General features: G+C 39.9%; 4 protein-coding genes across 5 annotated transcripts; 1 reads left to right on the plus strand and 3 right to left on the minus strand.

The window, feature by feature from the left end:
* The first annotated feature begins 10,933 nt into the window (after positions 1-10,933).
* On the plus strand, positions 10,934-13,588 carry LOC308702658 (uncharacterized protein). Of its 2 annotated transcripts, XM_081385666.1 has the most exons (5): positions 10,934-11,168; positions 12,392-12,715; positions 12,800-12,928; positions 13,139-13,285; positions 13,407-13,588. In XM_081385666.1, coding segments are annotated over exons 1-5 (627 nt in total). In that variant the 5' UTR covers positions 10,934-11,143; the 3' UTR covers positions 13,409-13,588. The 2 variants fall into 2 exon arrangements, with proteins under 2 accessions (XP_081241792.1, XP_081241793.1); XM_081385667.1 differs by lacking the exon at positions 13,139-13,285 and having other exon boundaries at positions 10,969-11,168; positions 13,407-13,587.
* A 32,499-nt stretch (positions 13,589-46,087) lies between these two features.
* LOC308702212 (interferon-induced very large GTPase 1-like) lies at positions 46,088-68,365 on the minus strand (the record flags this gene model as incomplete). The annotated part of the gene is given in 8 exon segments (XM_081384877.1): positions 46,088-49,507; positions 49,509-50,816; positions 52,982-53,057; positions 53,987-54,270; positions 54,334-54,462; positions 56,409-56,476; positions 58,363-58,974; positions 68,254-68,365. Coding segments are annotated over 8 exon segments (6,009 nt in total).
* Positions 68,366-74,827: 6,462 nt separating this feature from the next.
* Positions 74,828-105,654, minus strand: LOC308702213 (interferon-induced very large GTPase 1-like; the record flags this gene model as incomplete). The annotated part of the gene is made up of 8 exons (XM_081384878.1): positions 74,828-79,558; positions 80,022-80,080; positions 88,324-88,978; positions 89,041-89,136; positions 101,154-101,194; positions 101,288-101,614; positions 101,737-101,751; positions 105,552-105,654. 8 exons carry the CDS (start codon positions 105,652-105,654, stop codon positions 74,828-74,830), a joined length of 6,027 nt encoding a protein of 2,008 aa, XP_081241004.1.
* A 26,089-nt stretch (positions 105,655-131,743) lies between these two features.
* LOC308702214 (putative nuclease HARBI1) lies at positions 131,744-133,566 on the minus strand (the record flags this gene model as incomplete). The annotated part of the gene is made up of 3 exons (XM_081384879.1): positions 131,744-131,794; positions 132,468-132,744; positions 132,854-133,566. 3 exons carry the CDS (start codon positions 133,564-133,566, stop codon positions 131,744-131,746), a joined length of 1,041 nt encoding a protein of 346 aa, XP_081241005.1.
* Positions 133,567-144,179: the final 10,613 nt, after the last annotated feature.

A 144,179-nucleotide genomic window follows, 5' to 3' on the forward strand; every position in this document is an offset into this window, starting at 1 on the left:
CAGTTTTAAAGTTTTATAAGTGCCAATGGAAGGCGTTAATGTGTCTACTACTATACATACGTACCTATTTAAATGTATATGAGAGAATGTTTGGGAGAGGATGCGCTAAGGAAATGTTCATTCTTTTTGTACAGTGTCTTTTTGTGTTGTCTCTGTAAAGCTATGGAATGGACAGAGTCCAAAACAAATTTCCCTTCGGGGACAATAAAGTATATCTCAATCAAGCGTTCATGACATTCTCGGGTCTTCTCTGAAGACAAAGCAAGCAGTGAAAGCCTTATTTAAAATATTTAGAAAAAATATTTAATGACGATGCTGGTTGGTTTAAGTTGCACACACGCAGTTTATTTTAGATAAAGACAGCTTACATGACTGCTCTTTCACCCTGATTGGCCAAGCACAAAGTAAAGTTATATAACATCTAAACATACCAGATGCTATATTCATCTTTTATCACAGTTATAGCTAACTTACAGAATTAAATGAAGATACCAGTGACCGTAAAATCTACAAGCTACGTTTATGCTAGTGTGCAAACCACGACTTCAAGACCCCCGATTACAAGACAGCAAAACAGAAGTCCTAATAACGTTACAACAGCCTGTCCGGTAGCACGTGTAATCAGTGCAATAATAATCTGAGCTAAGGAAGCTTACCGGGCTAACGTTAATGCTTATTTTTACAGTCTGGGATAACGTTATTTGAGCTATCGTCATTGTGGTGGTTTTCCATTAACGTTACATTACAAGCTCAGCTCGACTCGATTCTATTCACCATGTTTGTTTTTCCATTGTGAATATAGTGTCTTGTACCCGATGTGGTAAACTTACCCTTTTCCTTATGGATTGAGTAAGACGCCGCCACTTCACCGGGGTCAGTTCAGGTTGTTTATACCGGGAGTGAGCGAGTCGAGTCGGGGCGAGTTGAGCTAACGTTATAGGGATCTAACGTTACTGAAATATACCAAACGAAAAATTGTGAATATCTCGTACCTTGCACCTGCATGTGGTTCCTTTTCCGTATGGATTGAGTAAGAAGACGCCACTTAACTGCGGTCAGTTCAGGTTGTTTTTAGTCGACTCGGGGCGAACGTCACTGAAGCTAATGTCACACACTGAAATATACCAAACGAAACAATCAGCAGCACTCACTCATATCAACGGTATTAATATATCCATATACTTATAAAATAGATTTCATGTTAACGTTTCATACCTGAGATGTGTTCTTCTCCCAAAAATGTTTGATTCTCTGGTATTCTCTGGTGGCCGCGCAATTTCAAAATTCAAACAGCAACGATCCCACAATGCTATGCGGCGGCTGTAAAATAATGCTTCTACAGTGTAATTACAGGACTGTCCATAAATTTCCCATCATGCATTTGCATTTACAATAAAAACATGAATACAACATGCACTGTAAAATGTAATATGCTTACTTTACTTAGAAAAAGTGAGGAAACCGATTGCCTTAAAATTTCCAAGTAAAGTAGTGTATTAATTTTTAGTTGGCACAACTTAATAACATTTGTGTAAAAAACTTGTTAATGAAGTATACTCAAGCACTCTTGAATCAAAATCATTAGTTGTGGTAACTTCTCATTAGAGTTCACATTACTAGGAAAATAGCACACTGTAAATGTAATACGTTGACTTTACTTAGAAAAAGTGAGGAAACCGATTACCTTAAAATTTCCAAGTAAAGTAGTGTATTAATTTTTAGTTGGCACAACTTAATAACATTTGTATAAAAAAACTTGTTAATCAAGTATACTCAAGCACTCTTGAATCAAAATCATTAGTTGTGTTAACTTCTCATTAGTTCACATTACTAGGAAAATATCAGGAAACCGATTGCCTTAAAAAAAGCAAGTAAAGTAAAATAGGAATAGTATGTGGTACTGATAAATGCTTAGTTAGTATAGTTCACTTACACAAGAGTTCTAGTAACTAAAAAATAACTGTAGAGAGTACTTGATAATTTACTTTAAATGAAATGTTACCATGGTTGTGTTTTGCAGGCTGAATGATGAAGTCTGTGTGAGTCAAGCATGATCAATTACAAGATTGTCACACATATAGAGGATTATATAATCCCAATTAACTGTTGGGTTAATATATATATATATATATTAGGGCTGGGTGATTTAATTCGCGATATTGTTATGCGCATCTCGTCAGTAAAGCCGGTTCCTTGATTAAATCGCCATCACCTGCTTTCAGATGGAGCAGCATCAGCATAGGGCTGAGGAGATAATTAAGTGATTAATTTAGTGATGATTGAGCATTATTGAAGACACCTGATGTTAACAAGCAGAATCACTGAAGGAGAAAATCTCAAATTGTAAGTTACCATTAAGGTGATGGGTGTTTGCTTTAGTTGGGCTCTAGACCATTATATGTTTACTTTAATATTTACTGTTGTTTGTCTGCTGTTATTGATTGATAACAGTTAAATGAACAAAGTAAAATGTTATTTGTTAGTGTTGGTTATGTTTTGACATAATCATGCTGTGATCTGAAAAAGGAAACTTATTGAGATAGTTTGGTTTATCTTGTTAGCAGCAGATTAGTGATTCTTCAGCCTATGATTATCAGTACTTATAATTCTAAATATTTAATAAACATTATTCTGATCAAAAGACATTCAGATTAATTCATTTAAAACACAGACATCAATAATCAGCCTGTGAATCTCAACAATGGTGACAATAATAAAGCATGTTGCAGTGGCTGCCACCAATCACAACTCATTAATGGCTCCCATCATGCATTGCGGTATGAATAAATTATGATCTGAATTGAATCTGAATGTAATTTACTTTTCCTAATTGAATATTCTGCTTGTCACCATTGTTGAGATGCATAGACTGAATCTTGACATCTGTGTGTGCCTAAAAGAACTATTTTTTTTTTAAAACAACTTTTAAGAAATCCTTTATATTATATAAAAAATTCTGGGCATTTATGCAGATTCACTAACCAACAACATAAATCAAAGTCAGAAAGAAGGATTTTAATGAGTTCAGTGATCAAGTTCAAATGATGATTGTCATAATATAACTAACACCATCAGATCACTCTTTTCTTTGTTCAACTGGCAATTATAATTCAGATATAACAGCCAAACAAAATCTAAAGTAAACATATAAGGGTCTAGAGCCCAACTAAAGCAACCATTGATCGTCATAACGGTAACTTACAATTTGAGATTTTCTCCTTCAGAGAGTCTGCTTGTTAACATCAGGTGTCTTCAATAATGTTCAATCATCACTAAATTAATCACTTAATTATCTCATTAACTTCAACACTCTTGAGTGTGGACTCATACACTCCCAGGAGTGTTAATTTAACACTGGAGTTTTTGCTGTGTACAAAGAGCCGTAGTTAACTGACAAGCTGAGCCATATCGCAGTAAAATCGCGGACGTATCTCCAGCGATATTTAATGCGATTTGGCTCATCTTGTCAGTTAACTACGGCTCTCTGTAGTAAATGCCGCTCCATCTGAAAGCAGGTGATGGTGATTTACTACTAATCAAGGAACCAGCTTTACTGACGAGATGCGCATAACAATATCGCGATTTAAATTGCCTGGCCCTAATATATATATATATACATATATAGAGAGAGAGAGAGAGAGAGAGAGAGAGAGTAGTAATTATCTTTCTCTGATTCTAAATGACTGTTGCACCACTGCATCAATAAAAAGAGAATCATAACAAAGAAAAGAAAGTTCCAATTGACCAACCAAAGGGATCACTAATCGCCATGATGGTGACTAAAAATATTCAGTTGTATTGACAATTCAACATTCAAGATTACTTTGGGAAATGAGTGAATGCAAACAAAGACAAATAACTGCAGAAGTGGAGGAAATGAGTGAAAGGTCCATTAAGAATTTCCCCGCCTCAAAAACCACACTCAAACCAATTAATTAAACTTAACTTGGGTTTTCTGAGTAAATAAACCATAGTATGTGAATAGTACAGATTACTAGATTTTTACAATTAAGTTAAGACATTAAGTAAAGTTAATTAAAAAAATTTAGTAAGAACCACTGTTGGATTTTACAGTGTGTTGTTGTAAAATGTATTGTAAAAATTACATCAATTGCTAACAGTGTATGCAAGCCAATAGTTTAAGGGAATTCTTTGTTAAAGCCTTACTTTCCAGTTAGACTAAAGTGTTGCTCTCCATGAGAGAAAGAATGCATTATCTTGATGTTTTGAGAGGACTCTCCTATTTATAGTTAGAGTCTGGCCAAATCCAACCTTGGGTAAAGCTGTGTGTCGATGTGTGTGTTAGTCTTCTTGGTTACAGGTTAAGGAACCACTGGCATTATTGAAGATTGACTGAGTTGTTGTTCGGGACATGCTGACACCCAGCAACCCAAATCTGCGGCCTGGAAGGTCACAGCGTGCCTAACTTCAGGGTCCGAGTGTCAGCTGCCTAATCTATGGAGATATGTTTCTGTCTATCTGTATATGTGTGTAAAATTACTATGTTTATCTATTTTTTAGCCAATCAGAAACTGCAACCTAGCTTAGACCTTGGTGAAGTGTATAATTGCTGTGATCTTTGTAACTGTAAGCGAGGCGGCCTACGAACTCCTGTGTGAGTCTCGAAGCTGACCTCTGCTGATGAAACTGCAAACTATCTTCAGTAAATATTTTCGTCAATTTATTATAATTCTGACTCCGGGTCTTCTTTCAAACATCTGGTCCTTGGGTCCTAAACTGTTACCCCCTAACACTTACTTCATTCTTACATCAATTGGATAACGACTGCATTACGCCACTTATTATGGTTTCATTCCAAGTAAATGTGGTAACATGAAATACTGAGTTGAATTTTTTATTAGCTTATTTGTAAGTCAGCCTAAAGTTCAATTCAAGCACCCTAGCAACAAGAAAATGTCTAAACATACAGTAGCCTTAAATATTCAACACATGTGAATCCAAATTTATATGGACAAACAAAACTGCTAACTCCAACTTGAGTGAGAAAAATAACAAACTGTTAAGTTTGTAGCAGGTGTGAACAGTGATTACGTAAGGGATAATGCCCGACGAGGTGTCCATTAACAGAAATTAATGGACGATGCGGAGGCGTGAACCGTCCGACGCGAAGCGGAGTACATTAATTTCTGTTAATGGACACCTCAAAGGGCATTATCCCGCTTATACCATGGTCACTTACGAAAGAAAGAAATATTTAATCAATTAATAATACTTTAATGTGTTTCAGAGTAAAAATCGTGAGGATTTTTATTTATTAAGTCGAGCGCACTATTTAATATCTCCCGTATACAGGCGTTGCCAAGCAACGTGGCATACAGCGACCCGACCGCAGCAGTTGTTCAGTGAGTTTGAGCCAGCGCAATCATTTAGAACTGTCATCAGCAGAGCCGGATTAACGCAAAGGCAAACTAGGCACGTGCCTAGGGCCCGATTGGCGGGATGGGGCCCAGACAGAGGGACAAAAAAAAAAAAAAAAAAAAATTGTACAAATGTCCTATCTACAATTTATTTCAAAATGTATTAATTAACTAAAAATAGTGACGATGTTTATCTTAACCATAGACTGTTACATTACGTCACATTAACGCCAGCCCATGACTGTATATATATAGAGGCGCCAGCCAGTTAAGTCCGAGTCAGCGGCGGTCAGAGGCGGTTAACGAACGCATCCATCAGGTGCTGCGAGTGCGAAGCAAAAGCCTAAATAGGCACGCAAAAAAGCACAGCTCGTAATGCAGGTCATCGATTTTGGAGTGATTGCAATGTATTTTAAATATAAACTTGTGGGCTACTGTAGATCAGCGTCATTTCTGGAAAAATCATTCACCGCTTTGTTAGTCTACGAGTTTAAAAGAGCGCGAGCGTCATTAACGTGCCTAGACGCGACGCTTTGAATTTGCGCGTACAATGAATAACATCGCGTTGGGAGCTGACTAGTAAAAAAGCTACAAAAGTAAAAGACAAGACGTTTGTATTCAAAGTTAAAAAACCAACACACTGCAACATTTTTAAATGTTTCAAATAAAGGATCTCATATCTATGGGTCTATCTTCTATATTCTGATGCTGATGATTATACCCTGACATCATTAGTTTAGATTTTTTTTCCTGCTCAGTAGCGATCGTATCTTTCTCTTCCACTTGATTTGTGTATAGCATATTTAAGGTAGCAATGCAATACATAATATCATATTACTGATATTAATAATATGACAATATCTGCAGTCAATATTGATTAAATGGGAGGGAAAAATCCTGCCCATAACGCATATGAAAAAAATTATAAAAGCACGTTCATGTTCATCTACTGAAGTGGTATTCTGGAACTGTGAATAAACTGAATAAAACAGCAAAATAACAACAAGAACAATAACATCTTCATTAAACAAAAAAGAGATTACCTTAGATGAAGTTTGATGTAGTAGGCTACCAGTAAAAAGTCTTGACCCATTACTATTTTTAATGTTTTTGAAAGAAGTTTCTTATTATGCTCTACAAGCCTGCATTTATTTGATCAAAAATACAGAAAAAAAACAGGAATATTCAGCGAGGATGTGTTAAATATATAAAAGTGATAGTGAAGACTTTTTTAAAACAACTTTTTAATAATCAAAAAATCCTGAAAAAAAGTATCACGTTATAAAATAAATATTAAGCACCATTTCTAGCATTTGATAATAAATCCGAATATTATAAAGTTTTCTGAAGGATCACGTGACACTAAATTCAGCTTTGCATCACAGAAATATATTTTAAAGTATAGTAAAATAGAAAACCATTATTTTAAATTGTAATAATATTTCACTATATTATTTTTCTGTAGGCTATTTTTGATCAAATAAATCCAGGCTTGATGAGCATAAGAGACTTCTTTCAAAAACATTAAAAATAGTAATTTGTCCAAACTTATGTACTGTGTAAGTAAAAATATACTAAATTTAAAATTAAATGTTGTATAAATAAAAAGGTTAGGAATCATATTTGTTTCAAGTGTTTTTTATTGGGGGTGGGGGGGCCTCCAACATGAATTTTGCCTAGGGCCTCCAAATGTCTAGAACCGGCCCTGGTCATCAGGCAAATTGACGGGACGCCTTTCCTAGGTGTACATTATCACTTTTTAATGGACACCCTGCAGCCTATGGGACCACGTGAAACGTAAAGAAGAGCGCCTTCTACAAGGTGTGTGTGTGTGTGTTTGTTTTCTGCAGGGGTGCCCTGGATTGTTTACTACTGTTTGCAAAGACTCACCTACACTATTTATACGTTTCATACTACAAAGCACAAAGAAATACCGCCGTATTATGTGTTTCTGAACATACCTTAGATTAAAGGTAATGACTATAGTAACCTATATTACTATTAAATACCATGACACATGAATTAAAGTAGGCCTACCATGGTATTACCATGTTATCATCTGATACCATCTGTACTGTAGTACTACTCACTGTTAGTCTCTTATTGGCCTATTTAGCTGATCCAGCCATGGAACAAACAAAACAAGCCTTGAAAATTGATCTAAAAAAAAAAACACATATTATACAGACACTTGATATTTAATTGTATTAGCTGATTTAACTAACTATAGTTGATTGCATTCTATATTTACTTACAGTAAAACGTTTGCTATGTGTTTGCAATACGTGTTTTTCTCTTTTTTCTGCACTTTGGCCTGAGTTTTTGTTGCATTTACACCGTTCTGGCCAGCCGGGGTCACCAGCGTGTGGCGTTTCGAACACTTTAAAACAGTGAATCATTTTGCGAAGCAGTTGGTTCAATTGATTCGAAGCTTTGAAAAGCTTCATTTCTACCATCACTACTAAAAACGTCTCATGATTCGAGCATTTATTGCAGTGGAGTGTTGGCATGTCATGCTTTTGCTGTAGAAAGCGCTGTCTTCAGTGTTGCCAAGTTTCGCTAGAGAAAGTGACGTAGTCTAAAAAATTGACTGGTAAAAAAAACCCTTACAGTCAGTTATGCAGCTCTGATACTATGTGGTATCAGTGATTAGCATAGCATTAGAGCATTAGGTCAGTGATTAGCATGGCACTGACAGAAGGAGAAACAACATCAAACACTAAATAACTAACTCTGGCAACCCTGGCTCTCTTTTGACCAAGAACGCAGTGAGAGAAGTCAGGCGGATGCTTCAGTTTGAGTGGGCTTGTCCTGGGCAGTTTGAAAACCCCTGGTGGTCTAATCCATTCACTTTTCAATTTGTATGTGCAGTATTTTTTAGCTGTGACTATTAATAAGTTTGACTGTAGAATGTTTGCTTAAAAAGTGTAAAAAATGTTATGTGTTATTTATCTGTATATAATCCTGTTGAATCCTAAAAAAAGTCTTCATTTTAGGTAGTTTTTATCACGCTGAGTAAGTTCAAGTGTGAAGTTCAACGAGGAAACTAGGGGGCCGTTTACATGACACCATTTTCAACTTAAAACGGAAAACTTTTTATGTGTTTTGGCCGTTCATTTGCAACAGCGTTTTGGGGGCCTAAGAAAACACAAGCTTTTAAATCCGTTTTCAAAAGCTTGCGGTGTTTTGAAAACTATCATTATCACTTCGTGTAACGGTGTCATCTACAAAAACCCAGATTTGTGAAAGCGTTGATGTCATACGCATGTGTATTACCTGTTCAGTTTAAAGGTGTGTAGTGTTTCTTTACAAAGTGACATCGCCATCTACTGGCCTGGCATGAATAATACAGCTTTTTTAGTCATTTTCTTGCATCCTTGTGAACGGGATCATTTTTACAATGTTTTCGTCTGTATGCAAAAAAAAAAAAAAGCAAAGCAGAAACTTTTCAGTTTTTAGTACATTGTTGTCGTGTAAACGTACCCTAAGTCAACACACACATGCAGGGAACAGAAACAATAAAACCAAACCAAAACCGAATATACAGTACATGTCATAGACTATAAACAGACTCCTCAAAGTTAACACTGGCACCTCTCTGCCTGTTTTAGATCAGTTGTGTAATAATCTCCTTCATTTTTTCAGTTCTAAAATTGACAATGTCCATAACCTAATTCATGCTACACCTGTTTCCTCTTCAACACTCTGCTTGCCTAGTTTCTCTGGCACATCTTTTACTGTTTTTTCCTCAAATTGCTTACTAGGAAGGTGTCACATATGAAAGCCACCACTTGCTCGCTTGATTCGTGCAAAATTCTGCTGCTAGGAGTCGTGAGAAATGAACACATCACTCCAATACTGGATTGGCTCCGGGTCAGGTCCAGGATTTTAAAATCCTTCTGCTCACATGTAAGGCACTGCATGGTCTTGCCCCTCAGTATCTGTCTGCGCTCCTAACTACAGTATATAAATTCCCAAGCGTTATTTGTGCTCCTCTCAAGCTGGTTAGCGTAACTTTTTCTTGGTGGTTTTAATTATTTTGTATTCCAGTGTGTTCTTTTGTTTTTTCTTTTTTTATGCTTTGTTTTTCTCTCTTTGTATTTTATATTGTGTAAAGTGCCTTGAGAAGCTGTTTTTAAGGCGCTATATAAAATAAAGTTTATTATTGTTATTACAGTTACACATGAGATTCATACTTTTAGCAAGTCAAGAGATTATATGCATTATCTAAGTGTGTGAACGTATAGAATAAAAGACTGCACTTGTGGTCAGTCTAAACTTAACTTTAACTTCCTCTTGATGTGGGTAAGATGAAGCTCTTAGTCTGAGGTGAAGTTCATCTCCAAAGAACAAACAAGACTGCATCATGAGGTGCTCTGCCAGTTGTTTGAATTCAATGAGGATTATGCAACTTCCACTCTGTGAGTGTAACAAATAATAAATCTTTTTATATACTTTGTAATTATGTCACTGTATATTTATGATGTTTTAACAGCCTAATCATTTCATTTTCAAGAATACTCCTAATGTTTTTATATGTGTATGATTGTTTATTTCCTGCAGATTTACTTATATGGTGTCAAGCTGCAGAGACTTTTTTTTCGTTCTTTAAACTAAACTAAAAAACGAATAAACGAGCTGGTTTTCATTTCTCGTTATTCCATTCCAAACAGGAAATCAAATGACCAAAAGATACACTGACCAATAAAACAATAAACCAAGTATTATTTTTTTTATTATACTTTTATATGTATTATAGTATGTATAATAATAAATACTAAAATAACAAGTAATTTTAAATGACAACATTGAACATCAAAGTAATAAAATAACTCACCGCTGATGTAGATTTTGGTGCCATTGTTGAATTTAGTTGGTTCACTAGTTTTCACACAATAATAAACTCCTAATTCATCAATGGTGATATTTTTGATGAACAGACGACTGTTAGTTTTCACTGAGTATTTGTGTTTGAAGATGCTGTTTTCATATTTAAATCTTTCATATGTTCTATCATAAGAGCGTACCATCAACACTGGAGGATCCGGTAATTTATGTGTTTGTACCAGTAAATCTCCTCTATATCAAGATCACAGGTTATAATCACATCAGATCCTAAAGTTACTGGTGTGTTTGTTAGAGACTCTGTGGCTTGATACAACATGAACAGATCTATGAGAGAAAGAAAAACACATTTATTAAAATATAAAATATATGTGATCATTCACACATCTCGAACTGAGAGCGGAAACACAAACCGCGACCACACAGACAAGAGGCGAAGTCAGAGATGAACTCATGATTGCAGTTATTTATATAATTTTGAAAATAATTCTTCCATGCTTTATTTGTGTCATTTGAAGTGCAATTTGAAAATGTAAAGAATATACATTTTTGAAATACTACAAAAGAAAGTTTAACACCAGTGTCTATGGGGTCAAACCAGTAATCCAGCATGATCTACAGGAGAGCTGCAGTTGCTCTGCTGTCCTCTAGAGGCGCTGAATGGAAGTTTCCCACTCAGTTTCACCGCTGGATGGCAGCTGGCACTCGTTGACTCTCTATTTTTCATGTTCGCTGAAAACATCACACTTTCATAAGCACATGTTCATCATTCGCTCATTTATTGTATTTATATATTGAGAGAACTCGATCTCGATATAAACTGTTTCGGATTTGCCTGTCTTTGCTTCAGATCTGCAGTAAACTTCATCTGAACTTCTGTGTGGAGGAACCGATTCATATTGAAGTGTTTTAATCACAACATGAAGATCATTCAGCTTCAGCTCTGTGAGTTTATTACATGATATTTACTCTACTACTCAAAAGTTTTGGATCGGCTTTTTTTTAAAAAGTATCAAAATTAAGTTAGTTTTTGCTTAAAACAAGCAAAATGATCTGGGGTAAGAAAAATAATCTTGTTTCTGTTTGAATTAAGATGATTTTTCTTACCCCATGGACAGATCATTTAGCTTGTTTTACTCACGTAATTTTGATTTATTTCCCCAGAAAACAAGACATAATATCTTATCTAATTTTACTTATCTAGTAAATGCATCTTGATTTAATAATTTTTAGATATTTGGACTGGAAACCAGACAATTTTCATTTTTTTGCAGTGTGCATTTATTTGATAAAAAGAAAGCAGCAATATTGTGAATTATTAGTATCATTTAAAACAGCTGTTTTCAATGTGAATGTATAGTAAAGTGTAGTTTAATCCTGTGATCAAAGCTGAATTTTCAGCATCCAGTTTTCATCCTTCAGAAATCATTCTAATATGATGATTTGATGCTCAAGAAACATTTCTCATTATTATCAATGTTAAAAACAATTATTTGCACTTTTATTTCAGGATTCTTTGATGAATAGAAAGTACAAAAGAACAGCATTTACCTGAAATTGAAAGCTTTTGTAACATTAAAGACTACCGTTCAAAAGTTTGGGGTCAGTAATTCTTTTTTTTAAGATTATTTTTAAGAAATAAAATAAATCAATACTTTTATACATCAAGGATTAATTAAAGTGACCATAAAGACATTTTTAATGTTACAACATATTCTATTTGAAATAAATGCTGTTTTTCAACATTGATAATAATCATAAATGTTTTTTTAAGCATCAAATCATCATATTAGAGTGATTTCTGAAGGATGATGTGACACTGAAGACTGGAGTAATGATGCTGAAAATTCAGCTTTGACCACAGGAATAAATTACACTTTAAAATAGTGCAAATAGAAAACAGTTACAGTATTTTAAATTGTCATAATATTTAACATTACTGTTATTTTAATTATTATTATTATTTTTTTTAATCAAATAATTGCAGCCATGGTGAGCAAAAGAGACTTCTTAAACATTAAAAATTTTACCAATTTAATACTTTTGAACGGCAGTGTACATATGATTATTAATCTTGCAGCTGTTTCATAAATCATTTTATGTTATGACTTCACAGTTATAAGTGAGCAATCTTAATTATGATGTTTTTTTTTATTTATATCTTATAGATGTATTATTCTGTTGTCGAGCTGCAGTCTCAGATCAACTCACTGATTTGGGATCAAATGTGACCATAAACTGTGATCTTGATGAAAATGAGGTTTATTGGATTTTACTGAAAACACCAGATCCTCCAACTGTGATTCTACGATCATTCCTACCACCAAAATCACCTTTTTACTTAAATAATGCATTCAGAAAGAAATATTCAGTTCAGTTTAAACACCGTCTGGTTATTAATAATGTGACTGCTGATGAGTTAGGAGTTTATTACTGTATGAAAACAGGCACTCCTCCAAAACTCAGCAACAGCACCAGACTGCACTTCACCGGTGAGTTCATTTACTCTTTCAGGGATCAAGACATTGATGCTTACATGTGTCATTTACTTCATTCACTTTTTTCTTTCTTTCCAGAATCAACTCCACTGACTGAGTGTCACAATCATACAGCGGTGGAGTTTATTGATCAGAATCAGACACAATGGCAGATTATGATCATCATATCTGGACTGATGAACGGGCTTCTGCTCATTGTGCTGATCGGTGAGTGACTCTTCTTTAAGAAAAACTAAATCAGGAAATTAAATATATTAGTGTGTGGTGACATTTGTAACAATATAAAGATGATGCTCTTCTTCTCCAATAGGCAGGTGAAGTTTTTGTCTATTAATTTGACTTTTATTTTGTTTGTGTCTCCATATATACTGTTACAATTTAAGGATTTTTAATCTGAATTCACTGTTTCATTTTTAGTTTTTGCGGTTAGAAAAACAGAACGGCTGGAAAAAAACATTTATAATGCTGATTTACTGCTGACAAAAGTTATGTATCAGCCTCAGGACCCAAACCAGTCAGGCACATTTTATGAAATCATTCATATCAATACTAAAATTCATCACTGTAAGTATTGTGTAAGCTGATGACCTTTTATTACAAAAAACTAAAGTATCCTTTTGTTTGGATTCATTTTAGTTGAACTGCAGCTGAAATGCTAATATTGTTTTCTCAATATTGTTTTCAGGATGCTGAGAGAGAATTTATGAGCTGCAAATATTCAGCATCCAAATGCAGATACAAGTCTGTTTCTCTATTATACATTTCTATTGTCTGGGAAAAAATGTATAGACTTATTTTATGACTTCTTTTATGACTTTTTATGATTCACACATTAAACATCATTGTCAGATTCATGGTCTTTCGATCATATTGTTGTTCATTTCTTTCGATCAATGTTTAGTTAATTCAGTCAGCATTTGCATATAAAATGTAAATATGTGATTGTAGTGAACAATGAATTAAATGGAAAAAAGAAAAGTGGTCGTTTAAAAATTATAATAATATTTTTGTAACTTTTTCTCTTTTTTTTTAAATGAAAGAAAAAAAATATACAGGCTACATCATGTGGTTAAACTCATCTGAAGCACAAACCAAAACCAGAAACATTTGGTCAGTTGACAGCCAATGATAAACAGAGCCTGTCACCTTTGTCTAGAGTTGAGGTTTAACTTGTGAATCGAGTGTTTTTCCAGTACATTTATGTATCTCAGTTCTCACAGTTGTCTAAACCTCAAGTGGAAACAGCAGCATTGCTGTGTCTGTGTATCTACAGCTGCGTGTTTAGTGTAGACACTGACAAGTGTTTGAATGCATGGAAATCACCTTTACACTTGTTACTGTAGTTTATATCACTGTGAACATCCAACAGTTTATAGACTGCTACTGTCAGGGCCGCTTTACATGAATTGAGAGTCATTCTCAGATGATTGGAGAAAATAAATAAATGCTAGAAATGCTTAAACTATGGCCTCATGGAGAAAAGCAAAGCAAAAACTAAAACATTAAAAAGCATTAAAACATTCACATTCACATTGGAGTCTGTATAGATGTAGATGTATGAATCCTATTGTTGCAATTCACTTTTATAGACGTTTATCATATAGTTTAGTGTGAAAAGGGTCAATATTGTGTACAAGAGCTCTGCTGCCCTCTGCAGGCCATTCATGGTAGACACACAGATTCCCCTGTACTTGTATTTTTTTTAAACTATTAAGAATAAACATTACATTAAAGGAGAAAACACAACAAAGATAACCCACTAACTAAATAAATAACATGACCTTTCTTGCGAATATATAATCCTCAACAACACAAGGATATACAGCTTCAAATGTGAGTATTAGCCTACACCCCACGTAATTTCATCTGCTTTGTACACACTTGTTCTCTTTGGCTTTTATTTCATTATGAAGTGCTGATATTTTGCTGTAAATAGTGTGTTTATCTGCCACTGCCTTGTACTTTCTTATTGTCTTTTTTTTTATTGTCTTTATTGTACAGCACTTTGGTCAACCGTGTTGTTGTTTTTAATAGTGCTTTATAAATAATCTGGATTGCATTGGATACTTTTACTTTACTCAAGTACATTTTATGATGAATACTTTTTACTTTTACTTAACTACAGTTTAGGGCCTGTATCTGTGCTTTCTACTTCATTACATTTTTAAAATTGGGTATTTTCTAAGTGACCTCTGGTTTAGTCCCAGTTTAGACCTGGTTTAGTCCCAGTTTAGTGGTTTAATCTTTTAGACCTGGTTTAGTCCTGATTTAGACCTGGTTTAGACCTAGTTTAGTCCTGATTTATATCTGGTTTAGTCCTGATTAAGTGGTGCACCCATTTAGACCTTGTTTAGATCTGGTTTAGACCTGGTTTTAGTCCTGGTTTGATTCAAATGATTAAAAACAAAATCCTGCACAATAATCTCTTAAGAAATACTTTTACTTTTTACTTATATTAAATAACTCTGTATTAAAACCAATGAACACTTTAAATAATAAAATAATACTCTATGTAAACAACACCAAGCAATCACATTGCTGCTAATGATAAATAATAAACTATGGAAAGAGATAAAAAAATGTAATAAAACAGCAAATTAGCACAACACAAGTACAGCAGCATAAATGGAGAATTTACAGATGTACATTAGCAGCAATGTGAGTGTGGGCATACCCCATAGTGCAAATAGAGCAGTACAAATGGAACAGGTTATTCAGTTTACATTAGTCTGATACAGAGTTATTAAGTGTTCATGGCTCATGAACACTTAATAACATTAAATATCTCTGTATCAGACTAATGTAAACTGAATAACCTGTTCCATTTGTACTGCTCTATTTGCACTATGTGGTATGCCCACACTCACATTGCTGCTAATGTTCATCTGTAAATTCTCCATTTATGCTGCTGTACTTGTGTTGTGCTAATTTGCTGTTGTATTACTTTTTTTTAATCTCTTTCCATAGTTTATTATTTATCATTAGTAAAGTTTGTTTCATGTTGCACAAGTACACAGAAGAAAATTCCTAGTCTGTGAAACCTTTCATTGAAAATGGCAATAAAATCTATTCTGATTCTGATATTACGTCATTTTACTTTTAAATTAGAGTCAGCTGGAAGAGCCTTTGGTTTTCCTGCATGTTTTGCAATACCAGTGCTTAGATCGAGGAACACGTTTTAGGCTGAGACATTGAATGTGGAACCACTCATCACATCTATCACATGCAACCATATCACCCGAGTTGTCTGATGAACGGCAGATGCAATATACTGGAGCCTGGTTGATAGCATGCAATGGAGACCTAACAAGTGAGGTCTGATGTGATGTCACACTGGTGTTGTTAGATCCATTTGGTGCAACATTTTCCCTGTAGAGTCCAAGCTCTTGTTTTCTCGATAGGATTTCGGGAAGAATAACACCTCGCCAGAAAGTGGACAACTTGTCTATCATTTCTGTGATGAAGTTGTCATCTCTAGGTATGTGGATGGCAACACAGTCTACAGTTGTCCACAATAGCAAGTCAGCATAAGTTGTGTTGCAAACAAACATTTGCATTTGGACCTGCGTGAAGTACTGGTGGTCCTTCTTAATGTTAATTTCCGGGTCAAGACAAAAGTGTTGATCTTGTACTGCTTCAACAATGGGACTGTCCTTGTGCTTATAGGGGCATTTTATCTCCATTACCCCTTGTCCACAACACTTGCTGTCAATAATGCCATCTGGTGAGGCAGCAAGATATGTTAATGTCCTTGAAATATGAAGACCAGACTTTTTGGTGGTGCACAACACGTGTTGTTTTGACACTTTCATGCTGCTGCACGTACCCTCAGTCACTGCCTCTTTGTACAGGCGGAATGCCACATCCTCATGTCGTCTTCCCCATATGACTGCTGGTGCATTGATAGGGGTCAACTGGGGTTTACAAATTTTTGAGACGAGTGATGTTGGCTTATCTCTGGCTTTCATTGCCAAATGAGCTGTTGAGGCTGTTATGCGACCAGCGCGTTGCTCATGCCAGACTAAAGAAGATGACTGAGCATGAGTTGCCTCTTCCACATAGTCATGTTGTTCTGGTGATATTGTTGGCAATGTCCAAGTTTTACAAAGTTCCTTTAGGTCACTTTCACTCATCTTTGCATATAGTTCGGAATGAAGAGTCCTTAAACTGTTTGGTAAATGAACACTGGCAGTTATGTCTCTACTATACACAACTTGACAATAATCTGTGTATGTTGAAATGGCCAGCAACTGGTCATCATCATCTGCCAGAGTCTGCACAAACAGGGCTCTCTGCCTTTCTGTTGAACATGTAATGTTATTCACCTTCTTCCTCCGAGCTTTTAGGACTTTTTCCTTCGCTTCCTGCTTGTAAAACTTTATCTTGGAAACAGGAGCTGCCTCTAGCTTCTTAACAAAGCACTGATTCCATTGACAAGGTTCTTCTGTGCATGCTGAACTGGTGTATCCCATACGTACAGCTGCCTCGATCTTAAACAGAACTGCGGAAATAATGATTTATTTAATAAAAGAAACATAAAGTAAAACAAAAACCCACAAGGGGGCAAAACACAAGATAAAACAAAACAACAACTTCAAAATCAAACATACCAGAGGGTCACGGGAAAACGGGAGACGTATACAAGACAAAGATCCGACACAGACTGCAAACACAAAGGAACTTATAAAAGGAAACTAATCAGGAAGGAACAGGTGGAAGAACTCAATAATCAGATAACAAGGGGCAGGGATCAGACAATGACACGAGCACATGGCCCAAAATAACAAAACACCCATGTGCAGCACAAGACAGGACAGGACAGGCATGTGACAGTTGGAACCTACTTCATGGTGATACACAGTCTGTACCCATCCAGATATGAAAATTTGTAGGCTTCAAGGGATCTATAATTGTCCGTGGCGGCAGAACTAAATACACCTGAAACAAAAGAAAGGGATTCATTTTTTTTTCATTGAGGTCTTTTTATACATGGACATTTCACATCTAGAAGAGTGACAATTGACCAGGGCAAAAACATTGACAAATTGCAAGTAAATGATACAAATGCTTTCATGTCAATCTTCACGCCTTTTAGTATTTCACAACTTATACAATGTCAAAGAAACAATTTCTCATTACAAATGTTAAAGTCTAGCTGTTGTCGTTAGACACTACATTCAATAAAACTGAATCTGATGACTGGTTAATGCAAAAAGTGTGAATAGAGGGTATGCACATACCATTTTAATTTAAATCTAAATAGAAATGTAATCTCAAATGAATGGACAAATTGAGGGGCAAATCAAAGAATAACAAAATAATACCATTGCAGAGATGGCCACTCAATTTTCTGTTGCTATGTTATGACATTGCTATGCATAATGGTTGGCAGCCAGGCCCGGAGTGGGTAATCGGGAGAATCGGGAGAATTCCCGGTGGGCCGCTTCACTTTTGGGCCGGTTGAGGAAATGTGTTTTTTTTTTTTTTTTCACATTTCAATGTCACGTTAGTTAGCTACACACGTTTCACATTCTGACACCGCAGCGCGCAGCCTCTGCATGGCCTGTACCATGTGAGGGAGTTCTCCCCTCCCCTCCTATTGAGTTGGTTGGGTCCATAGTCCGTCTTTTCCAAAACGTTTTCTCAGGTGGGCTACCGCGGCACCGCCGGCACCTACCGATAGCTGGGTCGGCTCTACCGTAAATGGTACACGTCAGGGAGGATGGATGGGAGGAAGAGGCCAGGAGGTATGGAAGCTTTGTTTCCGCCACAGAATAAAACATTTTAAAAGATAATTGCGACTTTTTATCTCACAATTGCGAGTTTACATCTCGCAATTCTGACTTTATTTCTCAGAATTGCGAGATATAAAGTCAAAATTGCGTGAAATAAAGTCGCAATTGCGTGTTATAAAGTCAGAATTGCGAGATATAAAGTCAAAATTGCGTGAAATAGTCCCAATTGCGTGTTATAAAGTCAGAATGAGAGATATAAAGTCAGAATTGCGAGATATAAATTCAGAATTGTGTGAAATAAAGTCGCAATTGCTTCTTATAAAGTCAGAATTGCGTGATATAAAGTCGCAATTGCTTATAAAGTCAGAACTGCAAGATATATAGTCAGAATTGTGTGATATAAAGTCGCAATTGTGTGTTATGAACTCAGAATTGCGAGATATGAAGTCAGAATTGTGTGAAATAAAGTCGCAATTGCTTCTTATAAAGTCAAAATTGCAAGATATAAAGTCAGAACTGCGTGAAATAAAGTTGCAGTTGCTTATAAAGTCAGAACTGCAAGATATAGAGTCAGAATTGTATGAAATAAAGTCGCAATTGCTTATAAAGTCTAAGTGAATTATTATTTAACCTTTACATTATTTGTTATTAATACAAACTACACAATAGTAAGAGCTGAACTGTTGCTTCATTTATCCAATTTAGAAAAAGTGCTAATTTAGAATTCCACCATGGAAAAAGTGGGCTGGTCTTGGGCCTGAAACTCCCGGGCTGAAAAGTGGCCCCACTCCGGCCCTGTTGGCAGCTCTACACTGATAAGCAACAATGAAATGCACTAGTTGTGTGGGGAATAAGATACATTTCTGCAGTTAGCCTTTTTTGGCTTTTGAAAAAACTGTGTCCCTCACTGACACTGTACAAGCTGTGCCACTGACAGACTGAGCTCATTACAGCCACTGTGTAACACAATGCTTTTGAATGAACATAGTTAATGTAATCGATGCTTGATGGGTTTTTAAACATGACTGCAAGTGTAGGACACATGGTAAGTACACATGGTGTTCATACCAGGGGACTTGATGAGGTAATTGTATATGTCTGGATACTCGAGCTTGGGCCATGCCTTTGGGTTGTTCTCCCAGGACTCTGCTGGATGCCGATAGGGACAAGATTGTAACGTTAAACCTACAAGCGACAGCTTTCTGTGGTACCTGGTCAATGCAGGCGCTAGGAGACTTTCTACAGTATATACTGATAAGACATTCTGTAATAGAAGAAGAAGATCTGTATTCATATAGCGCCTTTCACAGACATGTAACGTTAGCTAGTCACAAAGCGCTTTACATGAGTGTTTTATTAAAGGGGTGGTTGATTGCTATTTCACTTTTTTCATTTTAAATACTGTGTAATGTTGCTGTTGGTGCATGAACAGTATCTGCAAAGTTGCTGCGCTGAAAGTTCAACATAAGCAGAGATATTGTCTTTTAAAAATCAGGAAGTTGAATGCCTACAAAAACGACTCGAATGGGACTACAACGAGATACTTCCCGGGTTTTATACGTAACTAACCCATACATTTACATCAACCCTCCCTCCGGAACATGTTCTGCTGTCGAAGAGGAGGAGTTATAGTGGAGAGCTGTAGCTGCCAGGTCTTCTGTGTTCAGGCTTCTTACGGACGCTGTAGTTCGTCAACAATGGTTAAAATTTAAGTTTGATTATGTTCCTGACAATTACAATCGTAGTTTAGCTCTCTGTGCTGCGCATTTTACGGAAGACAGCTTCCAGAATCTACACGAGTTCAATGTCGGATTCAACAAGAAACTATTACTCCAACATGAAGCAGTTCCAGCTTTAAAACCAGAGGCCACAACCTGCAAGTAAGATTTAATCATTTTAAATGTATTTGCCTGTATAATTTAAGACGTAATGTTTTACTTTTATCAAGGATGTAAAAAAATGCCAGCGCTGGCTGTAGATGCGTACAAACATTTTGGACCCGAATTTGTAACTTATATGTACAAATTTTGTAAACGTATTTTCCATGTTTACTTTATGACGTAATTTTTTTATTTGATCAAGAACGCAAACCAATGCCAAAGCTGTTTGGTTATAGTAGCTAGTTAGTTCGATGTTATTTTGTGTGTATAAGAAACGTGTACAAACTTCAAAAAATTATCGCAACAGCGAACTTCAGCTGCACATGTACACCTAAAGAAAACGACAAACTGAGTAAACTACCGGTAAGTTTTGTGAATAGTTAAACGGTTGTTCATTCTATCAATAAAACAATATCTTTAAAAAACGGTATTACTCAGTCATGTATTCAGTTATATTTAATGTTTAATCAGGGGGAAAGCGTAGGCTATCTCAAAAGCTAACAAACAGCAGTAGCATTTTCAAGTAACAGCGTATGGGAATTCTTTGAGAAAATAATAATTAAAAAAAAATACCATTCAGAAACGTTTAGTAAGAGCCGTGTTTGCGGAGGTTCTGCTTGACTCTCTTCATCACCGCTCTCTGGGTCTGATTCTGGCTCAAACTGATGAGGCAATATTGACACCATTACATTTGACCGGGTCTGGAGCACGTGCAACTGTCGCCCGTAAAGGAAATGGGCGTGAAGATTCCGGACGCAGTTTAGCCAATTACAGCACGCCGGCCGAACTAACCAATCTGAGCTCATTGCGTTTCTGAGGGAGTGGTTTCATAGACTCAGGAAGTCAACCGGTCGTTCAAATGACAGAGGAGGAAGCGGCTTACAATAAAGGTGAAATTTATGAAAAATAAGGCGTTTTTTAACAAACGAAACACGAAGACATGTTATATTGCAGCCCATAAACACAATCAAGCAAAGAAAAAAGGCAGTAAACCACCCCTTTAAATTCACTTCTCACCACCGACATACATTCGCATACACAGATATCATTCATCATTAATAGTCCGTTAGTATCCATAACTGACATAATCCACAGCAAAACTTCTGAATAGATACCTTTTTGATTTGCCTCGGGCTTCGGTTTGTTTTACCCTTCAAACATGGCGGCGGCTTGTTTTTGTAATTGGTGTGGATGACACGCAGTGACATAAAATAAATAAATAAACTGTCCCGACACTTTATTTAAACCTTGAATGTGCGATGGGGTTTTAAACTGAATTAATTTTTGTGTTCTTTTACTTCACATTGTTTTTTTTTTATATTGAAAGCAATACTATTTAGTTAGTCAGTTATTTTTGTAGCCAAGTCAACAAAAGCAGTCTTTTTCTGATTTGTTCAATGTATGGATCTGTTTTGAAACTGTTCTTTCTTGATATGGCCAGGTATCACTGTCAGTCATCTCAATTTCGTGAATGATTCACAAAACAATAATTTAGCAGATTAAATTAGATTAAATCTTAAATGAAAGACGAGCTTCATCATCTTCAGGCCATTGTAACTTTGTGGTAGCCTGGAAATCCAGACCTAAATCTAAAAGATTAATCTGGCGTCGACTAATGAAAATCGGCCAGCTCGAGGGGCGGCCCAAGCATGCATTTGAAAATCTCACTGCACACAATTGGATAACATTACGACCAATCACAACAATAAACCCCATACACTTAGCTACCAGCGGAGCTAACTGGTAGATTATACTCTTACCGTATCCGGTCTGCAAAACAGCAAAAACGTCCTTCTTGCAAAGGAACGATTCGAGCACCGTCTTCTGTTCCTGTTTTAGAGCAAAAGCCAAGTCTAACTCGTTCATTGTAGAGGCCAAAGTTGTTTCAAACAACTGGTGTTCATCCATAGCCATCTTGCAATGTTTACTAATGACTTCGACGTCACAGCGCTGTCGTCTTCTGTTTAGCTCGCCTCTGGCCCGCCTATATCAGATAACCTGATGTGATTGGTGCAGCTCAGATCGAGGGGCATATTTAATGAGCTCCATTGCTCGACACCAGAGTAACTCGCTGAGCAAATTCAACTTGTGCTCTCGCAAGAACTCTGGATTACCAGGGTAACTTTGTGGTACGATCGGCTTACAATCTGCCTTCAACAGCCCCTACGGGTTTTGTCGTCTGTGCAGCGCAACAGAGGCTCTATGTAGCAAATTTATATTGTAATGTGCCATTATTAATTAAACAAAACGCTTAACTTTAATAATCTGTTACCTATTTAAGCTTTATGAACGGTAAAACATAAACGCTGTCAGCCAACATCGGTTAACAGCATGTAGGCTGCAATGTTCTCGTCTAAACGCCTATTAAAGCAACACCATGGAGTTTTTCAACCTTCATAATATATTTCCAAGACCCTTGTGATAGTACATCGACTTACAATAGGTTGAATGACACGTCTGCCATAGCTTGACGGGGTCTGTATAGCTTTTACTGGCACTACGGAACTTCAGGGTTCGGGTAGTAACGCAGAAGAAAATGATCAATATTGGTCCAGCGTTCGCTCGCTGGCGTGAGCTAAAGGAGGAGGAGGGGTGCCCGACCGATGCTGACTTGGCCGTCATGCTGTTGGACTAGTAAGTATATTGCTTGCATACTATCTCTAGTTTTTCGAATTTGTTGTCTGCCTGGCTATGTTACGGATGCTATCTGGTCCTCCATTTATCTTCATGAATCAAGTAATGCTAGCAGAGGAGCGAATTATCAATCTGGTAGCTAGTACATGCTAACCTGCTAGTTTTCGATGAAAAAATAAAACCCATGAAATTATATTCATATGACATGCTGAAATATATGCCACTGTACCTGGGATGAAGACATTTCACACGCAACGCATGCAGTCTGCCCAAGACGTGAGAACTCTTTCTGCAGAGTTCGGGGGTAACGGCTTGTCAACAAATGCACTTGTATCCCCTGGGGGCTGTTCCATAAACCAAGATTAGAGTATAAGCCAGGCTTATTTCGGTTAGTCAGGCTTATTTTTGGTAGATTCGTTTTCATAATTCAAACATTAAAAAAGTTCAAACTCAGTTACCCCGGCAACTTATGCTGGCAAATTAACCTGGTCCGGGGCAGGCTAACTGTCAGGCTAAGTCTGAGTTCAGGCTTAACGAGCATACCATTTATACTCACCTGCTGGTATTTCGATGTCATTTTATTTTACTTAACCACTATTAATACATTTTTTTTTAAATAAATAAATAAGGAAATGTACTTTACTAATAAATTTAAGAAATTATAAGGTATAAATACACTAAGAAATGTTCAAAACTTGTGTTTAATTGGTGAGTTTGGTTAATGAGTTTGGTAATTAATTAATTAAAAGTATATAAATAGGGAGCTGAACTCGTTTCCAAACTTAACCATGGCGTGTCCTTTCATAGATGAGGTGGTGGATGAGGGAGCTATAGTCTTGCGGAGGGCATTTCAAAGAGAGAGAACTTTCAGAGACAGGTCAGACCCATTGGCTTTTAATGACAGCTACCTGTATGAGCGATATAGGTTCTCAAGAGATGGGATTGCATATATTTGTAGATTACTAAGCCCACACATTGCAAATAATACATGCCACAACAGAGCGCTCACAGTCCGGTGTGCATTGCACTTCGCTTTTTTGCCAGTGGAACATTTTTGTACACAGTTGGAGATGCAGAGAATATCAGCAAAGCATCAGTTTGCCGCTCTGTACGAACTGTGTACCTTTCTTTAAAAAGACTACTCAATGTGTTCATCACATTCCCTGGCCACAAAGCTATTCGTTCCATTAAACATGCCTTTTATGGAATAGCTGGTAAGTTAATTTAACTATAAAACATGGAAATATTTCTTCACTGTTGATTTTACATGGGACATATTTAAAACAAACAAATAATTTTCCTAGGTTTCCCAAATGTTATCGGTGCATTGGACTGCACCCATGTGCGTATTAAGTGTCCGTCTGGTCCACATGAAGCGGACTTTGTGAATAGGAAATCAGTACACAGCATCAATGTACAGGTACGGTCCCACTGAGATGATATTGAAGGCTAGGCTCTAGCACTGAGTGTTCTGTACTAAGATGGGCACCAGTGTTTAGTTCATTGCAATTGAAATGTAGTGACCTACAGGTTTAATTTATTTTAGATGATTAGTGATGCAGATTGCATCATCACAAATGTAGAGGCCAAATGGCCAGGCTCTGTGAATGACTCCAGAATCTTTAGAGCCTCAACTCTCTACCAGCAACTAGCAAGAGGTATGCTAGTAATCACTTAAATCGCAAAAAGTCTTAAAAAAAAGAAGATAAAGAAAAAACTACATTATATTTCTATATACAGTGCAATGCATAAGTGAATACACCCATGCTAAAGTTGACTAAAAAGAGGAATAAAAAATCATATTTTGGAAATTGAACTTAATGCCTTAATTTAAAAAATTAGGAAAAATCCAACCTTTAAGGACACCAATTTTCTTTGTGAATGAATAATGTATCGTAAATAAATAAATGTTCTTCCTTAAAATACATGGTGCATAAGTGAGTACACCCCTATGTTAAATTACCATAGAGGCAGGCAGATTTTTATTTTTAAGTATTTTTTTTTTTTAAATTTAGGATACTATGCATCCTGATAAAGTTCCCTTGGCGTTTGTAATTAAAATAGCCCCACATCATCACATAGCCTTCACCATACCCCAGAGATTGGCATGGGGTACTTTCCATAAGATCATCTCTCAATGCAAATCAAACTAGCTTTTAGGCTAACTGAAATAAAACCTGCCTGTTAGGGGTGAATCTGCCTGTTAGGGGTTAAAACACACAAATAAATGTTGTGGAAAGTGATCAAAAAGGTAATGTTTTTTTTTTTTCCCTTTTTTAAAAATGGTATAAAAAAATGGTTTATACACTCCTTTTATGCTTTCTGGGTTCTGTAGCAACATAGATTTAAGTTATTTCATGGAATACTCTTGTCACATTGTTTTCATTTCTTAATACTCACTTTGTCACATGTGGTCCCAGACTGAGAGGGCTCTAGAACAGTGTCAGCATCCTGAAAACACATTATGATCATTTTATCACACAAGTACACTTTTTAATATTCAATACAGTATCGCATGGAACCTGTGACTACCTCAGGCCTCCTTGAACATACAGACACAGTCTCCTCATCCTCCTCAACTGATGGGCCTTCTCCCTGTGACCACTGATTAAACTCAGTTAAACTCATTAGCTTACATGACTGATTTAAAAGGTCTCATACTCACAGGCAACATGATGTCTGGTGGATCCATAAAGCATACAGAATCTTGATAGAAAAAATATTTTTTTTTTACCAAAATGCACCATTACAGTAGCACAAGTACCTCTACGTGACATTACTGCTATGATGTACTTGGGCTTACAATGCCTAAGGAAGGAGGAAATCAGTTAGTCAGGAAGGAACAATGATAATAAAACACACACACACCTTTTATATACTCACTCCTTATACTACGTGATATCATTTTAGATGATGTCCCCCCCTCTATTCCCTCAAGGACGGGCCTCCCTTTATTAATTTCCAAAGCCAGCTCCTCTGCAGGAGTGAAGCTGGCTGGTGGTGGCCCTCCCCCAGTGCCAGCAACCTCAGTCTTCTTTTTGGTCGCTGCAATAAAAAAAAAAAAAAAAAAAAACTTCAAGTTGTAACTTCAAGCTGGCATTGATTACATATGTACATACCATTAGATTTACTTACCATTCTGAACTATATTTTTATATTTTATTTTCACCTGCTGCCAGGTTCTTTTTCCTTCACTTAAGTTGCTGCTGCGTGAAAGCAATTAACGTTACTGTTATTCACACACAAACTTTGCAATGTATTGTGACACACATTCAATGTTGATAAAGTATTTTAAATAGTTTACACCGCTACTTACGCATTGAGACGATCAGCAATTTCCTGCCAACCTTTCTCTCTTGCTTTATTTATTGCCGCTGTATTGCCTTTTTTGGTGATGACATCTTTAAATTCTTCATATGTTTCCAATAGCAAACGCTGTTTCGTTGCTGTGAACATCGCTGCTCTATCTTTTCCTTTTGTTGCCATGGTAGCCCACAGTAAATCGATTGACCCATGCTCGACTTTTCAGGACTTTTAAACAATGGCGTGCAAGCGCAATTATCTAGACTATTTAAACCTGACTCAAATTAGTAAGATCACATGATCCTCAACTTACTGTTATGGAACCAATTTATGGGATCAAATTCCCGCCAAATATATAGCGGTCGCGTATAAAAAAATAATAAGCGTGAATCAAAAATTTAAAAACACATGTAAAAATATATTGCACAAACTGAAAAAAAGAATGCAAAATGATCAGAATAGCAAACAACGTGGTCACGGATCAAAATATAATAAGCGTGAATAAAGAAATAACAAGCATGAATAAAAACTTTAAACACATTAAAAGTTATTTTGCACAAAACTTAAACTTATGGTCATGCTTTGTTAAAAAGTATGGTTTTATTACTGTGTACTTTGTGCTTTCTTGCATTTTCTGCTCATATTTTACTCTTTTGTACGCTTGTGATGTTTTTCTCTTCGCTCTTCTTTCTATGTTCTGCGCTTGCTCTTCCAAATGTTGCAGTTCGAGTTTCATGTAAATTAGGGCGGGCTTAAGCGTCACCATTGGTCCACTAGTTCTAGATTGACAGATACTCCTCTAGCCAATCAATCGAAGAGGGGAGTTGACGTCACACCAATGCGACTCGTGGCTACTGATGCTTACTTGTTATACAGGGGAAGACGACCATCAACAGGACACCTTTAAACTGCATGTGTGCCTGCAACTCAAACTGTTGCCGGTATACACTCACCCAAAGGATTATTAGGAACACCTGTTCAATTTCTCATTAATGCAATTATCTAATCAACCAATCACATGGCAGTTGCTTCAATGCATTTAGGGGTGTGGTCCCGGTCAAGACAATCTCCTGAACTCCAAACTGAATGTCAGAATGGGAAAGAAAGGTGATTTAAGCAATTTTGACCGTGGCATGGTTGTTGGTGCCAGACGGGCCGGTCTGAGTATTTCACAATCTGCTCAGTTACTGGGATTTTCACGCACAACCATTTCTAGGGTTTACAAAGAATGGTGTGAAAAGGGAAAAACATCCAGTATGCGGCAGTCCTGTGGGCGAAAATGCCTTGTTGATGCTAGAGGTCAGAGGAGAATGCTGCCCTACAAAGGCTAAGAGCAGTATCAGCAAAAACACCAAACTGAGAAAAACAGCTTTTTGTGTTTTTCTTACACCAAATATAAGCATCCAATTAAATTTAACAACAAAGGGTACAAATAGATAGATCAGAGGGAGGTGAATATTAAACATTTAGTTTTTTGACAGTCAGGCAAAAATTTGGTAGTTTTATAGGCTATACTGCGCTTTGCCTTTGCATTACTGCGTATACTTACATGGCCATACAATAACTAATAGCAGTAAGTGTAGCAAGTCATCATAATCACTTGCTTATATCATAAATCATAAATCATAAATCAAATAATTTTTTATTACCGTGAGTCTGGAGAGAAGGGGGTAGGGGAGACGACTCTCTCCAGTATTTTGAATTTGTACTGCAGTAACTATTTTAAACACTAGCTGTCAGTATTACAGATTAATTTTGACCTTTAAGGTTATTTCTCTAAGGTATTCCCCAAGGTATGGTTGCTATCCCAATGCTGTAAAAAAAGCTAATGCTAGCTAGAAAGAGCTAAACAGACAAAATTGACAACAATAAAAAGGTTAAGAGGTTTAAAACTTAACAATTTTTGGTGACTTGTTTAAGGCAAGTTTCACCAGCATTTTTCCACGTAAAAGTGAAGCAATTTTGACAGTTCCTTTCTTCTCTGAGAGAGGTTTTATAACATACTGTATGCTATAAAACCTGACTCATGCCACTTAGCTAGCTGCAACAATGTTCATGCTGACACAAAGGCAAACTGCAGTATCATAGTGAAACCAAGGCAGTACGGGCAGATACTGCATTCTGCCTTGGTTTCACCCTACTTTTCAATACAATACTGCAACTAAAAATGTCAATTTATATAAGAAATTTATTAGGTAGCCATATGAAATTTTAACAGATTGAAGAGCAGATCCTGCACTTTTTATTTGTGCAAAAAAATTTTTTTTGAAAAATTGAAGATACTGCTCTTAGCCTTTGTAGGGCAGAATGGGCCGACTGATTCAAGCTGATAAAAGAGCAACTTTGACTGAAATAACCACTCGTTACAACCGAGGTATGCAGCAAAGCATTTGTGAAGCCACAAGACGCACAACCTTGAGGCGGATGGGTTACAACAGCAGAAGACCCCACCGGGTACCACTCATCTCCACTACAAATAGGAAAAAGAGGCTACAATTTGCACGAGCTCACCAAAATTGGATAGTTGAAGACTGGAAAAATGTTTCCTGGTCTAATGAGTCTCGATTTCTGTTGAGACATTCAGATGGTAGAGTCAGAATTTGGCGTAAACAGAATGAGAACATGGATCCATCATGCCTTGTTACCACTGTGCAGGCTGGTGGTGGTGGTGTAATGGTGTGGGGGATGTTTTCTTGGCACACTTTAGGCCCCTTAGTGCCAATTGGGCATCGTTTAAATGCCACGGCCTACCTGAGCATTGTTTCTGACCATGTCCATCCCTTAATGACCACCATGTACCCATCCTCTGATGGCTACTTCCAGCAGGATAATGCACCATGTCACAAAGCTTGAATCATTTCAAATTGGTTTCTTGAACATGACAATGAGTTCACTGTACTAAAATGGCCCCCACAGTCACCAGATCTCAACCCAATAGAGCATCTTTGGGATGTGGTGGAACGGGAGCTTCGTGCCCTGGATGTGCATCCCACAAATCTCCATCAACTGCAAGATGCTATCCTATCAATAAGGGCCAACATTTCTAAAGAATGCTTTCAGCACCTTGTTGAATCAATGCCACGTAGAATTAAGGCAGTTCTGAAGGCGAAAGGGGGTCAAACATAGTATTAGTATGGTGTTCCTAATAATCCTTTAGGTGAGTGTACGTATACCTGGCAATATGGTATAGTTAAATTCGTCATCCTAACAACGACCTGTTACAGTTATGCCTGTCTGATGATCCATCATTCACCTCTAATGCACTTGACCTGGCACCGCGAGCGTCGATCTTCTCCGAGCAGCCACCACCTACTGGCCGTTTTACTTTCATATTTAATCAATAACAAGGATGTGTAATGTCGGTCCTGGGTGCAGAGTTTTGCTCCTCCAACCCTAATCAAACACACCTGAACCAGCTAATCATCGTCTTTAGGATATTTAAGACAGGTGAGGTTTTTAATCGGAGTTGACGCTAAACTCTGCAGGACAGCGGCACTCTAGAAACAACGTTACCTATCGCTGATGGAGATGTTGCTATATTTAAAACATTAATTCTAAAGTAATATGCAATTATGTAGCTATGTAAGTAAACACAGTAAGTTTGTAATAAATCACTGTATTAAATTCAACTGGTTTCTCTATCTTCTCTGTAACACAATCATTTTCAATAATCTTGTCAAATTTGGCGAGGTTAATAAAAAAAGGTAGGCAATGCGTAGCGGCGACAGGTCAAAGTTCTAAAGTCTTCAGACAATGGCCGTTTTTAACTTAGTTTTTGCAACGAATTGTAGTGTTTCATAATTGCAGGATGTTTTACTTACAGCAGCCTTAGCATATTGACATCATGAGCCAAGTAATATTGTTTAACACCAATTACCAGTGTGCACATTAACATTCTCATGTATCTAAAAAAAAAATGAATTTAATTATGTATGTCCAGAGTTCAGATAGCTTTATATGGGCTGAAATATGTGCCACCAGAAACTGAATTTGAATCATTTATATTTGAATTTGAATTGATAAACTTGAATAATTGCATTGGAAAAATGAATTTGAATCACATAATTTGAAATTGTATTGTTTAATTTGAATAATTGCATTGAAAAACTGAATCTGAATTGTATAATTTGAAATTGAATTTGTTTGGAACTGAAGTCCAATAGCCTACAGTTTGATCCTCACTGAAAATTCAACTCTCTATGTATCCTCACATTCAGTTCTCACAATTCAGATTCAGATCACTAAATTCAATTTCAAGTTACTGTAACAGACATCCGGGTAGTTGGAGGATGAAGGAAGAGCAATCGAGCGCAGATCGATATCGATAGATAGAGTTCAGTGTCGCAGGATCATCACTCAGCACTAAATATGCCAGACTGTTGTGCTGCTTATGGATGTTCGAACGAAATAAATGAAGATAGATAGATAGATAGATAGATAGATAGATAGATAGATAGATAGATAGATAGACAGATAACATTTCACAGGTGAGAATGTGTTTTATGATATACTATATGCCGCCTTCGACCTCCAATCTGAGGTCCGGCGGCGGCGGGAGGCGGAGAGTTCCGTGGCCCGCGGCAGCGTCTCTTCTCCAGGGCAGGAACACAGCCTCACCTCGCTGCTGCACCGGTCCCCGCTGATCCAGATGGGACCGGCCAAAGACAGTGGCCGGCGGACGGAGAGAAACAACAAAGCGGGGCTGTAAACTTCACTTTGAAGCAGAAACTCTTAGTTCAGAAGGGTGAAGTTTCTGTTTGGACTCAGAGCTGTGAACTGATTATAATAAATATTCTTTGTAGCCTATTACTGTAACACATTAATTAGTCTCTTTGTTTTGTTTGTTACTGCACATGATGATAAAGCTACACTTCTAAATCACAAACAAAACTAACTTTAATATTTATATAAACGCTGTAAGGAAGGAGACGATCAGATATTAGAGTTGATAAAAATAGACTCAAATAATAATTTACTATTTTGTGTTTTAATGTGGAAACATCTTGTATAAACTCAGGGGATTGGCTCTTACATCACATTGTAGGCTATTACAGGCTTGCTGATGTACAAAGTAAACCAATACCATTCAAATGTTTAAATTAATTAACATGTATTTTATTTTCAAATATGGATAGTCACACCATTGTAGCCATTTTGCAGAAGGGCAGGCTATGCTAAGGTAAGTAGCGATAGTTCATTTTAAGATTACTTAAGTGTAAGAATGTGACTAATAAACCTAGGCCTACTAGCACTAGGCATTATATTTTGAACATTGTAGATTATATTAATATCAAAAGCCTACATTTTCTCTGGACTCGATCATAAATACATGTCTGACCTTTGGAACGAACCAAAAAAAACTAGAAAAAAAAAATATATATATATGGGTCAAGGCGAGGCAAGCACTTATTCGTCGTTTTATTGCTGGTACTGTGCTCCAAAACGTAGGTGCTGATTGGCCGAAGAGGAGTACTGTGTATCTTCGCCACTAAACTCTATCTATCGATCTGCGCTCGATTGCTCTTCCTTCATCCTCCAACTACCCGGATGTCTGTCACAGTAACTTGAAATTGAATTTGGTGATCTGAATCTGAATTGTGAGAACTGAATGTGAGGATACATAGAGAGTTGAATTTTCAGTGAGGATCAAATTGTATTGGACTTCAGTTCCAAACAAATAAATTCAATTTCAAATTATACAATTCAAATTCAGTTTTTCAATGCAATGATTCAAATTAAACAATACAATTTCAAATTATGTGATTCAAATTCAGTTTTTCAGTGCAATTATTCAAGTTTATCAATTCAAATTCAAATTTAAATGATTCAAATTCAGTTTCTGGTGGCACATATTTCAGCCCATAGCTTTACTGCTTAAAAAGTCTTTGTAAAGTTAAATTGAACTGCCGTCTTCCCTTGTAAGTGTAGCACTCCTGAAAAGGAGTATAATGATTAAAGAAAAATGAAATAAAAAAGAGTGCAGCAGTGCTTCTTTGTTGTTATATTTACTTAGCCTAGAAATCTAGACGCACCCTAGCGGCAGCAAAATGTATTTCGCAGCCAGGTTGGTCTAGACACTCTCAATAAACCTTCTCGCTGCAAAAACCCAGATTGGGTCAGGCCAATCACGTTGTGTATAGAGTAGGCGGGGGCGGGCTTAACATACACGACAGAGTTGCGACGGTTACCTGGCTGCTATGCTGCTACTACTTGAAAACAAAGAATGGCGGCTGCTGATGGAGAACAACGGTCTTTCGAATCGGCTTTGGCCGCGACTCTGGAGGACTTGGAGTTAATTTTTTCTTTGAGAAAAGAGCAAAGAACGGCACTTAAGTCATTCTTAAAAAAAGGAAGATGTGTTCGTCGTTTTGCCGGCCAGATATGGCAAAAGTTGAATCTATAAACTAAGCTCCGCTGTTGGGAAAACGCTCTGGTTGGTTGAAGCGCTGTCCTATTGCGTGCAGAGGGAATTTGAAAGACAGCCGTTTATCCCGCCCCTCGGATTGAGCCGCGACTATGGTGAGTTTCCAGACCAAACATCTTGATGTAGGTCTGGCTTGCCAGGCTAATATTTACTCAGAATGAAGTGCATCACGGGCGCGCACCACCCACTGAAGTGTGCGGTGACCACTGTCTATGGCGGTGACCTATTTTTTTACAGTCTATGGCGGTGACGCAATCACGCTGGTATGCCAAGCGAAAATAATTAATTTAATAAATGCACATATCAAAGCACAAATAAGAAATTGAACAGTATGTAAAAGTATTAGAAAAATAACATTTTAGTATATTATAATGGAATTGAAGAAATTGTACAAACATAAACAGCTTGTACCACGAGTCGCATTGGTGTGACGTCAACTCCCCTCTTCGATTGATTGGCTAGAGGAGTATCTGTCAATCTAGAACTAGTGGACCAATGGTGACGCTTAAGCCCGCCCTAATTTACATGAAACTCGAACTGCAACATTTGGAAGAGCAAGCGCAGAACATAGAAAGAAGAGCGAAGAGAAAAACATCACAAGCGTACAAAAGAGTAAAATATGAGCAGAAAATGCAAGAAAGCACAAAGTACACAGTAATAAAACCATACTTTTTAACAAAGCATGACCATAAGTTTAAGTTTTGTGCAAAATAACTTTTAATGTGTTTAAAGTTTTTATTCATGCTTGTTATTTCTTTATTCACGCTTATTATATTTTGATCCGTGACCACGTTGTTTGCCATTCTGATCATTTTGCATTCTTTTTTTCAGTTTGTGCAATATATGTTTACATGTGTTTTTAAATTTTTGATTCACGCTTATAATTATTTTATACGCGACCGCTATATATTTGGCGGGAATTTGATCCCATACCAATTTAAGCGCGGATGTTTAGCTCGGCTCATTCAAGTCAGGTTTTGGACTTTAATCCCCGCTTTTCTAAGCGGCTTTTATGGAACAGCCCCCTGGTGTAACCATGACAGATTTTACGACAGTAGTAGAAGACAATACTGTTTCCCAACTGTAGGGGGACCCCGAGAGCAAAAGTTACTTGGTGTTGCTTTAATAAAAATGCCAGATAATGAATAACAAAGCTTCGAAAGGTGTTTCGAAATAATAAATGAACATTTCAGAAGTTTAAATTTTTTGACAAATATTAAACTAGAGACAAAATTATGTAGATGACAGAGTTGAGATTCGAACTCGGGACGCTTGAAGCACCGCTAAGCACATGTTGTAGTGTTGACCACACAGCTCTCATCTGAACGCTCTTTTAAAGGGGCTCTAAGCGATGTTGGCTGACATCACTTCTTGTTGACGTTCGAAATATTGTCAAACAAAACGGAGACTAGCTTGACCCTCCCTCCTCCTCATCCCGTCCCTCATGCTGCCGACTAACATTGGTTAGTAGTCCTGACAATGTTTTAATTTTACGATCATTTAGTTTAGTTTATTTCACTGTTATGTTTCAGTTAATAAATCTACTAACAAATTAAAATAACACAAAGTATAAGATACATTTATGTGTATATTTATGTGGCCCATTATGACTAATATGCCTGCATGTCATGTACACAGAAGTTTATGTTCACAACACTGTTTAATGTGGACTTTGGAAAGGAGGACATTCTGACCCCCAATTTCCACCGGCTGCGTTACGGCTCCGGCACGGCGGCGGAGTCAATAGGTTTCCATTAAAGTCAATGAGTGTATTTCCACTGAATGCGGTACAGCTGCGTTCCGACTCCGGCGATCCGCAGCCCTCCGGACCAGATACGCAGAGCTTCTATTTTTGTCGGATGTCAGAGCGCTCCGCAGCACTACAGGGCAGAGTACGCAGGACAGGAAGTCGAGTGACAAAACAGAACAGCCAGAAACAAAATAAAAGATCCAAAAAATACAAAATTCTCATATTTCCCTACACTACACCTTGAAAACGTCATAATATGCCATTCCTCATAACGTTCTGTTTATAGAAACTATATATCGCGCGATCATACGTGAATTAGCGAGATCTCGTGGGTCCTCGTGACTTCAGCTGTCAGTCATGGACGCAGCCATTCCGCATCAAATCCGGACCTGGTGGGTATTGACGGACGACGGAACACGGAGCTGTCACGCAGCGGAGCCGTTCCGCAGCCGTTACGCATCTGGTGGAAATTGGGGGTGAGATAACATGCAAAGCTGCATAAATTTTAAAATTTTAAATTCATCTAACAGCAATATTTTAATCAACCATTTTAACTTGCACATGAAGTGTGCAGTTTTCTATTTTGTCCACTAGATGGAGTCCATGCTGGATAAGAAATCCTTTTTAGTTTAATGCTGCCATCAGTGTTTAAATGTATTGAAATTCATTTAAGGCACCATTATGCACTTACAGTGTCTCCTGAGCTTTATAATTAGTTACGTTATTTCTATTAACTTCAGATTTGTCTTTTTTTTATTACATCACAGTAACAGGATTTTGCCACAAAATGTCACCTTATTAGCACTGCTTCAACCCAGAATTATTTTTCAAAACCAAAAAAGTGAGTATAGTGAACCAGATGACATGATCCTAGATTGAGTTCAGTATGTGTTGGCTGTAGATCTTTTTTTAGGCAAACATCCCAACAAAGTTTGAACGTAAAATCTCCCAAATTATATACATATATTTAAAGGCTCTATTCTTTGAAATTGCCTATTTATCTGATTTTTTTGTATCCATTTTATGTTACTGTGTTTGGCACAGAGTCTGGCTGAGAATGTTTGAAATTCAAATTTCAATTGTCAAAATTCACACACAAACACACATGCATCTGACACTAACAGACGCCATTATAGACCACATCAGATCCATGATAAGGTTTTATCATATTTTAAAGCTCTTTCTAACTTGTGCTCGGCCTTAAAAGTAACATCTTGTAATTGTTTAACCATAGAATTTTATAGGATTTAATTATAAGTGGCTCCTCATTAAATTCAAAAATAGCAACCTATGCATTTAGAAACTATAGCTTAATATAAACTGTTAATACAGTTTTGGTATCAGACAAGACGACAGATCGGATCTGATTATTCTGATGTGGATATCTATCCAATTTAACATTTTGGCATAGTCGGCAGGATGTAGACACAATCTAACAATTAGATCTAAATCTTTTGTGAGGTGTTTAAAACACTTGTTTCAATTGCTTTATTACAGGCTTGCTGTGTTGCTGTGTCTCCATTGATAATAACCTTATCTTATCCTCCATCTAAAATAACTCTAAATTCTGGTGTTCCCCAGGGTTCAATTCTTGGTCCTGCACTGTTTTCCCTCTATATGCTTCCCCTATAGGGTCTATTTTTAACAAGTATGGGGTCTCTTTTCATTTGTATGCAGATGACACCCAAATGTATATCCCTTTGAAGCGTGATAACAAGTAGGCCTTAAAGCCTATTATGGATTATTTGAAAGAACTAAAACTCTGGCTTGCAACTAACTTCCTGAGCCTTAATGAGAGTAAAACTGAATTTATTGTGTTTGGTTCAAACGAACACTATGTACATGATTTTGAACTTACATCTTTGTCACTTTGTAGTACTACATGTGTCAGAAACTTGGGTGTCTGGCTTGATCATAATCTTAGATTCAATAAGCAGATAAGTACTGTGGTTAAGTCATGTTTTTATCATCTTCGTCCTCTTTCAAAGGTGAAGCCATTTCTTTCCCTAAAGAAATTCGAAACGGTTATGCATGTTTTCGTAACATCTCGACTGGACTACTGTAATTCATTGTATGTCGGTGCCCCCCAGACTTGTGTTTCACGTCTACAGTTTGTTCAGAATGCAGCGGCTCGGCTTCTTTATGGAAAACGTAAACATGATTCTGTCATGCCGGTCTTGATTTCACAACATTGGCTGCCGGTCAAACATAGAATTGATTTTAAAATTCTATTGTTTGTTTTTAAATCTCTTTGTAATGAGGCACCACAGTACTTATCAGATCTGCTACATCCCTACTCTTAGTCAGTGGCGGATTTAGCAAATTGGGGGCCCAAGGCGAAGGTATGTATGGGCCCCCCATCCGATCTTTAAAGGTGCAATGTGTCATATTTCTGAGGATCTATTGACAGAAATGCAATATAAGATCCATAACTATGTTTTCAGTGGTGTATAAAGACCTTACTTAATGAACCGTTATGTTCTTATTACCTTAGAATGAGTCATTTATATCTACATAACCGCGGGAACCCCCTTCTATGAAGATCGACTTATTGTGACGTCTAAAAATCACACACTGCACCTTTAAAAGAGAGCGAAATCTCTTTTTTACAGACTGAATGGTGAATAGGCAGGTAAAGGTTGGAGAGGAGAAATAAAACTTCCCCTTTAAACCTTGCATACACGTATTCACTCCTAAACAGAAACGTTACAATGTTTACATGCTACAATTTCTGGTAAGCTCTGTTTTTTTTTTGTTTTTTTTTTGCTTGACAAATTTCACCATTTAGATTCAATTCTTGTGATTTGATTCAATATTGACTCATTTGGATACATATTAGGTACACAAGATAGGCGTTAATTTTTCTCAAGAAAAAAAAACTCACATAATGCTGTGAACATACAGAGAGCCATATCAGCTGGTATTATTTAAGGTTAAAAATAACTAAAATTAAACAATGCTTTTTTATTATAATTAAATTATAAGTAAACAATATACTAAATAAATAATATAGTAGGCCTACACATAGGCCCTATTTAGCTAAATACTCTTTATATCTTATTTTTCTAGTCAACTAACATGCTATAGCCTATATTATGGTAACTAAATGGCTTTCCTGAGGAACGTTAGGCTAAATGTTATGTGACGATTGTTCTCCAGCTGTTTTACCTCTTTCCGCGGTTGAAAAACACTGATTGGTCGATATTATGAATAAAGGAATACATTTTGGTAAGTTATTACCGAAGATGATCAGTTCACGTGCCTCTAGGGATCGGTCACGTCACATTACAAGCTCCAAACGGTATTTATTATTTCGTAATAGAATTGACAGAATCTGAGACCTGAGTAATTTAAACTGCTCTGTTTTGTCTGTCGGTCTCCATGTCCTCTTTGCTTCACGATCTTTCTGTGCGTTGGACGTTTGTTGTTCCTAGCCATAAAAAAGTTTGTCATCTTTGGCAGCTTTCCCAAATAGCCTACTTACAGTATCTGAGTCTTTTTTTCTTTTATTTGAGACGCTTGGGTAACTTCGAAACTTTTCATTTTCACGTTTAGACTCATCTTGCTCTGTTTGTGTATTTCCTGTATCGTTGTTGTCATTGTCAGCGGGCATCACAAAAAAGTTTGTTACCTTATTCTGCAATTTTTCCTCCTTTTTTCAGCACCGCTTGTGTAGCTTCGCTTCATTTTACTCTACTAGGCTCTGTACACTCTGTCAATCACTTCTTTTTCTCTGTCAGTTTTTTGTCGCAATACAGCCTTGTCACTTTCGCAGATGCGTTAGATAATGGAATAGTCCAATGTAGTGAGGTGGGGGGCCCCCTCCTTTCTGCGACTAATGATTTGATGCCATTTTTCGCAAATGGAGATTTAGAAATATATAATTTGCGAAAATTAAAAAAAAATGTAAAAAAAAAACTTAAGCATAAATTAATGGGGCATTTTGGGGGCCCCTAGGTAGCTTGGGGCCCAAGGCAATTGCCGACCTTTGCCTAATGGTAAAGTCCGCCCCTGCTCTTAGTCAAGGTCACATCAGCTAATTCTGGACCATTGCAAGTTCCCAGGACAAGACTAAAAAATAGAGGTGATCATGCCTTTTCTGTCATCAGTTTTCTATACAATATGTGAACTTAATTTACTTGTGTGAACAAATTATTTCATAGGTTGAATTATTTAATGTAGAAAATGTTGATTTTTACTTCATTTTTACATCAATTGGATAACGACTGCATTAAGCCACTTATTAAATGGCTTCATTCCAAATAAATGTGGTAACATGAAATACCAAGTTGAATTTTTATTTGTTGCTTATTTGTAAATCAGCCTAAAGTCAATTTAAGCCACCTAGCAACAAGAAAATGTCTAAATATACAGTAGCCTATTAAAATATTGTAAATGTGAATCCAGATTTATATGGACAAACCAAACTGCTAACTCCAACTTGAGTGAGAAAAATAACTATTCCTTAAGAGTCAAATCCATCACTGCAAAAACCAGAACAGACGACAATATTCTTGTTAACAGTGAAAACACTTCAGAGGTAAGACAACAAACCAAGACCAAACTATAACTCAAAAAAGAAAGAAATACTTTACAGTAAATTACACAACTTCCCTGATGAAACAGTATTTTCATAAGAAATGATTCCCAGCCCCAACAGCTCTCCAAATGTGGACAGGCAGTTTAATTCACAAAAATTAAATAATAATTAAAAGATCCATTTATACAATATTTCAGATTTCATGTTAATGTGACAAGAACTTCTGTTTTTAATGTTTTTAGTTGTGATCGTCCAACATTTTGTTTTATTGCTAATTCAGTTCTTGCGTGAACCTGCATATTTTTATTTTATGAATACAAAACATACAGGCTACACCATGTGTTTAAACTCAACTGAAGCACAAACCAAAACCAGAAACATGTTCCAGTTTGGTTAGTTCACAACCAGTGATAAACAGAGTCTGTCACCTTTATCTAGACTGGAGGTTTAACCTTCGACTGCAGTTTCTAAAACCACTTTATTTTTCAGTTCTCTGTTTTCTTCACCCCAAATGCAAGTAATTTGTTCAAGCCAACATGTTTTCAAAGCACAACTAAAATGACATTTACTAACATTATTGAGATGTGAAGTGTTGCTCATAAATCACTGAGATGGTCTGATTGTTCTGTAAATCCTCCTTCATCTGTCATTGACTGTAGAAGAGAGAAGCTGCACTCGGTCTGACAAAACCTGCTTCCACTGAGATGCTTCAGCAAGACGCTTTCAGCAAACTGAAGGAGACAAGATATTAATTTTAAACTATAATTTGCACAGCATAGTTGTAATTATAGATTATTTTCACATGATCTGAAGTACTAACCCACACTTGAGATTAAAAACAGCAGTGAAGATGTGAGATGACGGTAAGTTACTCTTTCTATAAATGTCTGTTCTCACCTGCGTCTCATTCACGTCTCCACTGTTACTATCTTTACATGCTGAGTTTGAGCATATCTTCACCAAACCTAAAACAGCAGCGAATTAAACATCACACAGACTCATTAAACAATTTATGAATGAAACATGAGCAGATTATTATATACTGTAAGACCAACAAAAGACGTGATATTAATCTAAAGAAAGCCATTTCACAAGCAAACAACAAAAAGCACATAGTGTTATATTTGTATAGATATATGTATGAGTTTGTCTTAACAGTAAAATAAGTAAAAAGTACCAATAACTGCAATGATGAGAGAAGCGCTGAGCAGGACAGATGTGATGATGATGGTCAGATCTCTCCAGGATTTCTGCTGCTGTGGAGCGTCATGTGACTCGGATTCTGGAGTCTGATTCCTGTGGACAAATTCTGTCAAAATAATATCAATAATATAAAAATCTATTTAGTGTTGAGCCAAACCAATAAAACAAGTATTAAAACATTTTTATACTTTTAGTATGTATAATAATAAATACTAAAATAAGTCATTTTAAATTCCAACATTGAACATCAAAGTAAGAAAATAACTCACCGCTGATGTAGATTTTGGTGCCGTTGTTGAATTTTAGTGGTTCACTAGTTTTCACACAATAATAAACTCCTAATTCATCAATGGTGATATTTCTGATGAACAGACGACTGTTAGTTTTCACTGAGTATTTGTGTTTAAAGATGCTGTTTTCATATTCAGCTTTTTCATATGTTCTATCAAAAGTGCGTAAGATCAACACTGGAGGATCCGGTAATTTCTGTTTGTACCAGTAAATCTCCTCTATATCAAGATCACAGGTTATAATCACATCAGATCCTAAAGTTACTGGTGTGTTTGTTAGACTCTCTGTGGCGTGATACAACATGAACAGATCTATGAGAGAAAGAAAAACACATTTATTAAGATATAAAATCAAAAGAAAACTGACTCAATCAAATGTGACGTGAGAAACTCACAGATCTGCAGCTGTATGATCTTCATTGTCTGATCCAGATGAATAATATCTGCTATAGTGATCATACACACATCTCGAACTGTGAGCGGAAACACAAACCTCGACCACACAGACAAGAGGCGAAGTCAGAGATGAACTCATGATTGCAGTTATTTATATAATTTTGAAAATAATTCTTCCAAGCTTGATTTGTGTAATTTGAAGTGCAATATGAAAATGTAAAGAATATACATTTTTGAAATACTTCAAAAGAAATTTTAACACCAGTGTCTATGGGGTCAAACCAGTAATCCAGCATGATCTACAGGAGAGCTGCAGTTGCTCTGCTGTCCTCTAGAGGCGCTGAATGGAAGTTTCTCACTCAGTTTCACCGCTGGATGGCAGCTGGCACTCGTTGACTCTCTCTAGTCTTTATGTTCACTGAAAACATCACACTTTTATAAGCACACGTTCATCATTCGCTCATTTATTGTATTTATATGTTGAGAGAACTCGATCTAAACTGTGTTGGATTTGCCTGTTTTTGCTTCAGATCTGCAGTAAACTTCATCTGAACTTCTGTGAGGAGGAACCGATTCATATTGAAGTGTTTTATTCATGACAATAACAACATGAAGATCATTCAGCTTCAGCTCTGTGAGTTTATAACATTATATTTACACTACTACTCAAAAGTTTTGGATCTGCTTTTTTTTTTTTAAAGTATCAAAATTAAGTTAGTTTTTGCTTAAAACAAGCAAAATGATCTGGGGTAAGAAAAATAATCTGGTTTCTGTTTGAATTAAGATTATTTTTCTTACCCCATGGACAGATCATTTAGCTTGTTTTACTCACATATTTTGATTTATTTCCCCAGAAAACAAGACATAATATCTTATCTAATTTTACTTATCTAGTAAATGCATCTTGATTTAAGAATTTTTAGATATTTGGACTGGAAACCAGACAAAAATACTAAGTAAGAAAAGCATTTTTTTGCAGTGTGCATTTATTTAATTAAAAGAAAACAGCAATATTGTGAATAATTAGTATCATTTAAAACAGCTGTTTTCAATGTGAATACAGTAAAGTGTAGTTTAATCCTGTGATGCAAATCTGAATTTTCAGCATCCAGTTTTCATCCTTCAGAAATCATTCTAATATGATGATTTGCTCAAGAAACATTTCTCATTATTATCAATGTTAAAAACAATTATTTACACTTTTATTTCAGGATTCTTTAATGAATAGAAAGTTCAAAAGAACAGCATTTATCTGAAATATAAATCTTTTGTAACATTAAAGACTACCGTTCAAAAGTTTGGGGTCAGTAATTCTTTTTTTAAAAGATTATTTTTAAGAAATAAAATAAATCAATACTTTTATACATCAAGGATTAATTAAAGTGACCATAAAGGCATTTTTAATGTTACAACATATTCTATTGTTAAGAATATTCTATATATTCTATACATATTCTGAACTTTCTATTCATCAAAGAATCACATTTTTTTTTTTTTTTTTTTTACAAATCTGTTTTCAACATTGATAATAATCATAAATGTTTTTTTTAAGCATCAAATCATTATATTAGAATATTTCTGAAGGATCATGTGACACTGAAGACTGGAGTAATGATGCTGTAAATTCAGCTTTGATCACAGGAATAAATTACACTTTAAAATAGTGCAAATAGAAAACAGTTACAGTATTTTAAATTGTCATAATATTTAACATTACTGTTATTTTTTTTTATTTTATTTTTTTTATCAAATAATTGCAGCCATGGTGAGCAAAAGAGACTTCTTAAACATTAAAAATCTTACCAATTTAATACTTTTGAATGGCAGTGTACATATGATTATTAATCTTGCAGCTGTTTCATAAATCATTTTATGTTATGACTTCACAGTTATAAGTGAGCAATCTTAATTAAAATGTTTTTTTTTTTTATCTTATAGACGTATTAATCTGTTGTCGAGCTGCAGTCTCAGATCAACTCACTGATTTGGGATCAAATGTGACCATAAACTGTGATCTTGATGAAAATGAGGTTTATTGGATTTTACTGAAAACACCAGATCCTCCAACAGTGATTCTACGGTCATTCCCAACACCAATATCACCTTTATACTTAAATAATGCATTCAGAAAGAAATATTCAGTGCAATTTAAACATAATCTGGTTATTAATAATGTAACGGCTGATGAATTAGGAGTTTATTACTGTATGAAAACAGGCACTCCTCCAAAACTCAGCAACATCACCAGACTGCACTTCAGCGGTGAGTTCATTTACTCTTTCAGTGATCAGGACATTGATGCTAACGTGTGTCATTTACTTCATTCACTTTTTTCTTTCTTTCCAGAATCAACTCCACTGACTGAGTGTCACAATCATACGGCGGTGGAGTTTATTGATCATAATCAGACACAATATCAGATTATGATCATCATATCTGGACTGATGAACGGGCTGCTGCTCATTGTGCTGATCGGTGAGTGACTCTTCTTTAAGAAAAACTAAATCAGGAAATTAAATATATTAGTGTGTGGTGACATTTGTAACAATATAAAGATGCTGCTCTTCTCCAATAGGCAGGTGAAGATTTTTCTATTAATTTGACTATTATTTTGTTTGTGTCTTCATATATACTGTTACAATTTAAGGATTTTTAATCTGAATTCACCGTTTCATTTTTAGTTTTTGCGGTTAGAAAAACAGAACGGCTGGAAAAACACATTTATAATGCTGATTTACTGCTGACAAAAGTTATGTATCAGCCGCAGGACCCAAACCAGTCAGGTACATTTTATGAAATCATATCAATACTAAAATTAATGACTGTAAGTCTTGAAAATCATGTAGGATTGCTGATGACCTTTTATTCCAAAAAACTGAAGTATCCTTTTGTTTGGATTCGTTTTAGTTGAACTGCAGCTGAAATGCTAATATTGTTTTCTCAATATTGTTTTCAGGATGCTGAGAGAGAATTTATGAGCTGCATAAAATATTCAGCATCTAAATGCAGCTCCTGTATGTGTGACTATAAGACATGTTCATAAAATATCATGTGCTTCACATTGTGCTTCATGTCAAAATATATTGTTTTACAGTGTAATATCAGGAGTATTAGAGAGACTGGGGCTGTTTTTTTACTTTTACACCAATAAAATAGTTAAAAATTGATTATAAAGTCGGTTTTTGTGCACAAACCTTAAAGTCTTGGCTATTGAACGTTTCTATTGGCTGGGAATATTAATATTAGGAGTTTATGACTATGAACTCAATCACACATTAAGCATCATTGTCAGATTCATTGATAAAAAGGTATTTTGTTCATTTTGATGTTTAGTTGTTAATTCAGTCAGAATATAATGTAAATAAAAATGTATATATGTGATTATAGTGAACAATAAATTAAATGGAAAAAAAATAAAGTTGTTCTTTAAAAATGGCATGAGTGATGGACCATTTTTAATATAATAATGTATTATTATTATATTTTTTACTTCTTATTTTCAGAATAAAACATATAGGCTACACATGTGGTTAAACTCAACTGAAGCACAAACCAAAACCAGAAACATGTTCCAGTTTGGTCAGTTCACAACCAGTGATAAACAGAGTCTGTCACCTTTGTCTAGAGTTGAGGTTTAACTGTGAATTTTCCAATGCCTTTATGTGTTTGTGTATCTCAGTTCTCACAGTTGTCTAAACCTCAAGTGGAAACAGCAGCATTGCTTTGTCTGCATTAATGTCCTAGAGATTGACAAGTGTGTTAATGCATGGAAATCACCTTCACACTAGATACTGTTATATCACTGTGAACGTCCAACAGTTAATGGACTGCAACTGTCATGGCCGCTTTACATGAATCTAGAGACATTCTCAGAGGATTTGAAAAAAAAAAAGAAATAAATGCTTTTACATAGAAGTGGAACAGAGATAGCGGGAGGGAAATATAGAGATTGGGAGGTTAAGAGAACGCAGACATTGAGGGAAGTGGACATTGCATTTGTTACGAAGTGTTGATCGTAACCACTTCGCTATTGTTTTGCATCATCGTCTAGTCTAGTCTAGAGTGTCGTATCAGAAATTGTGAGTGTTTATTTGAGATTGTGCTGTGAGTGATTATTTGGAGATTGTGATTTGTGATTTTAAACCTCTGTTTATCCTTATTAACTGACCCACGCCTGTGTGACTACGATTTTGGATTCTGTTTTGCATTGTTTGCTACGTACTTGTACATTTATCTCCTGTAAATATTTTTGTATATATTTTTGCCAAATTAAGGGAGGTAGGGGGTTTGACGCCATTTTTGTAAACTCTTTGCTGTAACTCTGTGTTCGGGCCAATTACCAAGATCAGAGCCCTCTCCCGGGACAGCACGCCAAATACGTTTACCAATTTAATCTATCCGACTTATTTGTAAGTGTGAACTCGTGAAATAACTTCCTTTGCTTTGAACTTTGAGTGCTTTAACTTTGCAGATGTTGTTTATGGTCAAACAGCAACATTACACACTAACTAAAGTTAGAAAAGTGAAATCATAATCAACCACCCCTTTAAACAAGATAAATGGTGTAAGCCTAATTTCGCGATAAGAGTCATCAAATCAACGCATTTTCTACATTGTGTAAAAATCAGTTAAATAATACTGATTAAATAATTTAATTTTGTTTATTATAATTTGCACATATAAATGAATATTACAACAGTTAACAAATTACATTCTAGAACAATTCAGTGAAGATACACTGATGGCACTTTATCAAGTCATTAAACTCTTCAAATGTCCCAGTGCACACTGCAGACATGAACTGTTATTATTTTAGTTTTGTTACAATTTACTCAATAATGTTCTTAGCTTCTGTTATACTCAGTACACCTTAAATATTTATCAATTTCCTGAGGAAGTTTCCATATTCTAAATACGAGAACACAATATTAGATATAGTCACCCACCTATATTTTATTCACTCATAAAATACAAAACTTTTAATTTCTTATTAACAAACCTTAATATTTTTTGTTTCAATCTTTGATAATAGCTTAATAGCTAACATAATTATTTTTGAACTACTTTCTACTGTAAGTGTCATATTGAATGTAATTTATAGGACGAAAAAACCCAGAAGATTCTAGACAGGAAAAAAAATAATTTCAGAAACTCATTTCAAACTGTGGTCAATGAATTAGAGACCTATACATGACTCATTTTCATTTGTCATTAGATGTAATCATCCAAACTCTCGATGGCTTGCTCTTTTGAGTATTGGCTCCATCCGTATGAAATGTCATCCCACCTGTGGAATGTTTTCTCAAAGTATTCTTCCAGATCTTTCTGAAATCTGCACACAAACCACTTCCAGTATGGCAGCTCAGAGAAGTCAGGGGTGATGCTCCACTCTGCATAAACATTTCCTGCAATTCTGTATTCTCTACATGGAATCCACTGACCTGTATAGAACATTTTACCAGTTCTCACTAATGTTGTGCAAAAATCTGCACTGAGACACTCTGTTTCCTCATAACAACATCCAGTGAGTCCATCCACTCGATGGAAAGGAACGCTGTGATCTCCAGTATGGTTTTCTAAACTGTCGGTGCAAGTGGCTGCACAGAACGGACACTGAACCCAGCAGCACTGACTGAGATGATCAATCAGAATCTCATCTGGTCTGTCCTTGTGTTCCAGATTTTCTGGAAATGTCTCTTTGCTGAATTTATTTTGAATTTCAGATGATACTGAACCAAGTTCTTCACTTATCACATCTTCTAGAAGATTGAAATCATCAACACCATCATGACTTACTCCGCTGAGGTCCTTTACAGAGAATATCAGCACATCTGAGAGCTGCAGTGTGAAGTGATTCAGCCACTTCTGAACATCTCCGCTGGTCGTGTTGACCAGTGTAGTTGCTCTGTGAGCCGCTGCCATGATCTTCTGCTGCAGGAGTTTAATGTTCTCCTTCATCTTAGGCCGAACACTGCCTCTGAAGTTATCAGTTATGTACCGATTGACTTCATCTTTGATGAAAATCTTGAAGTGATCTTTGGGATTGTAAATGTAGGTAATGTATTTGTCAAAATCCTCCCCTTCGGCCAGAGTCTTTAGGATGTGTTTCTCTAGTTTAGATCTGTTTCCATTTAACGATTCACAGTTTGTTTTAATTTCATCAGTCAAATCTCCGGCAATGTCTTTGTAGACACTCTTTTGAATGGGCTCTTTCAGTTTCTGACAGATGATCTCTGCAAAAATGGCAGCTGATGTTGCACCTTGACAGTATTTCTGGAAAATACTGTAGTACTCTTTGCTCTTCTTTTCAAAGTAGAAAACAGGATCGTTGGCTTCCCTAAACATTGTATGCTGGTCAGTGATTAACTTTTTTTCTCTCTTAGAGATGGAAATGACCAAATCCATGTAAAATTCCTTCGTAAACACAAAGTCCCTGGAGCCTTGCTCATAATCTTCTACTCTGGCTTTGATATAATCTGCGAGTTCTTGAATGTAGGTTTTGTTGTAGCCCATCTTTGCAATGTTATACGACATGATTGTTTTGTCTGCTTGCTCAGCAATCTCATTGACTAGGGTTCTAATTTGGGTTTCAACCTGAAACTTCTGTTTAGTTGATCTAAAGGCAGGCGTAGCATTTCCTTTAATTCTACTGGATTTCTTTAACTGTATATAATCTGAATAACGCTTCACAGTGAAAACATCCCTGCTCTTCTTCCAGGCGTTTACAGGGACACTTTTATAGTTACTGAGGAATTGTTTCATGTCTTTTAATACATCAATGTTTTTGATGGGAGGAGTTTCTGTGGTAATATTCTTGACACACTCTTTCCAAAACTTTCCAAACTCTTTTTTCAGGATTGTTTCATCATTGGCTTTGTCTTTGAGTTTTATTGCAAGTTCTTTGCTCTTTTCCAAGAGGGTATTTTCATAACGTGTCCTCTGAGCATCAATCTTTTTCTTCATACCTCGCTGCTGAAGAATCTCATTTAGTTTCCTCTTTGTTTCTCTCACAATGTTTTCCTGAAGCTCTTTGATTTTGATGTCAAATGATGCTTTCCACTGTATCAGTATATCTTTATCTTTGTCTTTCTCAAAAAATACTGACATTGATTTTTCTACTTCTTCACTTTTCACTTTTAGTTTTCCTTGAAGATTACTTTCTGACACCTCATCAATGGTTTCATTTTCTATGTTGTTGTAGAGTTTGTTCTCTATTTCCAGCATGGTTCTACGAAGACTCCAAGACCACTTGCTGTATTCTGTCTCCAGTTTACGGTATGTTGCGATTTCTAGAGCATTTTTGAAGCTGAATACAAATCGTTCATTCAATAAAGCCTCCCAGAGATCATTGATACGAACTTTTAGTTGTGTCAGCTCTAACCCATCTGATTTTGAGGCATGGTCAAAAAAAGTTGTCTTTAGCTCTTGGATGTTTTCACAGTATGATGGGTTTGGTGGTGCCATCGGTGGGCTGCCTTCCCAGAGCTGTGCAAAATATTTCACATCCTTCTGTATATCAAAAGTGATGATATCATTGAAACATTCTGCAACATAGACTTCATCTTTAGCAGCGAGTTTGGTCATCTCATCCAGCGTCTCCTGCAACCGTCTCCTTCCCTCCATGTTCTTCTCTCCAGCTGTGATGTCTGAAACGTTCTGATGCACAAACATACAGCTGGGATTCAGTTTGACCTTCTTCATCCTCATGAAGGCCTGAACAACGATCTGAAGAATGTCCTGCAGCTCGGATGGGCTTTCTCCAAAGATATTGATCAGTGTCATATTACCAAGACCAACAACAAATGTGGCCATTTCATTGTCCTGATGTCTTGTTGACCTTCCAGACAGTTCTAGAGCACGAAGCCCCTCAGTATCAACAACCAGAATATAGTCAAACTTCAGCTGTTTTTCTGTCTTCATCTCCTCTGACACTCTGATCAGCTGCATGAAAGCTCCTCTGGTGCACCTGCCAGCGCTGACGGCAAACTGCAGTCCAAACATGGCGTTCAGCATAGTGGATTTCCCTGAGCTCTGAATCCCTAAAACTGACAGCACAAAGACTCTCTTGTCTCCCAGTTTCTTGATGAGTTCATGTAGAACAGCAGTAACCCAGACCACAGGAACATGAGCAGCATCTCCATCCATCAGCTCCAGCGGAAATCCAGAGATCATCATGTCTGCGGCAAGACTCGGGAGAGAAGAGAAATTGCACAGCAGGCCTTTCTTGTTACTATTCACTGATTTACATGATTCATAGATCTGACCGATCTCTCTCAGGATGTGCTCCAAGCCAAAGGTTGCAGCTTGAAGTTCTTTTGATATTCTATCAAGTTCTGCATGTTCATTGGTCATCTGTTGCTCAGCTCTGACTTTTGACCATTTTTCATTATACTTATAATGTAGAGCAGAAAGGTCAGCTGAGGTATATTCATCCAGGAGGATTGCGAGCCATTTCAGAAAAAATGTCTTCTCATCTGGAGATTGTGAATTCATTTCTGTAATAAATAACTTCATGAAGTCACCAATGTTCAGCACATGCTGCTGTGCACGGATTATCTTCATATCTGTTTTCTGTTTTGTTTCCACGTCTATTTCATTCCCCTGAGATCGATGTAGTTCTTTGTTTTTTTTCACACCACTGATGCCACAGTTTCCCCTGACAGGGCAGAAATAATTCTTTGATTTCTGTCAGATCTTTTTTCTCCAGTAAACCCATCATCTGCTGGGCTGCTTCTTTCCCTCTTCTGCAGTCATTGTCATGATCCTCATCTACTCTGACACCTGAGTGTTTGGACACATCTTCAAGTCTGAAAATAAAATATGGTTCTGACGATGAGGATGAGAGAAATCGATTTATTGTTTGAATGAGTTCTTCAGATACATCTGATTGATTTCTGTTATTAAGTCCAATTTTGTATTTCCCTTTCCTTATTTTAGTTACAATATATTCTTCCTCAGTACAAAGACAAATGAGTGGCTTTCTGTCCTTGTACAGCTTTTGGATCTGTACTCCACTCTTGTCATTCTTGTCAAGTCGTGGTAGGATAACAACATTGACCGAGGACATTTCAGTGAGGATCTGCAACTGTTTCTCGTTGGCTCCTGCATCACCGTGAAGGTTACAGAACGCAACACATTGAGTAAAATTATCTGTGTCTTTCCCAGAAGGGCAGTACCAGGCGATCTCCACCACTCCATCCATCAGTACTCTGGTTCTGCTGCTGCCTGGACAGTTCCTGTGGAAGAATGTGTTGTGTTTCTCGTTGATCAGACTGTTCATCAGCTGAGATTTGGATAAGGACAATGAGCCAAACTTGAAGAAAGACACCATAGGTGTTTCTGCCTTCCAGACTGGCTGGATTTTACTGGTGATTTCATTGTGCGTGTTCCTCATCTTCCAGCTCTTGTTGATTTGTTTGAATGTCCAGAGAGGAAACTCAATCTCTTGTGTGAATGGATCAGGAAAAAGCAGAGGCAGAGCGTACTGACACTGAGACAGTTTAGTCACCATCAACTGCTTCAGGAACCCATCAGCATGATGAAACACGGCCATCTGGACATCCATCGGGTGAATAGCATCTTTTCTGTTGGCTTCTTCAGGAAACCGAGATGTTTCACTGAATATATCGACATCACCCTCATCTTCAGATAAATCATTGTTTTTTTGTTGTCCGTCATGCTGCTTATCTATAGTTTTAATGTATCTTGCTCTGTAGTTCATCATCAGTAGTTTTTGTAGGAAAGTCTGAATGAGGTTCTCCTCAGAACAAGGCTCATGGGACTGTAATGAATATTTAGTTAGTTGAAGAACATCCGCAGCTCTTAGTTTAAAGGGGTGCCTTTTATCAGGATGAAGCCTATGAAATAGATGCTCTATTTTATCCCCCCTTTCGATTCCTTTTTCATCCAATCTTGCACCATCTATTGATCGCTTCTCTCCCTGAAAAATATACAAAACAAGGCAGTTAGCTTAAAACAATTTACAATGAACTGAAATAAAGATGAACCTTTTCCATCAAGTAATAGTCGTCATTTCACCATCTACTGTAGGTTAACTATAGACCCGATATAGCCTGGCTATGAGTAACCCACCTCTAGCCAAAATAACCTTGAATTTGGTTACATGTTGTTTTTGCCAAAATAACTTGTGAGATGCAGGGACGGCTTGTCAATAGAGGGCGTTGGGGCGAAGCCCCCATCAAAATTCCAGAAATATACATGTATACAATAATGATATAAAAATGAAATAGAAATAAAATAGTTTACTCATACGTGCCGGCTGGTAGCAAGAGCCTCAGCGTTTAATAAAAACTGGCGATAACTATTTTCTATGTTTTTCAATATGTTTCATGCGGTTTCATGGGCAAGACAAATGGATGTCTATCTGAGTCCTTAAATTTTCGGGCAGCATGTGACCTGAAGCTGGTCTCTAATTGGTTTCTTAAAGATTCTCCTCTGGACGCAGGTCGCAGCGTCCCTGGCGATTCGGAATTGGATACATGGTATTTGATCCAATCTGATTGGTTCTCGTCACCTGTCATTCAACGTTACGCTCTTGGCCACTTCTGCGAGTGCGCAGGCGACACCGTCACTTCGACTCCACCAAAACCTTGCTAAGCTGATCACTTTTGTAGAGAGGCAGATAATAGAGGTAGATAATGGCAGCAGTAAAATCAAATTCTGTCACTGATTTACAAAAAAACCCTTTCACAAGGCCTTCGCTGGAAGAAAACAAAAGGATAAAGGATCTCGGACTGGACCAACCCGATTTACAAATCTAGCAGCGGGCTAGTGATAGAGGACTAAGCTACCGTGAAAGGATTGCAGCAGAGGTGAGTTTGTTATAGAAATCAGAAACAATAATGTATACCATTTTACATTATTGTTGTGCTGCAGAGATGTCCTGCTCACATATCATATTCTACAGATTCAAGAAAACATTTTTTGTTTGGTATAAATCCTTACAAAAATGATAATTTTAATATTATACATAAGCATCCCAAAAATAATAAATTGGCAACATAAAAATGAATGATCAAATGAATTATAAAGCCACCAAAAACTACAGGCTTGTATGGGACAAAAACTCAAATGGCTCTATTTTTCTTTTGAAAGTCATTGCCGACAGAGCTGATACTCATAGTGCTTCTACCCGTTTAGGGTGAGAACACGGGAGGACACGGTCTCTACACGTAGGCTATAGTATCTAGCGAATGTGTTAGGTGTCGCCCAGCCCGCAGCTCTACAGGTATCTGTTAGCGAGGAGCCACGTGCCAGCTCCCAGGAGGATGCAACGCCTCTCATGAAGTGTGCATACAACCTGAGTGGGCAGGGCACGCCTTAGGCTTGGTAAGCCAAGGCGATGACATCCACTATCCAGTGGGCCATTCTCTGCTTGGAGACAGCCTTCCCTTTCTGCTGGCCTCCGTAACAGACAAAGAGCTGGTCTGAGGTCCTGACGTTTTGAGTTCTGTCCACGTACATACGCAGAGCGCGAACGAGACAGAGCAAAGCCAGGGCTGGGTCTGCCTCCTCCAGGGGCAGCACTTGCAGGTTCACTACCTGATCTCTAAAGGGAGTGGTAGGAACCTTGGGCAGATAGCCAGGCCAGGGTCCGGGGTCTGGACAACATGGTTGTCAACCGGCCCGAACTCTAGTCACGATTCGTCAACCGAAACTGCTTGCAGGTCCCCTACCCTCTTGATCGAGGCCAGTGCAATCAGCAGCAAAGTCTTCAAGGAGAGAAGCTTTAAATCTGCTGACTGCAAAGGCTCAAAGGGAGCATCCTGAAGTGCTCAAAGCACCAGGGAAAGGTCCCAAGAGGGTATGGATGGGTGACAAGGAGGATTTAAACGTCTCGCCCCAATAAGGAACCTGACGACCAGGTCGTGCTTTCCAACTGTTTTACCATCTATGTGGTCATGATATACTGAAATAGCGGCAGCATGTACTTTGAGGGTGGAGGGAGACAGTCTTCACTCCAACCCCCGGGGCCAGCTGTGTGCCAGTGCATCCGTGCCGAGTGTTCCTTCAAACAGGGAGTAAAACAACTGGCAGAGGGAGGTCTCTAAGGAGGCAAACAGGTCAACCTGAGCCTCCCCGAACTCTCTTCAGATCAGGGGAACTGCCTGGGGGTGGAGTCGCCATTCTCCCGGCAGCACAGCTCGTGACAGATCGTAGGCTACACGGTTGAGCACACCGGGGACATATATGGCTCGAAGCGACCTCAGATGCTTCTGACTCCAGAGGAGGAGATGGCGGGCGAGTTGTGACATGCGACGGCAGCGTAGACCACCTTGACGGTTGATGTACACAGTAGTCGCAGTGTTGTCTGTGTCAAAGTCCTTTTAGGCAAGTCGTGCCACTCGGCCGCCATCTTGGCAACGCCTCCGGGCAGCTATTTCGGACTAACAAGACCAGGCTCCTATCTAAATGAATGGGCAGAGAGTCAGAACTGCACTTTCACTGGTCACCGGGACATAAAAACTGCATGTATAGAAACAGCAGTAAAATATGATAAAAATCGCTGAAAAAGTTTGATGACTTTGCCCAAAAATAAGGTTTAAAACGTCCTTTTCCCCACAGGTTATACTTTTACTACACATGCGCAAGGGTTTACGTTCACGACACCAACTTCATTTACGTCTCTATCCAGGATGCCGGTGTTGTCACGTCACTGTACATTCGCTCCTTAGTGGTCAGTTGCTGACTGTTAAAAGCAGATGATTGGCTTTCCAGCGGGAGGGGCGGGACATGTGCATATAACCACCATCTTTTCCGTTACGGGTTTTCCTTATATAGTTGTATTGAGGATTGAGGAAGTGGCATGTCTCTTATATAAATTGTCTCTGTCTGTGTGGACTAGCACGCCTCTGCCCTGTAGCGGGCTCTTTAAGCAGCTCAGAGCGAGATGTACTGCTAGCAACTCGAGGCAGTTGATGTGCCAATTCAGTTGGGGATCGGTCGTAACCCACCACCTTTCTTGGGTACAATGAAGTAGGGACTGTAGTGCCCTGACCTCATATCGGCTGGAAGGACCGGCTCTATCGCGTCCTTCGCCAGTAGAACTCTGATCTCAGCGCGCAAAACATGGGCATCGGCTGCTCTCACTGTAGTGGAGTGGATGGCCCGGAACTTGGGGGGATGCCGGGCGAACTGAATCGCATGGCCAAGCCTGATGGTCCCAACCTGAGGCGAGCCAGAGGAGCCGTAGGCGGTGGGGTGGAGGCAGCAGCACCCGAAGGAGGTAGCGGCGCCGAGTCGTCATCCGCGGATAAGTCTGACCCACCCTCCGATGCAGCGATCGACATTTGGTCTTCGCGGGGAGCCCCAAAGGAGACAACCGGTACACACTGCGAGGATGGTCCAGCTTTCTTCAGTGGAGGCTCTACTGGCTGCGGAGTGTGAGAGGGGTGTGGGCTCCTCTGGGGTTGGTTCCCCTAAGGAGACAAGCTCACCGTAATCCTCAGGTCTCCCATGTCACTGCCCGAAGCAACCCTCTGAGGAGGATTGGATCGAGACAGAGGAACGGGGACTCCGCCCCTTTGCAGGAACGAGAGTCTCGACCGCAGCTCCGCGATGGTCATCTTCCCACAATGGGTACATGACTCATCCACAAAAGCTGCCTCAGCATGTTTAATGCCCAGACACACAAGGCAGCGATCGTGACCATCCTGCGAGCCCAGGTAACGACCGCATCCAGAAACACACAGATAGAAAGTCATCTTTAAAAAGACGTGTTCTATCTGTGTAAGCTCTTTTAGGGACTGCTCTCACTGGTGCTGAAACATGCAGGGGAACAGTCACTGCGAACACAGACAGGAATGTACACCTGTCTGTGCGCTGTCTCTCTCTCTCACTGGCAGGTCTTACCAGCTGTAAAAACAGCTTTTGAGCGCTCTGATGGCACATTTTTTTTTTTTTTTAATCAATACATACAAAAAAGAAAAAAGACAGAGAAGAGAAAGACTGTTCACGCTGCTGTGCTGTGACACCCGCACCGGGAAGGAGAGATCCAGAAAGGCTTGTTTTCTCTATAAAGTCACACTCTTTGTCGAAGCAACGAAGTGCTTGGGTCCAAAGCAAAAAGCTGAAGTGCAGTGACGTGCGGTGATGTCTTAAAGAGGCTAGGCACTGAGTTATGAAAGATTACCTGATTTATTGTTTAAAGGCTAATAATAACAGTAAACATTACGCACAAGCGTGGCATATCAAGAAATGTACAAATCAGGATGTATATCGCGTGTATTCTCTCAGTCTCTCTCTCTCTCTCTCTCTCACACACACACACACACACACACACACACACACACACACACACGCACGTCGCACACACACAAGCGCGGCACAGGCACACACCGCGAGTAACAGTAGTTTATGTCCACTCCACTCCAGCATTAGAATGCAACCATTCTTAATCCTTATTGTTGCACAGCGGCCAAAAGTAAAAGTAAAATCACACACCGCTCAATTGAATATGAAGTCAAATGGCTTGCATTAATTCAACCATATTTATCAATTCAATATTAAGCCCAAAATAGTTTTTGACTCACCAATCGGTAGATTATTTGTAGCCTACATCAAATTCATCCGCCGCCATGTCCTCATGAAGACGTCGATCGCAGCTTTGTAAAACTCATCTTTACGGGCCTTCAGTTTGCACAGTCTCTGGCTCTCAATTTAAAACATTTAACTCTCTGATGACAGCCTTTTAACTCCGTTGCTTTCATTTTGGCTTTGAATTTGCCGCGGGGATTAGGCATGTAGGCTATCTGTGGTGTGTAACGTTAATGACGTTAGCTGCGCAAATGTCCAGTAATATCTTGATTTTAATTGGTCCATGTCTGCTATGTTACGGAGATGTTACGGGCATACCATATTTACGTCCAAAGGCACAGCAGAGTTGTGCTTTTTGACGTACATGTTAAAGAATACAGGATCGAAGTGCGCATGCGCAACATGGGTTTTTCGCTTGCCGTCTGCAATGAATGGACAGTAAAAGCACTGCTTATTCTACGATTTGTTTTTTATTTGATTATGCGTAACTGCTACATTTGTCATCATAACGTCTAAATAATTGGAATAACACACATATTGCATATATAAATCACAAGAATAAACAGTAAAAATACAAATACAAGTTTATTATTTAATAAACCATTTTATTTTTGAATTTTGGCAGGGTAGGCAGTGCCTAGTTTGCCTACCCAGACCGCACGTCACTGCTGAAGTGCAATCATCACCAGCTGCTTATTATACCCGCGCTGCGAGGCTGCACAGCTGATGCAAATGATTACACGCCAATGTGTATTGGCTTGTTTTAGTTTCACTCGAAGTAGATTGGCCTCTCTAGCGAGATTCCTATTTGTCCGTCACCAGACGACGTACGTCGTAGTAACCGGACGATAGGGAACTATGATAAGGAAGGAATGATAATAAGGAACCACACTCTGTAAGGCTGTATGTCTACATTCATGGAATTCTTTCTAACTCCCTGCTCCTGTTCTATTTTTTACACTAACTCGACACTTACCCCATGTCTCTCTCTTGTCTCTGATGTCGAGGTGTAGTCCATACTCTTTTCAATAATTGTGGTTTGATCTTGTAACAGAACAGAAAAGGTGACAGAAATATTAAAATAGAACTGACATTTTTTGTTAAAGTTAAAGCAAATCCGTGCTCTAAAAAGAAACAACATATCCCTCTTTTGTTGAAGACTGATATGACTACAGTTTTCTTAATCTCATGTAAATAATTTTGAACTTTAAAAAAAAAAATAGTAGTGTAATTTAGGTGTCACTTTTTGAGTTTGTATTTTGATCTGTTTCTCTGTTCTGTTCGTGTTTGAGTTTCTTTGTTAATCTTCCAGGGTGTTAATTAGTTCTCCTCTGTTCTCTCCATGTTCGTTTCTATGGTTTCTAATAGATTTTGTTAGTTCTGTTCAGGTGTGTTTCAAATAATTATCTAGATAGTTTATCTCTTTGTCTGCAGTGTATATAAGCCCTCAGCTTGAATTAGTCTTTGTTCCAGTATTAGTTGTGTAGGGCTTTCTACTGAAGTTCTGCATGTCGTATTATAATAAATCTTGATTCCTGCTTCCTGCAAGTGACCGAACTACACAGCGTAACAGACTTTTTTAGACTTATAGTCTCAATTTAACAAAACATAACACAAACATATTTGAGCAGTATCTTTTTTTGTTGTAGCCTTTTTTGGTTTAATTATCTCAAAGTGTTTTCTGTTTAATTAGTTCCTTTGTGTTTTTAAAGCCTTTTCACTATGCAACATGTTTGTCTGGTCAAGTCTGTTAAAGGGGTCATATAATGCCATTTTTGTACAAGCTAATATGATTATTTAGGGTCTAAATTAAAAGTTTGTAATATACTTTAATTAAAAATTCTCATTAGTATTGTAAGAAAACACTAATTTCACCTGCTCAAAAACAGCTCTGTTTTCAGCACGCCGTTTCAGTGCATGTGTCTTTAAATGATAATGAGCTTTGCTCACCCCGCCCCTCTGTTCTGTGCGTACACCGTTTCTAACACAATAACCACGCGTTGTTCATTATAAACGTGGGATTATGAATTATATTGAGAACGTCGTACATAGAAAACATGCCGTAATGTACCTGAGTGTAAACCTAAGATGCATTCATCATGAAGCGTGCAGCAAGGTTTGCAAATTTGCGAAGATTAATATAAATATTAATATAAAGGTTAATAAAACATCACACTCACTTCTGGAGGTTCAGCAGGAACACGTTGGTACCGATCCGTTTTTTCTCGTTTGTAAAGCTGTCTGGTGTGAAATGATTCACGCAAACAGGAAAGCGCAGACGATCGTGGGGAATCCCTGTGAGGGAATCCCCGCGTCAATCCTTTGGGCATATCGCTTCAAAAACAAAACTCAGCCACTGCATCTTCAACGGCTCGGATTTAGGAACATCCAAATGACTGCTGTGTTCCTTATTACACCAAAGAACAATCGCAGACGCCATTATGCTCATAGACAGCGCAGTGAGGGTATCAACAATGACGCGCGGACTATGATTGACAGCTCGCTCATGAGCGAGGGCGGGTCTGTCTGTGTTGAAACGCTGCAGCTGTCAATCACAATCGTGGGAGGGGCGTCCGACCGTGTGACGTCACACGGTCGAACGGCTTAATTTCAGAGAGTGTCAAATATATAAGGAGATTAAAAAAAAAACACTGGATGGATTTTTATCCTTTTATGATGGTTGTGTACAGGCACTGCCAACACACATTCCAGTACAATCAACTTGTAAAAGTGCATGTACCATTATATGACCCCTTTAATTGATTTTGTAAGTTTTTGGTTTTCTTTGTTTTTGATTCTCTTTGTTTTTATTTCATTAAAAGCTGCATTTAGCTTTTGAATCAATCATGAATAGAAGTGTTAGAGTCAGGGACAAATAAACATGTCAGAAAACCAACATAACATCAATGAAACCAAATCTGTGTTCTTACCACTTTGATATGTCCTGTCTTGCACATCTTCTCTCTTTCTTAACGCAGTGTTGTACATCTCTCTTGTGTAGCACTGCTGGTTATTCTCAATAAACAGATGCTCAACTCTGCTCATCAGGTCTCTCATCTCTGACTGTTTGGTCATGTTCTTGCTGCAGGTATGATATCTTCCACTGCATTTCTTCAGCAGCCGCTCCAGAGCAGAGTTTTTCTTCAGATCATCTATTATAGAGTCAGACTCTTCTTCACTCTCATAGGTGAAGAGAATCATCACAAACTGAAGAACTCTGTCACCAAATACTCTCTGAAGCCACTCAATACCCATCTTATCAGCATCTGTTAGCTGACCCAGTCGCACAACAAAGATGAAGGAAATTATTTTATTTTCACTCACTAGTTGACCAGTGAGGGGATCCAGGTCAAGTGCAGTCTCATGTAAGCCAATCATGTTGATCACTGAGACACGACGTCCTGATATCTTCATTTGCAAAGGAACGATCCTAGATATTTCTACATTTCCAATATCTGCTTGTATTTCTCCAAGTAGAATATTGTCATGTTGAAACCGGACTGCCGCAGAGTTTCCAAATAACAAAATGTTCAGATTGGGATCTAGAATAAACAGAAGAGCCAATTCTCAGATTCATCAATGTGCTGCAAAATAAGAACAAATCTCATTCAGTAATGTGAATAATCATATATTTTTGTTTTCTTACCCATACTGCAGAGCAATGGATCAACAGAGTCAGACAGTCATCAATGTGCTCTTCAAGTTTGGAGATGCTCCTTTATTCTACACGCTGTTCTTTATCCTGAATGAAAAATATAGTATAAATTAATTTTCATAATTTTAGGTGTGCATGAGCATGTGTATATAACATTATTTGATTTTTCTTTAGAGTATAACATCATATTTAGCTTTTGTTCACCATCTGAGTGATGTATGAGTATAAAGTCAAAACTAAAGAGCCTTGAACTCTTCCTGTAAGCAGATGCAAATATAGGTTGATCCAGTCTAACAGGATTTGCAGTTTACAAAAAACATAGTCTGATTTCTAGCAAATCACATGGTATCTTATTTTAGAACACCTGACTACCATGTAAGTTATTTAAACCCCATGCCGGTCATGAGCCGGGTTTGATCTCTCATTCTTTCCTGTCTTGTTTTAATTCCTCACTCTGCACGTGCGCTCATGCTCAGCTGTTTGCCATCACAATCACCGTGAGTGTTTATTGGTTTACACCTGTTTCTCCTCTCTCTGATTTATCTGCTAATTATTAGTGATGGCAAAATGAGGCTTTCTGAACCACTGAGGCCATTGCTTCAGCTAAAGGTTCATTACTCGAAGCTTCATTCAGCATTGCTCACTAGTGACACCTAGCTACTGTGCAAAGAAATAGCAGACAAATTAATTCATTTTGAACCAGTGTCGCTCCCTCCCTCATTTTATAAAAAAAAATATATATATATATATATATTTTATAAAAATGCTTTTATAAATAAAAATATTTATTTGTAATGTAAATATATTTATATTTAAATGTATATTTTATAAAAACATTTTTATAAATAAAAAAATATTTTTTTATTTTGTACTCACTGTTGATGTCTGTAACCTTTCATTTGCAATAATAAAAAGACATGATCAGACATTTGTCCATTACTGTGTATAATATATAAAATATGTATCTTTCTCTGTCTGAATTTACTTGTCCAGAGTCACACACATATTAATTAATTATTCATAAATTGTTTGGATAGGGACAGTATGAACAACAACAGTGACACTGTTGAGTGCAGTGCTTATGTTAGAGGGGGTGTAATAAAGTACATTTATTAATTTAACAGATTATAGATAACAGATTAAAGTAAACTGCAACAGAATAGTCCAGAAGGAAGGAAAATAAAAATAGATTTTTTTTTTTGAGAAACAGAATTATTTCAAGTGTGTTGGGGTTTAGACGATTCCTCTTCTTGGACAAAATCTCTCTAGCCTGGGAAAAGATCCTTTCACAAGGATGCAGGGGAACGTAAAAATGGCAGAGGTACAAATGAGGACACTGATGCTTCTGTTGAGCCCAGACAGGGGAGGATTCCCTCTTTCTTGCTGGCTCCATTACCAGGAAAAAGGAAGAGTCACAAAAAGCAAACAAATCCAAAAGGGCAATCCAAATCAAAAAGCAGTCCAGTCCAGATCCAAAAATACAGAGCAATCCAAATAATCTTATCTAATTAATATAACAAGACTATAATATAGGCCTACTATAATAATAATATACTAACTATTCTAACCTGATAATGTAATAATATACAGCCCTCACATATGACACAATAACGACAATGACAATGATAGTTTTCTAACTCTCTGACTCTCTGACACTACTACAACTGCTTCTACTACTCCTGCAACACCCACAAGGTGGCGCGAGTTTCGAATCGCCTTTTATCCGGAAGCGACACTCAGACCGAACCGATGACGTATCCACACAAACCAAGGCCTCGTTTGTCATTAGTCACGTGATTTTCACGTTAACGACACAAGCCTCGAATCGCGGCTTCATCTGGCACGCCCACTTTTTCTCGACACACGCTCCGACGCCTCGGTTCAAATGTCACATCACTACTAATTATGCCTGCTACAGACTGTGCGATTTAAGAAATCCAATAAGGTCATTACAAATCACACTGAACAAAATGGATCTTATAACCTGGGGTAGCCTGGGGTAACGACAGGTTTTCAAAACCTGGGTCTACAATAGAGGGTCGCCAGGATGATTTAAGGAAAATGGAGTAACATTAAAAATAAAATAAAAATAACAAAAAAGGCCACACTTTAGACCTTGTTTTCTCCTTTGGCCTAGACATAAACTGCTTGAATGTTGTGGATGTTCATGTGACTGACCATTGCTGTGTATATTTTAATGTGTCTTGTAATGTGGTCAGCAATGCTCATAAAGTGGTGTCCCAAAGGCGTATTATAAATAAAACTGTTGTTGAACATTTTTCAGGATTGTTTCAGCCCAAGTTCAGTGAGGATTGTAATGATGCAGCACTCCTTGTAAATCATTTTAATGTCAGTCTGTTCTGGACATAGTGGCCCCTGTAAAGCACAAAAGGACTTCTCCTAAAAATCCTTGTCCTTCCTTCCTTCAGGAAAATAAGTGTCGCAAGGTAGAGCGCTTGTGGAAACCCACTAACTTGGAAGTGCACAGACTGCATTTAAAGGAGCTGATTTTATCACTTAACGAAATGATGAAGCAGGCCAGATCTATGTATTTTTCTGATCTTGTAAATCAGAATAAGAGAAACCCCAAAGTTGTGTTTATCAATATCAAAACTGCCCTTTCTCTCAAAAGTCATGTAGAAGGTAGTAGCTGAGCAGCTGACAGCTTTTCTAAGTAACAATGAACTCTTGGATAAGTATCAGTCTGGTTTTAGAGAGATGCATTCTACTGAGACTGCTCTCCTCAAAGTTTCTAATGAAGTGCAGACGGCTGCTGACTCTGGAAGGAACTCTGTATTGGTTTTATTGATATTGTCTTCTGGCAGTGAGAGAAAAAGAGCGGAAACACAACCTGCTTGACTGTATAAAAAGTAACTGTATAAAAAGTCCGTGTTACATTTAACCTCGCGTTAGGTTGTGCCCCGCGCTCCCCTAGGCACTTCTGTGAATTTGCTGAGCTAGGTATAATGGTCTAGCAGTAAGGATTCATGAATTTTATAAAAGACTTATGGTCAAATTAGGGACTGCTTGACCTCGACATGATTTGAACACGCAACCTTCTGATCTGGAGTCAGGCCCCGTCCACACTACTGCGTTTTTGTTTAAAAACGGAGACCTTTTGCTACGTTTGCACCTCCCGTCCACACTAAAACGGCAAAAACGGAGACCCAAAACGGAGAAGTTTAGAAACGCTGCCGACCCGTTTTTCGTTTTGAAACTCCGGAGGGCGTTTTAGTGTGGACGGGTCAAAACGGAGGACTTTAGAAACGATGACGTACTAGAGCTCACGTTCGGCTCTATGATTGGGTGTCATCAGTCATGGCGTATATCTTTGCTAGCAGCTGTTGTCCAAGTAAATTCTGCATTTTACAATGCTATTACTGCCTACATGCGCCGGAGGCAAGCTATCACTCGAGCGATCTGTGACAATTCCTGTGTGCAGCGGCGGTATCAACCGTACATGGAGTGTCGGTTTTGGGTTAACCCGGGAAGAACCAGCGCATGGTGGGATAATTTTATCAATGAAGTTGTGTTTACATCGGCACGTGCATGCCCAGTGTCGGTGAATGGTCACGTGATCCGCGTTTTCAGTCGTTTTAATGTGGAAGGAGATCAATTCTAAAATGCAGCTAAAACGCTGGTGTGGACGGAGATCGTATTCGTTTTAATTCTCCGTTTCTAAACGAAAACGCAGTAGTGTGGACGGGGCCTCAGACACGCTACCGTTGCGCCACAAGGCCCTGCACTTCTGTGAATTTGCTGAGCTAGGTATATGGTCTAGCAATAAGGATTCATGAATTTTATAAAATACTTGTGGTCAAATTAGGGATTGTTTGACCTCGACGTAATTTGAACACGCAACCTTCTGATCTGGAGTCAGACGCGCTACCGTTGCGCCACAAGGTCCTTCATTGCTGGGAGTTTGCCCTTCACTTGTGTGAATTTGCTGAGCTAGGTATATGGTCTAGCAGTAAGGATTCATGAATTTTATAAAATACTTGTGGTCAAATTAGGGATTGCTTGACCTCGACGTGATTTGAACACGCAACCTTCTGATCTGGAGTCAGACGCGCTACCGTTGCGCCACGAGGCCCTGCCCTTCTGAGAGTTTGCCCTGCACTTCTGAGCTAGGTATATGGTCTAGCAATAAGGATTCATGAATTTTATAAAAGACTTATGGTCACATCAGGGCTTGTTTGACCTCGACGTGATTTGAACACGCAACCTTCTGATCTGGAGTCAGACGCGCTACCGTTGCGCCACGAGGCCCTGTCCTACTGAGAGTTTGCCCTGCACTTCTGTGAGCTAGGTATATGGTCTAGCAATAAGGATTCATGAATTTTATAAAAGACTTATGGTCACATCAGGGCTTGTTTGACCTCGACGTGATTTGAACACGCAACCTTCTGATCTGGAGTCAGACGCGCTACCATTGCGCCACGAGGCCCTGCCCTTCTGAGAGTTTGCCCTGCACTTCTGTGAGCTAGGTATATGGTCTAGCAATAAGGATTCATGAATTTTATAAAAGGCTTATGGTCACATTAGGGCTTGTTTGACCTCGACGTGATTTGAACACGCAACCTTCTGATCTGGAGTCAGACGCGCTACCGTTGTGTTTACATCGGCACGTGCATGCCCAGTGTCGGTGAATGGTCACGTGATCCGCGTTTTCAGTCGTTTTAATGTGGACGGAGATCAATTCTAAAATGCAGCTAAAACGCTGGTGTGGACGGAGATCGTATTCGTTTTAATTCTCCGTTTCTAAACGAAAACGCAGTAGTGTGGACGGGGCCTCAGACACGCTACCGTTGCGCCACAAGGCCCTGCACTTCTGTGAATTTGCTGAGCTAGGTATATGGTCTAGCAATAAGGATTCATGAATTTTATAAAATACTTGTGGTCAAATTAGGGATTGTTTGACCTCGACGTAATTTGAACACGCAACCTTCTGATCTGGAGTCAGACGCGCTACCGTTGCGCCACAAGGTCCTTCATTGCTGGGAGTTTGCCCTTCACTTGTGTGAATTTGCTGAGCTAGGTATATGGTACCGTTGCGCCACGAGGCCCTGCCCTTCTGAGAGTTTGCCCTGCACTTCTGTGAGCTAGGTATATGGTCTAGCAATAAGGATTCATGAATTTTATAAAAGGCTTATGGTCACATTAGGGCTTGTTTGACCTCGACGTGATTTGAACACGCAACCTTCTGATCTGGAGTCAGACGCGCTACCGTTGCGCCACGAGGCCCTGTCCTACTGAGAGTTTGCCCTGCACTTCTGTGAGCTAGGTATATGGTCTAGCAATAAGGATTCATGAATTTTATAAAAGACTTATGGTCACATTAGGGCTTGTTTGACCTCGACGTGATTTGAACACGCAACCTTCTGATCTGGAGTCAGACGCGCTACCGTTGCGCCACGAGGCCCTGCTCTTCTGAGAGTTTGCCCTGCACTTCTGTGAGCTAGGTATATGGTCTAGCAATAAGGATTCATGAATTTTATAAAAGACTTATGGTCAAATTAGGGATTGCTTGACCTCGACGTGATTTGAACACGCAACCTTCTGATCTGGAGTCAGACGCGCTACCGTTGCGCCACGAGGCCCTGCTCTTCTGAGAGTTTGCCCTGCACTTCTGTGAGCTAGGTATATGGTCTAGCAATAAGGATTCATGAATTTTATAAAAGGCTTATGGTCACATTAGGGCTTGTTTGACCTCAACGTGATTTGAACACGCAACCTTCTGATCTGGAGTCAGACGCGCTACCGTTGCGCCACGAGGCCCTGCCCTTCTGAGAGTTTGCCCTGCACTTCTGTGAGCTAGGTATATGGTCTAGCAATAAGGATTCATGAATTTTATAAAAGACTTATGGTCACATTAGGGCTTGTTTGACCTCGACGTGATTTGAACACGCAACCTTCTGATCTGGAGTCAGACGCGCTACCGTTGCGCCACGAGGCCCTGCTCTTCTGAGAGTTTGCCCTGCACTTCTGTGAGCTAGGTATATGGTCTAGCAATAAGGATTCATGAATTTTATAAAAGACTTATGGTCAAATTAGGGATTGCTTGACCTCGACGTGATTTGAACACGCAACCTTCTGATCTGGAGTCAGACGCGCTACCATTGCGCCACGAGGCCCTGCCCTTCTGAGAGTTTGCCCTGCACTTCTGTGAGCTAGGTATATGGTCTAGCAATAAGGATTCATGAATTTTATAAAAGGCTTATGGTCAAATTAGGGATTGCTTGACCTCGACGTGATTTGAACACGCAACCTTCTGATCTGGAGTCAGACGCGCTACCGTTGCGCCACGAGGCCCTGCCCTTCTGAGAGTTTGCCCTGCACTTCTGTGAGCTAGGTATATGGTCTAGCAATAAGGATTCATGAATTTTATAAAAGACTTATGGTCACATTAGGGCTTGTTTGACCTCAACGTGATTTGAACACGCAACCTTCTGATCTGGAGTCAGACGCGCTACCGTTGCGCCACGAGGCCCTGTCCTACTGAGAGTTTGCCCTGCACTTCTGTGAGCTAGGTATATGGTCTAGCAATAAGGATTCATGAATTTTATAAAAGACTTATGGTCAAATTAGGGCTTGTTTGACCTCGACGTGATTTGAACACGCAACCTTCTGATCTGGAGTCAGACGCGCTACCGTTGCGCCACGAGGCCCTGCCCTTCTGAGAGTTTGCCCTGCACTTCTGTGAGCTAGGTATATGGTCTAGCAATAAGGATTCATGAATTTTATAAAAGGCTTATGGTCACATTAGGGCTTGTTTGACCTCGACGTGATTTGAACACGCAACCTTCTGATCTGGAGTCAGACGCGCTACCGTTGCGCCACGAGGCCCTGTCCTACTGAGAGTTTGCCCTGCACTTCTGTGAGCTAGGTATATGGTCTAGCAATAAGGATTCATGAATTTTATAAAAGACTTATGGTCAAATTAGGGCTTGTTTGACCTCGACGTGATTTGAACACGCTACCTTCTAATCTGGAGTCAGACGCGCTACCATTGCACCACGAGGCCCAGCATTTCTGTGAACTTGCTAAACTAGTTATATGGTCTAGCAATAAGGATCCATGAATTTTATAAAATACTTGTGGTCAAATTAGGGATTGCTTGACCTCGACACGCAACCATCTGATCTGGAGTCAGACGCGCTACCGTTGCGCCACAAGGCCCTGTACTTTTTGGAATTTGCCCTGCAATTCTGAGAATTTGCTAAACTAGTTATATGGTCTAGCAATTAGGATCCACTCAAATTAGGGATTGTTTGACCTCATTTTTTCCAAAACCCTTGTTAAAACCCAAATTAACAGCAGCAATGGCATAAATTGCCACCTGGCTCTCTGAGTCTTGCATGACACTTAACGTCAGTAAAACTGCATGTATGTATTTTTATATAAGGAAAAATTAAAATCAGCCAGATGTCGTTGTAAATGAGGAAAAAAATCCAGATTGTGTCACACTTTAAATATCTGGGAGTTACTCTTGATTCACAGTTCTCTTTTAAGAAACATATAAAGCAGGTTTGTAATACTGTTAAATTTAATTTAAGAAATTTTAGACACATTCGTAATCAGTTACCTCTAGATGCTGCCAAATTGTACATGCACTCAATGATTTTCTCACATTTTACATACTGCATCACAAGTTGGTCACAAACCGGAAAAACAATACTTGCTCCACTACAAACGCTATATAAACAAACTCTCAAAGTATTAGATAAAAAGCCATCAGGTTATCACTACTGCAATATCATCATTTAAAAGCACAAACTCTTGACTTTTGAAAATTTTATGCGCTTTGCCAATGTTTGTTTAGTGTACAGAGTAATTAATAATCTGTCTGCACCCCCATTAGAGGAGTTCATATTATTGCTCACAGATAGTCAGAGAACAACCAGGGCGACCAGTAGAGGTCACTGTGCCGTACAGCACAGACATACTGAGTTTGGCAGATCAGCCTTCTCTATCAGAGCCTCTAAGTACTGGAACTCAGTCCCAAACGAGATTAGAGACATCAGTACATTTACTTGTTTTAAATATAAAATAAAATTATGGCTAAAATCTATACAATCATGTACCCATTAATCATAAACTCAAAAAACTCATTTTTTGTCGTATCCTAACATTGTATTGTTGTGTCTATTAATATTGCACTTTATTTTGTTCCGTTGTTTTGTTTTATTGTGTTTTTAAGAATGTGAAACTTTGTTGTCTGAAAGGCTACTTGTGTGATACAAGTATTGTTCCAATCCAAAGTCCACATCTAGCTAAGTACAGTTCAAATTCCTTGATGTGTTCTTGCTCCGCCCCTTTTATCATTATATGAACCTAGTATGCCCGAATTCATAGTGTTCATAAAACAGTAGGCAAAAACCAAGAATGACTGCTGAATGCTGAATTGGGCATCTAATCGGCAATATCCCATGAGGCCACAGGAGTGGAGTTGTGATCGGCAGTGAAGTGACAACTGATGCTGTAGGTCACATGACAGTGAAAACATGGCAGAAGTAGCGTGTCCGAATTTAATTTATATTACACACATTCATACTATATAGAACTGTCTTTTTTAACAGTTGTGAAGCAAGTTTTAAAACAAATGTAGTTCCTATCACGATATGCGATTAGAAACGCAGCCCAAGTCCTATTCCTGAAATCTTAAACTGTTTTCCAGACTCACATATTTCACACCAGCAACAAAATCTAACACGAACTGTCCCATCAAAGTGATTTCTTATTGTCCAATAGTGTTGAAAGAGCTTGTATTTCAGGCAGCCTAAGCATGCGTTTCAGGACACTGAATGTTTTCATGACAGCCGGAGCTTCTAACGGCATTTGTTGTGATGTATGATATTTTTTTGCTGGCTCTAAAGTATACTTGGGTAAATCTAAATCTCAATCTTCGGCCTCATCAATCTATTATTTGTTTGTAAATGAATAAATAAAATAAATTAATAAAAACAACAACACAAAAAGTGTATTGTGATTGTCAAAACATTTGATAACAACAAATTTTGATTTGATTTCGATCCATTAGCTTGTGATTAAATTCGATTCAATATTGTTTCAGTTAAATATATATCAGGTAGGCCTATAGTACATGCAAGGCTTAGTTTGTAATTTGGACTGATCCTCTCCAGTCCCCTCTTAGTGATTTTCGTACATCCATACAGATCGATGCCGGTCAGTTGCGTTAAGTGGTCTGCGATCAGCTCCAGTCCTTTGTCTGTAATCCGCACGCACTGACCGATGTTCAGCATCCTCAGCTCGTGCATTTGGCCACCGTCCTGTTGATGCCATCGTCACTGATGTGGCATGAGCACAGCGACAGAGACTTGAACTGGTACAGGCCCTGTGCGATATAAGCCAGACTCTGGTCGCCTATCTTATTATTACGAAAATAATTTTGTCATATCTGTGGTTTTAACAACTTTTTAGAATAAAATTTTTGGCAAGGTGATTTTTCTAATATATGTAGCTACTGCCAGTGCCAAAACATGGACGTTTCATTTCCCCTTTAAGGGAGGTGGACATTGCATTATGAGGTACAGCCGTGTGAAGAGCTGTGTTATGGGGTTAAGTGGAGCAGGAAGGGGCCAATTGCTTCGTCCCTGTGCTCGAGAAGGGCCAACAGAAGCCACAGCAGAAGTGCAACACACAGCGGTGTTTCTTGAACAAATCTGTGACTTTGAACAAATTGTGAGAATCAATGATTCAATGACCCATTTGTAAATACCACCCCTTTCTTCATTACTGAATGAATGAATGACTCGATGGCTCACTCATTAAGACAGTGTCTTACCGCCAACTACTTGTGGCTTTAGTTTTATATTTAAAAGTATCACTTTGTTTTTCTCATTATTGCATATTTCTCTATTGAATTTTTTATTTATTTAAAATATTATTTATTTTATAAAGCTATTTATAAAGATAAAAAAGCACTGTAAAATCAATTTAAAGGGGTGGTAAAACACCTTTTTTCGAAGGCTTGATTGTGTTTGTGGGGTGCACTGTACATGTGTTCATGCTTCATTTTTAAAAATTTGCATTATTTTTCACATATTTATCCATTATTCTACTCTGCTCGGTCCCTCCTTGTAAAAACGGTCGGATAATTTCCGGGTTCCATGAACACTAAACATTGGCTTTACAACAGTAGCCAAATCAAACACAAAACCATGTTTAGCATGCCAGTAGATAAACAAGCATGTAGATAAACAATACATAAAAGCTATAATCAAAGAATAATTTACACTGATCACATAGACGACAACAACCACAAACATTCCAAGTTCGCTGCGCTGGTGATATTAAACAGAAGTTTGTAGGCCTATGTGTTTGTCGGATAAGTATGAATTAGCATTTAACAAACTAGTTTGTGGAGCCAAACAGCGTTGTCCTTCGTTTACTTCCTTGCTACAACGTACAATTAACAATACAAACTATTACAGGAAAACACATCAACGAAAAAATCATACTTACAGGTTGTGGCTCGTAAACAACAGCTTCTGTTTTTAAAGTTGGAACTGCTCCATCTTTCAGGACAAGCCGTTGTGCGAATCCTGCATTGAACTCGCATAGATTGAGGAAGCTTTCCTCCGGAAAATGTGCAGCACAGAGAGCGACATTTGGATTATAATTATGAGGGACCGAGTTAAAAAAAAATGTAACCATTGCTCCCTAACTCCAACATCCTTAGACTAAACAAAGTGTACCTGCAATCTGGGTGAAAATAGCAGTGTTTCGACGGCATGGCGGCAACGACACTCTACTACCACAACAACTCTTCTCCAAAGCAACATAAAATGGCCTCGCTCCCTTTATTTATTGTGTTCCCAGAGGAGAGGTTTATGTAAATGTTGGGGTTAGTTATGTCACTAACCCTGGAGGAATGTCTTGTAGTCCCTACCGGCCGTTTGCTGTAGTCCGAGAAGAAATTGATTTCTTTAAAAGCAAATATCTCCCTTTGTATTGAACTTTGAGCATTGTAACTTTGCAGATGTTGTTTATTCTCAAACAGCAACATTACACACTAGCTAAAGTTAAAAAAGTGAAATCACATTCAACCACCCCTTTAAGGGGCAAATATAGTCCTTTAATGGAAAAGGTGTGATTGCAGTCTCAGTGGAAGAGAGAGGGTACAGAGAAGGATGTTAAATGCTCAGGGGTACGCCACTCTCAGTTTAGGAACCATTGGTCTACTGTGTCAGGCTCTGTGAGAGCAGATTGAAGATTTATCACAAATTACTACACGGCTCTGTGGAATACTTGATTATGATTGATAGTGCCATCTAGCACCCGGAAAGCGTACCTTCCCTGGGCGCCGCCATTGGTTAGCAAGCCGTCACCTGCTGTTAGCATTCCATTTACTCCCATTCATTTTGGTGTCACTTTGACAGCGAATAACTTTACATCCGAGACATTTAAAGACTCTATTTATTCATTGTTTATTTCTAAAGAAACACGACAATGTATAAAAGGCTCCGTTTGTGATGAGGAGAGATGAAGGACCAAAATGCGAGATTCTCAATATGCAGTCTTTAATGAGAAGCGATTCACAGAAGTAATATGAAACAAATCTTCACAGTATTCTCTGGAAACAGTCAACTGAAAACTTCGCTTTGTAGAAATCAACATAAACTGCTGGAAGCAGAAACGACAGGAACTCAGGGTGCGCAGCAGGCGTCAGGCGAAGTGTGCTCCAAGAGGAGACAGTAGAGAGAAGATACCTCTGGCTGGATACCGCGTCTTGATCAGGAACTCAGCGTCTGAATTGGTAGGGCAGAGTTCAGTGAGCCAGCATGAGATAGGAAGAGAATACTTCCACACGAACCATACAAGACAGGACAGGACAGGACAGGACAGGACAGGACAGGACAGGACAGGACAGGACAGGACAGGACATAGATTCGCTTGATAAGAGAGGTAAGAGATACGTCCTCTGCATAAGATAAATCGGAATAAACTGACAAAGAAACAGAGAAAGAGAGTGTTAGAAATAGCAGGAAACATCAGGGGGGAAAGGGGAAACAGGTGAGATGAGTGAGCGGAGATTAAGGATAAATGGGAACAGCTGGTACTGATGAGACCAGGGTGATAGTGTGGTGAAAAAGTGTGAGAAGTGGCCACAAGAGGGAGACACCATCATGACACCATTACCTTGTATCTTACGTTATGGCATAAGAAGTAGTTTTTGTAAAAATAGGCTAACGATTGCGTCATAACCACACGACTCTCCAACGCACAATAGAGAAATTACCGTATAGACAGGAAGAGAAGCTCGCAGTCAATCAGGGGGACGTGGAGGCAAAAAGTCTGATAAAGTCAAGGGAGAAGCCCATAGAGAGTCATAAAGTTGCTCCTGCTCCAAGCTCATGGACTTCTCCTACTCAAGCTCTCCGTCTCTGCAAGATTTGGAAGGGAATGATTCAGATTTCTCTTGGCACAGCTACTAGAAGACTTACAACTGTCAGACTCAGTTTGAGTCTGCGCAGTACGCTCAGTCATCAGGAAGTGAGTGCTTCTAATTGACTTCACTTTTCTCCGTTGAAATCTATGAGGTCGCTGTGTCCATTTCTTATATTGTCTATGCTCAAAACAGATAACGCAGGCTCATCCGGGTTACTGAAGTCAGCAGTGCTATACGCCTGCGAGGAACGTTTTTTCTCTGTGGAAGTTTTGCATTTGGTGAGCTAATAGAATATTAAAACTCAGTCAAATCAATATTTTGTGTACAGTTATTTAATTATTCCATCCAGTATCGTGGACTCGCTCTCTCTTGTTTCATACAAATGCAGCTGCTGCCATTTTGTGACTATTGTTTTGTAAACTGTTGGATTATAAGATACAAACAGGTTCGATTTTAAAACAGTTTAATCAGAAATCAATATCTCTTATCTCCATAATTATTTATGTGGCGAAATGCTGTGTGGTATGACTGTACCATATCTCTTGAATGTCCGTCTACTTGAACTTGTCGTGCTGCAACTGCTCTCTCCGTGGAAGCTTTGCGTTTAAAGAGCTCATTAAATATTTAAACTCAGATCAATATTTCGTGTCTAATTATTTATTTATGTGGCAAGTAGCCATGTAATAAGCGGAATAATGGGACCGCTTCGCGTCGTGGACCTGATCACCCTGTAATGGGTTTATTTTGAGAGAACAACCGGCTGGATGTACATTATCCCTTACTTATATTTTGGGAGAGCAGAAACTCTCTACGCCAGGTTAAAAAACGTGTTTAAGACTGGACAAATAGATAGTGAGTAAAGTTAAAGTTCGGGTGGTGAGATAAGGCATTTGCTCTGACATAGCAGATCATTTTTTCAGTTATTTTGTCCATGGGTCATTACATTTCTTACATATATCTGATCGTTCTAAATCATAAAAAAATAAAAAAATAAATAGCACAATAAGATAACATATATTTAAATGCATTAGTGAGAGACCAATTGCGTGTGTGAATTATTCCTACCGGTCTGAGCAGTGTCTAATAGTGAAGCTGTGAGTTTAGGTTACTTCAAAACAGAAAGAAGCTCTGTCATAGCTTTGCAGTTTGCAAGCTATTTTATTGATAGATCACAGAACGGCATTGACAATAAGTTTTTTTTGCGATCTGGGACTGGTTGCATAAAATGCTTAGAGTAGTCTTAAAGGATAGTCATCTATTTTTTTCCTTAAGACCTAACTTTTTAAAGTTGAAAAGGTAGATCGGTCTAATTTGAATCAAGAAAAGTAAGACTGATTACCTCCTGAGTAATTTCTAGTTGGTCAAATTGGTTCTTAAGACACAGACTTAACATGGTGGCTAAGTTTATCTGGCGGCGGTGTTAGGCTGAGGAGAATCACTCCTTATGCCGACAGAATGCCCTGGAGATTCCCCAAGGACAAAAGATAAATACAATATGTGATCAGTGTGTTGAGAGCGCACATTTTACGGCACATCAATGTAACAGACTCTTCCTCTTCCTGTACGTCAACGCAATCTTCTTTACCTTGATTGCAATCCTCATCCATCAAAACTTTACTAGCGAGATGCTGGTATGCTTTATCCAGCTATTATGTTTTATTAACAATCAAATTAGCACAGGAGGAGCATGTTCAGTTAATCAACATAATTAGCATGATTGGAGGTATATATATATATATATATACAGCAGACTTACCTATGTCCAGCATCTTGGCCCAGCCCTAAGTGCCCAACATGCCCGAATTTTGTAAACAAGCTCTTTGCTGTTCACTGTACACATACTATACACTATGATTTCTAAAAAGTTTTGATCCGTTTTTTTTTTTTTCCCCTTTTTTCTTGTGTGTGCTTTGGTGTGTAAACATTTATAAATTATATGGACTCCTTATATCATTTGGTTATTTGGTTTTTTTTTTTTTTTAGTCTCCTTTTTTGGAAAGACGCCTAAATTTAGCTTGAAAAAAAAAAGCATACAGAAAATGCAGTGTTGTGAGAATCACCATTCAAACTGATGGTTTTCTTTGCTGGATATAGCAAATGATGACAAAATGAATGTGTTAAAGGGGTGGTATAATGCCCCTTTTTACAATATGTAAAATAAGTCTCTGTTGTCCCCAGAGTGTGTATGTGAAGTTTTAGCTAAAAATACTGCACAGCTAATTTTTTACAGCATGTTAAAATTGTCCCTTTTTGAGGGTCAGTAAAAACGTGTCGTTTCGTGTGTGTCCCTTTAAATGCAAATGAGCTGCTGCTCCCGGCACAAAGGGCGGAGCTTCAGCTGTGTGTGTGTGTGTGTGTGTGTTAGCAGCTCCGATTATCTCATGCAGACACACACTAAAATGTAGTTTATGTAAAAAAAAAGAGGTTTATGTACATTTTAGGGTTAGTGATGTCACTAACCCTGGAGGAATGTCGTGAAGTCTCTACCAGCCGTTTGTTGTAGTCCTAAAAAAACTATTTCTTTAAAATCAAATTTCTTGCTTTGAACTTTGAGCGTTGTAACTTTGCAGATGTTGTTTATGCTCAAACAGCAACATTACACACTAACTAAAGTTAGAAAAGTGAAATCATAATCAACCACCCCTTTAAACAAGATAAATGGTGTACGCGATCAATCAAAGCGAAGAGTCATCAAATCAACACATTTTCTACATTGTGTAAAAATCACAGTTAAATATTATTATTGATTAAATCATTTAATTTTATTTATTTTAATTTGCACATATAAATTAATATTACAACAGGGAACAAATTACATTCTAGAACAATTCAGTGAAGATACACTGATGGCACTTTATCAAGTCATTGAACTCTTCAAATGTCCCAGTGCACACTGCAGACATGAACTGTTATTATTTTAGTTTTGTTACCATTTACTCAATAATGTTCTTAGCTTCTGTTATACTCAGTACACCTTAAATATTTATCAATTTCCTGAGGAAGTTTCCATATTCTAAATACGAGAACACAATATTAGATATAGTCACCCACCTATATTTTATTCACTCATAAAATACAAAACTTTTAATCTCTTATTAATTAACAAACATTCATATTTTTTGTTTAATCTTTGATAATAGCTTAATAGCTAACATAATTATTTCTGAACTACTTCCTACTGTAAGTGTCATATTGAATGTAATTTATTGGACGAAAAAAAAAAAAAAAAAACAGAAGATTCTAGACAGGAAAAAAACAAAATTTCAGAAGCTCATTTCAAACTGTGGTCAATGAATTAGACCTACACATGACTCATTTTCATTTGTCATTACATGTAATCATCCAAACTCTCGATGGCTTGCTCTTTTGAGTATTGGCTCCATCCATATGAAAAGTCATCCCACCTGTGGAATGTTTTCTCAAAGTATTCTTCCAGATCTTTCTGAAATCTGCACACAAACCACTTCCAGTATGGCAGCTCAGAGAAGTCAGGGGTGATGCTCCACTCTGCATAAACATTTCCTGCTTTTCTGTATTCTCTACATGGAATCCACTGACCTGTATAGAACATTTTACCAGTTCTCACTAATGTTGTGCAAAAATCTGCACTGAGACACTCTGTTTCCTCATAACAACATCCAGTGAGTCCATCCACTCGATGGAAAGGAACGCTGTGATCTTCAGTATGGTTTTCTACAGTGTTGGTGCAAGTGGCTGCACAGAACGGACACTGAACCCAGCAGCACTGACTGAGATGATCAATCAGAATCTCATCTGGTCTGTCCTTGTGTTCCAGATTTTCTGGAAATGTCTCTGTGCAGAATTTATGTTGTATTTCAGATAACACTGAACCAAGTTCTTTGCTTATCACATCTTCCAGGAGTTTGAAATCATCAACTCCATCATGACTTACTCCGCTGAGGTCCTTTACAGAGAATATCAGCACATCTGAGAGCTGCAGTGTGAAATAATCTAACCACTTCTGAACATCTCCGCTGGTCATGTTAACCAGTCTAGTTGCTCTGTGAGCCGCTGCCATGATCTTCTGCTGCAGGAGTTTAATGTTCTCCTTCATCTTAGGCCGAACACTGACTCTGAAGTTATCAGTTATGTACCGATTGACTTCATCTTTGATGAAACTCTTGAAGTGATCTTTGGGATTGTAAATGTAAGTAATGTATTTGTCAAAATCCTCCTCTTCGGCCAGAGTCTTTAGGATGTGTTTCTCTAGTTTAGATCTGTTTCCATTTAACGATTCACAGTTTGTCTTAATTTCATTAGTCAAATCTCCGGCAGTATCTTTGTAGACACTCTTTTGAATGGGCTCTTTCAGTTTCTGACAGATGATCTCACCAAAAATGGCAGCTGATGTTGCACCTTGACAGTATTTCTGGAAAATACTGTAGTACTCTTTGCTCTTCTTTTCAAAGTAGAAAACAGGATCGTTGGCTTCCCTGAACTTTCTGTGCTGGTCAGTAATTAACTTGTTTTCTCTCTTACAGATGGAAATGACCAAGTCCATGTAAAATTCCTTTGTGAACACATATTTCCTGGAACCTTGCTCATAATCGTCTACTCTGGCTTTGATATAATCTGCGAGTTCTTGAATGTAGGTTTTGTTGTAGCCCATCTTTGCAATGTTATACGACATGATCATTGTGTGTGCTTGATGAGCAATGTCATTGACTAGGGTTCTAATTTGGTTTTCAACTTCAATGTTACCAAACTTTAGTTGAGCTGATCTGAAGGCTTTTTTAGCATGTTGTACAATTCCGCTACACTTCTTTAACTGTACATAATCTAAATAACTCTTCACAGATAAAATATCCCTGCTCTTCTTCCAGGCGTTTACAGGGAAACTTGCATAGTTGCTGAGAAGTTGTTCCATGTCTTTTAATACGTCAATGTTTTTGATTGTAGGAGTTTCTGTCTTAATCTTGTTAACACACTCTTCCCAAAATGAATCAAACTCTTTTTTCAGGATTGTTTCATCATTTGCTTTGTCTTTGAGTTTTATTGCAAGTTCTTTGCTCTTTTCCAAGAGAGTATTTTCATGACGTGTTTTCTGAGCATCAATCTTTTTCTTCATACCTCGCTGCTGAAGAATCTCATTTAATTTCCTCTTTGTTTCTCTCACAATGTTCTCCTGAAGGTCTTGGATTTTGATGTGAAATGATGCTTTCCACTGTATCAGTATATCTTTATCTTTGTCTTTCTCAAAAAATTCTGACATTGATTTTTCTACTTCTTCACTTTTCCCTTTTAGTTTTCCTTGAAGATCACTTTCTGACACCTCATCAATGGTTTCATTTTCTATGTTGTTGTAGAGTTTGTTCTCTATTTCCAGCATGGCACTGCGAAGACTCCAAGACCACTTGCTGTATTCTGTCTCCAGTTTTCGGTATGTTGCGATTTCCAAAGAATTTCTGAAGCTGAATACAAATCGTTCATTCAATAAAGCCTCCCAGAGATCATTAATACGATCTTTTAGGCATGTCAACTCTAACCCATCAGATTTTGAAGCATGTCCAAAAAAAGTTGTCTTTAGCTCTTGGATGTTTTCACAGTATGATGGGTTTGGTGGTGCCATCGGTGGGCTGCCTTCCCAGAGCTGTCCAAAATACTTTATATCCTTCTGTATATCAAAAGTGATGACATCACTGAAACATTCTGCATCACAGACTTCATCTTCAGCAGCGAGTTTGGTCATCTCATCCAGCGTCTCCTGCAACCGTCTCCTTCCCTCCATGTTCTTCTCTCCAGCTGTGATGTCTGAAACGTTCTGATGCACAAACATACAGCTGGGATTCAGTTTGACCTTCTTCATCCTCATGAAGGCCTGAACAACGATCTGAAGAATGTCCTGCAGCTCGGATGGACTTTCTCCAAAGACATTTATCAATGTCAGATTACCAAGACCAACAACAAATGTGGCCATTTCATTGTCCTGATGTCTTGTTGACCTTCCAGACAGTTCTAGAGCACGAAGCCCCTCAGTATCAACAACCAGAATATAGTCAAACTTCAGCTGTTCTTTCATCTCCTCTGACACTCTGATCAGCTGCATGAAAGCTCCTCTGGTACACCTGCCAGCGCTGACGGCAAACTGTAGTCCAAACATGGCGTTCAGCATAGTGGATTTCCCTGAGCTCTGAATCCCTAAAACTGACAGCACAAAGACTCTCTTGTCTCCCAATGTCTTGATGAGTTCATGTAGAACAGCAGTAACCCAGACCACAGGAACATGAGCAGCATCTCCATCCATCAGCTCCAGTGGAAATCCAGAGATCATCATCTCTGCGGCAAGACTCGGGAGAGAAGAGAAATTGCACAGCAGGCCTTTCTTGTTACTATTCACTGATTTACATGATTCATAGATCTGACCGATCTCTCTCAGGATGTGCTCCAAGCCAAAGGTTGCAGCTTGAAGTTCTTTTGATATCCTATCAAGTTCTGTGTGTTCATTGGTCATCTGTTGCTCAGCTCTGACTTTTGACCATTTTTCATCATACTTATAATGTAGAGCAGAAAGGTCAGCTGAGGTATATTCATCCAGGAGGATTGCGAGCCATTTCAGAAAAAAAGTCTTCTCATATGGAGATTGTGAATTCATTTCTGTAATAAATAACTTCATGAAGTCACCAATGTTCAGCACATGCTGCTGTTTACGGATTATCTTCATTTCTTGTTTCTGTTTTGTTTCTACATCTATTTCATTCCCCTGAGATCGATGTAGTTCTTTGTTTTTTTCACACCACTGATGCCACAGTTTCCCCTGACAGGGCAGAAATAATTCTTTGATTTCTGTCAGATCTTTTTTCTCCAGTAAACCCATCATCTGCTGGGCTGCTTCTTTCCCTCTTCTGCAGTCATTGTCATGATCCTCATCTACTCTGACACCTGAGTGTTTGGACACATATTCAAGACTGAAAATAGAAGATGATTGTGATGAAAAAAATGAGAGACATTTATTTATAGCTTGTATGAGTTCTTCAGATACATCTGACTGATTTCTCTTATTTAGTCCAATTTTGTATTTTCCTTTCCTCATTTCAGTTAACCTTGATTCATCTTCAGTAAAAAGACAAATTAGTGGCTTTCTGTCCTTGTACAGGTTTTGGATCTTAACTGCATTCTTGTCATTCTGGTCAAGTCGTGGTAGGATAACAACATTGACCGAGGACATTTCAGTGAGGATCTGCAACTGTTTCTCGTTGGCTCCTGCATCACCGTGAAGGTTACAGAACGCAACACATTGAGTAAATGTATCTGTGTCTTTCCCAGAAGGGCAGTACCAGGCGATCTCCACCACTCCATCCATCAGTACTCTGGTGTTGCTGCTGCCTGTGCAGTTCCTGTGGAAGAATGTGTTGTGTTTCTCATTGATCAGACTGTTCATCAGCTGAGATTTGGATGATGACAATGAGTCAAACCTGAAGAAAGCCACCATAGCTGTTTTTGCCTTCCAGACTGGTTGGATTTTACTGATGATTTCATTGTTGGTATCTTTCATTTTCCAGCTCTTGTTGATTTGTCTGAATGTCCAGAGAGGAAACTCAATCTCTTGTGTAAATGGATCCGGAACAAGCAGAGGCAGAGCGTACTGACACTGAGACAGTTTAGTCACCATCAACTGCTTTAGGAAACTATCAGCATAATAAATCACGGCCATCTGAACATCCATTGGGTGAATAGCATCTCTTCTGTTTGTTTCTGCTGGACACAAAGATATTTCTTTGAAAATATCGGCATCACCCTCATCTTCGGTTAAGTCATTGTTTATTTGTTGTCTGTCATCCTGTGAATCTATAGTTTTAATGTATCTTGCTCTGTAGTTCATCATCAGCAGTTTTTGTAGGAAAGTCTGAATCAGGTCCTCCTCAGCACAAGACTCACAAGACTCTAATGAATGTTTAGTTAGTTGAAGAACATCTGCAGCTCTTAGTTTAAAGGGATGTCTTTTAGCAAGATGAAGCCTGTGAAATAGATGCTCTACTTTATCCCTCCTTCCGTTTCCTTTTTGATCCAATCTTGCAGCATCTATTGATCGTTTCTCTCCCTGAGAAATATACAGCACAAGGAAGTTAGTTTAAAACAATTTACAATTTACTGAAATAAAGATGAACCTTTGGATTTTAGTACAACCAGTAATTGTTGGAAAGAAACCTTCATGCCCGTTAGCAAACTGTGCACGTGATTAGCTGTCTTTGGAAAGTAGTGCACATGACAGTTAAAATGTGCAAAATCATATATTTAAGATTACTATGTAAGTGTTTTTATAAAGGCAGAATATCTCAAATGTTTGCTGAGAAAATGTGACAAAAATACAAAAAAAAATACTCTTTGCAATGCATTTATCAGTAAATATAAAAATAACTCATAACATAAAAGGTCAAGAGAAACTGTGCTAAGGAATGATAATAAAGAACCACTTGATAAATAAACACTTTTATAAGCTTTATGTCTACATCCACGGAATTACTACGGCTCCTTTTCTATTTTTAGACTAACTCAACTCTTACCCCTTGTCTCTCTGTTGTTGAGGTGTAGTCCATATCCTTTTCAATAATTGTGGTTTCATCTTGTGACAGAACAGAAAAGGTGACAGAAATATTAAAATGGCACTGAAATTTTAAGTTAAAGCAAACTAAAAAACTGCTCTAAAAAGAAATTTTAACATTTTTTTTGTTGTTGTTGAAAACTGATATGACTACAGTTTTCCTAATCTCCAACATCATTTTGAACTTAAAAAATTCTAGTGTAATTTAGGATGGTAAGTTACTTATATAACTTATATAGTATAACTTATATTGTCTAATTAAATAAAACATAACAGCAACATATTGGAGTCTATGGGCCCTATTTTAACGATCTGAAACGCAAGTGTCAAAGCGCAAAGCGCAAGTAACTTTGTGGGCGGGACTTGGCGCTGTCGCTATTTTCCCGGCGGGATAAATGACTCTTGTGCCAGGCGCAAATCTAAAATGGGTTGGTCTGAAGTAGCTTCATTATTCATAGGTGTGGTTTGGGCGTAACGTGAAATAAACCAATCAGAGCGTCATCTCACATTCCCTTTAAAGGGGTCATATAATGGTACATGCACTTTTACAAGTTGATTGCACTGAAATGTCTGTTGGCAGTGCCTGTACACAACCATCCTATCATGATAAAAATCCATCCAGTGGTTTTGTTTTAATCTCCTTATATGTTTGACCCTCTCTGAAATCAAGCCGTTCGATATTGTGACGTCATAAGATCGTACGCCCCTCCCGCTATTGTGATTGACAGCCGTGTTTCAACACAAGACCCGCCCTGAGCGAGCTGTGACAGCCGTCGTCATAGTAGTCCGCCATTGTTGTTATGCTGGAGCAGAATGGCGTCTAAGCGATTGTGGTGTTCTGTTCTTAGATGTAATAAGGAACACAGCAGTCATTTGGATGTTCCTAAATCCGAGCCGTTGAAGATGCAGTGGCTGAGTTTTGTTTTTGAAGCGATATGCCCAAAGGATTGACGCGGGGATTCCCTCACGGGGATTCCCCACGATCGTCTGTGCTTTCATGTTTGCGCGAATCATTTCACACCAGACAGCTTTACAAACGAGAAAAAACGGATCGGTACCAACGTGTTCCTGCTGAACCTCCAGAAGATGTGAGTGTAATGTTTTATTAACCTTTATATTAGTATTTATATTAATCTTTGCGAAATTTGCAAACCTTGCTGCAGGCTTCACGATGAATGCGTCTAAGGTTTACACTCAGGGTACATTACGGCATGTTTTCTATGTACGAAATTCTCAATATAATTCATAATCCCACGTTTATAATGAACAACACGTGGTTATTGTGTTAGAAACGGTGTACGCACAGAACAGAGGGGCGGGGTGAGCAAAGCTCATTATCATTTAAAGACACATGCACTGAAACGGCGTGCTGAAAACAGAGCTGTTTTTGACCAGGTAAAATTTATTTTAATTTAGACCCTAAAGAATCATATTAGCTTGTACAAAAATGGCATTATATGACCCCTTTAAGAGCAGACGCGCTTTTTCTAAAGCGGATTCCTATTGTAACGGCGGATTTGCCAGGCGCGCCAGGAGCGGTTCACAGCCGAGGAGAGCAACGCTCTCGTCAGGGACGTTGGGGATAGAGAAACCCACCCAAATTAACTTCGGTTAAACAGGCGTATGATAATTTGGGTAAATGTGTAAGCTAGATGTATGCTTTTATAATAAATTGTCTATCTATCTATCTATCTATCTATCATAATAATGTATGATTTGCAAAAATGAAAACTGCTGCTTCTGTGTAGATGAGAGAATCAAAGTGTATGCGCATTGTGCACACGCTACATTGATTATGGCCAAGCATGCGCCCTTAAAATAGCATATGAATAACATGCGCAACGCGCCACTGACTTTAAACTATTTTTTCCTGGTTAGTGGCGCAATTGTTTTCTAAACCTGCAAAATAGCATGAAGGAACGTTTGTGCTGGAACACGCCTCCTTTTTTTGCGCTGAACCGCCCAGGGAGCGCAAGTTCATTCCCTGGTTTAGCGACGTGCTTCTGTGGAGGGAAAAGCGTGCTTTGCGCGGGTGCAAAATAAGAGCCCTATGCAAGATAGGGCCCTATAAGTCTATAGTCTGTTTAATATTTCTGTTTAAAGCCTTTTCACGGTATAACGTTCTTTTGGTCAAGTCTGTTCACTGATTTTGGAAGTTCTAGGTTCCCTTTAAGAAACAGTCTTTTACATTGCGTTAAACACGCTTTAGGGGAAAATCCGTTTTCTCCGAATACTGAAGCCTGATTTGTTAACGTTTGTGCAGCTGCACAAAACTATGGCGTTTCGACTGCTAAAATGGCTGGGGCCAGCTCACGGCTCGCAGCTGACTCAGCGTTTCTTCCCTGCGGCTATCGGGCCAAAGCACAAAAGAGCAAACTTCTTTCTAAAAGAGCTGCGACGTTTGATGCAAAATGTCCACACCAAGTGCATAGCTTGCCTGAGGCGTGCCCACGTCGTGGCTGCACTCACTAAGACCAGAAGAGAGTGGTGCTGACAGCACTGCAGCTGAGAACAGCGCTGACAACTTCACAGCTGAGAATGGCGCTTCTCCCTTGCGACTATTAGGTGAGACTAATAGAGCATATTTCACTCTAAAAGAGCATATCGCTCCTCTGAGTGCATCGCTTACCAGGGCTGCGCCCATGCCAAGCCCATTCATCAAAGATGAACCGCCCTCACTGCGAGAGCACAAGTCTCGCCTCGCTACGCTAAAGAAAGCATCTCTGCCCCTTGTTCTCCACAATTCTCTCATTCTCAGGAGCCTGAAAGGAATAAACAATGGAGTGAACTCACGCCGATCCATATCCCACGTGCCTCACACAATGACATTGGCGGCTTTAAAAACAGAGTGGTTGGACTCCATGCAGGACTCCACCCCCCTAACGCCTAAGGAGCAAGGTGATGTTAAGGGCCTGGCCTGAACTTGTCATAAACTTGGTTTAGAGTGGTCGGCCCTGGAGGTTCCTGCAGCCGGGGTGCCATCAGCGAGCCCCCTGCCAGGAACCAAACCCATTAGTTCATGATGAACTTACCAGCTGTGGCGTGCCCCCTACTCAGCCTGCGCTCCATCTTCTGCTTCGCCTACCCTCACCATTGTTAACGGAGCCCGTTGCAAAACCTGCACTGTGGCCAGTCAAGCTGGATCTGCTCTCCATTCAATGGGGTTCCTTCAAGTGTTTAAAGACAAACTCCTCCACGCTATGGATAAGTCCGGACCAGAGCCTGCTGCTTTCAAGGAGTTGCACAGCACAACTTTCCTTGCTCTGTGAGGTACTAAGACAATTGCCTAGGTGATCAGCCACATGATGACCTGTTTAGTGGTGCTCAAAGCGCCATCTGTGGTTAAGCTTGGAGATCAAGGATGCTGACAAGACAGCCCTCCTTGACTCCCCTGTCTCTCCCTCAAACCTATTTGGTTCTGCACGGCTTTGCTGAGCTTTTCACAGCAGCCTAGAAGGAGTCGCAGGCTATGTGCCACTTCCTACTGAAGCAGGCGAGTTCTTCTGTGGTCATCAGTTCCTTGCCCCTGTACAGCGAACTACCACCTGAAAAACTCAGACCCCTTGCCACCCAGCTTCAGGCATGGGAAGCCATCCTGGGCAAGTCAGAATGGGTTCTGCATAATATAAAATGAGGCTACTTGCTTCAATTTGCTCACAGGACTCCCCGCATCAGAGAGCAGTGAGTCAGGCTTTTACAACCGCCATTTCCTTGTTCCAAAGAAAGATCCTCGACCTCAGGCTCCTGAATCATGCATTAATGAAGCATTCAGGATGTTGACTTTGAAGCAGATCCTCAGGGGACTGGTTCTTTTCTGTGAATCTGATAGATGCTTACTTTCTAATTCAAATAGCCCCTCAATACAGACCATTTTTGAGATTTGCATTCAAGGGGGTAGCTTACCAACCTACAGTCCTCCCATTCGGACTGCCTCTGGCTCCAAACACTTTTACCAAATGCATGGATGCAGCTCTCTCCTCTCTAAGACAGACGGGAATCCATGTCATGAACTACCTCATTGACTGGCTAGTGTTAGTCCAGTCGGAGCATGAGCTCTGTGCTCACAGGTCGCTGCACCTCAGCGCTCACAGGTTGCTGCACCTCAGTCAGCTGGAGCATCTAGGGCTCAGGATAAACTCAGCCAAGAGCTACCTGTCTCCCAGAAGGCGAGTTGCTCACTTGATTATTCAGCAGCTAGTGTTGTCTTTCGATATAGGGGCTTTCTTTCCCCAGGTTGCTGGGCCTGATGGCAGCCACCTCCTCTGTGGTGCTATTGGGCCTGCTCCACATGCAGCCCCTTTAGTACTGGTTAAAAGCCAGAATTCCATCACACGCTTGGTGTCAGGGAAGTTTTTGCTTCAAGGTGGACCGTCGCTCTGTCACAGCTGTGGCCCCTTGGAGGGACCCGCACCTATTTCAGGCAGGCATGAAATTGGGACTGACATCCAGGAGGAAAGTTGTTACAACTGAAACTCAGGTTGGGGAGCTTTGTGAGAGGGCAGGCCGGCATTTGGCTCCTGGTCCAGCCTGGAGAAATGCCTGCATATCAACTGCCTCAAAATGATGGCTGATTTCCTGGTTCTCAAAACCTTCCTGCCAGCCGTTGGAGGGGCTCTAGGTGTTCATCCATTCAGACAACATGGAGAGACCCCTCCTCCCATGGGCACATTGCAACCTGGGCTCCCTGAAGTGCACGTGTAAGGCAGGCTTAAACCAAGGAGCGGAGGTGTCGCTAGGAGAATGGAGACTCCACCCCCAAGTGGTTCAGATGATTTGGGAGATCTTCGGAAGAGCAGAGGTAGACCTCTTCGCCTCAGAAGGCAACTCTCATTGCTCAATTTTTTTTCAAGGGAACAGGATGCGCTGGCCCAGGTCTAAAAGCTTGCCTGTACGCTTTCCCCGATCGCTCTGCTACCTCAGGCCATCAGACGAATCAGGGAGACCCGATGTTCAGTCCTCCCAGTGGTTCCACTCTGGCCAAACCAGTCGTGGTTCCCCAAGCTAATACAGCTGTCAGCTCTGTGTCCGATTCCGCTGAGGAAAGACCTTCTCTCTCAGGTGACAGGGTCCCCTTTGTTGTGAAAACCCAAGTTGTGGAGCCTACATCTGTGGTCCTCGACGGGAGCCTCTGCAGCTCCCAGTATAGTGTAGACAAGAGCACCGTCTACAAGACACCTCTAAACTCTTAAGTGGTCTTCTCTAGCTGCTGTGCAGTCCGAAATAAAAACCCATCCTCTTGTGGACTAATCCTCAAGGTCCTGACTCTATGTGGTCATTAAAAATCCCAGGATGTCCTTCGAAAAAGAGTAGGGGTTTAACCCCATGCAGGTGGATGCTGCACATTGGTGGTGGTTGTGGAGATTTCCCCTTCATATGTAAAGAGCTTTGAGTACCCAGAAAAATGCTATATAAATGTAACAAATTATTATTATTATGAGGTATCGACCATTCTGCCCTTTTTACAGGAGCTGCTGGACAAGAGGCGTACCCCTTCCTCACTCAAAGTATATGTGGCAGCCATCGTGGTGAATCACGCCACTTTTGGCTAGACAATCTGTAAGAAGAAACAACTTAGTCGTCAAGTTCTTGAGGGGAGCCAGGAGACTTAACCCCCCTCGCCCTCATACTGTTCTGATCTGGGACCTGTCCACCTGCTTCCTGCCTCTCGGTCTTCTTGAACTTTTTTCTGGCACATGTCTCTAAACTAAAACAAAACACAGCAAATACTTGTCACACAGACACGAGCAGTATATCTTTATAAACATTTAAGTGTCTACATTTAAATTATTAATTCAAAACGAAAAAAATATTCTCTGCTAAATCTACATGAAAAGAGAGAGATGTCAGTCGTTCTTGTGCCAGCTCATTATCTGCTAATGTAAACACACCTACGAAGAGTGCGTGCAATTGAAACACAAATGATCTGAGGTGACCCATGCAAACTTGTCCACGCCAACATCAGTTCGATAAAACGCATCAAATTTAATCAGATTCATGTACTTTACGCCATCTTGGTATGCTGTGAGGAATAATAATAGTGTTAAAATAATAACATTTTTGAATAATTTACCTCAGAAGAAGTGCTGGTTTCAGTTTCATTTCGAGGACCAACGGATCCAGCTGAGGATTGTGAATAGTATGTTTTTTATTGTTAAGTTTTTTATTCTAATCGTGATATGGAAAGTGTCTGTAAAACCGATATTGTTTATATATAATAAAAACGAAGACGATATTGTTTATATATGAATCCTGCATGTTATGCGTGTCTCTGAGTGAATGAATGGGCGCATATGCACGCTTTTGTTTGCTACATGCACTTACATTAGTGAACATAGTGCTATACTGAGATAAGTGAAATTGACAGAAGTATGTTGAAATAAAATGTCTTTGTATAAGCAACATATTAAACTGCAAATTAACATTTAAATGCCCAATATTAATAACATAAAAACGATATGTTACAGACATAATATGAATGTTTAGACAATATTTCGTTGACCTGTTTTGGAGAGATTATGAAGTGTTTACTGTAAAATGGAATACTGCCACATCAATGAAGCTTTTGTTTGAAAATTTCTGCTCATTTGTTAAATATATAATATAAAATATAAGATACACATTTTGTTCACGTTTTGTGCAATAATGCATGTACTGTATATACATGAGATCAGAAAAATCATGTTTTCTGTAAAGAGTGGGCATTATAATAATGTTAATTCAATAGTGACAAAAGACAACACATTCTTTATTTGGGGGAAATAAACAAACTGTTAGTACAGTTATGCAAATCATTAGTATTTTAGTATGGTTTTAGCCTGGGTTTCCCCATGCTGCCTTGCGCGCAGCGCAATTTTATTCACGCTGTTAGGCAGCCTGGATTCCGTGGACCAGATTTTTGCCTCAGGGAGGGGACCAATCACAGAACGGGGAGGGAGCAGCAAGACGATGACGACGTCTAGGCGACACACCGAAGCAGTTTGTTTATATCTATGGATCCAACATGGCATCAGACGCGAAGTTACCTTTCGATGCAGCCTTAGATAGTGTTTTAAGTAGTTTAGAACGCAAGTTTATTTCGTCTTCTTCCTCGTCGAATTTCTGTCGCTCTACATACGTCATCTGGTATAATTGAAACGATTGGCTATAAGCTACGTGCAGGCGCATTTGATAGACATTCGTAGCGCCCAATAAACGGCTCTGGGCATTCGTAAACCACGCCTCAAATATGAGAAAATGAACATGTGGTTCCCAGACCACGTCTCAATGAGAAAGAGGTCTGACTTTAGCCAGGCTAGTATGGTTTAGTAGTTTCTAAAACTTTCTGAAAATACAGTATGATAATTAACTGCACAATTACTAGAAATGTGTACCTTGGGTATTATACAATTTCCATGCATACAAAATTTGTGGAAAAAGAATGGCCCATCTAGCCTATAGCCTATATTTGAAAAGGATTTGTTTCCAGGTATGACTATGTACTCAAAATGTGCCTTTGACTGTCATTTATATTATGGATCATATTGTTAACTATATTCTAAATAAACTACAAACAAAATATATTTCTTTTGTTCTCACATTCTTTTTTGTAGTTCCCTCTCACATCATGACTGAAAGGCTTATTATTAAGGCTCATTGTCTTCTCAGGTGTAAATCACAGCATTATTCACGATTACGCCTTCATGCATACTACCTTTCTTAACAAAAGGGTCTTACAAAATTTACATCAATATATTGATTTAGTTGTGTATGAATGAGTAGGCAGGATGATTTTCACATTGTTTTGAAGCAAAAACTCTAGGCTACAACATCCATTAGTCAAAAGTCTTGTGGACACATATTTAGTATGTGTTTTGTGGCCTTATTTCAGAGACTTTTTTTCCAGCAACCATGCATCTACATTATTCTCTAAAAAATACAAGCATGTACATACTTAATGTTCACATATTATGGTAGCCCTGTTTGTGCTGAATAGTGTAATGACATTTTTCCCATTAATATGTTTATAAGCAACTGAAAAAAAAACGTGTCAAGAGCCCCCAAAACACATTGGACAACTAAGGGTTAATAACTGGAGAGTTTTCTTTGTTTTTGATTGTCTTTGTTTTTATATTATTTTATTAAAAGTTGAATTTAGCATCTGAATCTTGGCTTGACTGAGTATCTGCTATACGTAGTAAATAATGAATAGAAGTGTGTGAGTCAGAGGCAAATAAACATGTCAGAAAACCAACATAACGTCAATGAAACCAAATCTGTGTTCTTACCATTTTGATATGTCCTGTCTTGCACATCTTCTCTCTTTCTTAACGCAGTGTTGTACATCTCTCTTGTGTAGCACTGCTGGTTATTCTCAATAAAGAGATGCTCAACTCTGCTTATCAGGTCTCTCATCTCTGACTGTTTGGTCATGTTCTTGCTGCAGGTATGATATCTTCCACCGCATTTCGTCAGCAGCCGCTCCAGAGCAGAGTTTTTCTTCAGATCATCTATTATAGAGTCAGAGTCTTCTTCGCTCTCATAGGTGAAGAGAATCATCACAAACTGAAGAACTCTGTCACCAAATACTCTCTGAAGCCAATCAATACCCATCTTATCAGCATCTGTTAGCTGACCCAGTCGCACAACAAAGATGAAGGAGATTATTTTATTTTCACTCACTAGTTGACCAGTGAGGGGATCCAGGTCAAGTGCAGTCTCATGTAAGCCAATCATGTTGATCACTGAGACATGACGTCCTGATATCTTCATCTGCAAAGGAACAATCCTGGGTATTGCTGCATGTTCAATACCTGCTTGTATTTCTCCAAGAAGAATATTGTCATGTTGAAACTGGACTGCCGCAGAGTTTCCAAATAACAAAATGGTCAGATAGTGATCTAGAATGAACACAGAAGAGCCATTCTCAGATTCATCAATGTGCTGTAACATAAGAACAATTCTCATTCAATAATGCAAATAATCATATATTTTTGTTTTCTTACCCATACTGCTGACTGCATACTACTCAACAGAGTCAGACAGTCGAGGTGCTCATCAAGTTTGGAGATGCTTCTTAATTCTACAGGCTCTTCATTATCCTGAAAAAGATAGTGTAAATTAATTTTCATAATTTTTGGTATAAGAGCATGTGTATATACCATTAATTTCTCTTTAAAGTCTAACATAATTTATATATGTTCACCATCTGAGGGATGTTGGAGTTATGAAGTCATGACTTGAACTCTTCCTGCTTACAGTACATGCAAGTATAGGTTTAGATCCAGTCGAACAGGATTTGCAGTTTACAGAAACATAATCTGATGTCTAATAACCCTTACAAAAAAGAAGTATACTTCAAGTTCATTTTATGAAGTATACTTAAGTAATGTTCAAGTATTTTTTAAGTATACATTATGCAGTAAGTATACAAATGTCAATGTATTAGTAGTAAACTTGTAAGTGTACTATTTTAATACCGCTTGGGACTAAATTGGCCCACTTTTAGAATATAAAAGTATACTAAACTTTAAGTGCACAACTAGTTCATAATTACGTTTCTCATTTGTACTGCAAGTGAACTTATGGGTATAGTAGAAGTGTACTATTTTAATACTTGTAGCAAATTTTTAGTTTATGAAAGTACACTTTGAAGTATACTATCAGAAAACCACTAGTTAAGTATTTTTATACTGCAAGTATACCTGCAAGTTTTCTTTTAGTGTACTCTCAGTAAACTACTAGTTCGAATCCATCACCCCCAAAGCTTCACAGTCGTTTCCTCTTCATGGTTACGCTTCATTTCATTTGGAAACATTAAGCAGTTTTGATTTACAAGCTGTTTAAGGTTTGATGATCACGTTATTTTACATTTGAGTGAGCAATCTTCTATCACTTGTTTCAGCTTCTTCTTCTCCTGTGTTTTGATCCAGAGATTCTGTACTAGAAGATGTGTCATAGCGCCCCCTACCGAATAACAGTGAAAACATGGATAGCTGGAAAATTCAGTCAATGAGTAAAGTAGAATTAAAGTAAATTCCTATGTACACTACCAGTGGACTAGCCTAAACAAAAATTCAGATACACAGAATTAGAAACATTTTTTCAAAAAATAATATTCAAAAATAATAAAATAATCAAAAAATTATAAAAAATATAATCAAAACTTATATTTTTATTTTTTAATCAATATTATTCATATTTAATAGGGTACTCGATCAAAAGAGTTAACACAACTTCAAGCCAAGAATACTTTGAATACTTAATTATACTTTTAAGCATATCTTGATCAAAAGATTGAGTACAAGTACAGGCCAAATATACTTGGACTTTTCTCTCGTTATAAGTCAAGTACATGTGTAATTCTAAGTATATTTCTGAGAAGTACATAAAGTATATTTTTGAGAAGTATATAAAATGTAGACTGAAAGTCTGCTTTCTTATTTTTAGTTGAAAAGAAGTATACTAAATGAACACTTGAATAAATTGATTATTATTATTATCGCTGTGTACAAGATCAGGTTCAGTTTCATGCTTATTTTATTTACTCTATAAGCTCTTCCACCCGAAAGCTTGTTACATTATAAACATGACCATGTTAGCTTATAAGACAGTGTGTAATATTATGTTTTTAAAAAAGTATTTAATAAACTACTCAATCAAAATAGTAAACAAAAGTACAAGCCAAGAATACTTAGAATACTTAATTATACTTTTAACTTTTAAGTATATCTCGATCAACAAGTATAGGCCATTAGACTTTTCTGTCGGTATAAGTCAAGTATACTTAAGTGCAATTTGAAGTATATTTCTGAGAAGTACATAAAACATAGACTGAAAGTATACTTTCTTAATTTTAGTTTAAAAGAAGTATACTAATAGCACACTAGAATAAACTTATTTTTCGTAAGGGAAATCACATGGTCTCTTTTCTAAGTAAATTAGGTAAATCCCAGACCCATTTAACTTCCTGTTTATTAAATAAAAGTATTGTTAATTGTATTGTCCCACAGGCACATATAGTCCCAAAGGCTGCTTTTGTTATTAATACAATCTGCCTGTGTCATGTAATACTCTTTCAGACACCCATTATGTGTTCTGAACTAGCAAACCTGAGTTATAAAGCAATAAAAGAGCTTGATTGGTCTCCTGAGTCCCAAAGGGCACATTAAAGCTGTTACATGACATGTCAGAAAATGAAAATGTTTGTTCCATTTTGTGATTGTACACAATTTTACATATGACTGCATATCGAAGAAATTTTTAAACAAATCACTAATGTTTTTGTGAAATATTTGTAAGATTTAACTATAAAAAAGCTATAGTACATTATGCCATGTTTTATTGTTAACCGATGATTAATAACATGCTGTTATGGATTACTTATGGAATTTGACACCTACATACCAAAATGTTCAATATTAACTTTCAACTAATAAAGTTAACAAATATTGAAACTTTATTAACTGAGGAAAGTTGACTTTGGTGAACACTGGTGAACACCGTGAGCAATGTAAATTTACCACAGTTATGTGCCCTCACTTAATACTGCCAGTGTGGTAATTTACCTGACAGGAAATTAACTTTTTCTTACAGCATAAAGTGGTTAAGTAACTTAAAGGGGGCAAAGTATTGTGTCAACAACATGAAAAAGAGATGTTTTATATTTACCTTGTCCTTCTTCCTTAAAAGTTGTCTCATAAGTTGTTTTGTGAACATAAATGTTCAACAGCCATTTCTCAATATGCAGTCTTGTCTGTACTTGTGTTCTTGTGGGCTTGTGAACCGCCATCCATCGCTGCCCAAGTATTGTTCCAATCCAAAGTCCACATCTAGCTAAGTACAGTTCAAATTCCTTGATGTATTCTTACTCCGCCCCTTTTATCAGTATATGAACCTAGTATGCTCGAATTCATAGTGTTCATAACACAATAGTCAATAAAGAGAGAAAAAACTTCTTTTAACTCTGTCTTGGCCACCCGTTGGAAGAGGAGATCGCAGCTTCCACGAGAACTAAGCGTCCACTCTTCTTCCTGTCTTTTTCACTCCGTACGCCTTGTTTGAAGGTTTTATTTAATTTTTTATTTTTTTTTATTTTTAAACTTTCATGCTGTGTGCCCTGTTGAACATGGCCTTATGCAGGCTTAACATGGTATTTTTTCAACAAATACTAGCACTGTTTTCTAATCAGGGCATGCCAAGCAGTCCCTCATTTTTTTTTTTTTTTACAGACATAAAAAAATGTCTTATGAAAAATTATATGACAATCACAGACAGGTCTGAAGCGCTTCAGCCAATCACAGACAGGTCTGACTCGGGTGCTAAACCAATCAAAACTTCCAATTCAGCTGGGGGACGAGGCGTTCAAACCACGCTTTGACAAATTGACATTCAATCACTGGTGCCCGTGTTTTGAATTGGTATCACTATCATTTCAATATTTTAGTGAATGTAAGTGAGCTATGCTCATATTCTGATTTTAAATTACATGGATGGAGCAAGAACAATGTAAGTGTCTAAAATGCATGCACACAGTTGAGTTTAATGCTTTAGCTGGCCCTCTTTAAAGGTTGTATCAGCGATTTCAGGCCCAAAAAAGGCCCAAACATAAATGATCACATTCATCTAATCTTTCCTAACGATCCGCTAGCTGCCCACCCCATAACCAGGCCGTCAAAAAACGCGTCTCTGTAGGCAGCCTTGGCTCTGAGATCTGCACACAAAAACAATTGGTTTCATCAACCACTCAAAACCAAAATAAATAGTGTTCCAACCAATCACCGACAGGGGTGGGTGGTGTGAGGTTTGTCGCTTGTGCACGACTGCACGCAAAGTCGGAGCCGAAGAAGAAGCCAGCGTCTATCTGTTACATTCTGGCTCAAGGAAGTAACAAAATAAAGGGATCAGAGTCCAAAAATGAATTAGACAAAATATTTATTTACGTCTAGGGGTTACATAATAAAGAAAATAAATGTTCAACAGAAAATAAGCAAACAATAAAGAGAAAAACAATATGAAGGTCCAGCTCCTGAGCACAACTGCAGGATAGGAGTCTGCACTCCCTCCCACAAAGGACAGCCATCTTAAATACTGCTTTCCAAATTCAACACAGGTGTGGATCCTTAACTGGCAACCTATAGGAAAAAGAGAAAACAACAGAACAAACCCAAAACAAAACTGAGCCGTAACAAGAGAACAAGAGAAATTTAACATAGCTGAGTCAATCCTCAAGAGGAGGAGGAGGAGGATTAGGGCGAGGGAATACCATCGTGTTTATTCCAAGATGCAAGATATTTATTTTCATGATGCACGAAACGGGAGGGAGGGCCAAGCTAACTTGGTTTGTTTGGGATCTCGCTTCAAACACAAACAGAAGTGACGTCACCCACAATCGCTGATACAACCTTTAATTATAGATTTAAACTAAATGTACAAGCAAACTTTGTTTGAAGCTGAAATAACCTCAACATTAGCAACAACAGTGAAATAAGATCGCATGATTTAGGCCTATCTGTCAGTCAGATGCACTTGTGCAAATTGTAGCTCGTTGCGAAAGCAATATATAAAAAATATAGCCTTTAATTTAACATGTTAAAACAGGGTAACCGTACCCTGTTTTATTGTTTTACTGGCACTTTTTTATTTACTATTTTAATCCATATTTTCTTTAATAAGACATGTATTACATGCGTTGAAACAGGTGACACACAACTGGTGTTTTCTGTGTCAGTGTCAGCTGCAAAGATGAAGTTGACGATGCTGACTCACCACCATCTTCGGAGTATTGTGAACGTGCCTATAGAGAAATGGAATTTTTTTCGGATTACATAAGCAGAGAGTAGATGTTTCTTTTCGGTTTTAATTGTTTCGTTTAAAAGAAGACATTTAAAGCTTTCCATAAATATATTTCTCATGAAGGCCTATGTGAGGCAAGTAGCCTATACACTGAGTTTCGGTTCATTTATGAGACGAGCTTCAGTTCACGTACAATGCAAGTAATCGCGCCAGCGCCTCCATGTCCTGATTTTAGTGGCTGCTTATTTGCTTCTTATTAATTAAATCCAGGCAATTGGTCGATGAAACATTGATTAAAATTAAGATACAATTTAGACAAAACGAAATTCACTTTAAAGAAAGGATTTCTAAACAAAACTTAATGAAGTGGTCAAAATCATGTCTGACCCACTCCATAGTCATTGTCTCCCGATAGTGAGCGTCTAATTATCCTATCTTACTCCATTTTACCTATCGTATCCCTATCTTGCTGTTCACTTTTCATATAATCAACATAGATTAAATGAAAAAATAACATTATATTATTTAAACATAAAAATGAAACTAAATGCGTTTTCTTTAATGGATACAATACGTATAATATTATCATTAAAATATATTAGTAACAATTAAGCTCAAAGGGGAAATATTAATAATAACTCATAATTATCAGTTATGATTAATTATTAATATTTGGGTCAGTTAATTGGATTAACATGAGGTAGCTAAATTAATTTATTTCTTAGCATGTACAGCGCTTAGAGCATGTAACAAGATCAAGATCGTAAAATGGACTTATTTGCAAGCAGAGAATCAGAACCAAATACATATTGTTCACAAGATTTAACTAAATCACAAACATAACTAAACTAAACAAACATACAGTACATACATTCTTACATACAGTCAGGGAACTACACTAACCTTTTCCACTGGTGGCACTTGCGCTACTAACTTTTTCAGTTACTGGCGCAAAACATGATTTGGTCGCACAAATTGTTTATAGTAAGCCGCTCTGGATAATAATGAACAATAATGAAACTGTATTGCATACAGATGTGCTTTTTATTTTACTTGCCATCTTTTAAACCACATGCCTTCTTGTTTTTGTTTTCTTTAACATTGGTTGGGATAGATTTACTGCAATAGAAAATACAGTAATAAAGTGCAAAATGGATTTCAACATGCTATGGTTGGCACAGATGGGCAGACTGATGAAAATTGGGGCCGATACCGATAATAACCGATATTAATATTGCTGTTATGGCCGATATCGATATCTCTGTATAGAAAACAAATTTACTGATAATCAAATAAAGAGAATTTTTTTTTTTGAGAAACACTTTTTTTTTTTTTTTTTTTTTTTTACTTTAGAAATGACTTATGTTGGGCACCTTTACCTGTGTGCAAAATATGTCACATATAGGACACACATGCATTATATTGCATTGCATTGCATATAATGTGTGCTGGTCTAAAATTAAGAAACCCCTAGAAAACAGTAAAAAAACAAAGGAAAAAAAAAACAAAAAAACAAAAAAAAAACAGGTGTACAATAAAGATAGGCTACTTAATTTATTATTCCAATAACCAAATATGATACTAAATAGCACAGGGAAAAGAGCTTCTATTTGTGACGTGCTGTCTTTGCATTTGAACATTGCACATTTTAAACAGGACAAGCATTAGCTGCATACATGTTAGCCAATACAAACATATTTATAGAAAACAGTTGACAATGAATAGACAGGAGTCCAATAATAGCATAACGAATCACTTATTCTAAAAATAATATCAAGTAGGCTAGTTTGACGAATCCGACATATAACGAGGGCTGTGTTGCAAAACGTCCGTCATTTAACTAATTTTAAAAACACGAATGGATAATACAATATGCTTTCCGACATTTTGACAGAAAAAAAAACCAAGCAAGAACAAAATTTAAACTATAGCCCGTCAATTTTCATTTTACAATTATCTTCTCTCTGTGTGTGCGCGCACGTGTATGGCAAGCCGTTTTAACTTTTATTCATTTCCGGGATATGAATTGTTGATATCAAGAATTACATTTTTGATATCAACAATTACATTTTTTGATATCAAAAATGTAATTCTTGATATCAACAATTTAATTTTTGATATCAACAATTGAATTCTTGATATCAACAATTTAATTCTTGATATCAAAAATGTAATTCTTGATATCAACAATTGAATTCTTGATATCAACAATTGTATTTTCACTAGTGAAATGTCACCATAGGCTGCCATTCAAAATCAATTGTTGATATCAAGAATTGATTTCTTACTAGTAGAAATATAATTGTTGATATCAAGAATTACATTGTTACTAGTAAAAATGGCAATTACTGATATCAATAATTCAATTGTCACTAGTTGAAATGTATATTCTTGATATCAACAATTTAATTGCTACTAGTAACAATGTTAATTTTTTATATCTGAAAATGTATTTCTGATATCAATATTATTTCAGATATCTAAAATGGCTTTCTTACTAGTAACAATCACATTCATGATATCAGAAATTAACATTGTCACTAGTGAAAATGGAATTATTGATATAAAAAATGAACATTGTTACTAGTAGCAATTCAATTGTTGATATCAAGAATAGACATTTCAACTAGTGACAATTGAATTCTTGATATCAAAAATAAAGGTTTTTACTAGTAAGAATTGTATTTCTGATATGTGTATTCAGAATTTTAACCAGTAAGAAATCAATTGTAGATATCTGTAATAGTTTTGTCGCCCTTTTAACATTTAAAACACATGTAGGATATGAATTCTTGATATCAAGAATTTAATTCTTGATATCAACAATTCAATTCTTGATATCAACAATTTAATTCTTGATATCAACAATTCAATTCTTGATATCAACAATTTAATTCTTGATATCAACAATTCAATTCTTGATATCAACAATTCAATTCTTGATATCAACAATTACATTTTTGATATCAAGAATTAAATTGTTGATATCAACAATTTAATTCTTGATATCAAAAATGTAATTGTTGATATCAAGAATTATATTTTCACTAGTGAAATGTCACCATAGGCTGCCATTCAAAATCAATTGTTGATATCAAGAATTGAATTGTTGATATCAAGAATTGAATTGTTGATATCAAGAATTGAATTGTTGATATCAAGAATTGAATTGTTGATATCAACAATTGAATTGTTGATATCAACAATTCAATTCTTGATATCAAGAATTACATTGTTACTAGTAAAAATGCAAATTCCTGATATCAAGAACTCAATTGTCACTAGTTGAAAGGTCTATTCTTGATATCAACAATTGAATTGCTACTAGTAACAATGTTAATTTTTGATATCTGAAAATGTATTTCTGATATCAATATAATTTCAGATCTCTAAAATGGCTTTCTTACTAGTAACAATCACATTCATGATATCAGAAATTAACATTGTCACTAGTGAAAATGGAATTATTGATATCAAAAATGAACATTGTTACTAGTAGCAATTCAATTGTTGATATCAAGAATAGACATTTCAACTAGTGACAATTGAATTCTTGATATCAAAAATAAAGGTTTTTACTAGTAAGAATTGTATTTCTGATATGTGAAACTGGAATTTTAACTAGTAAGAAATCAATTCTTGATATCAACAATTGATTTTGAATGGCAGCCTATGGTGACATTTCACTAGTGAAAATACAATTACAGATATCAACAATTATAGTTTTTACTAGTTGAAATTCAATTGTTGATATCAAGAATTATCATTTTAACTAGTGAAAATGTAAATTCTGATATCAAGAATTAGCATTGTTACTAGTGGAAATGTAATTCCTGATATCAAAAATTGCCATTGTTACTAGTAGAAATCTAATTCCTGATATCAATAACTATCATTTTAACTAGCGATAATGTAGTTGTTGATATCAAGAATTCAAATCCTGCGAATGATTAAAAGTCAAAACGGCTTGCCTATTGCCATTCCCAGGATATAAATAGTTAATATCAAGAATTATAGTTTTTACTAGTTCAAATTTAATTGTTAATATCAAGAATAATAGTTTTTACTAGTTAAAAGTCAATTGTTGATATCAAGAATGAACATTTTTACTAGTTGAAATGTAATTCCTGATATCAAAAATTGCCATTGTTACTAGTAGAAACATTATTCCTGATATCAAGAATTATCATTTGAACTAGTGAAAATTGAATTGTTGATATCAAGGATTCATATCCTGAAAATGAATAAAAGTTAAATCGGCTTGCCATACACGTCCGTATTAGTGAGAGAGAGAGAGAGAGAGCGCTCGCGAGTCGCGCAGATACAATGGTACGTTTTAATCCAAGTAACGGTCGCGGGGCTGAAGCCAACTTGATGTGTTGAATGCTCAGAGCACGTTATAAAACGTATTCTTAAAATACACATTTCTGTTTTAATAAATGCTCATAGGAAATCATAGTACATACATAGGTACAAAAATAATCAGTGATACATTTGCGACCCATTAAAAATTTTGGTCGCAATGGCATTTCAAAAGGTCGCATATGCGACCATTTTGGTCGCAGTGTAGTTCCCTGACAGTACATACATACATGCCTAGATAAATGGGTGAGTGATATGGAACTGGAAGCAGGAAATGGAACTATGGAAAAGATCGATTTAACTATGAAAAGGACCATCAGCTTATCATTTTTCTCATTAAATTGATACTTGCATGGTCTGTGCAGTGGACACAATTCTTCACGTGGTTGAAAATTGAGTTTGTTAATGGGTCCGTGAGTGTCAAATGTCACTGTACAAGTTGCAATCGTTTTCTTATCTGCTGGATGGAGATGATATGATGAACTTGCATGGTTATTTCGACGCTGTTCTCATGGCTGGAGTGCAGATTGTGGCCTGCAGGCTCTGGGCCGGCAGGACACCCAGAGCAAATGGTGGGAGTTGCGATGGACTTCGTCAGCATTGAATGAAGACATTGAACTCCTGAGGTTGTCCTTGATGCTGTTGTGGTTGAGAGAGTCCTCTCTCTCCTGAGTGAGCACATGGCTGTGGTGAGTCGAAGCCTGCTGCCCTGGGGCCTGCTGAGGCCACGCTGGACAGAACGGCATCCTGAACGTATCGAGAAGCCAAGAGTTGATCGTTGCAAGAGTGATGGTAAGGTTACAGTTTTCTTGTTTTCTACAGGGGGGGTCCCCACAGTATCAACTTGAAGAAGTAGCAGTTGAGGCCCGAAGAGAAGAGAGCTAAGAGCTAATGGAGAAGCTATTTATTGTATATACCTTTCGGGGTTGGCTCAACCAATAAGAAAGGGGGAATTTCCAAGTGAGAGATTCCTCTGTTTCTAGGATTTATGACGCTATCTCAAGTGTGGTTAGACATCTGCTTTCCCTTTTGTGTTCATTAATGCTCAGGACTGGGTTTCCCAAAACCTTCTTAACGCTACGTCGTTCTTAAGTTACACCTTAAGCTGTACCTTATCGTTAATACATGTTTCCCGAAACGTTGTTAGTTAAGTATACCCTCTGTAAGTCATACGTTCGGAAGGTTGGTCTGGACCACTCTTTGCTTTACCTTATCACTGTTGCAGGTCTATACGAATATAACTCTGAAGTTTTAATACTCCCAGACAGTGTTCATTTAGGCTAATTCAAGTGTTTTCATGCAAAGCATAAAATTGTCAATCACACTGATTGTTGTTAGAATTTTTATTATATTATTATTATATATTATATTATATTATTCATTTAATAAAAGAGTACTTTTAAAGGCCAGTGAAAGCATAGGCTACTGTCAGTTAAATGCTATTTGGACGCTAATTGTTTCTCATGGGCTCGTCCGGTATTTTAAACATTTACAGGGGTAAGTATGTGATTTTAGTGCCGTCCGTATCCATAATATCAGTGTTTTTTCTCACCCAACCCGCGTAAAAAGTGTGATAATTGAATTGCCGTCTGAATCCACATCTCTGAGTTTACAAGAAGAGATTCAAAATTCACTGTTTAAATCCTTTTTGATCACTGCCGAGCACCGTACGTAAGATGCAAACTTTTATTACTGAAATGCTGGAAAGTATTTCCAAGAACAATATTTCATCGCAGCTCCACCTCAGCGAACAAAAATGGGAAATAGAAGAAAGCACGTACATTTTTTGAAATGGTTATTGTGGCAGCAATATATGTTACAATTTTAAAATATTGTAGGCTAGCCAATAGTTCTAATAAATGTAATTTCAACTATTTCTGAAGTGCTTCTTTTATAAAAAACTCCACTTTCTAGCATAAGCCCCTGGACAAGAGAATAATTGATTCTCGAGCCATCGATATCAACCAATTCAGCAGCATCGCCACGGACAGCACCGGGTAACGTCGCACGTAAGAAGGTATATCTTAAGCAGCTTTCTAAGGTATGGTTCGGGGAACATGCCTAGTAATGGTATACCTTTAGTTAAGTTATACCTTAAGAGCCTTCGTAGCGCGCTAAGAGACAACGTTATCGGGAAACCCAGCCCAGATAGATATAATAAACACATACTACATTCTAAGAGAAGGTGACGTGCTTTAAAATCTAAATCATTAAATGATGATTAGTTAGATAGGAGGCATGATACAGGTGGGGTTACATTGACCGTTGGTTGTATAATAAAATACATACCGTAGTATATACATAATAGTGCACAAGACAGTAAATCATTCACACAGTTTCTGGGATGCATGTTCATTTATAGATCAGTTCATCTATGATTAATGCAGCAAAGTCTGTATTAGAGATTGTTTCTTTATCTCCCATTGTCTCTGTCTTGAGCACGTGGCCACATTTTTGAACAGTTTTTGAACAATAATTGTGACTGATTTGTCTCAGTCGTTACATTAAAGTACTGTACTTTGTAACATAGTAACTTGAGTAGTTTTTCAGCAAACTACTTATTTACTCCTACTTGAGTCATATTATTTTCCTGTACTTCTACTAAATAATTTCTTAAGTAGCAATAGTTTTACTTAAAGCAACACTAAGGAACTTTTCCTCTTCGGTCGCCCTACAGGTTGGAAGCGGAATTGTCCATTACAGCTGTCGTAAATAATTTCGCCGCCCGCAGCCTACTGTCGCACACACGCTCGCAGTTTATCTAGCTCCAGCTTTGGAATGAAGGTTGCATGATTTCATGAAAGTATGATGTATTGCGCCATCAGAAACGAAGAAAAACTAAATAATGACTATTGTAACGCTTGACGTAAAGCAAGTCAAATTTGTAGTTTTCTTATGTCTCATTCTAACTACAGAAATAAATTCAAATAAATTGTAGAATATTAAGCAGAATTAAAAACACAATTCCCTCTGCTATTGTTTTTGCTCCATGGTTTCCTCTGCCTGTAAGACAAAAACATCACAAAAACATTTAGAGAATGTTTCATTAAATCAGTCATTAACATTGTATTTTTAAATGAATAAATTAAGACATACCTTTGATGAAAAGCTGTGTGCTTGGATTTTGATGTGCCTTTGTGATGTAGCAGACGTACTTTCCTGCATCACTGTATTGAAGTTTGTTGAGTTTGAGTGAGAAGTTTCCTTTCATATACTCATTAGGAAAGGTTTCAGCTCTGTTCTTGAATGCCGGATCCTGCTTCTCTACTGAACCTTTACCCTCAAGTATGTCATAAACATTTTGGCTGCTGTTATGTCTCCAATAAACCGTTATATCTTCATGTTTAAAGCCATTGTCAATGGAAGAACAAGGCAAGACAGCGAAGCCTCCAATATTACCCTCAACAGTGGCCTGCAGACACACTGGAAACAAGAGAAAATGAAGGATTACGGACAACAACAACATTAATTTACTGATGCATTTTATAAAAGTCAGGCTTAGAAAATGAAAATGACAGAAAATGTGGTTTTCACGCAACACTCACCTTTGTTAATCAATACTGCAAACACACAGATACAGAAGCTGAAAAAAAACAAAAAATATATATATTTCCAAAATAGCTTAGCTGATTCAGTGCTGACCTGTAAAACTGCAGCATTTTTGCTGAAATGACACAGCACAAACTACTGCAGCAGAGCAGAGGAAGGCTTTAGGTCCTCAAGCACATGCCCTTTTTCAAAACTAATCAAAAGTGCCCCTCTCAACAATTATCATCATTAATATTGTGGTCAATAAAACAATGCATTTGAATTATAATCAAAATTACACTGTGTACAGAACAGTAACAAAGTGCTCAAAATATGAAAATTCCCATATATTTTTATGTATCTGTCAATCTGAGAAGTCATTGCCATGACACGTTGCTATGGGTGGTGTGTGTCTTCGGACTTGACTGACACCGCCTTCTATATATTTTTTGCTTTTTGTTGTTTGATGTTATTATTCTGCTCATTGTAAAAATAAAATGTTTATATCAGTAATCCCACATCCATAATTGTGACCAAACTGCCTTCTTACATCAGCGGCCGGCAACTCTTTGATGTCTGTGGCTCGACTGCAGGAAAAAATAAGCTAAACAATTAAGATTTTTAAAGCTTTTCATCATTAATCAAAGCTAGTGTGTCATTTCTATATTCCATAATTCATCGATACCCATCTGTCATGTGGTAAAATAAGCTGAAATTTCATTGGACAAAGTGAAATGGATCGGTAATTTCTCGCATAGACATAAAAATACATGTGTATAGGCTATGTATTTTATAGGGACATGATTTCCCAGTCTTATTTATAAATCAAGTGAAAGAGAATTTTACTTGACCACCCGGACAAGTAGCTTAAAACTTTAGTGATAAAAAATATCAAGGGAAGTGTCAAGTATCAGGATTACTAGTGTTGTTTCAAATATCTGAGGGCGCTGCTGCCCGTAAAGTGAGGGCAGTGGGAAAATCTTCAAAAAAAGAAGTGAGAGTTCACGGAGTTGAAACCTAAAAGCGTGTGTCCATGTGTTTATTTAATTAAGGCAGAGATGTAACACTGGCGATATTAAATGATAAAAAAATCAGTACATCTAACATCGTGAACAGGAACAATGACAGAGAAAAGCGGGATCCAGAAGTTTGAATGGCTAATGTCTTTCGAACTGTATGCAGATGGAAAAGGACTCTTCATCTCAGAGGACGCAACAGACGTGACTAAACAGCGGAAGATAAAAAACTGTTACACTGTGGACACAGACAATCAGATAAGAGATGCTATTTTTAGCAAATGCACGTCAGATTATGTTCAGGGCAGATGTCAGCAATGTCGTTGAAACCTGAAACAGGTGCAGTTAATAGAATTGCACCAAATAGAGACAGAAAAGAGAAAGGAGTTAAAGGATACACCAGAAAAAGACCTGCAGAGAGAAAAGATGAAAAAGTGGATAGGAAATGTTACAGATGTGGACAAAAGGACCATTAAGGCAGAGACCAAACATGCCCTGCACAAGGTCAAGTAGGGGAGCACGGGGCACAAAGTAACGCTTTTTGACTTTCTCAGTTTGTGTAAATCTACTTATGGTTCAGAGTATTTATTTTTTCCCACATTAATTTCCCACATGTCTAGTACAATTATGTGGTTTTGTTTTATTAATACAGTATATACTTTTTTCTTGATATACCCCGAAAGAATGGAAGTGAAATGTGACAACATGCCCCATAGGTGGGATACATTGTAACATGTGTGGGGCACATTGTAACATGACATATGACAGCTTAAAATGTTATCTGATCTAATAAAAAAATATACAAGACAAACTACAATATTTTCTAAATAAAATACAATTAAAAAACTCTTTCATATAAAATAATGGCAATTTTTAATAATTAAATATAAACTCATTTTTGAGTTTTGACTACGAACACAGGAAAACAGCTATTCAAAATAATTCAAAACAAATAAATAATTAGTAATTTCTGAACATTGACTCTCAGTCTTTATTCACCTTTTTCTCTCGTTTTCTCAATAAAATTAATAAAACTTGTCATGATCCTGTTTCTTTCTCTCTCACACACACACACTCACACTCACACATTATCGCTATTTCCTCATTTACGCACACACCTCCTCATTTAATCATTATTCCCTTTCAGCTGTCTCTCCTTTACTATTAGCCATCGCTCACTCCCCTCTTCACCTGAATCCTCTTTTCCTCTGATTAGCGTTCCTTCTTCTTTTCTTTTCCCCTTTCTCTACCTGTCTTTGCCTGAGTATTGCATTTTCTCATGTGTGCTGAACGTCAATTAATCCCTGTGTCTCTGTCATGTCATGTCATGTCATAATCCTGTCGTGTCGGGAGCTGATTTTCTTTAAGAAAACTCTACTGAGCTGGAGAATCGCCGCTTGCCTCTACTCTCCCTCGGGAAACGCCAGCCTGCTCCATTTCCCTGTCATACGGAGCTTTCTTCTGAGCATCTCATTTCACCCGGGCTGACTGCTGTTTTTGTTATCGACAAGCCGAGACCTTATTTGGACTTTTACTACAGCTAGTAGTTCTAAGTTTCCCTTTTGAGTACCTTTTCTGTTTACTGAACTCTCTGGCAAGCTCTGCTTCAATTAAAGTGATTATTTCTCCGCATTTGCTGTCTGATCCTCTTACCTTCATGACAAAAACTATAGAATATAATAGCATATTTCTAACAGGGGCACATTGTAACGCAGTGTTACAACATGCCCCGCCTGCACAACTGGGATTTAAACCCTGCTAGTGTCTTCTGCTAGTTAGCGAAGCATTAAAGAGCTATCTCAACTGTTAAATAACATATTGGAGATTAAAATAATATCAGATTTGTCTAGTTTATTTAAAATTAGACAAATCTGATATTATTTTAATCTCCAATATGTTATTTAACAGTTGAGATAGCTCTTTAATGCTTCGCTAACTAGAAAATTTACTTAAGTAAGAAATGTACTTTTGCTATGGTTTAATAAATGTCTATGGATATCTTCCAAAAAAATGTAATTTTAGCACAATTTTTTCTCTATATAGTGTTGATATGGCAACTAGTAAATACACTAAGTTTCGTCATCCTAGCATGTGTGGAAGTATTTAAAACAAGTGTGTTACAACTAGACCCGTGTTACGTTGTGCCCCGCGCTCCCCTATGTCATAAATGCAATGGAAAAGACTTTTTTCAATTTTTCAAAGATGTGTCACACGAAAAATCCCAAAAAAGAATGGTGTAAATAATGTAGAGGAAACTGATAATGCATTTGTTGTCCAGAAGAATACATTGTCAGAGAGGCTGTCTTTTCTTGTGGGTGGAGTAAAATTAAGACTGTTAATTGACTCAGGCGCCACGAATAATGAAATAGATGAAGACACCTGGGAGGAATAAAATTAGATGCAAGTCCTACATTCCTGAAACTGAGAGAAAGCTCTACTTATACTCCTCAAACCAACCTCTAGAAGTCAAGGGTGAATTCAAATGTGAGGTGAACATATCCAACAGAACAGAGCAGGCTGAATCCATTATGATATGAGGGAAAGGAGAACCCCTTTTAGGAAGAGAGACAGCTGTTAGGCTGGGAGTGTTAAAAAAAGGCGCTGATATCTCTGCCGTGACGGAAATAAAGCAAGCACTGCAACAGAAATATCCAGAAGTGTTCAGTGGGGTCGGCAAGTTAAACACCAACCACGTTACCTTACACATAGACCCAAGTGTGAAACCAGTAGCGCAGCCGCTCAAACACATTCAGTTTAATCTCAGGAGAGCAGTAGAGCGGAAAATAAAGGAGCAAATGGACATGACATCATTGAACCTGTCAGAGGTCCCACACCATGGGTGAACCCTGAGGTCATTGTGCCAAAGGCCAACTCAGAGATAAGATTGTGTCTGGACTTGAGGCAGGCTAACCGTGCCATAGTGAGGGAGCGTTACCCCATCCTTACTGTGGATGAGATTCTCCAAGGCGTCAATGGCTCAACTATATTCAGTAAGCTGGATTTAAAATGGGGTTACCACCAGCTGGGGCTCAGCCCTGAATCACAAGAGATCACTACATTTGTAGTATAATGGCATATATCGTTATATAAGACTTTGGTGTATCCTCCACCAGCGAACAGTATCAACACGAGATTGCTAAGGAATTGAGGGCGTAGAAAATATCTCAGTCACTGAGGAAATGTCACTTTTCATGTTTGTGACCAAGAAACGCACGATCAGCGTTTACATGCGGTCATAAAACGGCTAAGCGAACGTGGATTGACATTGAACTCTGAGAAGTGCCAGTTTAACATGAGCAAACTGATATTCATGGGAATTCTTTTGTCTGAGAAAGGAATCAGTCCAACAGAAGAAAGGGTGCGAGCTGTAGGGGAGGCAAGAGAACCAAAGACGGCTTCAGAGGTTAGGAGCTTCCTAGGTCTGGTGGGCTACAGCAGCAGATTCATCCCACAGTTTGCAACATTGTCAAAAACACTAAGATGCTTGACAAAAAAGGGGACATGCTTTGAGTTTGGGCCAGAACAAAGACAATCGTTCAAAGCACTAACAGAAGAATTGGCCAGAGCAAGCATGTTAGCATATTTTGATAAAGATGCGACAACCAAAGTGATCGTGGATGCAAGCCCAGTGGGGCTAGGAGCTGTTTTAGTTCAGACCCAAAAAGGGGAAACAGTACCAATATGCAATGTGAGTCGCTGTGTAACAGAGGCCATGGCTCTCGTGTGGGCATGTGAGAAACTCCATGCTTATATTTATGGACGAGAATTTGAGCTGGTCACTGACCACAAACCGCTAGAGGCCATATACAGCCCCCGTTCAAATCCTTTGACCATATAGAACGGTGGATACTCCGACTACAGCCATTCAATTTCAGAGTCACATACTTACCTGGTAGACAGAACTTTTCAGACCTGCTGTCAAGACTGCAGGGGGGAACATCAAAAACTGAGAGACACATAGGACAGACCCCAAAGAACTAGATGATTGCCTGAGAAGTTGTCTGATTATATCAGACTGAAAGGAATAAATGCTGTTTGAAACAATGGGAAAACGACACATATGATCATAGTTAGCTATTAGTTAATATGTCTTCAGTGAAAAATGAAAATGTTGAGAGAATTGTGAAAAAAAAGAAGAAAAGAAAATGTGCTGAAGAAGTTTTGTAGTTAAGTTAACAAGCAGTTAATATTAAGTAAGTTACTCACATTTTAGACACATTATGGACTGTTTTGTTCTATTTCGCCAACGAATATAGTTCTAAAGGAAAGCAACGCTCAGCGCTGTGTTTTGTTACTGAATGATTCATTATTTTGAACAAATCGTTTGAATGAATGACTCAGTGACTCACTCATTAAGACGATAATTTCCTGCCACATATTGGCGGTTTGATGAAGCAACCACAACACACTCCATAGTTTCAATGTTATGTTTATAAATAAAAGCCTTACATGTTTGTGTTTGATTTGTTCATTAAATAAATTCATTTTCTCTCCTCACAAACCCATCAACCAGACTGAGGCAACAATGACTCATAATAATGATTAAATAAGATCTGGAGTTCAAGCCTTCTGATGCCCAAAGCGAAACACGCACGTGAAAGTGAGGCTTCATTTGTCATCAATCACGTGACTCTAGTAAACCAATACACCCCCCGATACGGGGCTTCACTAGAAATTGTGTCACATGTGCGATCCGCACATCGAAGCTTCAGTGTCATACATCACTACGGCCTACCTGTGTTTTGACCTATTGCCTGTATATTTGGATTACGTGTCTGGATTGCCCCTTAATTAAAGCTGGAATCAAATTTATTTAATTAAATTTGGATCTCAACCTTCGTGTCTCGGAGCAGTTCGTAACAGAAAACTCCGCCACACCAAGATCCAGCAGCGATGACCACCATGAATCCAGCAGCACAGATTATTTGTCTCCGTCAGGGAGACCGGCCCATAGAGGAGTACGTGAGAGACTTTATTGAGCTGGCACATTTGGCATTTTTCGATGAAGAATGCCTAATGATATTTTTCTGTGGAGGACTATCTGAGCCGTTCAGCTCCCTTATGCCACTTCATCACCCTGGCTGGAAACTTCAACAGTACAGGTGCTGGTCATAAAATTAGAATATCATCAAAAAGTTGATTTATTTCAAGAATTCAACTTAACAGGTGAAATTAATATATTATTTAGACTCATTACATGCAAACTGAGATATTTCAAGCCTTTATTTGTTATAATTTTGATGATTATGGCTTACAGCTTATGAAAACCACAAAATCAAAATCCCAGAAAATTAGAATATTACATGAAATCACACAGTAATTACACAGTAATACCATGGTCATTGAACCAGGTTTTGGTTCTTTTGGCAGTGTGGGCAAGTGCAAATCCTGCTGGAAAATGAAGGAAGCATGAAGTGCTCTGTAAATGTCCTGGTAGACGGCTGCGTTGACTCTGGATTTAATAAAGCACAGTGGACCAAAGTCCTCTTTTCTGATGAGAGCAAATTTTGCATCTCATTTGGAAACCAAGGTCCCAGGGTATGGAGGAAGAATGGAGAGGCACACAATCCAAGATGCTTGAAGTCCAGTGTGAAGTTTCCACAGTCAGTGATGGTTTGGGGAGCCGTGTCATCGGCTGGTGTTGGTCCACTGTGTTTTCTGAGGTCCAAGGTCAACACAGCCGTCTACCAGGAAGTTTTAGAGCACTTCATGCTTCCTGCTGCTGACCAACTTTATGGAGATGCAGATTTCATTTTCCAACAGGACTTGGCACCTGCACACAGTGCCAAAGCTATCAGTACCTGGTTTAAGGACCATGGTATCCCTGTTCTTAATTGGCCAGCAAACTCGCCTGACCTTAACCCTATAGAAAATCTATGGGGTATTGTGAAGAGGAAGATGCGATACGCCAGACCCAACAATGCAGAAGAGCTGAAGGACACTATCAGAGCAACCTGGGTTCTCATAACACCTGAGCAGTGCCACAGACTGATCGACTCCATGCCACACCTCATTGCTGCAGTAATTCAGGCAAAAGGAGCCCCAACTAAGTATTGAGTGTTGTACATGCTCATACTTTTCATGTTCATACTTTTCAGTTGGCCAGCATTTCTAAAAATATTTTTTTTGTATTGGTCTTAAGTAATATTCTAATTTTCTGGGATTTTGATTTCGTGGTTTCATAAGCTGTAAGCCATAATCATCAAAATTATAACAAATAAAGGCTTGAAATATCTCAGTTTGCATGTAATGAGTCTATATAATATATTAGTTTCACCTGTTAAGTTGAATTCTTGAAATAAATCAACTTTTTGATGATATTCTAATTTTATGACCAGCACCTGTATATAATCCATGCTCTTTTGCTGGCCGGTTCACCTCTTACTGTGGATTTTGCAGAAGAGCCCCTCAAACTGGCATTATTCACTAAGCCTCAGTCACTTCATGTCAGCCCTGCCGAGCCTGAGCCTCTTCACGTCACGTCTGGCGAGCCAGAGACTGTTCACGTCTGCCGAGCCAGAGACTGTTCACGTCACGTCTGCCGATCCAGGGGCAGGAGGTCCCTTGATAGGACCATGGAGGCCGCGCTGCCATGGTCTCCTGAACTGTCTGGTCCGCCCTGTAGCCCTGAACCGCCAGGTTTGCCTGGTCCCCCTTAACCGTCTGCTCTGCCCTGGCCGCCTGAAGGCAGTCTCCAGGTCCTCTTCTGCTCCACAGGCCTGGCCCTCCATCCCGCCCCCGGGTCCGCCTGCGCTCCACCTCCCTCCTGGACAATTTTAGACCGTCTGGAAGCTGCTCCTTTGGGGGGGGGGGGGGGGGGGGGGGGCTATGTAACGGTCACCAGCTGGAGTGCCCTTGAGAGCCACCAGAGGGCACTCCACACCAGACTATTATCACTCCCTCACAAACTACATTTCCCATAACTCACTGCTTGGACTCATCATCACTGATTGCATTCACCTGTGTCTCATTACCCTGTTAGTCTCAGCCTATTTATTCCATGTTCACTCATTCACTCACTGTGAAGTTTTGTATGTTGTTGCATTGCATTTCTGAGCTTTTTCCCTGGTTTCACGTCGCTTGTTTTTTTTTTTTTTTTTTTTTTTGGCTGCCTGTTCCGTGGATTACTCTTTTGCCTCTGACCCCTGCCTGTTTTGTTTGTTTGTTTGTTTGTTTGGAAGGCCTACCTGTGTTTTTACCTATTGCCTGTAAATTGGATTACGCGTCTGGACTGCCCCTTAATTAAAGCTGCATTTGGATCTCAACCTTCGTGTCTCGGAGCAGTTCGTAACAGATTTGGTCAATGTGATCCGTGCATTGCCTTAAAGTAACAGCAAAATGTTAAAAATAAAACAACTAAAAAGACAAAGAGAAAATCACTCACTGCTTTTGACTGAAACACTTTTAGCTTTAAAGGGGACATATCATGAAAATCTGACTTTTTCTGTGTAGTGACAACCCAGTAACTTTGTTTTGGTAAGCCTTTCTCTGCAAGCATGTAAAAAAATAAGCCGATCAGATTTCGCTCCCCTTCTGATGTAGGGAGGGGATCTTATTATAATGTTACCTCCCCTTAATCTGCGCGTTCCACCCATGGCACCGCCATTTGGTTTTCGCAAGCGACAACAATGTAACCAGTTCTAATGCAATGGCAAAAGTTCGAGCAAAGCATACAAACTATTCTGTCGTTGCTGCACAGACGAGCACTGAGCACTATTAGAACAAAAAAATGTGTCTTATAAAGACCTCAGGGAACTGTGTTAACTTATGTAAAAGTTAAACATGATGGTACAGGCGATGTGATGAATCAATGTAACTACACAACAACTACATAGAAGTTTCCACTAACCATTCAGAAATGTTCAGGTGCGTCGAAAAGTTAAACAAAAGAGGGTATTTAAAAACACTCTGTTGTTGTTTCTTATTAATTTACTCACTTGTGCCATCGAAATGTTGTATTAATGCACTCAGTGTGATATTGCATTAATACAACATTTCGATGGCACAAGTGAAGTCGTAGCGGTGCGATATGGCTCTATAGTAGAACACTGTAATTACCTACATCCGAATCACAGCCGTGCTGATATACAGCCATATCACACGAGTGTGATTTTGCTCATATATATATATATATATATATATATATATATATATATATATATATATATGTAGCAGGGTGCAGTGTACCCATGTTGATCATTGGCCAGTGTCATGTAAAAAACATCGAACCTGTCAGCAGTCTGGTGTCATGGTATAAAATGGGGAAGTTTCTGTCACTGGGGATGCATTGTCACCTGCACCGCCCCTTTACGGAAGTGCCATTTATGAATGGGAGAGTAGCTGAAGTGCCGTCTCTGTGTGCTGCTGTGCGTAGGCTGTCCCTGGCTTTGAGGTTGGTACTGTACGTTTGCCTTGAGGATTTCTTTTTTTTTTCTTTGTCAATGGAATGGTTGCTTACTATCTTGAGTCTTTGTGTAGCTCGTCAACGAACAACCCACAGCATGTTATGGTCAGCGACCGTGCATAGCACCGTGTTATGAACATCTTCCGGTATGTATGAGAGGCATTCGCGTGGTTTGTCTCTTTTATTGTTTTATTAGTAATTTTTCTGTTTCATGTTTGACAGATTGAGTGACAGGATCAAGGTTTTCACCTCTATATCACGGGACGAGATGCGCGTCTGTTGACGTAACGCACTGCTGCCTTGTCTGGGCTTATTCCGGTCATTGTTTTGTTGGAGTGAACTTTGTGTGTGTGTGTTTTATAAGTGCGGGCCTGGACGATTGCTCCCCGAAGAGTGAGAGCAAAATTGGAAGCGTGGCTGGTTTTCTTGCTGGCTCGCTCTTCGCGTCTGCAGGTGATCATGGCCCCGTTTGTTTCATTTTGAATGGTTTCTTGTTTTGCTGCGAATTATAATTGAGACTTTTTCTCTTTGTCTTGTGTTTACTTTATTTTCTTTTTTTGTTTTGTATGTAATTTCTTCTTTTTGTTTAGGTTTAAATTTATTTTGAGTTATAAGACGAGATTGATTTGAATATTGTTTTTGTGTATTCTTATTTTTTTCTGGTTTGTGAATTGACTGTTTCTTTATTCTGGGGCTGGCTAGTACCAGTTAATCGGTGTTTATTGTTTATCTTTTCTTTCCCCTCACAAACGGCGTGAGGGGGAAAGTGTACAGAGGAGGGGTTTAGCTGCTGATTGATGGGGTTCACGTTGAGTGCCGTGTTTATTTGAGTGACCTCACCAGAGTGAATTTGTAGCTGTGTCCCAATGTTGAAGGCTGCATCCTTCGAAGGACGCAGACTTCAAGGATGCAGCCTATGCGTCCTCTGAAGGACGCACCATGTAGCCTTCCTAGGATTTCCTAATTGTGCAACCAGGTGTTCCCGATCACCGCTCCTGGCGCCAAGCAACGGTGCGAGAGGACAGCTGCCATCCTGATCATTCATTTTGATAACTGAGTAAACAACTATGGAGCCAGAATTGGCTATTGTCATTTTTATGTTTTATATTTTACTGGAGGACATGGTGAGGATTTTTTAGCCCCGGCGCTGCCGGATCATGTATTTTCGGTTTAGCCCTGTTTGAATATAAAACCCAATTGAATATAAAAAGTCCAGTATTTCTCGCGCTCATCATCTGCAGCTGTCACGGTTGCCAGGCGACAAGAACAATCCTTCATAGGCTAGACCGGTCCGAGCGCGTCAGATGCGCCCTTTGATATGGGACGCAGCTCTAGTTAGCAACATCCCAACCTGCACAATTTCCGGGAGTCAAGAAATCTCCAACGGGGGGGGGGGGGGGGGGGCTATTCGGTTCGAGAAATCTCCAACGGGGGGGGGGGGGGGGATTCGGTTGTAATTAGTTCGGTTCGAGAAATCTCCAACGGGGGGGGGGGGGGGGATTCGGTTCTAATTAGTTCGGTTCGAGAAATCTCCAACGGGGGGGGGGGGGTGGTCTGATTAATTCGGCTCGAAAGTAGAGATAAAATCCCGAGGCACACACGCACACTAGCGCACACACGCAAGGTCTCTCGCTCCCTCTCTCTTGCTTCCGGGAGATTTTAACTGATTTGCGGGCATCAGGGATCCGCTATCAATATGCGGGAGACTCCCGGAACTTCCGGGAGACTTGGGATGTCTTTATTGTGACAATAAACCTACATTTTGTTACTTTAATTTTCGGAACTGCATATTTCGTTAAGTATTCACTTACAAATGTGAAGTAACCTGAAGTACTTTTTTCCCTCACATCACAATATGATTACATTAAACTACACAAAATAATGTAACAACCAGATATTACTGTATATTGAAAATATACAGAAGTAAAATGCAACATAGCCTATGCAGTAATGCAGTAGTAGCCTAATATAAATGCAGTAGTTATTAAAAGTACTTTTTTCAGAAAGCCGTCGATTGAATCAGCCCTGCAAACCTGTTGGTAGACAACTTAGTGGATAGTGGAAATATGCACTTAAACACTCTGGAGAGCATCCCAGATGATGTCCCACCAGCAGGAGGCCTTAGGGGCAGCCCATCCCGGTCCAGCAGCTCAGCTCAATAGAGTCTAAATCTTTTTTTTTCTTATTTTATGTATTGTAAGATTAAATGTTTATGTTGATATGTTTAACGTATTTTGTAAATAGTTGGAAAAAGTACTTTAATGTAGCCTATAGAACAAATGATTTTCATTTATCAATTTTATTTTAAAAAATAAAAAGGTATAGAATTTGTTTCATGCAGAAAGTATTACTGTCATTACAAAAATAAACAATGTCCAGAACAATTCATTCTCTTTTATTTACACAATTAAAGTTGCATAAAAATAAATGTACATAATTTTTCTTTTAAAAAATAAAAGTGAAAAAAGTTCAACAAGAATATGTAGAAAATATATATATTTTTCAATCATTCTCTCAAGAAGAGAAAACAGCCTGTCCATCCTCTCCCTTCTTTCCTGTGCACTCCTCGCCTCTGCCTCCCTCTGTAGTTGCATTTCTTCTCTGATCAAGTCCAAAAACTCGTCCTGTCTCGCCGCCTTCGTGCTGGTGCTGCTGCCCCTGGCTTCTCCTCACTGTGGGCACCCACTACTGAACTCGGCCCTGGTGTGTCCTCAGGGATTGAGGACAGGGGGGTTGGTGCAATGCCTCTGTCCAAACACCTCATCCATGAGGACAAACCAGGGCCAAGTGTCAGCAGTGGGTTTCCCACTCACACCCTCTCCTGTCCCAGGACACTTGCAATCCTAAAGGCAGAGCAAATGAACCATGGCTTGTTAACAACAACAGGACAATACATTTCAGCAAAGATGTGTGTATTACTTTTCTTATATATATATATATATATATATATATATATATATATACATAGATCCATATATATATAGACCCATTTTTTCCTGAATTGTTCTAAAAAAGTAGAAAAGGGTACTTAACACAGGGGAGCAATCTTAAGTGCATTGTTAACACTGCAAAATATGACACATCAAGACATGCATACAAAATACTTAAGAAATCATATTTCTGTATACTAAATTTGGTTAAAACCATAGCTTGCATGACAGCACTACAAAAACACATAAAAGTGAAACCCCATTGCCTTATCTACTGATTTTCTTATTGTTTTGGGCTTTATTGGGTGAGTGATATTTCTTATAATACACAAGTGCAAATATTACAAATAGGTCGTTAAACTAATAACGTTATTACCACAAGTTTTGCCTAAAACTACCTGATAAATGTAGCCACGCAATGGTGACGAAGGAGTTAAGATGAAGTTTATAAGAAACTTGAACTCTGGTTTTGCTAGCTATTTGAGTAAATGAAAACATAATACTTACATTTAAATGTGAATTTGCTGTCCACCACCGATCTCTAGTCTCGGCCGCCTTTAAAAATAAATAAATAAATGCTGTCGTCAACGGCGCGCAATGACTTATGGGGTAGAATAGGCCGCTAAGTGTCCATTTATGTATCCTTCTTTTCACGGGGAAACGAAGGGTGCATTTGGCGTCGCTTTTGAATCAAGGAAGCCTTCGTCGCGGCGCGATGACGCAACCGGCCTTCGAATACGGCCTTCGAAGGATGGAAAACGTCTCCGGTTACTATCGTAACCTCGGTTCCCTGAGAGGCGGGAACGAGACATTACGTCACTGACGTATATGGGAACTCCCTTCCTCCTCATTTTCACTGAAATCTTATAGGCTAACGCCAGCTGGAGACAGCTGGCCAATTGACGCGAAACATGCAAATGCTGACCGGACCGCGGGCAGTATAAATAGCATGGGCGCGACAATAACGTCAGAATCAAGACTGAACGCTAGCACAGCTGATCAAACGGCGAGCACGGCGGCTGACGTAATGTCTCGTTCCCGCCTCTCAGGGAACCGAGGTTACGATAGTAACCGGAGACGTTCCCTTTCAAGGCGGTCACTTCGACATTACGTCACTGACGTATATGGGAACTGTATAGAATCCCGCCGTGAGCGCAGTGAAGATAAGCCCTGAATGGGGTCAAGCTACACTCCCACGAGAGACAACAGTTCTAAGCCAGAAGCGCCGCTAGGAGCACTCGAACTGATAGGCGAAACTAGACTAAGAAACGTCTGTTCCGACCTACCAAGTTGCATATCCAATGCAATGAAGCGAAGGCTGCACTGGAGGGCAGCACAACACCATAAGCACTCAAGCACAAGAGTTAACACAGTGTCAACGGCAATAGCGGTGACAGCTGCATAACCTTATAGCCATACACAGAGTTAACAGTACATTGAAAACTACTGCGTAATGCGGAAACAGCTATGTATAGTCATTATATACATTATAGTCATAACACAGAGTTAGCAGCAATGGTAACTCTGCATAATGCAGACTACTGTACAGCTGGTGGTAACAGTTCATGAGTACATTAATAAAACTCACCAACCCACGACGCTATAGGCAGTGCATAAAACTTGAAACCCTGGCGAACGTGTTCTGAGAAGACAGCCAGCATACCTAAATCCCGTGGGCATTAAGCCAGATTGAAAAGCGTCGAATTCAGTGAGAAAGTCTCAGTCCCTAGTACCATCCACCAAGCACACAAACAGCTAGTCAGACTGCTGCCTAGTGGTCCACGTACATCCGCAAAGCCCTTACAGGGCCAACAGCACTCTGAGTATCAGCATCATGTGAGGCTGACGGCTCAGCAGAAGGCGGGCAGGGATCAATCTGTGCTCTGAACGTTGTAAGCGACTGGAACGCAGCTTGGTATCGGACGGAGAGTGACGCTGCAGTCACTAGGTCAGAGACAATGCAACATCATTCATGTAGAATGAGCGTAGGTCTCCAAGTGCTTCGCTGGGGCGAGAGCAGGTGGAAGGTCATTTCTCAAGGAGATCTCTCAGCACTTATTAGTGTGAAGTGTCTTGCTCAACTAAGGACCCAGCAGCGGACACACAAGAAGGTTCCACAGCTTGGGGCTGGGGTGCCAATCATCTGAGGGGGATAGTCATGGGGGAGCCCCATAACTCTCTCAGGTCCATGAACCGGGGATGATAGGCCAGTAAGGGGGTCACGAGGAAACTGACACTCCCTTGTAGAACATAAGCCAATGTTCTAAAGCCGATGTACAGAAGTGCAAATTAACACATAACTGAATGTACATAAACACAGTGCCAGTGGCCGTAGCGACAACAACTGTGAATATACGCAGTTAGATAATAGCCTTCCATAATAGCATAGCACCTCAGAAGTACACAAACACAGTCGTAGCCGTAGCTAGAACTGTGAGTATACGAGTTAGTACAGAATAGCCAGTTGCACTGAAGGAAACGGGGCAACATAACAGCGTAGCACATGTACGTAACAGCATTGGTCGCTGTAGCGCCAACTATACGCAGTAGCTCAGTATAGGCACTGAAGGATACGGGGCAACACCGCAGCATGAACACATCCATGTGCAATAATGCAGCGCAGGTCGCCGTATCGACAGAGACTGTGAATATGCACAGTTCGCCTGGGATAGCTAGTCGCACTAAGATACAGGGCAACATGACAGCATGAAACAAGTGCGTAAGAATAGCGCATCCATGTATGTACATAACGCAGCGTAAATCACCGTAGCTGAGAGGCACAGTTAGATCAGGATGGCTAGCTGCACTGAAGGAAACAGGGCAGCATTACAGCATAACACATCCGTGCACATACATACATCCAGAAACTGTGAATATGCACGGTAGATTAGGATAGCTAGTTTGCACTGAAGGAACAGGGCAACAAAATAGCAAAAACACATCCTTGTACATAAGTGCAGTGTAGTCGCCGTAGCGATAGAACTGTGAATATGCACAGTTAGATAGGACAGCTGGTCGTTGCACTGAAGGATAGAGGGCAACATAACAGTATAACACATCAGTGTGCACATTTAAAACATCTGTGTGTATAATGCAGCGCTAGTCGTCGAAGCGACCGAAACTGCATGAATATGCGCAGTTCAAACATAATAGTCAGTTACGTTGAGGGCAACATAACAGCATAACGCTTCAGTGTGTACACAGATGCAGCGTAAGTCGCCGTAGCGACGACTGTGACTAAGCACAGTTATATAGGATAGCTAGTTGCACTGAAGGATACAGGGCAACGTGATAGCATAGTTACATTGAGGTGTACAAAACGTACTCGGTTACTAATGTAACCTCGGTTCTCTCTAGAAGAGGGAACGAGTATTGCGTAAGTAGCTTACGCATCGGGAAAGTCTTCTTTCTTCGAGATCTGAAGCCAAAAAATTATCCTTAATTTTGTATTCATTGTCAACGCAGTGCAGCAGCCGACAGACCTAGGCAGGCTAAATAAGCGTGCTCATTGGCTGCTCGGCTGCAACTGCTTAAGCCTATCGGTGAGCGCTCTGAACGCGGCAACCAATGAGGGCGCTTCGCGCCCTCCACACCCTTCTAACCGTCAGAATGGGCGTGGCCAGCATGTATATATTCAGCGCTCACAGGCTAAAATTCTGGTTTTCGCAGTCTGAAGCGCAAAAGCTCGTGGCGCGACACGGCAGGTTACGCAATACTCGTTCCCTCTTCTAGAGAGAACCGAGGTTACATTAGTAACCGAGTACGTTCTCTTACGAGAGGTTCTCTCGTATTGCGTAAGTAGCTTACGCATCGGGAACCCTTTGTCAACGCCGTGTGCGCCGAGCATCCAGCCCATGAATCCCAGGGGAACCGGGGAAAACACTCTGCTGGGAAATGTGGCCGGTCGGAGAGACGGGCCAGCGCAGTACATGCACTTCATGCAGCATATGAAATAGAGCGGCGCGGCCGGTCTATAAACATAGCAGTACAAACAGTAGGGCCGGCGGAGCGAGCCCATACAGCACATAAGCACTCATAAGGGTAGGAGAAAACGACATAGTCGGTCTCACATGAAGAGAAAAATTCCCACGCGGCAGAGAATAATGCGGGCGGCCAGCAGCGCGGGCCAGCACCGATAACAGCGCGTAACGGGAAATAGGAAACAGAACGGATCAGCCGGTCTGAGTCAAACACTTCACCCTGAGTAGTTACCAGAATAGCGCCAGCATATGAACGTAGTCTGCACACGGGAGCTGGGCAGAGCATACATGTCACTTATACTGACAATATTTTTGCCTGTAGGGCAGGAACTTCCAGGTTATAAAACCTCACGAATGTTGACGGGGAGGCCCAGCTCGCCGCCATACAAATGTCGTGGATAGAAATTCCGCTGGACCAGGCCCACGACGAGGCCATGCCTCTAGTGGAATGGGCTCTGATGCCCAGAGGGCACTGCAGGTGTTTGGAGGCATAAGCTGCTGCTATCGCGTCCACTATCCACCTGGACAAGCTCTGCTTCGAGGCGGCAAGACCTTTGGTGCGTCCGCCGAAGGAAACAAAGAGCTGCTTTGAACGCCTGAAAGCGGCGGAGCGCGTGATGTAAACTCTCAGCGCCCGGACAGGGCATAGGAGGTTATCACTGTCCCCACTATCGGATGCTGGCAGAGCCGAGAGGGAAATAACTTGTGCCCTAAACAGGGTTCCAATCGCTTTGGGGATGTAACCGTGCCTCGGTCTGAGAATGACTTTCGAGTCATTCGGCCCGAACTCGAGACATGCAGGGCTAACAGATAGCGCGTGCAAATCACCCACTCGTTTGACTGAAGACAGAGCTATCAGAAAAACGATTTTAAGCGACAGATACTTTAGATCCGCGGATTCAAGCGGTTCAAAGGGAAAAGCCTTTAGGGCCGCCAGGACCAAGGACAGATCCCACGAGGGAACCGAGGGGGGCCGCGGGGGATTCATCCGTCTAGCTCCTCTGAGGAAGCGGATAATGAGCTCATTCCTTCCCATTGCCCGGCCGCGCGTCGTCTCAGCGAACGCTGTAATAGCGGCCACATATACTTTGAGCGTGGAAGGGGATCTGCCCTTTTCCAACAGCTCTTGTAAGAAGGAGAGCACCCGCGGGACCCCGCATGCGCGCGGATCCAGGTTTTGAGTAGCGCACCATTTAGAAAACACCGACCATTTAGACGCATAGAGCCGTCTCGTGGAGGGGGCTCTCGACTGTGTGATCGTGTTCACGACCCCTTCTGACAGGTCAACGGGTATCCGTTGATCACCCATGCATGCAGCGACCAGCGCTCTGGATGGGGATGCCAGATCGATCCAGCGGCTTGGGAGAGGATCCTTTCTCACCGGGATCGGCCACGGGGGTGAGTGCGACAGCCTCACTAGCTCTGGGTACCAAGTTTGGTTTTCCCATCACGGGGCTATAAGCAGCACTGAGTGGTGCGTTTCTCTGATCCTCTAAATGACCTGTGGCAACAGGGAGATCGGAGGAAAAGCATACAGCGGGAGGCTGGGCCATGTCTGGGACAGCGCGTCTTCGCTCTTCAAATAAAACTTCAGGCATTGAGCATTGTCTTTCGACGCAAAGAGGTCGATTTCCGCTCTGCCGAATAGGCGCCAGAGAAACTGGACTGTCTGGAGGTGCAGAGACCATTCTCCCGGGGGAATGTTGTCCCTGGACAGTCTGTCTGGACCGACATTCAGGTGGCCCGGTACGTGCGCGGCTTTCAGCAAGCGCAGCGAGCGGTAAGCCCACACGAGAAGGCGTTCTGTCAGCCTGCACAGATTCCTGGATCTGACACCGCTCTGTCGGTTCACATAGGATACCACGGACATGTTGTCCGAGCGGACTAGCACATGGTGATCCCGTATGAATGGGAGGAAGCGCCTGAGCGCGTTCTCGACCGCTATCATCTCCAAACAGTTTATGTGGAGGCATTTTTCCCGGTCTGACCATAGGCCAAAAGCCGGTTTGCCCTCGAACAGAGCGCCCCAGCCTGAGGTGGAAGCGTCCGTCGAGATAATTTTGCGGTGTGAGATAGCTCCCATTGTCACTCCCCGCTGGTACCAGTCGGCCGCTAACCAGGGCTTCAGAGCTGAAACGCAGCTCTGAGTCACTCTGATGCGAATACCGCCGGAAGCCCATGCTCTGTGAGGCACTCGGGATTCAGCCAGCATTGTAGCGGGCGTATTCGTAAAAGACCCAGCCGAAGCACTGCTGCGGCTGAGGCCATACAACCCAGTAGCCTCTGAAATGTTTTGAGAGGTACGGTGCTGCCCGGCCGGAGAGACGCGGCCAGGCGTCGAATGCAGCGCGCGCGCTGTGTCGACAGGCGGGCCGTGTACTGATATACCTGACCGTCGAAGGCGAATCTCAAGAATGGCCTGTGACGGGGTATTATCAGGATCTGAAAAGCACACGTCTTTTAGATCGAGAGATATAAACCAGTCCCTCGGGCGAATTTGCGCGAGAATTTGTCTGGTTGTGAGCATTTTGAACGGTCTTCTCATAAGAGCCTCGTTCAAACGTCTCAGATCCAAAATTGGTCTGAGTGCTCCGTCCTTCTTGGGAACGAGGAAATAACGGCTGTAAAAGCCCGACTCGCTCATGGAAGGGGAAACCGGTTCCATAGCCCTTTTGCACAGAAGTGTATTTCTGCTCGAAGTAGATGTGCTACTTCCCCATTCACTCTGGTCTCGATACGCGCTTGAAAGCGCGGAGGGCGGCGAGCGAACTGCAGAGTATAGCCCTGTTTTACTGTGCTTAGCACCCGTTCTGATGCGCCTGGAATAGTTTCCCACGCTTTTGCGTGTGCAGCCAGGGGCAGAATGGCCTCCGGGCTCCGATCGCCGCGCATCGCGGGCTCGAGAGCTCGAAACGGAGGGGCGGGCGCGGCGCGCGCGCTCTTGGTGCTTAGATACGGCAGATCGCACGCAGCGATAGCTGGCCGTTTTACACACAGTGTCCCGGTGGCTTTAGACGGGGAACATAAAGTGTGAGGCGCGACGCGCGATGGCGGCGTCGGGGCGAAAATGTTCGTTAGTATGTGTGAGCGCTCGAGGGCAGGCACAGGAGTTACATTCAGGGGCGGGCGCGGCGCGCGCGCTCTTGGTGGTTAGATACGGCGGATCGCACGTAGCGATAGCTGGCCGTTTTACACACAGTGTCCCGGTGGCTTTGGACGGGGAACATATAGTGTGAGGCGCGAAAATGTATGTGTGAGCGCTCGAGGGCGGGCACAGGACTCACATTTAAAACATGACCGGTCGTGCAAGGCCGTGTGAAAGAGCGGGCAGTGAGTAGGTGTGGGCACGGAGAAGTGGACACGTGACCTACTTTTAACACTAAAGCGGCTTTTGCCTGCTTCATGAGAGTGGGCTCTGTGAGAGACACGGGATGTATAGTGCTTGTGTACAGGGGTGAGCACAGAACGTGGGCACATTCACTGTACTAGAAACACATACGGCGTCAGCCGTGCAACCAGACATTATGCTCTTTTGACATTTTCTGGGTTGCCGTGAGAACGGCGGATGCGCGCAGGCGAGCGAGTAGATACCGGCTCGTTGACTGCGGGGTAAACAGCTGCAGTAGCCGTGGCAACGGGGACTGACAGAGCGTTAAGCTTCGACGGTGGTCCAGCCGCAGGGCTGCGGGATTTAACCGTCTTTTCTTCTCTCGTGTTTAGACGCTCAAAAAATACTCGAGCACCCTGAGAAGGTGTGGTGCGAGGGGCGGGTTCGCTTTCTGTAAGTAAGAAAGACTGGCCGCGAGCTCGGAGAAGCAAGCAGCATAAATTTTATTTTCCCCGAGAGCTGGGATCGAACGCGGGTCTCTCGCATGAAAGCGTATGATTCTGCCACTGAGCCACAGGGGAATCACATAGGCTTTCAGTTAGCGCGAGCATATAAAAAGCGACCTCTTGTGTCGCGTCGGCGTTCGTTTGCAGGCGAGCGTGTGTTTAAAACAGGCTCGTTTACTGCAATAGTAATATTTCCAGTCGCCTGAACTTAAGAGGGGACTGAGAAATGTGTGAGGATTGGCGGTTGTCCAGCCGTAGCGAGACTAACACACTCTCTTCTCTTTTCGCCGGTGAGTGAGGCGCGCACGCTGAACGCTGCTCGTGACCGTCCGCTTTGTCATCCCTTGAACGGCGCAATCTGCACGGCCCAACGAGGGAGAGAGCGGGCTTGTTTTCTGTATGTAAGAAAAACTGGCCGCGAGCTCGGAGAAGCGAAAGGCATAAACTTTAACTGCCGCGAGAGCGGGGACCGAACCCGGGTCTCTAGCTTGACAATCTAGGATTCTGCCACTGAGCCACAGGGGAGAATACATTAGTACGCGGTTAGCGTCATCATGTCTTGTGACAGCGTTTGCTTGCAGGCGAGCGTGTATTTATAACAGGCTCGTATACTGCAATAGTAACAATTCCAGTCGCCTGAACTTAAGAGGGGACTGAGAAATGTGTGAGAATGGAGGTTATAGTCCAGGCCACGGCGGGACGAAAACACTCTGTTCCCCTTTCACCAGTGACGCGCGAGGACGGAGTAGCTTTCTTGTAACGTAAAGAGAGCTCAGACCGTCCGCTCCTGCCATCCCTTGTGAGCGGCGCAGTTTGCGCGGCTCGAACAGAGGGAGAGGAAACTCGCTCCGAGACCGTCCGCTCCTGCCATCCCTCGTGAGCGGCGTATTGCACGGCTCGAACAGAGGGAGAGGAAACTCGCTCCGAGACCGTCCGCTTCTGCCATCCCTCGTGAGCGGCTCAGTTTGCGCGGCTCGAACAGAGGGAGAGGAAACTCGCTCCGAGACCGTCCGCTTCTGCCATCCCTTGTGAGCGGCGTATTGCACGGCTCGAACAGAGGGAGAGTACGGGTATCTATCACATTCACCTCATCTCCTGACGCGGCGGCGGCGCGGGCAGAGCCGGCGGTTGAGCGGCCGGGAGGGAGAGGGCGAGAGAGAGCTCGAGGGAGAGGTTCCGGCGAGCTCCTCAGTCACAACAGTCTCCGGTGGTCGCTGCGAGCGGCGCTTCTTATTGCGCGGCCCGGCAGGGACAGGCGGAGCGACAGCTTGGTCGAAAGCTTCAAGTCGAGCCCGCAGGGTCGACATTGAAAGCTCTTCGCACTCGGAGAGTGCGGTGGCGGCGTGCCCGCGGCCCAGTCGGAGAGCGCAGAGAGGTGGCGGTCTCCGTTGCTGAGCGGGGCGCGGCACGAGCCGCAAAAACGAGGCGTTTTTACAAAAACGCCTCGTGCTCTTTTAGAGTACACACAGAAACAGTAATAATGTAAAGGATATGTCGCCGGATAGCGTAGCAGGCACGGATGGCTGAAGGCGGCGAAGACGGCCGGCTTCCTCAGGCGCTGTCCTAAGCTTGCTGGTCGCTGGTTTCAACGGCGGCGGCTCTCAAGATCCAGCGATGCGAAGAGCGTCGCTGAAGACAAGAAAATCAGAATTTTAGCCTGTGAGCGCTGAATATATACACGCTGGCCACGCCCATTCTGACGGTTAGAAGGGTGTGGAGGGCGCGAAGCGCCCTCATTGGTTGCCGCGTTCAGAGCGCTCACCGATAGGCTTAAGCAGTTGCAGCCGAGCAGCCAATGAGCACGCTTATTTAGCCTGCCTAGGTCTGTCGGCTGCTGCACTGCGTTGACAATGAATACAAAATTAAGGATAATTTTTTGGCTTCAGATCTCGAAGAAAGAAGACTTTCCCGATGCGTAAGCTACTTACGCAATACGAGAGAACCTCTCGTAAGAGAACACAGCGTCAGAAGCATAGCGACATCGACTGTGAATATGTAGTTAATCAGAATAGCCGGTTGCACTGAGGATACAGGGCAATATATAACGGCATAAACCATAGACACATATGTATCAATGTACATAACACAGCGTCAGTGGCAGCGCACAACAACTGTGAATACACAATAATCAGAGTAGCCAGTTGCACTGAAGGAACAGGGCAATATATAGCGGCGTAATCGTAACACATATCAGTGCGTAGTGTGTACACGGCGTCAGTTGCATCACATAACAACTGTGAATACGTAGTAATCAGAATAGCCATTTGCACTGAAGGATACAGGGCAATATATAACGGCAAAATCATAACACATATACCCCTGGTTTCACAGACAGGGCTTAAGACTAGTCCTAAACTAAAATGTAAGTCTGAGCTGTTTCCACTGAAATAAACTTGCACTGACTGATCTTAAAAATATATCAGTGCCTTTTTAGTTTTAAGATGCACATCGGTAATGTTTTTTTTCTAAGCATGTTTATAAAAATTACTTAAATATCCTAATTGATCTATGGTCTAATCCTGGCTTAGTCTAAGCCCTGTCTGTGAAACCGGGCCATAGTGTGTAGTGTGTACGTAAACACAGCGTCGGTTGCATCGGGCAACAACTGCGAATACGTACTGTGTAGTAATCAGAATAGCCATTGCACTGAAGGATACAGGGCAATATACAACGGCAAAATTCATAACACATATCAGTGTGTAGTGTGTACATAAACACAGCGTCAGTTGCATCGCGCAACAACTGTGAATACGTACTGTGAAGTAATCAGAATAGCCATTGCACTGGAGGATACAGGGCAATATATAGTGGCATAAATCCAAACACACAGTATGTAGTGTCGTGTGTACGTAACACAGAGTCAGTTGCATCGCGCAACAACTGCGAATATGTACTGTGTAGTAATCAGAATAGCCATTGCACTGAAGGATACAGGGCAATATATAACGGCAAAATCATAACACATATAGTGTGTAGTGTGTACGTAAACACAGCGTCGGTTGCATCGGGCAACAACTGCGAATACGTACTGTGTAGTAATCAGAATAGCCATTGCACTGAAGGATACAGGGCAATATACAACGGCAAAATTCATAACACATATCAGTGTGTAGTGTGTACATAAACACAGCGTCAGTTGCATCGCGCAACAACTGTAAATACGTAGTAGTCAGAATAGCCATTTGCGCTGAAAAATACAGGGCAATATATAGTGGCATAAATCCAAACACACAGTGTGTAGTGTGTACGTAAACACAGCGTCGGTTGCATCGCGCAACAACTGCGAATACGTACTGTGTAGTAATCAGAATAGCCATTGCACTGAAGGATACAGGGCAATATACAACGGCAAAATTCATAACACGTATCAGTGTGTAGTGTGTACGTAAACACAGCGTCAGTTGCATCGCGCAACAACTGCGAATACGTACTGTGTAGTAATCAGAATAGCCATTTGCGCTGAAAAATACAGGGCAATATATAGTGGCATAAATCCTAACACATAACAGTGTGTAGTGTGTACGTAACACAGAGTCAGTTGAATCGCACAACAACTGTGACTACGTAGCAATCAAAATAGCCAGTTGCACTGAAGGGTACAGGGCAATATCGTGGCATAAGCATAACACACACATATCAGTGTACATAAACACAGCGTCAGTGGCATCGCACAACAACTGTGAATACATAGTTGAATCAGAATAGCCAGTTGCACTGAAGGATACAGGGCAATTTATAGCGGCATAAATCATGAACACATAACAGAGTGCGGTGTGTACGTAAACACAGCATCATCTGCGTTGCACAACTACTGTGAATATGTTGTAATCAGAATAGCCATTTGCACTGAAGGATACAGGGCAATATATAACGGCACAAATCATAGCACATATCAGTGTGCGGTGAGTACTAAACACAGCGTCAGTGGCGTAGCGACAACAAATACGTAGTTGAATGGCCAGTTGCACTGAAGGATACAGGGCACAAACGGCAAAATCACAGCACATATCAGTGTGTAGTGAGTACATAAACACAGCGTCAGTGGCGTAGCGACAACAACTGTGAATACGTGGTTAAATCAGCATGGCCAGTTGCACTGAAGGATACAGGGCAGCCTGACAACATAAGCTGTAAGCACATCAAAATGTAATGTTACGTAGGCCCAGCGTCAACAGCATAAGCGGTAACGACTGCGCAACCCCGTAGTCAAGACTGACTACGGGTAAACAACACTCACCGGATTGCGGCTGTGCACTTTCCATTGTCAGAGCGAGGCGGCTAGAGACCTCTATGCTAGAGACTTATAACATCCGTACTTCCCTTTTTTCTTTTTGGACACGGAGCCATGGCCTTTGCCTCGTCTCTCTAGACGCGCGCGTCTTGCGCACAACTACCAAAGGACGCCGTGGAAAGACGGCGTCTTTCTTGAAGTAGCCTGGCTGAGATACCGGGCTAAGTATCCTTATCAACAGAGCCTCTCGCGTCGAGTCCTTCTAGCGAGCCCGCGAAAAGGACCGGTCACCGGAGTGGCGACGGGCAGCGTCAACTCGTCTTAGGGCGGGAGAGGGCCCACCAGCGGCCTGCTGGCGGCAGTGGGCCTCATCTCCGCTGATGCCCGGGTTTATTCCCCTGAGGGCGCGCACTGTCCGGCACATGCCCGCCGTCGTGAGTGCGGCCTCGGTTGATCCTTGTTAGGGTAGAGCGAGTCGATAGGACCCGCACATATCTGGCGTGTAAGTTAGCAGCCATCGGATGCGGGGAGGAAACATGGTGAGTAACCTCTATTGCAACTTCCACGATGACTTCAGATAAGACTTCTAGCGTGAAGAAAGATATTCTGACGTTATTGTTGCGCCCATGCTATTTATACTGCCCGCGGTCCGGTCAGCATTTGCATGTTTCGCGTCAATTGGCCAGCTGTCTCCAGCTGGCGTTAGCCTATAAGATTTCAGTGAAAATGAGGAGGAAGGGAGTTCCCATATACGTCAGTGACGTAATGTCGAAGTGACCGCCTTGAAAGGGAACTGAATTGGGACAGCCTTTATCGCGCCGCGGTGACGCAATCGGCCTTCAAATGCAACCTTCCAAGAATGCAGCCTTTGAATTGGGACATCCTTCGTCGCGCCGCGGTGACGCAATCGGCCTTCAAATACGGCCATCCGGCCTTCAAATACGGCCTTCGAAGGATGCAGCCTTCACTTTGGGACACAGCTTGTGTGTGGGTATTAAGCGTGGTGTGTGAATTGAGGGTCACAGCAGTCCATCTCCCTCCCTTAAAGAGGCTATATGCGATTTTCTGAAATTTAAACTCGCGACTGACACCTGTGGCCAAAAAACGGAACTGCTCTTCCTTTCTGCTCGCTCGCGTACGTGCACACTTCACAAGTCATCCGCTGCAAAGAAGTCAACATTATGTTTACAGAGCTAAGAACAGTCAAATACATATATTGTTTGAGAAACTAAGTTTGTTTGCTGACTAGCGGTGGTGGCAGAGTGATCTGAAACGTTTAACATGATAACACGCGCTTGACATCACATCCGCAGACAGCGCGCGAAAAATCCGACCCGACAGAAAATAGGAAAAATAGGATACAGGCTTATAGGTGCACTCACTGTGAGCTGACAATGCCAGTATGCTCATCAGGAGATGTTTGAGTCATACATGGTCAAATAAAAAGGCTATTGTTACGTTTATTTTGGGGGAAAAGTTGCATATAGCCCCTTTAAGCTTTCTTGTGTATTTGTTTTTTTTTTTTTGTATTTGTTTTTTTGTATTTTTTTGTCCTATTTCTTTATATGGAAGTTTGGTAAAGTGTTATTTCGTTTTCTTTTCTTTTTGATCTGTGAATGTTGAGCCCTTGCTCTCCCTGTCCTGGGGCTGGTAGTATACCGGGTGGTGTAGTCGAACGTTATATGATTGTTGCTTCATACTCCAGTTCCCTCCAGTACCTGACGCCACTGGCTACATACATATATATATATATATATATATATATATATATATATATACATATATATATACATATATATATATATATATATATATATATATATATATATATATATATATATATATATATATAACTGTTATATTGGAAGTGATAGATACATACATGCCCAGTTTTTACATTTGAACTAATAATAAAGGAAAACAGCAATCTACTGTACTGTATTACTACTGAAAATTCACATTAAACATTTAACACATATAAAACATATAACATATAATATGTTTTATAGGCTATAGGCTATACCTGGTTTTAATGTTCCAAACTCTCATACAGAAAATACAATCCATGTGTACTGTAGGTCTACACTTCTTGTTTTTCTCGCGACTCCGAAAGATAAAGTGTCCTGCAACCGAGACCTGTCTCTGTGCTATTTTCACTCCTCCTTTCACTGCAGCTAATCCCTAATCCCATTCAAAAATAGACACGGACTGATGGCGATGGATTAGGCTTGCCATTAGTAGGTGTCACACTTTTTACAATACAGATTTAATGTGAATTTTACATAAAACTTTGCTATTTTTAATAAACCTGTATAAATATCATTACTAATTTTGGCAAAAAAAAAAAAAAAAAAAAAAAACACATATCCCCCCCAAAACTGCACAACTGTAGAGTAAAACATTAATTATTAATTACTAATTTATAACGTGTCATGGAAATTTGGCCATCCGTCACAATCACGTAACTTTCACCGTGTCTAGACCTGGCGCGAGCTGCCAGACCCGTTTCTGCAGGGGTGCCTGAGTGTGTTAAGCACCCTCAAACAAAAGCAATGCTGTCTACATTAGATGTGGCAAGGGGCGACGCTACACAGCAAATTACCAACAACTGATCGCGCATGCTCTGTTTCTGACACACTTCAAGCACTCGCTGGGCAGGTGAAGATTGATGTGCCGGGGGACTTAGTTAAGTTTTTGTGGAGTTTTTTTTTTCTTTTTTTCTTTTTCTTTTTTTTTTTGGTAGTATTTCGAATTAATGGTTTTAAAATAGAATTATTAAAAATAAAAATAAAATAAAAAATTCACTCGTTCACTCATTTTGGCGCCCCTATGGATGAGTGGCGCCCCTAGCATTTGCCTATTCCGCCTATGCTACGGGCCGGCCCTGAGTAGAAGTAAACGCGGGATGCGTGTCAATTGCATAGACTGTAAAAAAATATGGACGTAGTGTACGTGACGTCACCCATAGGTTTCTGAAGAAACTACCGAGTACCATATGTCGGCATCTTGGCAGTGCGTCACTCCCGGATAAACGAAAATGGGCGAAAAACCCTAACGTTACGGCTAACAGACAGCAGACAAACGTTTAAGAATTAACTGAAAAGCATTTAGTTAATGGTGAATATTGACCTATTGTGCGTACCGTTCTTGCCCGCAAGCTACAGGGGACACGCGCTGCGTTTTGTTTAAATAACACCTACTGTGTAAGGTCCCCAGGCAGGCGATCCGTGACCGAGGCAGGCGCATATAACGGTGACGGGTCGAGTGGCAGCTGCCCCTAGTGGTGACGGGTTGAGGCACAGGTCAAGTGGCAGCTCCCCCCGCCACGCAGATATTTTTCCTGCTTATTAAAAAATGGCAATTTCTTTGCAAAAGGAATAAAAAGCTGTACGAGAACACTAGCCGGCCTTCACTGAAGAGCTATCTTCACAGGTAAAAACAGTTTGATACTATTAATTAAATAGTGAATGCTAAAGACCTATATTTTTGTGAATTGGTGAATATTCAGGTGAATACTGTTTCGTGGCCACGAATTAATATTACCTCAGCACGTTTTACTAATTTGTTCCCTCGTTTTACTATATTGTGGCCACGTTGTAATTCGTTAAATCAAAATGAGGGATGGAATTAGTTAAACGTGTCCACGATTTATTAAATCGAGGGACAAATAAGTCATACTCGTAACAACTAATTATTTAGATCAGTGGACAGGGCGCATATTCACCTTATTCCGCTCCGCCCACTTTTAAATTTTTTTAAAATTTTGTCATCCGACTTCCGCTAAACTGACACGGCACATCCGGTAGCTAGTTCAGTAGTTAGAAGATTGTTTATGGAGACTACTGGATGTTCGTGCATCGCTGGTTTGGGAAGGTCCTGTAGCCACACAGCCTCTATATTATGGAAGGTAAGACTATCACACACATTATTAGTATTTATTATTCATGATAATATATTGCAACGTTCATGTTGTTAACATAAGAATGTTATAAATGTATATATTTAAGTATATTAACGTGTTTGTGACATCTGACAGCTGATGACCTGATGACCATCGGCAGGCTAAGTATCTTGTCAAATCTCTTAATTGTACATTGGAGTAAGGTAAGTGAATGGAGTTCAGGTAAGTACAGTGCATGCATAATTATGCAATTTGATTTTCTGATGGCACATTTGACCAATTCCAAACCACATCAATATTAACTACTATTAATTGTGTATTTTAGATGTGCATAATTATTAAGCAGGTTTTCTTTATGCACATCTGAATAAAAGGCGTTTTTTACTTCCAGTCTTCATGAACAATTATATGTCGTTTAAAAATAATTAAATACAAAATTAATGCTAATTATTAAGATTGATGTGGTTTGGAATTGGTAAAATATGCTTGGAAAGAAATATGCATGCACTGAATATGCAAATGTTAAGGTAAAGGTAAATTTGGTAGGCCTACATGTACAAGTGTAACATTAAGTCTAATTACGCTATCACCTGATATAAGGAATAAGGTAAGTAAACATTAAGTTTAATAATAATGAATGATTTTTAAATAAGACAACAGTGAAAATTTTGAAATATATTTTAAGTATACAAGCTCATCAGTGCATATGTTTGGTCAAAGGTGGAAAATGCTGTGCCCAGTGGGCTCACTGGCATTGCCTACACAGATGAGCAGCGGCTCTGGAATGTGGGGACCCAGAGGAACCTCTGCCCGAAGCGGTTAATGGACATCACCTTTTCCCACCACCGAGCCACTGATGTACTGACGTCAGAGGTAATGCCCAACAATGTCCCTTTGCCTCCCACTCCTTCATTTTGCTCCCAGGGTGAGCTGAGAGAGGGTCTGAAGCATCTTCGACTGCCTGTGTCAAGCCTTCTACACAAATGTCTGAGTGCTGCTCAGACACAGGAGCCAGAACAGCCTGCATCCTCACCACACGCTAACCATGATGGCACCAACATCTGCCAGAGGTGCATGTTGTTTTATGACAGTTTTGTGGCCATTGATCTCAACAAATGTACAGCATTGGAACGTGTAACTCTTGAACAAAGTTCCTCTCACTTGTGGCATGACTCCCGTAAACTTAGAATCATTGCAAGCACTGCAAAGTAGGTCCCCATCTGAGTCAACCCTCAGACCTTTCTCAGAGAGCACCTCTACCCCAGGTTCCATGGCAATGCGGCCACTCACCATGGCTTAGAAAGCAAGGCATCTGCCATACAGTGGCTAGAGGGTTGTGGGTTTACAGTCAGCCACAGAGGTATAGTCGTGTGTGCAAGCGACCCCTTGCTGTCAGCAAGCCCTGATGGAGTTTTGAACTCAGAGGAACTGCTGGAGATCAAATGCCCTCTCCTTAAAAGTGACGAGTCTCTAGAGGACCAGTTCAGAAGTAAGAGGTATGATGTGAAGATGGTGGAGGGGACACCTCAGCTGCAGCCAAATGGTCCATGGGGCTTCAATGTGCAAGTGCAGCTTGGCATGTTCTGTACATGGCTGAGGGCCTGTAAGCTGCTCATCTGGGCTCCATCACAGCAAGTTCTCCTACAAGTCCCATACAATGAGCAATTCTGTGCCAAGACTGTAGCTAGACTAAACGCTTTTTATTTTTAGTATATGCTCCCTCATGTGTCAGATGAGTTTCAGGCAGGCCGTCTTTTGCTTTCCACAAGATACTTGCAGCTTTGTAAATAAGCAGGAATGAGAATAATTAGGGTTAAAGATGGGATATTAGGTGATTGGGGTGGGATGAACACTTCTTACAACTGATTTTATACAACTTATTTAATAATTTATAATTTATATTTTCTAAATAGTCTATTTAAAGGGAATGATTGTGGTGGGGAGTTTGTGTCACGGTTTATGAATGCATTGTTTCCTGCTTGTCCTGCTGTTATGTTGTTATGTGTGTGTGTGTGTGTTCTCATCTCCTTTGTCAGATCGTTGTTTGAAGTCTTCTGTGCTGTGTGTCTGTTTCCCGGTCCTGTTCGACGTCTCCAGTTTCGTGCCTCCTTGTTCCAGTTCGATGTTCTTTGTTGGATTTCATTCGTTGTCTGGATTACGTCACCACCTTTCACCAGTGCACTCAACTCTTCACTCCATCTGTTCCGCGTCGACAATCTTAGTTAAATTGATGTGTTTGAACAACAAAAAAAGTTCTTTCCCTTCAGGAGGAGTACTACCGCCTTAAAATTGAACACCTAAAAAATAAACCATTTACAGATTGTGTTCTGTGTCTTGCATTTAACAATTGCAGGTGATGTGCAGTAAAACTGTGGTAGTTCTTAATACCATCACAAGTTCTCAAATGACATGGGGCTACAGCTTGCCTGAAATGTAAATTTGTGAAGTTTGCCCTGTAAGGCAGTCCACTCTGGGCTAGGTTCCCCTGTGGAATGTGAATATCTTCTTCACCACCATCCTCATCGTTGTCTTCATCCTCATCCTCATCGCCATCCTCCAGAGGTTCTGCAATCTGTCTAACCTTGCAAATATTGTGTAATATTGCACAGGCTATGATGACTTTGCTGACTTTTTCAGGCCTCAGCCGCACCTCTCCGTGGAGAACATGAAAGCGCCTCTTAAGCTGGCCTATGCCACGCTCCACCACCGCTCTTGTTGTCTTGTGGGCCCTACAATACAATACAGACCTTTAATTATTTGATGGAAAATTGCACTACTTGGATGCTCTAACATATTGCTTGCATTTCATTTCCATGATTTTTGTATTGTTTGGCTTACCTGTTATAGTTTAGTTGGGGCCCTTGGCGTGGCTGGAGGTAAGGTGTAAGAAGCCATGGTTTGCATGGGTAGCCACTGTCCCCTAACAAGTGGCAATTAGCTGGCACATAGCGTCTCTCAAAAAGCTGTCTGATGCCACTCTCGGAGAGCATTCTCGCATCATGTGTGGAGCCTGGCCATTTAGCCACAATGTCCAAAATCTTACAGGCCGCATTGAACACTATTTGCACATTGATGCTGTGGAAATTCTTCCTGTTAACAAAGACAGCCTCGTCCTCTGATGGCACAATTATTCTCACATGTTTTCCATCAATTACACCCACAACGGCAGGGAATCCTGCAATGTCCATAAATGCCCTTTTATGTGTGTGTAAAGTGTGGGCATCCAGCGGGAATGAAACAAATTGTGTCACAATATTAGGTTGTGACAAAGCTGTCAGTGTTTGGGTGATGACTCTGCTGACGGAGGATTGGGACAGACCCAAGTCATCACTGCTGCATTGTTGCATTTTCCCTGTTGCCAAATACCTCAGGGTTGTGATTACTTTCTTCTCCGGTGTAATAGCGTTGTGGCTTCGAGTTGGTGAAGTAATTGCATCTCTAAGGAGATCCACCACAAACATGATTCCTGCACGATCCAATCTGTAGCGTCTCAATAATTCCCTGTCATCCAGTGTTTGCAGGACATCTCTCCTGCCTCCTCTGTTGGCCATTTTGTGCAGCTGCTTAGGGGAACTCCTAAGCCACTAAAAGTCCTCTTCCCTGCTCTTAGCAGAACTCGCCTTAGGAGCCCTTTTAAGCGCTAGGAATCTTGAGGAATAGCTTTTATATTAACTGGGATTTTCGTGTCACTTTTAGGGGAAATTCTAAGAAAACGTCATGACTCTGATTATTTTCTTAGAATTTGTCCGCTTGGAGCCACTTTTTGCACAAAAATTCTTTAGGGATACGGGCCCAGGTCTCTAATTAGAGCTAGAGAACCCCCCAGGGAAGACATGATTTATGACTTTGCAAACAAAGCAGCAGTCAGGACTCCATATTTGTAGGAGTAACAAAACCTTTTTTTGTTGTAAAAAAAAACCCTTTAAAAACCCAGCTCAGAGCGTTAGAAGTTGGGCAGAAGTTGGGCAGAGAAGTGAGCAGAACTTGAGCAGAACGGGGGCGGAACCAAGATGAAGAAGAGCAGACGATGGTTATAGCCTAACCATGTAACAGATGACCAGATCAACCCGAATTAAGATCAGATGGGTTAGATTCATTTCCAGTCATCTAGCTCCTTTCCGAATCTCATTTTCTTTCTTTCTTAGTGTTATTCTTCTTTTCCAATTGAAAGTCTCGGTTTTAAGTTCAGTTTTGCTGCAAAGTTTCGGTCCACGATTCACGGCTGCAACGCACGCTTTCAACTTCAAAGACTTTTCAGCCATCCGACATCCACGCCACAGACATCTATCCAGGCACGAGGAGACCACAGCCAACGAACGGGAAACCCAAGGGAATCCCCAAAAGCAAAGACGCAAGTACCTCCAGACTAAAACTGAACTGGTGCATTGATATAAATTTAATAACCTGCCTAAAACGACAGAAGGGTTGAATTAATGCTTGATGGTTCGTTCAAGTCAAGTCAAGTCAAGTTTATTTATATAGCGCTTTCACAACATAGGTTGTATCAAAGCAGCTTCACAGTAATAAATTAAAACAATACATCAATGTTTGTTTCTAGTGGAACGTCCATGTTTGGTAATGCTGATCGATAGTATCGTTGATTGATTAGTTAAATTAAATATCCCCAAATATCCCCAACTGAGCAAGCCAAAGGCAACAGTGGCAAGGAACCGAAAAACTCCATCAGGTGACCGAATAGAGAAAAAAAACCTTGGGAGAACCCATGCTCAGTCGGGGGCCAGTTCTCCTCTGGCGTTTATGAACTAGAGACCGGATTTAACTGTAAGATTAAAAGTATTATATGAATGCCTGGCTGAAGAGATGCGTCTTTAATCTAGTTTTAAACTGGGAGAGCGAGTCTGAGCAACGAACAGTATCCGGAAGGCTATTCCAGAGTTTTGGAGCTAAATGTGAAAATGCTCTCCCTCCTTTGGTGGATCTGGATATCCTAGGTATGACCAAAAGCCTCGAATTTAGTGACCTAAAAGAGCGCGATGGATTATAGGGCGATAGAAGATCGGTTAAATAGACTGGAGCTAAGCTGTTTAGGGCTTTATGAGTCAGTAGCAATACCTTGTAATTAATACGGGACTTTATAGGTAACCAATGTAGTGATGATAAAATCGGTGTTATATGATCATATTTTCTTGATCTAGTTAGAACTCTAGCGGCAGCATTTTGGACTAACTGTAGCTTGTTTATTGAGGATGCCGGACAACCAGCTAATAAAGCATTACAGTAATCTAGTCTCGAGGTCATGAATGCATGAACTAACTTTTCTGCATCAGAAACAGATAGCATATTACGTAGCTTAGCAATGTTTCTAAGGTGGAAAAAGACTGTTTTTGTAACATATGAAATATGATTTTCAAAAGACAGGTTGCAGTCAAGTATAACACCCAGGTCTTTTACTGTAGAGGATGAAGTAACAGGACATCCTACTATGTTAAAGTTGTATTGTGAGAGGTGAAAATGGTGACGGCGTGCACATGCATATTACGTGTTTAGTCTACAGGTATTCGCGTTTAAATATATGTGCGCAGCGCAGGCGCGTAGTCTTTCTTTACAACGTGACATCACCAAATTACTTGTCCGGACTGCATAATACATAATTTTTTTTCCGTTTCCGTGGATCCATGCAAACTGGAATAATTTTGATTACGTTTTATTTGTACAGAAGTAAAGGGAAGGAGGCCTTCACAGGGGAGAGACTAGTTGACACTTCAGGACTGCATTGTCATCGTGTCCAGGCGCAGGTCCTTCATCAGGGGCCGTATTCACAAAGAATTTTAAGGCTAAAAGTAGCTCCTAACTGGCGAATTTAGGAGCAACTCCTAAAAATAATGGGCGTGTCACTCGTAACTTTAGGACTCCTAATTTTTTTGACTAAGAGTAATTCATGAAGCATTTTAGCCCTAAAAGTAGCACCTAAGCCTGGGACAGCTTAAAAGAAGTCGAGAGGAGTCCTAACTCACTAAGACCTATTCACAAACCGCTTTTTGTGGCATTTCACGTTGCGATGTTTTGAAATGCGTATGCGACGACTACAGGAGCTTCCAATCGCGAGGGAACAATTTTGCATTGTAGGCATAACTAGGGATGCAATAACGCCACCAACAACAACCAAAACTAGGCTACTCATTGCATGTAAACTATTTGTAACGTTTCATTGTGAATCAAATTAAAATGTTCTTCTCTTTGCAAACGTAGGCAGAGGCATAGTGACAGATTAATTCAATAATGTTGCAAAGATATTGCATCAATCCATATGTTTCATTAGGCTACTAGGCTATTTGTTTTGCCTTACTCTTTATTCATTTAGGCTATTTATTCAGTTATTCATCATCTTCCGTCATTCGCACTACTTGTGTGTGTAGCGCACACATTCTCAGACCTGTCACCTGTCACTCATCATTGTAGGGGAGGTGTTTGGAATCATTCCCGCGTTACAATCATCAGCCAATCAAGGTGGTCACTTCAGTCAAGCTCGTGCATGAGTAATGACGTCATCAATAGCAACGAAGACTCACTCTTAGTTTAGGAGTTGTCATTTTTCTTTACTAAGAGTAGGTCTGAAAGGCGTTGTGAATAACTTTTAAGAGAAAACTCCTAGCTAAAATCTTTTAGTGCGATTTAGGAGTACTCCTAGTGGTAAGATAAAATGCTTTGTGAATACGGCCCCTGATCTGGATACGGCCTGGATCCGGTGGACTGCGATAAACCACGGGATAAACAAAGAGACTAATATTAGCGTAGACGTCATTCTTCTTATGATGTAACGAGTACATCAGGTGTTATGGGAAGTGTTCCCAGTTCTGGCTGACCAAATTTATGCAGCCTGTTTAGTAGGGAGCTAATGCAGTGTTGACAGAACCTGGCTAATATGGTTACTTATAAGGGCAAACAAGAGAAGGACATTATGCAGTTTTTCCAGTAGCTCTCATCACCCAGACGCTAAAACCCTAAGGGAACCGCAGGGGAGCTTAGGCTCTACGTCCACAGGAGAACCTCCTCTACTTGTTAGCATTGTCAAACCAGGGCCAGCTATATCCCTACTTCAAGATTCAACAGTAGTTGAGGAGGGAGGTAAACAAAGCAGAGGGAATTTAGATGGCCCTACACAACTCCATTCACCTTGCTTGTGTCTTCCCCGTGACACCTGTGTACCAACACGTTCCTCAGAGGTGGGAAATGCATCGCTGAGTGGAGATTGGTCAGATTTCATGGTGTGCAAGAGGGGAGAGTTACTTCACAAGCAACTCCTCAACTGTGGCATCTTTGTACTGTATATCGCTACTCACACAGTATCTCCACATGCAAATAGTCAGAGATTACAGTGAATGCAATGCAATGAGCACAACCAGATTTTATCCTACATGCGCATACAAACAAGAGGCTCCCGAAAAAGCTGATGATGCTAATTCAGCCCTTTTATACACAGTTTAATGTTCCAACACCGTCGGTTGATGAGATTGGCGTGTTTGGAACATGTGCTTCAGACACCGGTCACACTAATGGCATTTCCCATAGCATCGACTCACAGCATTGAAGTTCCACTTCGAAAGGGAACTACTTTTTCTTATGAAAACAGGCTGACAAATTCGCCTCATTACAAATTTAGTGAAATGCTGTAATCATATGCCTACAAAAATGTTGCAAATAATGCAAATGTGAAAATAATGTGTAACTGGTTCCCGCTACATTCCCAAATGCATGTTAAACTCACAGCACATGCAGAGATGAAGTTAACTGCATTCATTCACTGAGAATTAAACCATTCTGAGACGTGAAAAAAACAAAACAAAGTGTTTTGCAATTTTATAAGGGTTTTGCACTTTTGATTTTAGTTCGATTATACACTGTCGATATCAAAAACACATCTGGGTATTGTTTTATGGTGCGTATTTCTATACACCTTTTACCTTATTTTGATTATTCTCAGGTTAGGTAAAGTAAGTCAAATCTGTCCTAAATCATAAGCATCTGAATTTTCATCCTCACAATCCATAGGTCAGAAGACTTCTTCGTGGTCTGTTCAGCACACTTTTTTAGAAAAGCTATTTAGCTTTTTTGGCTTGTTTTACTCTCATATTTTAGATGTGTGTGTTACAGCAATTTAATATTACTCACTACTTCAGTCTGTTTCTCTCCAATAATATTAATTTAATATTTCATGCTGTCTCAATTTTACTCATTATTTCCTGTCTCCCTTTCTTCTTGAAATCCTCAAGTAAAATGTGTCTATAAACACTGTAGTGGCTTTCCTTTAATCCAGGGAATGGTGGTAAAATATTCTTCACTCATAGTTTGGAATAAACAAATAAACAACGTCCACACAGCAATATTATTTTCAATGCTTTGTTGTCCATTTGATGAAAAATATAACTTGTTTTTAAAACAAGCACACCTGTCCCTCCTGATAACATATGTTAAATTGATATGTTCAATTTACTATTCAAATTCATATGTTATTTAACATATTAAATAACATATGAACAGGTACCTACACCTACACCACTGGTGCACACCGCCATCTAGTGGTTGAACAATCATTACATTTGGCTCCTGCACACTCTATATTTCTAGCCTGGGTTTCCCCATGTTGCCTTGCGCGCAGCGCAATTTTATTCACGCTGCTAGGCAGCCTGGACACCATGGACCAGATTTTCCCCTCAAAATAGGAACCAATCACAGAACGGGGAGGGAGAGGATGACGACGTCTATGCGACACACCGAAGCAGTTTGTTTATACCTATGGATCCAACATGGCAGCAGACGCGAAGTTACCTTTCGATGCAGCCTTAGATAGTGTTCTAAGTAGTTTAGAACGCAAGTATATTTTGTCTACTTCCTCGTTGAATTTCTGTCGCTCTACATACGTCATCTGGTATAATTGAAACGATTGGCCATGAGTTACATACAGGCGCATTTGATAGACATTCGTAACGCCCAATAAATGGCTCTGGGCATTCGTAAACCATGCCTCAAATACGAGAAAATGAACATGTGGTTCCCAGACCACGTCTCAATGAGACGAGGTCTGACGTTAGCCAGGGTACTATATTTCAGCATGTTGCACCATTTGCAGATAGCACAGACATCTGATAATCATGTTTATAATATGCAAAACAAACAGTTTTACATAAATTTTAAATCAAACATTTTAAGGACATTTAAAATCTAAATGTATATTTGTGCCAGGAAGAGTCTCAGACATACTGGAGATGGGCAAATGCTCAAAAAAATTAATCTTCCAGATGAAAATAAGCTCATCTTCAGGGGTTGGATGCCTTAATATTAAGTGCAATGTTTAATTAATTCTTTGTCTCCCAAAGAATTTCAATTTAAAGTTCAGTAATTTCACTTTAATGACAACAAATTTAGGTACTTTTCATTGCCATTTAAGTAAAATAACAACATAAACATACAAGCTTGATAAAAATGCTCTTTTAGAAGAAAATTTCAGATGGTACTTAGAGGCTTTTGCTTTTGAAGTCGTCATATATATAAAATTATTATTATTTTTTTTTTTTTTTTTATTTAAATGACTATTTTTATCATAAGTAGCTATCTTTGCAACAAAAACAGAAGAGAGGCGTAAGCATTATTTCTGCCATCTGTATAGCCCGAAAATCATTGCCTGTCCGTTGGTTTGTATAATAGTAACTTATACAATTACATTTGGATTATTAGACAATGTCGAAATAAAGTGAATCTGCAGAGTGTTGCATTCAAAGGCATGTAATTGACACAGAGAAGAAAGAGTTAAAACTCTTCACATGTGCTCGCGCTTAACATCTGAACACAAAAAAACAAAAACAAATAAAAGTACATCGACGGTTCTTCTTCTGTCTGTTCTCCAAAATATAATCAAATGTATATTTCTGCAAGCATGTTTAAACTGGTTAACTGTGTCTACGGCAGACAAAGGCATTCATTTTCAAGTCGAGTTCGCACGCCACTGTGCAACAATATACACAAACTACCCAGGGATGGCGGGTGTTCATAAACTGTGAACAATGGTAGCTTATTTAATGTATAAATTAATGTATATGTCCAAAAAACGGGTAATGTCATACTTTCTAGTAGTGCTATCCTGGCCTAATAATCTGTTTGGTTGTAAAATGTATTACCTGAGTGAAATGAAATCAATAGGTTACTGTTCGTAACCCCGGTTCTCTGAAACATCGAGTGGAGAGATCCACCTATGGGAAGGGCATCCGCACCTGACCTCTGCAGAAGCATCCAATTGCACCAAGTCTGGCCTGACAGACAGAAGCGCGTGACCAATGCCCGGTAAGGGACCTGCCCCTTACCAAGTATATAAAACACTAGCACGCGCTATCTTACCTCAGTGAGCATATTCGCTTCTTGTGCAGCAAGAGGGGCAAGCTTGGTGGATCTCTCCACTCGATGCTTCAGAGAACCGGGTTTACAAACAGTAACCTATTGTTCTCTTTCATAGAAGGACTAAGAGCACGAAGCTACAAAGAGCCCACACCCAGAACAGAATGAGCTACCGGGGTTCTCGTGACATCGAGCCGGTAGTATCTGACAAACGTATGGGGAGTAGCCCAGCTTGCAGCGGCACATATGTCCTGCAAAGAGACTCCCTTAAATAGAGCCCAAGAGGCAGCCATGCCCCTAGTGGAGTGAGCTTTGATGCCCTCTGGAGGCTGCACTCCCTTATACTCATATGCAAACGATATAGCTTCCACAAGCCAATGAGAAAGGCGTTGTTTAGAAATGGGGTTCCCTGAGTAAGGGGGGGCCCATGAGATGAAAAGCTGGTCGCTTTTTCTAAACGAGCTGGTCCTGTCCAAGTACGCCCGCAAGGCACGTACAGGGCACAATGCGTTCAACCTCTGCTCCTCCGTGGAAGAGAAAGGAGCTGGGTGAAACGCGGAAAGCTCAATCACCTCACATGTGAATGCCGGGAAGCATTTTGGCATAAAGGCCGGGTTAGGCCTGAGAAAAACCTTATCTCCACTGAGGGAGAATTTAGTGCTGAAGGGATGAAAAGAGAGTGCATGCAGATCACTGACGCGCTTGGCAGATGCCAGGGCCAGGAGCAGAGCTGTCTTTAAAGACAATGTCTTAAGGGAAATGCTTCCCAGGGGCTCAGACGATTGATGAGCCATCGCTTCAAGCACCATGGAGAGGTCCCACTCAGGAACTACTCTCCTGGGCACCGGAGGAGAGCGGTGTGCGCTCTTCATAAACCTACGAATAAGGGGGTGTTGCCCCACCGTAGTGCTGTCAAATCCCACATGACATGCAGCGATAGCCGCTAAATAGACCTTAATAGTGGAAAAGGATCTTCCCTTATCCATAAGATCCTGCAAAAAGCATAAAATGTCAGTGGTAGAGCACAGATATGAAGTTAATCGTCGCCCTTCACACCACTCTTCAAACACCCGCCACTTACAGTCGTAAAGGGACCGTGTCGAGATGCCCTGGCACCCTGAATAGTGGCAACAACACGTGGGGGTTTAAGTTGGCCCTCTCACGGGCCAGGCCCAGAGGGCCACCCTGTCTGGGTGTGGGTGGTAAATTTCCCGAAGTGGGAGGGGCCACGGCTGGGCATACAGCAGAGGGATAATCTGCGGCCACCTGGGAGCTATCAGAATCATGGTCAAGTTCTGCTCCCTCACCCTGGCCAGAGACGACGTTATGAGGCAAAGGGGAGGAAATGCGTAGAACAGCACGTTCAGCCACGGATGTGCCAGTGCGTCCACGCCGAGTGTGGCGTCCTCGTCCCGTAGCGAGAAGAACATAGGACAATGGGCATTTTCGTGCGAGGCGAAGAGATCTACGGTTGCCTGGCCGAACCTCCTCCACAGTAGACCCACTATCTGAGGATGGAGGCGCCAGTCCCCGTAGAGAGGGTTTCCCCTTGACAAGAGGTCTGCGCCCCTGTTCAGTATGCCCGGGACATGCGTTGCCCGTAACGACAGAAAGTGCCGCCTGCTCCATACTAACAGCTTGAGAGCGAGAGCATGCAGCTTGGAGGAGCGCATCCCCCCCTGGCGGTTGATATATGCTACAGCTGTCGTGTTGTCGCAGCGCACCAGCACATGTTGGCCCTGCAAGCGGGGCAGAAAGTAATTCAGAGCCTTCCACACCGTGATGAGCTCTAAATAATTTATATGGGCTGAGTGAAGTGTGCTTGGCCACACACCATTCACTGTTCTGCCCTCTTGCGTGGCTCCCCATCCTGTTAAGGATGCGTCTGTCGTTACTACTTTCCGCAGCATAATCGCCCTGAGAGGGGTCCCTAACTCCACGTTCCTCCAGTGGCGCAGTGCTACTGTGCACATGCGTGTCACTTGGACAGAGCGGCGGAGATCGCGTAAAGGGCTGAGGTGAAGAGACAAAACCCACTTCATGAACGCCCTCATTCTCAGCAGGCCCGAAGGCAGGACATGAATAGCCGCTGCCATAAGACCCTGTAACCCTGTAACATGCGCGATAATGTACTCTCGCTCCTTCCCTGAATTGTGTGAGGCAATTCATTAAGGAGAGAACGCGCTCATGTGACAGACGCGCGCGCATTGTACCCGAATTCAGCTCCAGCCCCAGAAAAATTACTCTCTGCGTGGGAGTGAAATTGCTCTTGCTCACATTCACTCTGAAGCCGAGCGCTGTGATGTGCACGAGTACACGGGCAGTGTTTTGCATGACGATCTCTCTCGAATCGGCTATAATAAGCCAATCGTCTACTGTATGTAAGTCAGGATTTTGAGCCCCGCTATTCTCAGCGGGGCTAACCCCGCCTCCACACACAGACAAAATGTTTTCGGGCTTAGAGCTAGGCCAAACGGAGGCACTGTGAACTCGTAACATGCCTTGAAAGGCGAAATGAAGAAACTTCCTGTGTAAAGGATAAACGCTTATGTGAAAAAAGCATCTTTCAGATCGATCGATGTGAACCAATCGTTCCGTTTTATTGCACGAGAGTGAACGTTGTGGGTTAACATTCTGAAATTGTATTTCCTTAAATGTTTGTTAAACACTCTGAGATCCAGAATAGGACAAAGAGAACCGTCTTTCTTTGGGATCAGGAAATAACGGGAGAAAAACCCTGATGACACTGATGCGGAGGCACTGCTCGCACCGCCCCTTTCTCGAGTAGAGAAGATATCTCGTCTTTCAGAATGTACGCGGAGCTCTCTTCTGTGTGAGAAAAGATAACTCTGTTGAAACGTGGAGGTTTCCTGGCAAACTGAAGCCTGTACCCCTTCATTATGGTGCGCATCACCCAATCTGGGGGCGACACAGACTGCCAGGCTGTCACGTGTGACATGAGGGAGCCCACACTCACCGGAGAATTGCTTAGGGCTGGCAATACTACCGGATTGTTCATTTATGATACAATGGCGCCATCTAGTGGACAACTTAGAGGCGACATGTAGGATTTTTGAGGAACAACAGCACTGGGCAGAGCTTCTGCTCTCAGTGTTAGATAATTCTGTTGTTTTTTATTTTTTAGATTTTTTTATTTTTTATTTTTGAAACACACACGGGGATAACCTTTATTGAATGTGTGAGAGGTTGATTGTGCAAACTGTGAAGAGACTGTGGTTGAGCACTTTTCAACAGTGTTAGGGCACTTTTTGCAGTGAATTTCCCCCTAGTTCTGAAACTAGAAGCTGGGAGGGGAAATTTTGTATGGACCACACCTGAACTTGTGACGAGTCCGTGTTGAACTGAGGTTGGGCACCCGAACGAGGGAAAAGGGGCCCTCGAGTTGAGAACTTCCTCTTTTTGGGTAAAGGGGGGGAAAAACTCAAACCTGTGTCCAATGGGCTGGCCGCCCGAAAACCTGGATAGAGAAGCCCCTGGGGCTGCACATCAGGTATGCATAAAGGCAACAGCAGGGCCGAAAAGAGCCTGGCCCGGTTCCACCGGCGCTCCTGCTATTGTTGTGGTTAAATTCTTTTCAGGGGAATGACTTCAGAGATATTTGACATCAGAAAAAATTAGACTTTATTAACAAACAAAGCCGAGTGCCCCTCTGCAGAAAGACCCTCCAGAAAAATTGCCCAGCAAACGTATATACCCTCTCCTTGTCCCAAACATGGTAATACATTCTATAGGTATTTTGAGAAAATAGTTTTGTACCATGTGACATTACTGAAATAGAATTTTCTGCTGTAACAAC

The sequence above is a fragment of the Scardinius erythrophthalmus genome (genome assembly GCF_964197995.2).
Source record: "Scardinius erythrophthalmus genome assembly, chromosome: 14".
Classification (NCBI taxonomy): Eukaryota; Metazoa; Chordata; class Actinopteri; order Cypriniformes; family Leuciscidae; genus Scardinius; species Scardinius erythrophthalmus.

Excerpts from the sequence above, each read along its gene's own strand:
- LOC308702658 (XM_081385666.1), top strand. The coding sequence starts at position 11,144 with ATGAAGATCATTCAGCTTCAGCTCT. Across the intron at positions 11,169-12,391 it reads GATCATTCAGCTTCAGCTCT|ATGTATTATTCTGTTGTCGA; the intron begins GTGAGTTTATTA and ends TATATCTTATAG. Across the intron at positions 12,716-12,799 it reads CACCAGACTGCACTTCACCG|AATCAACTCCACTGACTGAG; the intron begins GTGAGTTCATTT and ends CTTTCTTTCCAG.